The 144,179-nt window shown below is 39.1% G+C and overlaps 4 protein-coding genes and 5 pseudogenes across 4 annotated transcripts; all 9 read left to right on the top strand.

Annotated features, from left to right (window-relative positions):
* The first annotated feature begins 16,207 nt into the window (after positions 1-16,207).
* On the top strand, positions 16,208-17,149 carry LOC110130936 (olfactory receptor 7E178-like). The gene has a single exon (XM_070465771.1). It carries the CDS (start codon positions 16,256-16,258, stop codon positions 17,147-17,149), a length of 894 nt encoding a protein of 297 aa, XP_070321872.1. The 5' UTR covers positions 16,208-16,255.
* Positions 17,150-32,324: 15,175 nt separating this feature from the next.
* On the top strand, positions 32,325-33,299 carry LOC110122561 (olfactory receptor 7E178-like). Its single transcript, XM_020873950.2, has one exon. The coding sequence runs from the start codon at positions 32,412-32,414 to the stop codon at positions 33,297-33,299; it is 888 nt and encodes a 295-aa protein (XP_020729609.2). The 5' UTR covers positions 32,325-32,411.
* An 11,286-nt stretch (positions 33,300-44,585) lies between these two features.
* LOC110122560 (olfactory receptor 7E178-like) lies at positions 44,586-47,267 on the top strand (annotated as a pseudogene).
* A 7,164-nt stretch (positions 47,268-54,431) lies between these two features.
* Positions 54,432-58,481, top strand: LOC110122558 (olfactory receptor 7E178-like; annotated as a pseudogene).
* Positions 58,482-66,392: 7,911 nt separating this feature from the next.
* Positions 66,393-79,570, top strand: LOC110122559 (olfactory receptor 7E178-like; annotated as a pseudogene).
* Positions 79,571-79,656: 86 nt separating this feature from the next.
* On the top strand, positions 79,657-82,564 carry LOC110122562 (olfactory receptor 7E178-like; annotated as a pseudogene).
* A 17,667-nt stretch (positions 82,565-100,231) lies between these two features.
* On the top strand, positions 100,232-106,282 carry LOC110134019 (olfactory receptor 7E24-like). Its single transcript, XM_070458634.1, has 2 exons — positions 100,232-101,124; positions 106,261-106,282. The coding sequence occupies exons 1-2, from the start codon at positions 100,259-100,261 to the stop codon at positions 106,280-106,282; spliced, it is 888 nt and encodes a 295-aa protein (XP_070314735.1). The 5' UTR covers positions 100,232-100,258.
* Positions 106,283-110,522: 4,240 nt separating this feature from the next.
* Positions 110,523-114,580, top strand: LOC110125449 (olfactory receptor 7E24-like; annotated as a pseudogene).
* Positions 114,581-137,549: 22,969 nt separating this feature from the next.
* Positions 137,550-140,279, top strand: LOC110151650 (olfactory receptor 7E178-like). The gene is made up of 2 exons (XM_070465875.1): positions 137,550-137,636; positions 139,341-140,279. The coding sequence occupies exons 1-2, from the start codon at positions 137,550-137,552 to the stop codon at positions 140,277-140,279; spliced, it is 1,026 nt and encodes a 341-aa protein (XP_070321976.1).
* Positions 140,280-144,179: the final 3,900 nt, after the last annotated feature.

Consider the following 144,179-nt stretch of genomic DNA (forward strand, 5'->3'; position numbering starts at 1 on the left):
ACTTTGTGCATAAAATTGTAAATAATTGACCAGTTCCTCCAACTCATTATTTTGTCAGTTCTAATACGGTGAATCCACACCTATGTCTCCATCCTTCATAGGAACCTGCATCAGAAGGTCCAGTCTGAGTCTGTCTTCTTGCCCATCCTGAGGAGGGACCCTGAGACTTCATCACACTCCAGGCAGGAGAGGGGCAGTGAACTCCTTAGTTATGCTCCAGCAGAGACACAGCCCAGCCCAGAAAGTGTTGAGGGAGACAGACATGGATGAAGGGAGTGTTGAGAGAATGATCTTTTCCTCAACAAGACAAACATGACAGTTAGATAGAGAGGTGGGAGGGTACGAGTACACAAATTTCAGATGAGAACCCTATGATCTTCATGTTCTTTACTCTGGTTGGGGTGTGAGAGCTCTCATTCAGAATTCTGCTTCCACCATCACTGTTTCTGGTTCTGGCTGGCATCTCCACATTTGTAGTAGTAAATAGGTCTCTGTAAACTTTCCCCTAAGCACTTCAAACAGTTACGAAAGTGATGACAATGGTGAGGAGGACGACATAAACCATAACGTCAGGTACTGTTATTCAAGGCTTCCTAAGAGTCAGGCTCTGAGACATGTGCTTTATGTTTCTTCTTTGATTGCATCTGCATCATCTCTCCCAAATTGTAAGAGCCCACATTATCATAATTCTAATAAGAGGAATGAAGCACGGCATTTTATATCACATGTATCAGGTTATGAGCTAGAAAGTATTAAAGCCAAGTTTGAAGTCAATCATTCTGGGCAGACTGACTCCAGACACAGGGCACCCAAAGCAATCTTCCTTTTTACCCAAACAGTCTTGTCCACCTTTCCACTTTCTCCTCTGTACTTATGATCCACTGAATCAATCATGAAAGTAGACACTAAATCAGCCTTGGGTTTTTTCCTACTCAAGAAAATGAAAAATTCAAAATAATGTATGCCAGATGTATCTGCATTTATACCTCCATACTTTTGCTGAAAACTTTCAGGAAGTCTGAAAACCGTGACATTTAGGGTTTGAGACTCAGAGAAGAAAAACTTAATTTTGATTCCTGTGTGCTCCACTAATTCTTAGTGTGTCATGGAGAAATGTCTTAGAATCTGTGAGACTTAGGATTGCCTACTACTTTGACTTTTCATTGATACATGCTGCGTGCTCCATTCCTCGGTCGTGTCCAACTCTTTGCAACCCCGTGGACTTTAGCCCACCTCCACAGGCTCCTCTGTCCATGGGATTTCCCAGGCAAGAATACTAGAGTGGGTTGCCATTTCCTCCTCCAGGGGATCTACCTGACTCAGAGATTGAACCAGGTCTCCTGCAGCTCCTACATTCAGAGGCAGATTCTTTACCACTGACCTGCCTGGGAAGCCCTCTTGTTAATAATACAAACCCACTGAATTAGGACTAAATAAATAATGATCGCTCTCCATGCCACAGCTATGTGATGGATGGGTATAGAAAAGGCAAAATACATTTTTGACATTTTGTTACTAATAATGATAAGACTTATTTTCATGTTATCAGATTTAAATATCTGTTGATCTGATGTTATGGTTTACCTACATCCCTTACAGGACATTTTATTTTTGCTTATGCAAATACATTCTTCACATATGAATAGAAATGACTGAGGCTCATTTATTTCTAATTCTCCAGAGCTTATATCTTGTGGCCACAGAGGAGGCATCAAGGATTTAAAAATTTTTTTTTAATGTTGAATTTAAATTTCTTTTTCATAGAAATTATGTCTGAGCAACATGGCTTCCACAGAGTGGACCATTCATGCCAGTATTTTCCATCCTTTTCAGAAAGTCCCAAAAGACCAGAGACAAGATAAAATACTGCTTGTTTGTGTCTGTATCATGAACTTTCTTTGGGACACATTATTTTCCATTTGATAGCATCTGCAGCATTCAATCATTGAAAAGCCATTGCAGTAAGTATCACAAAACTTGAGGGGAAAGTCAGAAAAGAAGGGGACAGCACATCTTAGTACATGAACTAAGAACATTTTAAGATTTCATGTTATCCCTGCTCCAGCTCTGAGACAGGAAATGGCTCTGATCTCTCTGCCATATAATCTATGAAAGGTCACTAAATTGGGGGGGATTTTATTTTATTAATAAACATGCTATCTCAATAATGACTCTCATGCATTCTATTTGTAACCACTCTAAAATTAAAAGTATAATACGTGCACGTGGTAATTTAAAAAACACTAAATGCCAATATCATTTTTTTTTACAAAATTCAAATCAAATTTAATTCTACCTCCCAGATTATTCACATATTTTGCAATATTTCCTTTTAATTTTTTAAGCACAATTTTCAATTTCCTTTGACATCTTGATAAATAGTTTATCATCTTGTTTCCTGAAATTATTTACAACCATATTTTCCAGATAAACAAATATCCTCCAATACATTTTTAATGGTAGTTTAGTGTAGATGTACCTAAGAGTCAATTTCATTCTTGTCATCTACTCTGAGGTTGATACACTTCAACTAAATTTATTGAACATCATTAGAGCTTTATCCTGTACACTTGACTCACATTTTGTGTTTACACCATGAGACCTTTAATAGGTCGAGATCAGGGACAAAATGTCATTTATCTGTATACTCAAATGCAACACAGTGAGGGTGGGCAGAGTTAAACGCAGCTCTGCTTTGTATAATATTAAATAAATTATTCTCTATATTATAAGAAGAAACGAAGACAATTTAACATTTATATAGCCACTATTTGCCTTCTTTCCTGGAGCCCTTGCTTCATATAGATATCTCTAAGAACTCCTGAAAGAGAAAAAAAGTATGATTTGCTTGGTTTTATTATCAAGACTTTCAATGGGATCTATTTTTCTCTAATGATCACTGCAAGATTAAGACTCTTAGATTAAGATTGGGGATTGAAAGATCTACAAATAATAAAGGGACAAGAAAGGGAGTACAGAATTTCTCAACTATACATAAAGATATTCATTGTGTATGGAGAAATTGGGAAAAGTAAAAAGAAAACCATTAATTTGACTATAATTATATGAACATTAGTATCTGTGGTTTTCAAGCACCATGTTCTCAGTACCCATCTTTACCAGCAACCCTAAGATTTGATTCCCTTTACTACGATATGACTTCAGTTTAATGTTATTTTTGCTACTGCCCACTATATTAAAGGGCTCCAATACTCACTTTTCCTCTCTCTAATCAACTCTACTGACTTGCTATTTGGTCATGGATATTCATCATGGGGGGTTTCCCTGGTAGCTCAGCTGGTAAAGGACCCACCTGCAATGCAGGAGACTCTGGTTTGATTCTTGGGTCAGGAAGATCCCCTGGAGGAGGGCATGGCAACCCACTCCAATATTCTTGCCTGACGATTTCCCATGGACAGAGGAGCCTGGTGGGCTACAGTTCATGGGGTTACAAAGAGTTGGACACGACCAAGTGACTAAGAATATCACAGCACTCATCATGGGAGGGGACATTGGGAACTGGGGAAGCAACAAAATCTACATTACATCTTTTGGTAGAAACATACCAAACATACCATGGGTTTTCATGTCTCATGTCCTATAAATCCGTCTTTCTCATTCATTCTAGAATCTTATTCCCCAAATTCTGTATGAAATCATCTCAGTTTAGTGATACATTTTTGTTCTGGACTAATTAATTTAAATGCTCCAGTACCCATTCTCTCACTCTCATATCCACCAGTGCATGTCTACTACATGATCTCCCCTAAAAATACCCTCTGTCACTTATCCACACACTGGTGAATAGCATTCTTTCCTCCATATCCAATTTGACTTAATTTACATTAAAGTGTTCTTCATATCACTTAAAGACAAACCAATTTCTGCATTCATCAGCAGAGAGCTCTCTGTTGGTAAGGCTGCATGGATGGGATTGAGAAGGTTACATCACATCACTATTCACGAGCATCCCACTTTATCCACTACACACACACACACACACACACACACACACACACACACACACATACACACAAACAGGTGAACAGAAACCAGGCTTTTAAAAACTCTTTAAGAGATAAGACCACAAAGAAACCTAAAGAAAATAGATTTTGGAGTGAGTGGATTCCCCTCTAGTTAGCAGAAATCAGAAATACAGGGAACATTTGCTCAATTTGTCCATGGAATGGCTGCAGGTTGTCCTGATGTTGATGGAGGAGCTCTCCTAGTGTATCACAAACCAGGGGTCTACTTGAGACTGCATGACCACAGTAATATAGTTGGGTCTGCAGACATACCCAATGGTGAGGAAGGTCTACCCATTTGCAAGACTATATCTGGGATATTTTATTAGATCATGGTGGTGAGATGAATTTAGGACTATGTTGAAAACAGATGAACAGGACCTGAGTCTTAGAACACAATATTCTTATAAAGGATGAGGCTTGGCTGATAAGAAGTCTCTCAGATGTTTCCAATGGTCCCAAACCCTGGTTTTCATGCCCTTGCAAACTTCCCTCTCATTGACTATGAAGTGTACATAGTGATGTGATTACAGCAAAGAGAATGTGGAAGAAATATTTGAAAGTCCCTCAGGAATTGGAGTAAAAAAATCTGAACTTCTTCTTGCTGCCTCTCTCTTTCTCTCTAGGTTGATAGAACCCAACTTCCATGTTGTTCGCTGCTCCTTCAGGGGCCCACATACCAAGGAAACTTGAGAACTCTCTGAATAATATCTTGGTACGTGTGAATGCTAGCAATAGCCCCATGAGTGAGCTTGAAAGTGATCCTCTGCTCATCAAGACTTCAGAGGCCTGCAGCCACAACCAGTGCCCTGACTGCAACCTTCTGAGAGGTGGTCTTAAGTATTTCAACAAAATATTAATTACCAAATAATAAGCAAAAATCAAGAGTCTCCCAATATGGCAATTAATTCCATTACAGAAAAACTTAAAAGTGAAGACTCATTCAAATTACAAAAGAAAAGCAATGCTGTTAAGCCTCCATGATATAAAAATGTCTTCCAAAGCAAACCCAATGGCAACAAAAATAAGAAGTTATACTTAGAAAAAATATTAACTGAGAAAATGGAAAGAGTATCACATTCCTGGTATAAAAGATCTAATATAGCATAGAGTTCATGATTAATAAAATGAAGTTACAGATATCAAAATCATACGTTGATTGTTAAATGAGAAAAAGCCTGAGTTTTATGTTAACATCTATAATTTGTAAGTAAGAATCAAGAGCACAGGTGTACTTCATCCTGAGGAAAAGAGGGACCCAGACCCTCCCCAGGACATTCACTTTTCTCCTTTTCCTGTTCTGTTAATATTAACAAGTCTGCAGAGATTGAGACAACATGAACCAACTAGCTAATGATGAGCTTTGGGCATTAAGCTCTAAGGTCATACTATTGTAAATAATTGGTCTGTGCCTCCAGCTCATTATTTTGCCAGTTCTTTTTTTGATATTTATTTACTTAAATTGAAGGATATTTACTTTACAATAATGTGGCAGTTTTCACAATATATCGACATGAATCAGCCGCAGGTGCACATGTGTCTCCATCCTGAGCCCCCTCCCATTTCCCTCCCCACTCTCTCTCTCTGGGTTGTCCCAAAGAACTGGCTCTGAGTGTCCTGCTTCATGCATTGAACTTGCCCTGGTCATTTATTTTACATATGGTAATATACATGTTTCAATGCTATTCTCTCAAATCATCTTACCCTCACGTTTCCCCACATAGTCTGAAAGTTTATTATTTACATCTATGTCTCTTTTGCTGCCTTGCATGTAGGATTGTTACCATTTTTCCAAATTCCATATATATGTGTTAATACACTGTATTGATGTTTCTCTTTCTGACTTACCTCACTCTGAATAATAGGCTCCAGTTTCACCCACCAACTCAAATGTGTTCCTTTTTATAGTTGAGTAATATTCTATTGTGTATATATACCACAACGTCCTTATCCATTCATCTGCCTATAGACATCTAGGTTGCTTCCATGTCCTAACTATTGTGACTCCATGTCTTTGTTCATCCTTTGTAGGAACCTTCATCAGAAGGTCCAGCCTGAGTCTGTCTTCCTGCCTGTCCTGAGGAGGGACCCTGAGACTTCATCACATACCAGGCAGGAAAGGGGCAGTGAGTCTGCCCCTTAGCTGTGTTCCGGCAGAGATGCAGCCCAGCGCAGTAAGTACTGAGGGAGACAGTGATGGATGAAGGGAGTGTTGAAAAGGTGTTTCCTCTTCAAGAAGAATAAACATAATATTTGTTATAGAAAGATGCTATCATTGTTCAGTTGCTCAGTCATATCTGACTCTTTATGACCCCATGGACTGCAGCATGCCAGGCTTCCCTGTCCTTCACTCTCTCCTGGAGTCTGCTCAAACTCATGTCCATTGAATCAGTGATGCCATCCAACCATCTCATCCTCTGTTGCCCCCTTCTCTTCCTGCCCTCAGTCTTTCCCAGCATCAGGGCACCGAGTTATGTGGGTTTGGAATAGAGCCCCTTGAAGTTTATGTTCATGGTTCTGGTTGGGGTGTTAGAACCCTCCTTTAGAGTTCTGCTTCCACCCTCACTGGTTCTAGCTCTTGCTGGCTGGCATCCCTCGTACCAGAGCAGCAGCAAGTGGGTCTCTGTAAACTTTCCCCTAAGAACTTCAGTTCATTATGAGAGAGGTATTGAGCATGAAGATAAGCATTATCAAGATGACATGAATCATAATATCATATACTGTTATGGAAGGCTTCCTAAGTGTCAGATTCTGAAGTATGTGTTTTCTCTCCTGTTTCATTTCATCTGAATAATCTCTCCCAAAATACAGGTGCACACATTATTATTAATATTTTAACTGGAGGAAAGAAGCACAGCATTCTGTGTAACATGTGTAAGATCATGAGTTAGAAAATGTTAAAACCAAGTTTGAAATCAGTCAGTCTCGTCAGACTGACTCCAGATACAGGGCACCTGGGCAGTCTTCCTGTTTTCACCCAGTCATGTCACTTTCCATCAGTCCTGGCAGAGACTACCTGCTCACTGTGCCTTCCCCTTTGTAGTTTCTGACTTGCTGCAACAACTGTAAGAAGAACGTCTGTGATCACAGGCAAATATCATAGAAATAATTAGCACTTGATGCTCCAGGGTAGATCTCTCTGTTGACTCTGTTCCTGGATTTCACTTCACCTGTCCATTTTCTCCTCTGTACTTATAATCAGTTGCCTCAATCATGAAAGGTGACACAAAATCAGAGTCTTGGGGTTCTGCGTATTCGGGAAAATGAAAACCTTGAAAAAAATATCTGATATGCCTCTGTGTTTAGACTGAGATACCTCTGTTTAAAGCTGTGCCTCTGCTTGAAATTTCGACATTTAGGGTATGGGACTCAGAGAAGAGAAATTTAATTTTGAATCTTGTGTGCTCCACACATTCTTAATATATTATGGGGCAATTTCTCAGAATCTGTGAGTCTTAAAATTGTCAACTGAGTTGATTCCTCATTGATACAAACCCACTGAATTTGAGCTAAATGAATAATGGTCGCCCTCTATGCAATAACTCTGTGACAGATACATTAAGAAAAAAGGGCAAAATACATTTTTATATTTGTTACTAATAATGATAATGCTAATTCTCATGTTATCAGATTGAAAAATCTGTCTATCTGATGTTATGGTTTCCCTACATCTCTGACAGGGCATATTATTTTTTTTATACAAGTAAATTTTTCATATAAGAAGAGAAATATCTGAGGCTCATTTATTTCTGATTCCTCAGAGCCTACACCTTGATGGCACAGAGAAGGCACAAGGAATAAAAAATCTCCAGTTAAGTGTTAAATAAGCCCTTCCATTTTCCATAGAAACAAAGTATAGGTGTTATAGCCACACTTTCCAGGAAACTCACTCAGAAGGACAATGCAGATAGTGGAGTGCAGTTTATTACACTGGCGGGCCCAAGGCAGAGTCTCCTCTTAGCCAAGGACCCTGACCAGCATTTGTGAAAATCTTTTATACCCCATGTGTACATGTCCAAACCCACCACCCCAAATTCCTTGAGACTTACAAAGGAAGGGTAAATACAATCACAATAACCCCATCATTCATGTGTTATATGTTCAAACAGTTAATAACCAATAAGCCCTAGGTTACATTCCAACCAGTTAATAACCGATAAGCCTGTGATTACATTCCGATAGATACTGTCCAGAGGCAGGGGTGATTAGAGTATGTTTTCTCTTAGGTGATGAGTAACCTGGATGTGGTCTTCAAGGTTCCCCTCTCTGGAGGGGGTCTTATCCTTCCATTGTCGTTCCCACAGGCCCTAAGCAGAGAGTTCAGAGTCCACTGGAGAGGCAGCCGAGCATGATCAGCACAGACAGGCCTGAGATAGAGTCCTGGCCCTATGAATTCCTTCTTCATGGGCAATATGGCTTCCACACAATGACCATTTGTGCCAGTGTTTTCATCATTTTCAGAATGTCCCACAGGACTCGAGACAAGATGAAATAGTGCTTGTAACTGTCTATGTCATAGTCTTTCTTTGGGACCTATTATTTTTCATTTAATAGCAACAACAGCATTCAATCTTTGAAAAGCCATTGCAGAAATTTTCATGATAAGAGGAAAAAAGAGTTGGGAAAGAAGGCACATCTTAATGGATGGCTGAGACACATTTTGGTATTTCATGTTATTTATGCTCCAACTTGATAAAGGAAAGGCTTTGATCTCTCTGCCATATAATCCATGAAAGGTCATTAAACTGAGGGGATTTTATTTTATTAATACACATGCTATCCCAATAATGATTGAAATTCTTTATATTAATACAAATGACCAAGTATTGATTAGGTTCCAAATTTCCCTTAGGTGCCACATGTGTTCTGGAAGTTGGTATTAGATGCCGGGGTCCAGTCTCAGCAGGATCCAGGGGTATCCTCAGGATGAACGGCGTCAGTGAGAGAGAGAAGGAGAGACCAGACTGGGGGTATGCAGCAGGGCCTGGCAATGCTTTATTTTTTACCGTAGCTTTTACACCCTAAGTTAGTACATTTCTAAGGGGAAGATAGTTTAACATTAGATCAGCTTGTCCTTCATGAAACCAGGGTGTTTTCTGCATACTTCTTTGTTTATGAGAGCCTTGTACATTATCTTCTGGCCTTGGGGCATATTGACATTTTATGACCTAGGTGAATGCAAAGCTGTTTTCTGTAATCTATTCTTTATTGTTCCATTTTGCCTTGAGCTTAACAGAGAACATAGAAGTTGCAGTCCTTTTGCAGAAGTTATCAGTTAAATTTATCTAAAAGGTTTACCACACAAAGACTCCGCAGCTCTGGTGAGGTAGCCCCTGTTTAGCATTCCTGGTTAATATTAACAATTCTAAATTCTTATTTTTCTAAATCTTTAACTATAACCACTTTTAGAGTAATATTTTTGTTATCTCTAATAGGGCTTCCTCACCCCTGAAGGGCTCTGTGCATATTAGGGCCTTTTGTGTGATCAGGTTCTTTTTTTTTTTTTTTTTTCCATTTATTTTTATTAGTTGGAGGCTAATTACTTTACATCATTACAGTAGTTTTTGTCATACATTGAAATGAATTAGCCATGGATTTACATGTATTCCCCATCCCAGTCCCCCCTCCCACCTCCCTCTCCACCCAATCCCTCTGGGTCTTCCCAGTGCACCAGGCCCGAGCACTTGTCTCATGTACCCAACCTGGGCTGGTGATCTGTTTCACCCTAGATAATATACATGTTTCAATGCTGTTCTCTTGAAACATCCCACCCTCGCCTTCTCCCAGAGTCCACAAGTCTGTTCTATACATCTGAGTCTCTTTTTCTGTTTTGCCTATAGGGTTATCGTTACCATCTTTCTAAAGTCCATATATATGTGTTAGTATACTGTAATGGTCTTTATCTTTCTGGCTTACTTCACTCTGTATAATGGGCTCCAGTTTCATCCATCTCATTAGAACTGATTCAAACGAATTCTTTTTAACGGCTGAGTAATATTCCATGGTGTATATGTACCACAGCTTCCTCATCCATTCGTCTGCTGATGGGCATCTGGGTTGCTTCCATGTCCTGGCTATTATAAACAATGCTGCGATGAACATTGGGGTGCACGTGTCTCTTTCAGATCTGGTTTCCTTGATGTGTATGCCCAGAAGTGGGATTGCTGGGTCATATGGCAGTTCTATTTCCAGCTTTTTAAGAAATCTCCACACTGTTTTCCATAGTGGCTGTACTAATTTGCATTCCCACCAACAGTTTAAGACTGTTCCCTTTTCTCCACACCCTCTCCAGCATTTATTGCTTGTAGACTTTTGGATAGCAGCCATCCTGACTGGCGTGTAATGAATGGTACCTCACTGTGGTTTTGATTTGCATTTCTCTGATAATGAGTGATGTTGAGCATCTTTTCATGTGTTTGTTAGCCATCTGTATGTCTTCCTTGGAGAAATGTCTGTTTAGTTCTTTGGCCCATTTTTTGATTGGGTCATTTATTTTTCTGGAGTTGAGCTGGAGGAGTTGCTTGTATATTTTTGAGATTAATCCTTTGTCTGTTGCTTCGTTTGCTATTATTTTCTCCCAATCTGAGGGCTGTCTTTTCACCTTGCTTATAGTTTCCTTTGTTGTGCAAAAGCTTTTAAGTTTCATTAGGTCCCATTTGTTTATTTTTGCTTTTATTTCTAAAATTCTGGGATGTGGGTCATAGAGGATCTTGCTGTGATTTATGTCGGAGAGTGTTTTGCCTATGTTCTCCTCTAGGAGTTTGATAGTTTCTGGTCTTACATTTAGATCTTTAATCCATTTTGAGTTTATTTTTGTGTATGGTGTTAGAAAGTGTTCTAGTTTCATTCTTTTACAGGTGGTTGACCAGTTTTCCCAGCACCATTTGTTAAAGAGGTTATCTTTTTTCCATTGTATATTCTTGCCTCCTTTGTCGAAGATAAGGTGACCATAGGTTCGTGGATTTATCTCTGGGCTTTCTATTCTGTTCCATTGATCTATATGTCTGTCTTTGTGCCAGTACCATACTGTCTTGATGACTGTGGCTTTGTAGTATAGTCTGAAGTCAGGCAGATTGATTCCTCCAGTTCCATTCTTCTTTCTCAGGATTACTTTGGCTATTCGAGGTTTTTTGTATTTCCATACAAATTGTGAGATTATTTGTTCTAGTTCGGTGAAAAATACCATTGGTAGTTTGATAGGGATTGCATTGAATCTATAGATTGCTTTGGGTAGTATAGCCATTTTGACAATATTGATTCTTCCAATCCATGAACACGGTATATTTCTCCATCTATTTGTGTCCTCTTTGATTTCTTTCATCAGTGTTTTATAGTTTTCTATGTATAGATCTTTTGTTTCTTTAGGTAGATATACTCCTAAGTATTTTATTCTTTTTGTTGCAATGGTGAATGGTATTGTTTCCTTAATTTCTCTTTCTGTTTTCTCATTGTTAGTGTGTAGGAATGCAAGAGATTTCTGTGCGTTAATTTTATATCCTGCAACTTTACTGTATTCATTGATTAGCTCTAGTAATTTTCTGGTAGAGTGATCAGGTTCTTTATGCTGTTTATGATTAAGGTGTTGTGAGCAGTCATGTGCATTAGTACACATTTGCCAAGCAGGCTAGAATGCCAGCAAAGGGGTCTAAATTGAAACACGCCTTTCATCCTGGATAATCTTATAGGATACCGCCGTCTGGGGGACATGTTGATTAAAGTTCTAAGTTGATTCTGTTTGGAGAGAGATTGGGGAAGGCCATCTACCTGTGTCACAGAAATTAGGAAGTAGTCTAATATAGCGAGCATCAGAAAGACAGAGCTCATCTTTAAGGTGAGCGCCGGGGCAGCTTTTCAAAATCTGAAGTCCTGATCTGCCTTGCTTGTCAGGTCTTCTCCTCATGACCTTGTCATGGGTGGGATCTCATGTGCTGGCTCCTGGCAATTAGACTCTTTTATTTCCAAGAAGGAACAGACCCACAGAGAGGCTGGGAGATTTGCACACACTCCTCTTATAAGAAGTAAAAGACCCAGAACTCAATCATTAATATGCTTATTTCTTCTGCACCAGTTCTCTGTCATCTCCATACAGCTAAAACATATTTCTTTTCAAACCTATTTTGGCCCCTGAGGTAAAATGAAGGTAGAAGAATTGATTCATCCTTTTTGGTTCAGGGACTTCTCTGTGAACTGTGGGACTGACACAGCATTTACAGAGGCCATAATGGCCCTAACATGAAGGATTATAGGGTTTTCAATGACTTGTTATGCATTTTGCCTTCCAGTTTTGAATGTAAGGTTGAAAAGATTTCCTATACAAGATGAAAATATCAACTGCACCTATTATGAAATTATCACAAGACAGACTTCAAAGATATTTTCAAAAGATAGGCTAATAAAAGAGAATGCAGTTGGCAGAAAATGATTTTTCTTTTGAAAAAAAAATTATGCAATTAACATTAGTAAATCTGATTATGTCCCAACTGTTGAAACTGGGAAGACTGTCACTCACATATGATATACAAATTCCCATTTGTATGATACAGAGAGAAGTATAGAATTTTCACTGGACTGTTGTAAGCAGAAACTGATACAAATAAAAATATAATACATGAAATATAAATTAAATATTTATTTAATATATCAATAAAATATATTAAATAATGTATTATATTTAAATATATGAAAGATATATCAGAAATTTGTTAAATTTATAATAATGTATATAGTATAAATTTATGAACTGAACAAAATGTTTTCTTTTTGTGTGTCTGGAAAATATTTGAAGTATTGTTCGTAGTTCACAAAGAGACTTAAGCAAAACATTGTGGTAAACAAGTTCATTTCAGGAGCAATATGGATAGTATTCTGTTTAGAGAAGATTTTACAAAAGCTGGTTATAGATACATAAATGAATACTGACATTATGAAAGCATTTCCAGGGAAACATACCCATCAAGTTCATGGCACTGGTTGCTTTTAGCAATGTGTATGCTGAGGAATGGGATGGAGCTGAGACACCAAAGAAAAGTTAAATTTTATCTTAATGTTTCAAATCTCTATGAAATATGAGATCTGAAGCAAATATTATTAAATGTATATAGTTTAAAATAGGTAGGGGTTACTGATCATAGCATTAACTGGTAAGATTAACAGAGCTTCTACTAATGGTTGGGCAATGTTCTTAGGCAGTATTTGTCAAGCCCAGCTTCACAACACGGTGACCAGTAAAGTCACTTGTAGATCCTAAAATTGGTTCTAGACTGAGGCTGGGGTAACTGAGTATTTTTAAAAAGACACATGTAAATTCGAAGAAGAGAGTGGCAACTCACTCCAGTATCCTTGACCAGAAAATCCCATAGACAGACAGGTCTGATGGGCTACAGTCCAGGGGATCTCAAAGGGTCAGAGCTGACTCAGCCACTGAACAGCAACAAAAACAGCAACACATAAATTATCAACCAACACACAAATTTCAGTATTGGAACTGAAAACCACTTGTTTAAGCAATATAAATGATTTTTAAGACTTTATTTCAATAATCCTATTAGTGGTTGGTTTAGTTGCTAAGTTGTGTCCAACTCTTGTAACCACATGGACCAAAGCCTGCCAGGCTCCTCTGTCCATGGGATTCACCAGTTAAGAATACTGGAGTGGGTAGCCTTTCCCTTCTCCAGGAGATCTTCCCAACCCAGGGATCAAACCAAGGTGTCCCACATTGCAGGCAGATTCTTTACCAGCTAAGGCACAAGGGAAGCCCAAGAATACTTTGTCTAGGAGGGATAAGAGTGGGCAGCCTATCCCTTCTCCAGTGGATCCTCCCCACCCAGGAATCAAACTGGGGTCTCCTACATTGCAGGTGGATTCTTTACCAACTGAGCTATAATTGAGCCACCAGGGATAGTATAATATTCCTATTAGGAAGATCCAATTATTATCACAATTTTAGAGATCAAGAGATGGCCCAGAGGTGTTTACATTATATTAATTAGAATTTTTTCTCAGTTAAATCAGAATGTGACCTGCTAAAATAATGAAGCTGAGTTACTTTCAGGCAGCAGAAGTAAGAGAATTGTAATCCCTTTACCAGGAAGGATTGACATGAAAATCTGTTAACTCAACCTAAGGAGGCTGGGTCCTGACCTGGCTGTGGGACCTTCTCTGGGACTGAAGTCCTCTTCTGTAAATAGGCAGGTTTATGATCAGAAGAACCACACCATCAGGTATACGAAAAGGGACACATCAGTTAATATTGGAAATGCAAGTCTAAAGCTAAACAAAAGTTCATCTCACATCTCTTTGGATGACTTTTTAAAGAAAAAACTTAAAAGAAAACAAATATTGGTGAGAATGTGGAAGTGGGGGAACACTTGCACCTGATCATTGAGAATGAATATTGGTACAGTCATTACAGAAACCAGAATAGAGTTTCCTTAAAAATTAAAAACTGAAACTAATTGAAATAGATCTGCCATAGGCCCCAGCAACCCCACTTCAAGGTAGATGCCAAAGAAATAAAATTAGATGTCAAAAAAATAAAATTAACTCAAAGAGATAAATGCATTTCTTGTCAATGTGATGTTATTTGAAATACTGAAAATATAGATAAATGTCTATTGACAGATGAATAGGTTTTAAAAAACAGCTAATAATTCTGGCTATGTTCCTGAAATCTAACAGAGATCTGCTTAACTGTTACTACACACACACAAATAGAAACTATTTCTATTTGAAGTAACAGGTATGTTAATTAACTTGACTGTGGTAATCAATCCCAAGGTCCCTGTATATTAAATCATCACTTTGTATATCTTTAAAAAACCTTCATGTTGCACAACTCAAATATATGCAGTTTCGTCAATCACTTCAATAAACTGAAAAAAGAAAAGACAATGAAGTTGTATTATCCTGCCAGCAAAGAATAATGTCCAAAAATATTACATTGGTTTCTCATATCAGACATTTAACTGAGACAGTAGTGAAACAAATAATCCTATATATAATTTTAAATTTTCCTGAAGAATTCTTAAATTTTGTTATCATTTAAAAATTGAAAGTGCTCTGTATACTAACACCATATTTGTAGTCACCAGTCCTGTATGATCATAAGTGCTTAGTTAAACCATAATGATTAAACTTTGAGGCACACCAGAACCTGCCTACCAATTCAGGGAACATAAGAAACGTGGGTTCGATCCCTGAGTCAGGAAGATCCCCTGGAGGACCGCATGGCAACCCACTCCAGTATTCTTGCCTGGAGAATCCTATGGAGAGAGAAGCCTGGTGGGTTACAGTCCATAGGGTCACAAAGAGTCGGACACAACAGAAGCAACTTAGCAAAGTCAAAGATATGAAGTCTATACTAAATGACTTTTTAAAAACAACTGTGGGACAAGTGTTCCAGTGGCTAAGACTCTGCAATCTTAATGCAGCTCACCCTGGTTTGATCTCTGCTCCAGGAACTAGATCCCACATGCCCCAACTAAAGATTCCTTATCTGCAAGGGAGATCAAAGATCCTGCATGCCCACAACAAAGACGTGGCATGTAAAAGTAAATAAATAAATATAAGTTTTAAAAGAAGATAATCCTGATTTTTGAATAATCAATTATTTCATGAAGTAAGGAAGACAGAAGGAACAAAGGATGATCTAAAACTCTGAATGTAGTATAAAAGTGTGTTCTGGTTAGGGGCATTCATTTTTAATTTAGAATCCAGATGATACTGTCCTGCATTTCATAGGGACTTGTTAATATTCTAAATGAAGGAAATATCTAAAATTGTATATGAGTAAAATAAGATATATAAATATGTTCTAATTTCTGTACATTTGAATTATGCATTTTCTTAGAGGGAGAAGGAAATTTCTGATCCTGTATTGTTTCTAAAGAAGTAGGAGGTATTTGACTGAGATCATGGATGTAATACCTCTAACATTCTTGTTACCTTTAACTTTTGGGTCCAATTTTATAAAGGAAGAGTGTATAGACACAGGTGAATAACACAGAAACCAATGAGGGAACAATTCTAAACAGAATGTATCACACTGACAGATATTGCTGAAGGAACTAGAGTGTATAATCTTAGAAATGAATTGCTTGAATCCAAAATATGGACACAGTGCTCAATGCCCATTTACTTATTTCCTTTGTTTCCAGACCTCTTTTCTTTTTCCAGAGGTGTCCAAGATACACAGAACTGGAAATCTAACAAGCATCTCAGAATTCTTCCTCATGGGACTCTCAGATGATCCAGAACTGCAGCCTTTGCTCTGTGTCCTCTTCCTGTCCATGTACCTGGTCACTGTGCTGGGGAACCTGCTCATCATATTAGCCGTCACCTCTGACCCCCACCTCCACACCCCCATGTACTTCTTCCTCTCCAACCTGTCCTTGGTTGACATCGGTTTCATCTCCACCACAGTTCCCAAGATGATTGTGGACATCCAATCTCACAGCAAAGTCATCTCCTATTCAGGCTGCCTGACTCAGATGTCTATTTTTATCCTTTTTGCGTGTATGGATAGTATGCTTCTTACTGTGATGGCCTATGACAGGTTTGTGGCCATCTGTCACCCACTGCACTATGCGGTCATCATGAACCCACGCCTCTGTTGCTCCTTAGTTTTGGTATCCTTTTGCGTTAGCCTTTTGGACTCCCAGGTGCACAATGTGATTGTGTTACAACTTACCTGTTTCAAGGATGTAGAAATTTCTAGTTTCTTCTGTGATCCTTCTCAACTGCTCAACCTTGCTTGTTCTGACACTTTCACCAGTAACATAGTCAGCTATACCATCGGTGCCATGACTGGTTTTCTCTCTATCTCAGGAATCATTTTCTCTTACTATAAAATTCTTGTCTCCATTCTGAGAGTCCCCTCATCAGGTGGGATATACAAAGCCTTTGCCACCTGTGGTTCTCACCTGGCAGTTGTTTGCTTATTTTATGGAACAGCCCTGGGTGTGTACCTCAGCTCAGCCATCTCACAGTCTCCCAGGAAGGATGCAGCAGCCTCGGTGGTGTACACTGTGGTCACCCCCATGCTGAACCCCTTCATCTACAGCCTGAGGAACAAAGACCTCAAAAGGGCCTTGTGGAGGTTCCTTAGCAGCACAAACTCATCTTAGGATATGGCAACCCATTTGAGTGTATACTAGAAAATGTAGCAAAACTAAATCTGGAGCTCTGAAAATTCTACCTCTTTCATGACATCATTTTTATAGCTCTTATGGCCTTCATGTCTCTCCTCACTTTCTACCTGAATATTACTTCTCTATAGCTTATTCCCCTGCCAATGCAGGAAACACAGGTTCAATCCCTGAGTCCAGAAGATGCCTGGGGGAGGAAGTGGCAACCCACTCCAGCATTCTTGCCTGAGAAATCCCATGGACAGAAGAGCCTCGTGGGCTATAGTCCACAGGGTCACAAAGAGTCAAACAAGACTGAGCATGCACACACACACATGTTTTAACATGACAGTGAAGAGTTCTAGATCCTTTTTGTATCAAAATCACTCCTTGTAGAATCTCATTCTATCTATAAAGATTCTATATTTTTATTTTTGGTAGCCCAAGCATCCTCAAAAGATGAATAATTCCCCTTTAATATACCAAAAATTTACCAATTTTCCAAGCTCTTATATATTTTCAAGAGTAAATTCTATTCTCAAATCTTCACATGCTGTTATTTGAGCTACATGTCACTGCTCCTCAGCCTTGACTTTTATTGCAATCATCTGGGAGGTTTAACATACTGACCACTGGGTTTCTCCACCAGAGTTTCTGATTCAACTGGACCTGGGTGTGATCCAAGCATGAGGATTTTTTTTCACTTATTTTTATTAGTTGGAGGCTAATTACTTTACAATATTGTAGTGGTTTTTGCCATACATTGACATGAATCAGCCGCTCTCAGGTGGTTCTAGTGTGTGCCCACAGTTGACAACTACTGATCCAAGTCAAGTCTCTCTTTCAAAGGTGAACTTTATGCCTTGGGTCCTAACATTCCTCATGGACAAATGCTGAATATCCAAAAAGAGATCAGAGGTCAAAGGGGGAAGAAATGAAGACCCTGATGTGGTAATAAGCAATGCATTTTCCCCATTATTTCCAATAAATTTCTTCACATAGCTTCTCTACATCGTACACCTGGCCTGTGCTTTAGGGTGGGGCATTTGAAATCACATTCCATCTTGTGGTCTATGTTCCATCTTGTGTTCATCTTAACACACATTCAGCAGTGGCCTGCAAATGTCTCTTCACTCTAAAAGCTCAACGGGTCCCTTTATACCCCTCCGGCCCTCGGTAGAGTAGCTTTGTCCTTCAGTTATGATCACTATGGTACCACATTTTTCTTTCTTGTCTTTCAGTCTTTCAATAACATTTTAACCAACTCTCTATATTAAATATTCATCTATAAGCAGCTAATTGGTTTCTATTGCTTTTTTGACTGAACCTTTACTGATATTGTAGCATGGGATATAAAACTACATTGTATGATGCCTGCAGTTTCATGATTACAAAACCTGCGTAGGTAAGAAGGTTGATTATCCATAATATGTCTTAGTCATGGGTAACCAACTGAAAAATAGGTGATGATATTATTTTTCCAATTACACGTGGCTCTAATGATGCCTAAAGATCATTAAATCACCCAAGTCATCACAACAAATGTATCTTCTTTTATATTACTGTGGGATTGCAAAGGACCACATTGTCAGAAAAGGGAGTGTTTCCTTTGAGCAGTGGCATCCTGGTTAGGACTTCACCATGCATCCCTGTCTTCAGTCAAGATAATTCAGTTTTGGGGCTCCTTTTGTTTTCTACAAGATAAGCTTTAGAAACTCCTTAGAGATGTCACACATCATTTTTGTGGTAGTTATCTTGGTGTTATGAAAGCTTTCTATAACTAAATTAATTTGCTTTGCATTTTTCAGCCAAGGTTAAACACTTATCCACTGCATTGATTGAAACATAAATTGTAAAGAACGGAATCCATGTAACAGAAGATGAATTCATATTATTCAGTGGGAAAAGATACAGCACATTAAAATTACTAGTACTTTTAAAATATTATGTTAAATATATGTCCTAAAAGATTATATTTATTCTCCATTCATCCCAGCAAATCATAGGCAAGGAATCTTGGAAAAGGCCAAAGGAAAGTTGCTTTCTTTTTTTTTTTTTTTTTTTTACTTTTTTTTTTTTTTTTTAAATTTTTATTAGTTGGAGGCTAATTACTTTACATCATTACAGTAGTTTTTGTTATACATTGATATGAATTAGCCCTGGATTTACATGTTGTATATGGTTTAATTTCAAGGATGCTCTGAAAAATTTTTTAGCTGTTATTTTCAGACTGCACCATCATAAAGATTTCTAGTAAACATATGAATTTTTCAATTTGAGAATATTAGAATATACACATTTGAGTATTAATCTTATACTTTCTACAGCATTCGTGAAATGCCTTTCCATGATGTATAACATTGGCAAAATGGAGTAAATACACTTGCAAGACAAGGTTGGGTGAAATTACTGCTATATTTAAAAAGGATAACCAAGAAGGACCTACACGGAACTCTGCTCCGACATGTGGGAGCCTGGATGAGGAGGGAGTTTGGGGGAGAATAGTACATGTATTTGCATGGCTGAGTCCCTTTGCTGCTCACCTGAAACTATCACATAGTTAACCAGCTATACCACAGAAAAAAATTAGGTCCAAAAGAAAAAAAATTGGGGGTGAAATTAAATGATTAAAAAACACTGTGAAAATAATTTTGTTTAAAGATGTTCCCAAATGACTAGAAAATGGGATAAATTAGATTTCACCTTGTCATACAGGACAACTTTTTTGCGACTGATCTGTCTTACTGTCCTCTTTTTCTGGTTATTGTTCCATTCCACTAATTCTTCTGGAACAGTGGTAAACACAAGAGACATTCTTCTGGATTCAGAGGCACCTGTTTGCCAACAAAAATAGAGCACAAGTTTTTCCTAACTTTATTGAGAAATCATTGACATATAACATTGTGTAAGGGCTCAGACAGTAAAGACCAAAAACTATAAAACTCCTAGAGGAGAACATAGGCAAAACACTCTCTGACATAAACCACAGCAGGATCCTCTATGACCCACCTTCCAGAGTAATGGGAAAAAAAAGCAAACATAAACAAATGGGACTTGATGAAACTTAAAAGCTTTTGCACAACAAAGGAAACTATAAGCCAGGTGAAAAGACAGCCTTCAGAATGGGAGAAAATAATAGCAAATGAAGCAACAGGCAAAGAATTAATCTCAAAAATATACAAGCAACACCTGCAGCTCAGTGCCAGAAAAATAAATGACCCAATCAAAAAAATGGGCCAAAGAACTAAACAGACATTTCTCCAAAGAAGACATACAGATGGCTAACAAACATGAAAAGATGCTCAACATCACTCATTATCAGAAAAATGCAAATCAAAACCACAATGAGGTACCATTACACACCAGTCAGGATGGCTGCTATCCAAAAGTCTACAAGCAATAAATGCTGGAGAGGGTGTGGAGAAAAGGGAACCCTCTTACACTGTTGGTGGGAATGTAAACTAGTACAGCCACTATGGAGAACAGTGTGACGATTCCTTAAAAAACTGGAAATAGAACTACCATATGACCCAGTAATCCCACTCCTGGGCATACACACCGAGGAAACCAGAACTGAAAGAGACACATGTACTCCAATGTTCATCGCAGCACTGTTTACAATAGCCAGGGAATGGAAGCAGCCTAGATGTCCATCAGCAGACGAATGGATAGGAAAGCTGTGGTATATATACACAATGGAATATTACTCAGCTATTAAAAAGAATACATTTGAATCAGTTCTAATGAGGTGGATGAAACTGGAGCCTATTATACCGAATGAAGTAAGTCAGAAAGAAAAACACCAAGGCAGTATATTAATGCATATATATGGCATTTAGAAAGATGGTAACGATGACCCTAAGAGACACCAGAAGAGACACAGATGTAAAGAACAGAGTTTTGGACTCTGTGGGAGAAGGCAAGGGTGGGATGATTTGAGAGAATACCATTGAAACATGTATATTATCATATGTGAAATAGATCACCAGTCCAGGTTCAATGCATGAGACAGGGTGCTCAGGGCTGGTGCATTGGGATGACCCAGAGGGATAGGATGGGGGTCAGGATGGGGAACACATGTACATCCATGGCTGATGCATGTCAATATATGACAAAAACCACTACAATATTGTAAAGCAATTAGCCTCCAATTAAAATAAATTAATTAATTTTTTTAAAGATGATGTAATGGAATACTACTCTTCCATAAAAAGATTGAGATTTTGCAGTTTGCAACAACCTGGATGGGTTTGTGAGGTATTATGGGAAATAGATGGGGAAACAGTGGAAATAGTGTCAGACTTTATTTTGGGGGGCTCCAAAATCACTGCAGATGGTGATTGCAGCCATGAAATTAAATGACGCTTACTCCTTGGAAGGAAAGTTATGACCAACCTAGATAGCATATTAAAAAGCAGAGACATTACTTTGCCAACAAGGTTCGTCAAGTCAAGGCTATGGTTTTTCCAGTGGTCACGTATGGATGTGAGAGTTGGACTGTGAAGAAAGCTGAGCACCGAAAAACTGATGCTTTTGAGCTACGGTGTTGGAGAAGACTCTTGAGAGTCCCTTGGACTGCAAGGAGATCCAACCAGTCCATTCTAAAGGAGATCAGTCCTGGGTGTTCATTGGAAGGACTGATGCTGAAGCTGAAACTCCAATACTTTGCCACCTGATGCGAAGAGTTGACTCATTGGTAAAGACCCTGATGCTGGGAGGGATTGGGGGCAGGAGGAGAAGGGGACGACAGAGGATGAGATGGCTGGATGGCATCACCGACTCAATGGACATGAGTTTGAGTAAACTCTGGGAGTTTGTGATGGACAGGGAGGCCTGGCGTGCTGTGATTCGTGGGGTCACAAAGAGTCGGACTGAGCGACTGAACTGAACTGAATTGATGCTAAGTGAAATAGGTCAGACAGAGAAAGACAAATTTAAAAAAAAAAAAAAGAATCTGACTACAATGTGGGAGACCTGGGATTCAATCCCTGGGTCAGGAATATCCCCTGGAAAAGAGAATTGCAACTCACTCCAGTATTCTTGCCTGGAAAATTCCACAGACAGAGGAGCCTGGCAGGATACAGTCTATGGGGTTGCAAAGAGCAAGACATGACTGAGCAACTAACCCTCTCACTTTCAAGATGTACAATAGGATGTTTTGATACATGTATATATAGTGGCATGCTTACCATAATATTTTACTGTACAAACAACTACCACTGGTTTTCATATTCCATGTCCTGGAAATCGAGTTTGTCACTGACCCTAGTATCTTATTCCTTCTATTCACTATGAAATAATTTCAGTTTAGTAATACCTTTTTCCCTGGACTAATTCATTCAACACACAGTCTCTCCTTTTCATATGTGCCTGTAAATATCTGCCACGTGTTCTCTCCTAAAAATACCCTCTGGTACTTATCCACACACAGGTAAGTGCTGTTCTTCCCTCCACATCCAATTTTATTTTGGTATAAATTAAAGTTTTCTTCATATCACTCAATGACAAACCAATCTCTGTATTCCTCAGCAAAGAGGTCTCTAAGTCAGGAAGGCTGAATGGACAGGATTCAGAAGGTTACATCACACCAATTTCCACCTACATCCCACTTTATACAGTAGGAAAAAATCGGGTAAGCCCAAATACATTTTATTTATTAGAGTCTTCAAGAGCTGAGGCCACAAAAGTATCTAAAGAAGATATATTCTGAAGTTAGCTGATTGTTCTCTAATTAGAAAAAAATCAAAACACTTGGAATATTTGTTACATTTTGCCATGGAATGGCTGCAGGTTGTGCTAATGTTGATGCAGGGCCTCTCCTAGTGTATCAGAAGCCAGGGATCTACTTGAGACTGCATGACCTGAAGCAGGAGAGTGGGGTTCCCAGAAGTACCCAGTGGAAGAGGTTTGACTCAGATGGTAGTTTGTGTCCAGGGAAGCTTTGCTGGGAATATGCTGGAAAGTAGAAGGACGGGATCAGAGTCTTGAATTGCTTGGAGCACAAAGTCATTATAAAGATGAGGGCTGCAGCGGAGTGGAGGAGGGAGGGGGCAGGATCTGAGATGTTTTCAATGATCCCAAATGTTGATGATCATTATTTTGTGCATTTCCTTCCCACCGAGTTAAGATGTACATAGTGACTCGATTACAACGATGAGAATGTGGAAGAAGTGTTGGGAAGTCACTTCTGGGAACAGAGTAAAGTAATCTGGTTTTCTTTCCAGCTCCTCTTTCTTGCATTCTTGATGGCTCACATGGATAAAACCCAGTTGCCCTGCCAGGAGGCCATGTGTCAAGGAACTGAAGGAATTCTCTGGACAATATTGTGTGAACAGGTGAGTCCCACCAACAGCCTCATGAGTGTGCTTGAAAGTGGACACCTGCTGATTCAGCCTTGAGATGCCTGCAGCCCTGGCTGACACCTTGATTAAAACCTTCTGGTAGGCCTGTTGAAGTATTTAAAGTATCAAATATTAAATAATAAGCAAAAATAAATATTTTTCTAACATGCCAATGCAATTCATTTAGAGAAAGCACTTAGATCTGAAGATTTGTTCAAATTAATAGAAAAGTTATCCTTACAAATATTAACTGTGAAAATGGAAAGTGTATCACATCCTTTGTATAGAACTGATCTGGCATAGATGTCATGATTGATACAATGGAGTTGAAGCTATCAGACCACATTGAGTGGTTGAATTGAGGACAGAAGTCTAAATTTTATATTAAGATCCAGCTAGTTAGAATTAATAAGTAAAAGTACAGGAGAATTTCCTTCTGAGGATAAGAGGGACATAGACCCTTTCCAGGACATTCACTTTTTTCCTTTCCCTGTTCTGTTAATATTAACAAGTCTCCAGTGATTGGGACAACAGGGACCAAGTGGCTAATGATGAGTTTTCAGCACTGAACCCTCAGTTAATATCATTGTAAATACATGGTGCCTCCAGCTCATTAGTTCGTCTGTTCTAATATCGGAAATCCATACCTATGTCTCCATCCATTGTAGGAACCTGCCTCAGAAGGTCCAGCCTGAGTCTGTCTTCCTGTCTGTCCTGAGGAAGGTCCCTGAGACTTCATCACACACCAGGAAGGAGAGGATCAGTGAGTCTGTGCTCCTTGGTCATGGACCAGCAAAGAGGCCGCCCAGCCCAGTAAGTGCTGAGGGAGACAGACATGGATGAAGGGAGTTTGGGAGCATGATGTTTTTTTCCTCAACAAGGCAAATGTGACAGTTGGAATAGTTAGGTGGGAGGGCATCAATGTACAAATTTTTGTTCAGAGCCTTATACCATATCCTCTTATTCCTGGCTGGGGTGTGAGAACTCTCATTCAGAGTTCTGCTTCCACCCTCACTGGTTCTGTCTGTGACTGGCATCTCCCTGACCACAGCAGTGAATGGGTCTCTGTATACTTCCCCCTCAGCTTTAAAGAACTCTGAGAACAGTGATGATGAGGTGGATGACATTAACCACCTTCTAAGTAGACTCGATGGGCATGAGTGTGAGTAAATTCTGGGAGTTGGTGATGGACAAGGAGGCCTGGCGTGCTGCGATTCACGGGGTCGCAAAGAGTCAGACACAACTGAGCAACTGAACTGAACTGAACTGAAGTCACTTCAGTCATGTCTGACTCTGTGCAACTGTATGGACTGTAGCCTGCCAGGCTACTCTATCCTAGGGATTCTCCAGGCAAGAATACTGGAGTGGGTTGTCATGCCCTCCTCCAGCGGATCTTCCCTACACAGGGATTGAACCCATGTCTCTTATGCTTCTGCTTTGGCAGGCAGGATTTTTACCACTAACGCTCCCTGGGAAGCCCAATATTAACTATAATATACTGTGACTGCAGATTTCCTAAGTGCCAGGCTCGAAAGTATGCGTTTTGTTTCCTGCTTGATTTCATCTGCATAATCTTCTGATAATAAGGGCACAGACATCATTATTTTAATAAAAGTAAATGCATACAGAATTTTATGTAATTTATATCTGATCATGAGTTAGAAAGCATTGAAACCCATCAGTCTGGGCAGACTGACTCCAGACATAGGACACATGGGCAGTCCTCCTCCTTCAAACCCAAAGAGTCCTGTCACCTCCCTGTCAGTCCTGGCAGACTCACTGCTCACTATGTCCTTCCCTTTAGAGTTTTCTGGAGGACACAGAGGAGGGCAGTAGGTAGCACTGGCTGCATCTACTATAAGAAGGGTGGCCCAGATCACAAGAGAAAAGGGACACAGGATAATTCAGGGAGATTCTCTGTTGATCCTGCTCCCAGATGTAATGTCCACTGTCCACTTTCTCCTTCATGCTTATAATCAGCATACTCAATCACAAAAAAAAAATTATATACATTCAGAGTCTTATTGTTAATTCTTACTTAGGAAACTGAAAACAGTTTTAAAAATATACTTCATACATATCTGTGGTTAGATATCCATGGGTATTCCAGCTAAGTCATTTCAGTTATGTCTGACTCTTTGGGACCCCATGGACTGTAGCCCACCAGGCTCCTTGTCCACGGGATTCTCCAGGCAAGAATACTGGAGTTGGTTGCTATGCCTTTCTCCAGGGGATCTTCCTGACCCAGGGATCAAACCCACATTTCTTACATCTCCTGCATTGACAGCCGGGTTCTAGTGCCACCTGAGAAGTCTGCTTAAAGCTTTCAGAATGCCTGGATACAGTGAAATTTTGTGTGAGGGACTCTGGCTGACACCTTCATTTTGAATTCTGTTTGTTCCACTTATTATCAGTTTATCTGGGGACAAGTCCTTAGTATACATGAACTAAAGATTGTCCACTGAATTTATTACTTGTTGATGCAATTTCAGTGAATTACGATCAAATAAATAATGGATGCCCTCCATGTAATAACTGTGTGATGGATGCATATTGATAGGGCAAGCATGCAGAGTTCCAAAGAATAGCAAGGAGAGATAAGAAAGCCTTCCTCAGTGATCAAAATAGAGGAATACAATAGAATGGGAAAGACTAGAGATATCTTCAGGAAAATTAGAGATACCAAGGGAACATTTCATGCAAAGATGGGCACAATAAAGGACAGAAATTGTATGGACCTAACAGAAGCAGAAGATAGACATTAAAAAGATGTGGCAAGAATACACAGAACTATACAAAAAAGATCTTCCTGACCCAGATAATCACGAAGGTGTGATCACTCACCTAGAGCCAGACATCCTGGAATGCAAAGTCAAGTGGGCTTTAGGAAGCATCACTATGAACAAAACTAGTAGAGGTGATGGAATTCCAGTTGAGCTATTTCAAATCCTAAAAGATGGTGTTGTGAGAAAAGATTGACTAGCTTGATATGCCAGCAAATTTGGAAAACTCAGGGAAAAGGTCAGTTTTCATTCCAATCCCAAAGAAAGGCAATGCCAAAGAATGCTCAAATTACCACACAATTGCACTCATCTCACACACTAGCAAAGTAATGCTCAAAATTCTCCAAACCAAGCTTCAACAGTATATGAACTGTGAACTTCCAGATGTTGAAGTTGGATTTAGAAAAGGCAGAGGAACTAGAGATCAAATTGGCAATATCTGTTGGATCATCAAAAAATCAAGAGAGTTCCAGAAAAACGTCTATTTCTGCTTTATTGGCTATGCCAAAGCCTTTGACTGTGTGGATTACAACAAACTGTGGAAAATTCTTCAAAAGATTGGAATACTAGACCACCTGACCTGCCTGCTGAGAAATATGTATGCAGGTCAGGAAGCAACAGTTAGAACTGGACATGGAACAACAGACTGGTTCCAAATCAGGCAAGGAGTATCTCAAGGCTGTATATTGTCACCCTGCTTATTTAACTTATATGCAGAGTACATCATGAGAAACACTGGGCTGGATGAAGCACAAGCTAGAATCAAGAATGCTGGGAGAAATACCAATCACCTCAAGTATGCAGATGACACCACCCTTATGGCAGAAAGTGAAAAAGAACTAAAGAGTCTCTTGATGAAAGTGAAAGAGGAGGGTGAAAATGTTGGCTTAAAACTCAACATTCAGAAAACTAAGATCATTGTATCTGATTCCATCACTTCATGGCAAATAGATGGGAAAACAGTGAGAGACTTTATTTTCTTGGGCTCCAAAATTACTGCAGATGGTGACTGCAGCCATGAAATTAAAAGACGCTTGCTCCTCGGAAGGATAGCTAAGACCAACCTAGGCAGCATATTAAAAAGCAGACATTACTTTGCCAACAAAGTTCTGTCTGGACAAGGCTATGGTTTTTCCAGTAGTCATGTATGGATGTGAGAGTTGTACTGTAAAGAAAGTTGAGCACCAAAGAATTGATGCTTTTGAACTGTGGTGTTGGAGAAGACTCTTGAAAGTCCCTTAGACTGCAAGGAGGTCCACCCAATCAATCCTAAAGGAGTCAGTCCTGAATAGTCACTGGAAGCTAAAACTCCAATTCTTTGGCCACCTGAGGCAAAGGATAACTGACTCATTGGAAAAGACCCTGATGCTGGGAAAGTTTGAAGGCAGGAGAAGAGGACTTCAGAGGATGAGATGGTTGGATGGCATCACTGACTCAGTGAACATGATTTTGAGTAAACTTTGGAGGTTGGTGCTTGACAGGGAGACCTGGCGTGCTGCAGTCCATGGGTTGTAAAGAGTCAGACACAACTGAGTGACTGAACTGAACTGAATGATAAGGCTAATTTTCACATCATGTGATTTAAATATCTGGTGACCTGATGGTATACTTTTCCTACATCCCTGACAGAATATTTGGTTTTGTTTATGTTTTTCATAGATGAAAGAAAACAACTGAGGCTCTTTTATTTCTGATTCCCCAGAGCCTACTGGATTTCCTTGGGCCTCCCAGGTGGTGCTAATGGTAAAGAACCTGCCTGCCAAAGCTTGAGACATAAGAGACGCAGGTTCGATCCCTGAGTCAGGAAGATCCCCTGGAGAAGTGCATGGCAATACATTTCAGTATTCGTGCCTGGAGAATCCCATGGCCAGAGGAGCCTGGCAGGCTATGGTCCATAAAGCCGCACAGAGTCAGACACAACTGAAGCAACTTAGCTTGCATACATCAGAGCCTACATCCTAATATCACAGAAGAGATACCAAGAATTTTTTTACAAAGCCCTGTTAAGATTTGAATAAAAACTTCCATTTTGCACGGAAATAGAGAGTTCAATAAAGTCCTCACACAGTCAGCCATACATACCACTGTTTTCATCCTTTTCAGAAATATCCCAAGGGATAGAGACAAGATAAAATTGTGTTTATTTGTGTGTATCTCATGAACTTTCTCTGGGGCCTATTATTTTTCCATTGAGTAGCATCAGCAGCTTTCAATGATTGGAAAACCACTGCAGAAAGTTTCACAAATATGGGGCCAGGGGTGGGGGGGCAAGTCAGGAAAGAGGAAAGAAAGGGACAGAACATGTTAATGCATGGGTTGAGACACATTTTAGGATTTGTTGTCATCCATGATTCAGATCACTGAAACAGGAAATGCCTGAATCTCTCTTCCATATAATCCATGAAATATCATTAAATTTGGGATCTGTGTTTCTTTGCTAAATGCAGTACACCAAATTGATTGAAAAAAATTTTTTAAATGACCAAATATCTGTTAAGCTCCAAACTTCTTTTAGGTACCATGTACAGTCTACAGGTGCAACTTAGACATTTTTCCAGAAGGAACAGAAGCACAGAGAGGTGGAGAGATTTAGACATTTCATTAATAGAGGATGAAAGACTCAGAACTCAATCATTGATCTACTTATTCCTGCACCAGTTCTCAACCAACCTCACTGCTAAGACTGTAACTGTTTCTTTTCAAACCTACTTTGGCCTCAGTTTTTTTTTTTTTTTCATTATTTTACTGGAATATAACTGCTTTACAGTGCTGTGTTTGTTTCTGCTGTACGACATCATGAGTCAGCTAAGTGTGTGCATATACCCCTCCCTCTTGAGCCTCCTTCCCTCCCTCCCATCCCAGCACTCTAGGTCATCACAGAGCACCAGGCTGAGCTCCCTGTGCTACACAGCAACTTCCCACTAGCCATCTGCTTTACACAGGGTAATGCATATATGTCAATGCCATGCTCTCAATTTGGTCTCAGTTTTGAAATCAAGAGAGAATAATTGATTCACCCTCTTTGGGCTCAGAGTGTCAACCAGTGAATTATGGGAATGAGGCAGTATTATAGAGGGGCCATAAAGGTACTAACATGATGGAATATAGAATTTTATATGAATAGTCATGTTTTGCAGTCCACTTTTGAAATATAAGATTAATAAGATCTCTGTAGAAGATGAAACATCATGTGCAGGTAACATGAAATGATCAGAAGACAGATTTCAATAATATATTCATATGATACCTTAATAAGGGAGGATGTTAACAGTCCATGAGTTGCAGAACCAGATGTGACTGAGTGATTGAGCATGCATGCATGCATACAGTTGATAGAAAATATTTTTTGCATTGAAATGAACATAGGCAATTAATATTAATAAGACTGGACATGCACTAATTCTTAGTTATTGAACAACTAATTGTTGAACACTCACATATCATACACAAATTCTCACTTGTATGACACAGAGAGGTACAAGAAATTTCATAGGATTGCTCTAAAACAAAGTTGATATAAATAATAATATAACAAAATAATATATGTGACATTAAATATTTAGTAGATATGTAAATGTTGTTATAGTTATTGCATTTTAACATATGTTAAATATATATTTTAATAATGCTAATTTTTTGAAAATTTTTTATTAAGAATAGTTGATTTACTATGTTGTGTTCATTTCAGGTGTACAGCAAAGTGAAATAGTTATACATATACATACGTTTTTACATCTACACTCTTTTTAGATTGTTTCCCATAGAGGTTATTACAGAATATTGAGTGGAATCCCTTGCTCTCTACAGTAGGTCCTTTATTAATTATTTATTTGATGTATGTGTTAGTCGCTCAGTCATGTCTGACTCTTTGAGAGTCCATGGACTGTAGCCCGCCAGGCTCTTCTGTCCATGGCATTTTCCAGGCAAGTACACTGGAGTGAGTTGCCAAGCCCTCCTCCAGGGGATCTTCCTGACCCAGGGATCACATCTGGGTCATTTTATGTATAGTAGTGTGTATATGTCAATCCCAGGCTCCTAGGTTATTCCTGCCCCCCTTTCCCCTTTGGTAGCCATAAGTTTGTTTTCTTCGTCTGTGACTCCATGTCTCTTGAAAATAAAATCATTCAAAAAAAAAAGAAAAGAAGATCATTCGTACCATTTTCTTAGCATTACTCATATAACTGGTATCATATGATATCTTGTGTTTCTCTGTCTGACTTACTTCACTTGGTATGACTAATTTCCCATTAGTCAGCCATAAAAAAAATAATGAAATAATGCCATTTACAGCAACATGGATGAACTTAAACATTGCCATACAACACACTCCAGTATTCTTGCCTGGAGAATCCCCATGGACAGAGGAGCCTGGCTGGCTACAGTCCATGGGGTCAGAAAGAGTAAGACATGACTTAGCAACTAAAACACCATCTACCTATCTGTCTATCTATCTATCTACTTGCCTATACCTAACCTGCCATCTATATGTCTGTATCTCTATCTATCCACCATTTATGGGGACTTTACTGGTGGCTCCGTTGGTAAAGAATCTTCCTGCCCATGCAAGAGATGTGGGTTCCATCCCTGGGGCAGGAAGTTCCCCTGGAGAAGGAAATGGCTCCCCACTCCGGAATTCTTGCCTGGAAAAATCCCCTGGAGAGAGGATCCTGGCAGGCTATTGTCCATGGGGTCGCAAAACAGTTGGGGGATCAAACCCAGGTCTCCCACATTGCAGGAGGATTCTTTACCAGCTGAGCCACCAGGGAAGCACCAAGATTATACATATTGGGTTGACACAAATAACCTCACCTTAAAAAAAATCAAATGTTTAAAAATCTTATTATTGTTTAAACATTAACAGAGCTCTGAGGCTTCCCTGATAGCTCAGTTGGTAAAGAATTCACCTGCAATGCAGGAGACCCCAGTTTGATTCCTGGGTTGGGAAGATCCCCTGGAGGAGGGATAGGCTACCCACTCCAATGTTCTTGGGCTTCCCTTGTAGCTCAGCTGGTAAAGAATCTACCTGCAATATGGAAGACCTGGGTTCAATCCCTGGGTTGGGAAGATCTGCTGGAGAAGGGAAAGGCTACCCACTCCAGTATTCTGGCCTGGAGAATTCCATGGGCTGTATAGTTCATGGGTTCACAAAGAGTTGGACACGACTGAGCAACTTTCACGTTCACGTGTACTAACATCTTTTTTGCAGTCCTCAGCAATGTTTCATTATGTACACTTAAGGAAACCATACTTCTTATAGTTTGATTCCAGCAAAACCAATGGTATGAAGTATATACTTAATGACTTTTAAAAGACAACTCTCAAATTAATTAATTAATTAAAGGACAACTCTCATTTTTGAGTAAATACTTATTATTTGAAACAGAAAATTTAGGAAATCAAAGAATGATAAAAATTATGAAGATTACTATGACATAGAAATGTTTTCTGACTTTGATCTTAAATTTAGAATTCAGGTAACAGAGTCCTATGTTTCATAGAGTGCTTACAAACATTCTAAATAAAGGAAATTTATAGACAGTATAAAGTAAAATAAGATTTATATAACTATGCCTCACTTTCTTTCCATTTGAATATTTTTCTTTTTAAACCTTTTTAATTGGAGGAAAATTGTTTTACAATGTTGTGTTGGTTTCTGCCATACAACAATTGGAATCAGCCATAATTATACATATATTACTTTTTCTTAGAGGGGCAGTTTTCATTCTAGATTTTTTCTAAAGAGAAGACTATTTTTTACTGAGATCATGGATTTAGTATCTCCAATATTCTTGCACCTCTTTTACCCTTCAGTCCAGGACCTACAAAATAATTGTGTGTAGAGAGAGGTGGAGAAGGAGAAAGCAATGAAGGAACAGTTCTGAGCAGATAGAACTTGTCACACTGAGATATATTGCTGAAGGCCCTGGGGTGAATGATCTTAGAAATGAATTCCTAGAATCCAAAATATGGACAAGGTACTGCATGACCATATAATTATTTCCTTTTTATCACTTCTCGGCCTTTTGGCTAAGGTCAAGTGTAATTATTTCCTTTTTTCCACTAATTCTTTTCTTTTTTAAAAGGTGCCCAATCTACATAGAGCCACAACACCTAAGAAATGTATCGGAATTCTTCCTCATGGGTCTTTCAGATGATCCAGAACTTCAGCCTTTCCTCTTTGGACTCTTCCTATCCATGTACCTGGTCACCGTGCTGGGAAACCTGCTCATCATTCTGGCAGTCTCCTCTGATCCCTACCTTCACACCCCCATGTACTTCTTCCTCTCCAACCTATCCTTTGTGGATATAGGTTTCATCTCCACCACGGTCCCCAAGATGATGGTGAACATCCAGTCTCACAGCAGAGTCATCTCCTATGCAGGCTGCCTGACACAGATGTCCATTTTTATCCTCTTTGGAGGGATGGATTGTATGCTTTTGTCTGTGATGGCCTATGACAGGTTTGTGGCCATCTGTCACCCACTGCACTACCAGGTCATCATGAACCCATGCACCTGTTGCAAATTAATTTCAGTGTCTTTTTTTGTTAGCCTTTTGAACTCCCAAGTGCAGAATTTGATTGTGTTACAACTTACCTGCTTCAAGGATGTGAAAATATCTAATTTCTTCTGTGACCCTTCTCAACTGCTCAACTTTACCTGTTCTGACATGCTCACAAATAATATAGTCATGTATTTTGTTGGTGCCATTTTTGGTTTTATTCCTTTCTCTGGAATCTTTTTCTCTTACTGTAAAATTCTTTCCTCCATTCTGAGAGTTCACTCATCAGGTAGGAAATACAAAGCCTTCTCCACCTGTGGCTCTCACCTGGCAGTTGTTTGCTTATTTTATGGAACAGGTCTTGGTGTGTGCCTCAGTTCAGCCATCTCACAATCCCCCAGGAAGGATGCAGTGGCCTCTGTGGTGTACACTGTGGTCACCCCCATGCTGAACCCCTTCATCTACAGCCTGAGGAACCAAGACATCAAAAGGGCCATGTGGAGGTTTCTCAGAAAAATAATCTAACCTCAGCGCCTTTGCCACCTACTTGGAGTGTAGGCTGGAAAATGCAGTAAAACTAAGCATGTTGACCTGAAATTCTACCTCTCTCATCTCATCATTTTTGTAGCTCTCATGGCCTTGATTCCTCTCCTTGCTGAACAACTGAGTGTTTCTTCTTTTGGTATTGTTTCAATGGGACTGGGGGAGGCTTCTAGGATCCTTTGTCCATCTTATTCATGGCATGATTGAGTAGTTTTCATCTATGGTGATTCTATTGTTTATTATCTGTGGTCCAAGGATCCTGAAAAGATGAATAACTCTTTCTATATATTTAAATTTCACATCTTTTTTCACAGCTCTGATGTATTTTCCATAAAATTTTCTCAAGTTTGAGGTCCATTTACACAGGCTAGATGTGACATCAATCTTGGTTATTATTGAAATCATCAGAAGTTTAAAAACATTGACACCAGCACCAAGGGATGGAATGGGAAGGGAGGTGGGAGGGGGGTTCAGGATGGGGAACACATGTACACCCATGGCAGATTCATGTCAGTGTATGGCAAAACCAATACAATATTGTAAAGTAAATAAATAAATAAAACTGAGATAAAAAAAATTAAAAAAAAAAAAAAAACCACTGACAACTGGGTCTCACATCCAGAGACTGCTTTATAGTTGAATGCGTCCTGGGGATTTTTAAAAGCACTTAAAGGGATCCAGTGTGGACAAGGTTTAGAACTTCTGATCTCAGTCATATCTTGAATTCCAAGATGACTTGTACACCTTGAATCCTAACAGCTCTTGGACAATGATCAGAACTCAAGGTGGGAAGATATGAAGAGCTTACCATGGCAACAGGCAAATTTCCCCTTTCTGATATCGATTCTTCACATATAGTCTCTCTCTACACTATACAGTCGGGTGTAAGTGCTGGTTATGAAGCTACTGTCTCTGCTCCAAACTCACACTTCTGCACCTGCTTTGGGCTGGGGCTCTTAAAATCACTGCTCTGTTTACAATCTTGTGTTCTTACATTCATTCATGCATGCCCATTACTCAGTTGTGTCTGGCTCTTTGCAAGCCCATGGGCTACAGAAGGGATAGGCTACCCACCCCAGTATTCTTGGGCTTCCCTTGTGGTTCAGCTGGTAAAGAATCTGCCTGCAATGTGGGAGACCTGGATTTGATCCCTGGGTTGGGAAGATCCCTGGAGAAGGGAAAGGCTACCCACTCCAGTATTCTGGCCTGGAGAATTCCTTGGAGTCACAAAGAATTGGACATGACTGAGCAACTTCCACTTTTCACTTTCACAGTCTCCTCAGTCCTTGGGATTTTCCAGGCAAGGATACTGGAGTGAGTTGCCATTTCCTTCTCCATGGGTTCTTCCCAACCCAGAGTTCAAATCCATATCTCCTGCATTTCCTGCATTGCCAAGAGAATTCCTTACCACTGCACCACCCAGGAAGCCATTTAATTAAATACTAGTTACCAAAAATGTGTAAAAATCAATAGTTTTCTAATATGCCAATGTATACAATAGGAGCAAAAACTTAGAGCTGATGACATATTCAGATAAGCAAATAATAAAAACATGTAAATCTCCATCCTATAAAATGCCAACCAAAGCAAAGACTAAGGAAAAGAAAATAAGTTATCCTTGGTGGTGGCTTAGTTGCTAAGTCGTGTCCAACTCTTTGCAACCCTATGGATTGTAGCCTGCCAGGTTCCTCTGTCCATGGGATTTCCCAGGCAAGAATACTGGAGTAGGATGCCATTTCCTTCTCCACGGGATCTTTCTGACCCAGAAATCACACCCCAGTCTCCTGCATTGTAGGCAGATTTTTTAATGACTGAGTTACAAAGGAAGTCCCAAGTTCTACTTAGAGACAAATAATAACTGAGAAAATGGAAAAGGTATTATATCCTTGGTGTAGACCTAATGCTGCATAGATTTCACAGGAAATACAATGGATTTACAGATAAAATTTCATGTTAAAGTGGTTAAAAAAACAAAAGCCTGAATTTTATGTTAAAATCTTGCAGGTTGGAAGGAAGAAGTAAAAGTGGACTTCCACCTGAGGAGAGAGGGTCCCACACCCTCCTAAGGATATTCACTTTTCCTTCTTTTTTCCTTTTCCATTAATATTAAAAAGTCTCCAGAGATTGGGACAACATGGACCAGTTGGCTAATTATACTCTTTGTGCATTAAGCCCTAGGTCATATCGTTGTAAATAATTGGCTGGTGCCATCTTCACATTAGTTTGCCAGTTCTAAGTGTGTGGATCTATACCTGTGTCTCCTCCATTTGGAAGCACCTGCATTGTGCATTCCCCACCTGAGTCTGTCCTCCTGCCCATCCTGAAAAGGGACCCTGAGACTTCATCACACACCAGGCAGGAGAGGGGTCATGAGTCTGTGCTCCTTGGTCATGCTCCAGCAGAGATGCAGCCCAGCCCAGTAAGTGTTGAGGGGGAGAGAGTGGTTGAAGGAGGGACCACTGGGAGCAATATTTTCTGTTCAGGAGGAACAAACATGATAATAGAGATGGAAAGATGAGAGGGCACTGATATAAAAGATTTTTTTATCAGAGCCCTATGAAGTTTAAGTTCTTGCTTCTGATTAGGTTGTGAGAACTCTCATTCAGAGGTCTACTGCTATTCTCATTGGTTCTGATTCTGGCTGGCATTTCTCCAACTATAGCAGCACATGGGTTTCGGTAAACTTCGCATAAGCAGTTCTAATGATCCTGAAAGCAGTGATGAGGATGATAAGGAAGATAACATTAACCATAATATCATGTACTGTTGCTGAGGTCATCCCCAGTGCCAGGCACTGAGGTCTGTGTTTTATGTATGTTGCTTGATTTCATCTGCACAACCCCTCCACAGACACATTATTAATACTTCTTTTAGCTGTGCTGGGTCTTCATTGCTGAACACAGACTTTTTCTAGTTGCAGAAAGAGGGGGCTACTCTCTAGTTGCAGTGCTCAGGCTTCTTATTGCTGTGGCTTCTCTCATGGAGCATGGGCTCGAGGAGCATGGACTCAGTAGTTGTGGCAGATGGGCTTACTTGCCCCAGGGCATGTAGGATCCTGGAACAGAAATCAAACCCATGTCCCCTGCATTGGCAGGTGGATTCTTAACCACTGGACCATCAGAGAGGCCCTCATTAGCACTTTAAGAAAAGGAAAGGCTTGCAGCATTTTCTGTAACTTGTACCAGGTCATGAGTTAGAAAGGGTTGAAGCCAGATTTGAAGCCGGTGAATCTGGGCAGATTTCCTCCAGACAAAGGGCACCTGGACAGTGCCCCCTGCAAACCCAGAGTGACATGACTGGGCAGTCCTAGCAGAGACTTCCTACTTACCACACCCTTCCCTTTGGAATTTTCCAGAGGACACAAAGGCTGCACTTGCTGCATCACTCATAGGAAGGAGGGGTGGTTGAGATCACCAGCAAACTCATTGAGAGAAAGAACCCAGACACTTCAAGGCAGATTTACCTGCTTGTCCTGCTCCTGGATTTTAACTTATCACTTCCTCATCCACATTTATAATCCACCTACTCAATCACAAAAGGAAATATAAAGTCAGAGTCTTGTTCATCTTTACTCAGGAAAATGAAAACATTAATAAATACACCTCAGACGTGTCTCTGATTAGACCTTGGTACCTTTGCCTTCCCTAGTGACTCAGACTGTAAAGAATCTGCCTTCAGTGGAGGAGACCTGGGTTCAGTCCCTGGGATGGGAAGATCCCCTAGAGAAGGGAATGGCAACTCACTCCTGTTTCCTTGCCTGGAGAATTCCATGGACAGAGGCTACAGTTGGACATGACTGAGTAGTCATATATGGATGTGAGAATTGGACTGTGAAGAAAGCTGAGTGCTGAAAAATTGATGCTTTTGAGCTGTGGTTTGGAGAAGACTCTTGAGAGTCCCTTGGACTGCAAGGAGATTCAACCAGTCCATCCTAAAGGAGATCAGCCCTGGGTGTTCATTGGACGGACTGATGCTGAAGCTTAAACTCCAATACTTTGGCCACTTCATGAGAAGAGTTGACTCATTGGAAAAGACCCTGATGGTGGGAGGGATTGGGGACAGGAGGAGAAGGGGATGACAGAGGATGAGATGGCTGGATGGCGTCACTGACTCGATGGACATGAGTTTGAGTAAACTCCAGGAGTTTGTGATGGACAGGGAGGCCTAGCGTGCTGCGATTCATGGGGTCGCAAAGAGTCGGACACGACTGAGTGACTGAACTGAACTGAACTGAGAGACTAACATTTTCATTTTTTCACCTTTGCTGAAACCTTTCAAAAAGTCAGGAAACAACAAAATTAGTGTGAGGGACTCGGAGACTGACAATTTGCTTTTGAATCCTGTGCATTCCCCTTATTCTTAGCATATTATGGGGCAATTTCATAGTATCTCTGAGATGTACGATTGTCAAATGTGTTGATTCCTTATTGATACATGCCACTGAAGTAAGACTAAACAAATAAAGGATGCCTTCTATGCAATAACTACGTAAAATGACTGAGGCTCATTTATTTCTGAATCCACCAGACCCTATACTTTGTTGTTACAGAGAAGGAACCAAGAATTGAAAAAAAAAAAAAAAAAAAGCAATTAAATATTGAAAAAATTCTTCCATTTTTAATAGAAAAAAAAAGTTAAGCAATATGACTTCCACACTGTAGACTTGTTCCTGAAAGGTAGGGTCCAGCTACTCACTGCTCAAAAGCCAATAAATCGGCCAGGTTGATGGAAAGGAAAATTTGTTTTACTTTAGATGCGGGCAACTGGTCGGTGGTGACGTCTATCAAAAGGCCAACTCCCCCTCACAGAAAGTCAGTGAGGAAGAATTTTTATAGGCTGAAGGAGGGGCTACATGCAGAAACACTACATTCAGCTCTGACAGTCATCTTCAAATTGGTCATTGATGGTCTGACCAGCATCATCTTAGTTCTTTTAGGTACAGTTAATCTTCAATTTCAGAGTCGGTTTGTTCTCATTTCTTTGAGGCCAATTCTAGGAATTGTGGCAGCTTATGTCACGGCTACAGTCTGATCCATGTGGTTAACTTCTCCACCTGGTGAGGGTTTGAGTAAGACAGTTCACAGAATAAGGCTCAGAATATTATCTATAGCCCTTGACGGAACTAAAGATCCTTGACTATGCTTAATGAACATTATTATTATTTGGTCTCCTTTGATTTGTTTCCTTGTTTTTGCATGTTCTCGTTTCTCTGATTACACTTATTTACGCATATACACTTATTACACGCAAACGGAGACCAAAAGAAAGCAGCACTCACAATACACATATCAGATAAAATAGACTTTAAAATAAAGGCTGTGAAAAGAGACAAAGAAGGACACTGCATAATGATCAAAGGATCAATCCAAGAAGATATAACAATTATAAATATATATGCACCCAACATAGGAGCACCGCAATATGTAAGGCAAATGCTAACAAGAATGAAAGGGCAAGTTAACAATAACACAATAATAGTGGGAGACTTTAATACCCCACTCACACCTATGGATAGATCAACTAAACAGAAAATTAACAAGGAAACACAAACTTTACATGACACAATGGACCAGCTAGACCTAATTGATATCTATAGGACATTTCACCCCAAAACAATCAATTTCACCTTTTTCTCAAGTGCACACGGAACCTTCTCCAGAATAGATCACATCCTGGGCCATAAATCTAGCCTTGGTAAATTCAAAAATAAATTGAAATCATCCAGTCATCTTTTCTGACCACAATGCAGTAAGAGTAGATCTCAAAAATCTATTAAAAGGAAAATGGGAAAAATACGGGAAAAAACTATTAAAAATTCAAACATATGGAGGCTAAACAACACACTTCTGAATAACCAACAAATCATAGAAGAAATCAAAAAAGAAATCAAAATATGCATAGAAATGAATGAAAATGAAAACACAACAACCCAAAACCTATGGGACACTGTAAAAGCAGTGCTAAGAGGAAGGTTCATAGCAATACAGGCTTACCTCAAGAATCAAGAAAAAAGTCAAATAAATAACCTAACTCTACACCTAAAGCAACTAGAGAAGGAAGACGTGAAGAACCCCAGGGTTAGTAGAAGGAAAGAAATCTTAAAAATTAGGGCAGAAATAAATGCAAAAGAAACAAAAGAGACCATAGCAAAAATCAACAAAGCTAAAAGCTGGTTTTTTGAAAAGGTAAATAAAATTGACAAACCATTAGCCAGACTCATCAAGAAACAAAGGGAGAGGAACCAAATCAACAAAATTAGAAATGAAAATGGAGAGATCACAACAGACAACACTGAAACACAAAGGATCATAAGAGACTATTACAAGCAGCTCTATGCCAATAAAATGAACAACTTGGAAGAAATGGACAAATTCTTAGAAAAGTATAACTTTCCAAAACTGAACCAGGAAGAAATAGAAGATCTTAACAGACCCATCACATGCACAGAAACTGAAACTGTAATCAGAAATCATCCAGCAAACAAAAGCCCAGGACCAGATGGCTTCACAGCTGAATTCTACCAAAAATTTAGAGAAGAGCTAACACCTATCTTACTCAAACTCTTCCAGAAAATTGCAGAAGGCAAACTTCCAAACTCATTCTATGAGGCCACCATCACCCTAATACCAAAACCAGACAAAGATGCCACAGGGAAAAAAAACTACAGGCCAATATCACTGATGAACATAGATGCAAAAATCCTTAACAAAATTCTAGCAAACAGAACCCAACAACATATTAAAAAGATCATACATAATGACCAAGTGGACTTTATCCCAGGAATGCAAGGATTCTTTAATATCCACAAATCAACCAATGTAATACACCACATTAACAAATTGAAAGATAAAAACCATATGATTATCTCAATAGATGCAGAAAAAGCCTTTGAGAAAATTCAACATCCATTTATGATTAAAAAAAAACTCTGCAGAAAGCAGGAATAGAAGGAACATACCTCAACATAATAAAAGCTCTATATGACAAATCCACAGCAAACTTTATCCTCAATGGTGAAAAATTGAAAGCATTTCCCTTAAAGTCAGGAACAAGACAAGGGTGTCCACTCTCACCACTACTATTCAACATTGTTTTGGAAGTGTTGGTCACAGCAATCAGAGCAGAAAAAGAAATAAAAAGAATCCAGATAGGAAAAGAAGAAGTAAAACCCTCACTGTTTGCAGATGACATGATCCCCTACATAGAAAACCCTAAAGACTACCAGAAAATTACTACAGCTAATCAATGAATACAGTAATGGTGCAGGATATAAAATTAACACACAGAAATCCCTTGCATTCCTATACACTAACAATGAGAAAACAGAAAGAGAAATTAAGGAAACAATACCATTCACCATTGCAACAAAAAGAATAAAATACTTAGGAGTATATCTACCTAAGTAAACAAAAGACCTATACATAGAAAACTATAAAACACTGATGAACGAAATCAAAGAGGAAACAAATAGATGGAGAAATATACCGTGTTCATGGATTGGAAGAATCAATATTGTGAAAATGGCTATACTACCCAAAGCAATCTATAGATTCAATGCAATCCCTATCAAGCTACCAACGGTATTTTTTCACAGAACTAGAACAAATAATTTCACAATTTGTGTGGAAATACAAAAAACCTTGAATAGCCAAAGTAATCTTGAGAAAGAAGAATGGAACTGGAGGAATCAACCTGCCTGACTTCAGGCTCTACTACAAAGCCACAGTCATCAAGACAGTACGGTACTGGCACAAAGACAGAAATATAGATCAATGGAACAGAATAGAAAGCCCAAAGATAAATCCACGTACCTATGGACTCCTTATCTTCGACAAAGGATGCAAGAATATACAATGGAAAAAAGACAAACTCTTTAACAAGTGGTGCTGGGAAAACTGGTCAACCACTTGTAAAAGAATGAAACTAGAACACTTTCTAACACCATACACAAAAATAAACTCAAAATGGATTTAATATCTAAATGTAAGACCAGAAACTATAAAACTCCTAGAGGAGAACATAGGCAAAACACTCTTTGACATAAATCACAGCAGGATCCTCTATGACCCACCTCCCAGAATATTGGAAATAAAAGTCAAAAATAAACAAATGGAACTTAATTAAACTTAAAAGCTTTTGCACAACAAAGGAAACTATAAGCAAGGCGAAAAGACAGCCTTCAGAATGGGAGAAAGTAATAGCAAAGAAAGAAACAGACAAATTATTAATCTCAAAAATATACAAGCAACTCCTCCAGCTCAACTCCAGAAAAATAAACGACCCAATCAAAAAATGGGCCAAAGAACTAAACAGACATTTCTCCAAAGAAGACATACAGATGGCTAACAAACACATGGAAAGATGCTCAACACCACTCATTATCAGAGAAATGCAAATCAAAACCATAATGAGGTACCATTTCATGCCAGTCAGGATGGCTGCTATCCAAAAGTCTGCAAGCAATAAATGCTGGAGAGGGTGTGGAGAAAAGGGAACCCTCTTACACTGTTGGTGAGAATACAAACTAGTACAGACACTATGGAGAACAGTGTGGAGATTCCTTAAAAAACTGGAAATAGAACTGCCGTGTGACCCAGTAATCCCACTCCTGGGCATACACACCAAGGAAACCTGATCTGAAAGAGACACGTGCACCCCAATGTTCATCACAGCACTGTTTATAATTGCCAGGACATGGAAGCAACCTAGATGCCCATCAACAGACAAATGGATAAGAAGCTCTGGTACATATACACAATGTAATATTACTCAGCCATTAAAAAGAATTCATTTGAGTCAGTTCCAATGAGATGGATGAAACTGGAGCCCATCATACAGAGTGAAGGAAGTCAGGAAGAAAAACACCAATACAGTATACTAACACATATATATGGAATTTTCAAAGATGGTAATGATAGCCCTATATGCAAAACAGAAATAGAGACACAAATGTACAGAACAGAATTTTGGACTCTGTGGGAGAAGGCAAGGGTGGGATGTTCTGAGTGAATAGCATTGAAACAAGTATACTATCAAGGGTGAAACAGATCACCAGCCCAGGTTGGATGTATGAGACAAGTGCTTGGGGCTAGTGCACTTGAAAGACCCAGAGGGATGGGATGGGGAGGGAGATGGGAGGGGGGATCGGGATGGCGAACACATGTTAATCCTTGGCTGATTCTTGTCAATGTATGGCAAAAACCACTACAATATTGTACAGTAATTAGCCTCCAACTAATAAAAATAAATGAAAAAAAAAGAGCTCCCCAGAAAAGCATGAAAATCATAACCTAATTTTAGTATATAATCTATTATCTTTTCTTTTTTTTGTTTGCTTATAATCTTCAATTTTTTTCTCCTTAAAAATGCTTAATAGAAAAATTTCAAATATATATAAGGAAATGGAAATCTTTTTTTACCCACATGCCCAAGAGATAATAATTTGTTAATAAGTTGTTGTATATTTGTGGCAGACATTTTCCCTCAAATAGTGGATGACCTCTTTGAAATCATAGTTTTCTTTTGATCAAACAACCCAGTTTTTTTAAAAAAAGAAATTCCCATTGATGGAGAAGTCAATAAAGATATATATTTATTTGGTGAGAACTAAGCTCTCATGCATGAGTCTTTTGTTTACTCCTAAACATAATGAAATTTCTGGGCTCTCTTCTTTTTATTTTTTTTTTAATTTTTTTTTAATTTTTTTTTTAATAGCAGGAGGCTTTTACTGAAGATATCATGAACAGATAGCAATGGAGAGATTATTTTAAATTCAGAAAATTTCCTAAAATCTCCTTTACTTATCTCTATCAAACTCTAGACCAGCTGGCTCTTCTATTTTCTTTGAGGTCATTACAATGTTTTTAAGAAGCCATTATATAGAATTATTTTAAGGTTTTGTGAAAGAATAGAGATTTTCAGTGGGTTAAACCAACACTGGACTTAGAAATAAAATCCTTGCATTTGAGCTTCTAAAAAAACGAATAAACTGATATAAGTAATATGACAAATATGGTATAGAATGTAAATAAATATTTATTTAATATATAAATTAAATATATCAAATTATATATTATTGAATTTTAAATGAATGAAAAATATATATTTTAAATTTTTAAAATTTGAATCAATATATATAAACATAAATTTATGCAATAAAGAAAATGTTGTATATCCTTACATGATAATGTGCATCTGGTAAATGTTTGAAATAGTTTTATGTATTTCACAAGGAGACTTAACCTCAAACTTGTGCTAAACAAGAGCATCTTAGAGGCAATATTGGTAGTTACTCTGTTTAAGGAAGATTTTAAGAAGCTGGTTATGGATACATAAATGAAATTGACATTATGGAAACACTGACAAGGAAATAACACTCATCAACTTCATGACACTGGTTCCTTTTGGGGATGTGTATGCAGAGGAATGATATAGAGCTGAAATTCCAAGAAAAGTTAAACTGTATCATTAATATTTCAAATCTTTATCAAGTGTGAGATTGAAGCATATATTAATGTTTATATTTTAAAAATAAGTAGTGGATATTGATGAAAATAATAATAGGTAATATTCATGGAGCTTTACCTAAGTTGGGCAATATTTTAAGGCAGTGTATATCAAGTCAAGCTTCACATTAGGGTGACCAAAAAACCCACATGTAGAGATACTGAAATTCATTCTAGATGAAGCTAGGGTAGTTGTGTATTTTAAAATAAGCACGTGCAAATCATCAGTCAAATGGACACAGAAGTATAAGATTGCAATTCCTTTATTAGGAAGCATTGATATGAAATTCTGTTAACTAGACTTAGACAGGGCTTCCCAGGTGGCTAGTGGTAAAGAACCCACCTGCCAGTGCAGGAGACATGAGAGACTTGGGTTCAATCCCTGGGTCAGGAAGATCCCTGAAGGAGGGTATGACAACCCACTCCAGCCTTCTTGCCTGGAGAATCACTTGGACAGAGGAGCCTGGCGGGCTACATTCCATAGGGTCGCAAAGAGTCAGACATGACTGAAGCAACTTAGGAGGCATGCACACACGCAGAGGTCTGTGTTCTCACCTGGCTGTAGGAATTTTCCTTGTGCTAAGCTCTTCAATATAAATAAGAGTTTATAATCAGGAAAACAAGACTATCAGGTATATGAAAATGTGCTCAACATTGCTAATATCAGGAAAAGTTGGTCAAAATCTACATTAAATATTGCCTCACATTTGTTGGGATGGCTACTATTTAAAAAAAAAAAAAAAGACAACAAATGTCAGTGAGGATGTGGAGGTAAGAAAACCCTTGTACCTGGTTGGTGGGAATAAATATTTGTACAGCTATTACAGAAAACAGAAAGGAGGTTCCTTTAAAAATTAAAAAAAGGAGCAAACTGAAATAGAACTACCTTAGGATCCAGCACCCCAGGTCACGGTAGATGCCAAACAAATGAAGTCAGAACTCGAAGAGATATCTACACTCCCCTGTCATTGTGATATTATTTGAAATAGTGAAAGTATGGAAACGTGTCTGTTGACAGATAAGGAGGTAGAAAAATACGGTGTGTATATAAAGACAATAGACTATTACTCAGCCATACAAAGGAAATCCTGCCATTTGTGACAACATGGATGGATCTGGAGAATATTATGCTTATTAAAATATATACACAAGACACAGTCAAGTCCACTATGATCTCACTTAGGTGTAAAAGTTAAGAAAATTAAACTCTTAGAACCATAGATTAGAACTGTAATTGTGAGGACTGGTGGTGAGGAAAGTGGGAAATGTTAGTAAAAGGGTACAAACTTTCAGTTATAAAATGAATAAATTCTGGGGATCTAATAAATAGCCTGGTTACTATAGCTAATAATTCTGGTTGTGTTCATGAAATCTGCTAAGAGAGATTTGCTTAACTGTTACTACACACACACACACACACACACACACAAATAGAAAATATGTGAGCTTCCAGATACATTATTTAACTTGACTGTGGTAATCATTCTCCATGTGTATGTGTATTAAATCATCATTTTGTACATCTTTTAAAGACTTTCAAGTGGCACAACCCAAATATATGCAGTTTTGTCAATCACTTCAATAAACTGAAAAAAAAAATGAAGCAGTAATTTTCTGCCAGTACAGAACAGAGTTCAAAAAATGTAAAGTGGTCTCACACATAAAACATTTAATTGAGATGGTATTGAAAAAATGACCTTGTATAAGATAAAAAATTTCAAGGGGATTTCTTAAATTTCATTATCATGTAATCATTGACAATGCTGTGCACAGGAATACCATCTTTGTAGTCACTAACACATTAGATCATGTGCAATTAATTAAACAATATTGATTGAAATTTGACCTCCTCCAAAGGTATGACATGTATACTAAATGATTTCTAGAAGATAATCTCTAATATTTGAGTAAGCCCTATTTTATGAAGGAGGGAAGACATCTTTTATCAAAGATGATAAAGCTTTAAATATCAAATAAATATCAAATAAACTGTGTTCTGATTATGAATATTCATTTTTAATTTAGAATCCAGATGACATAGTCCTGCACTTCATAGGTATTTGTAAATATTCTACATGAAGGAAATATCTAAAATTGTATTTGAAGAAAATAAGATTTATATAAATGACTTAATTTCTTTATATTTTAATAATTATATATTTTCTTAGAAGGGGAAGGGAATCTCTCATTACATATTATTTCTAAAGAAGTAGGCTGTATTTAACTAAGATCAAAGATCTTAGATGTATGAACTCTAATGTTCTTGTTTTCTTTCCCTTTTCATGAAGTTTTATAATCTAAGAGTTTATAGACAGACATGTATAACACAGAAATCAAGGATTAAAAATTCTAAGCAAATAGAACTTGTCACAGTGAGAAATATTGCTGAAGGAACAGGGGTGTATAATCTTAGAAGTGAGCTGGTTGAATCCAAAATATAGACATCGTGCTACATGACAGTTTATGTACTTCCTATTTTTCCAGCCCTTTTCATTTCCCAAAGATATTCAAGCTACATAGAACTGGAAATCTAACCACTGTCTCAAAATTCCTCCTGGACCTCTCAGATGATCCAGAACTTCAGCCGTTCCTCTTTGGACTCTTCCTGTCCATGTACCTGGTTACTGTGCTGGGGAACCTGCTCATCATCCCAGCCAACACCTCTGACCCTCACCTCCACACCCCCATGTACTTCTTCCTTTCCAACCTGTCCTTGACTAGTATTGGTTTCGTCTCCAACACCATCCCTAATATGACTGTGAACATCCAAACTAATAACAGTGTCACCTTCTATGCAGGCTGCCTGACAACAGATCTCTACTTTTATGTTTTTGGGTACATGAATAGTACTCTTCTTACTGTGGTGGCCTATGACAGGTTTGTGGCCACCTCTCACCCACTGCACTACGTGGTTGTCATGAACCCACGCCTCTGTTGCTCCTCAGTTTTGGTGTCCGTTTTGGTTAGCCTTTTGGATTCTCAGATTCACAATCTGATTGTGTTACAACTTATCTGCTTCAAGGATATAGAAACTTCTAGTTTCTTCTGTGACCCTTCTCTGCTCCTCAACCTTGCCTGTTCTGACACACACAGAGTATAGTCAGATGTAGTATTGGTGCCATCTCTGTTTTTCTCCCCTACATCAGGAATCATTTTTTCTTACTATAAAATTCTTGTCTCTTTTCTGAGGCTTCCCTCATCAGGTGGGATATATAAAGCCTTCTCCACCAGTGGTTCTCACCTGACAGTTGTTTGCTTATTTTAAGGAACAGGCCTTGGTGAGTACCTCAGTTCAGCTGTTTAACAATCTCTCAGGAATGATGCAGTGGCCTCAGTGGTATAAACTGTGGTCACCCCCAACCTGAATCCCTTCATCTACAGTATAAGGAACAGAGACATCAAAAGGGCCATGTGCAGGTTCCTCAGCAAAACTTTCTCATCTTAAGATCTGGCCACCCATTAGAAATGTAGAAAAACTAAACCTGGAGATCTGAAATTTTTGCCTCTCTCATGATGTCATTTTGCAACTCTTATGACCTACATTCCTTTCTTTGTGTTACACCTGAATATTGCTTCTCTTTTATGGTTTAACATGACAGTAGGGAGTTTTAGGATCCTTTGTGTATCATAATCACTCTTTGCCTAAATGTCATTTTATCTACAGATTCTATGATGTTTCTTTGGTGGTGAAGCAGCCTCAAAGAATGATTAATTCCCTTTAGATGTGTTGAAAATTTACAAGTTTTCCACAACTCTTATGTCTTTTCCATAGTAAATTCTATTTCTATTTTTCAAATCTCTGCGTGCAGTTATATTTGAAGGTGCACATCACTGTTTCTCAACCTTGGCTTTTATCAAAAATATCTAGGAAATTTAAAACTACTGACCCTGGGTCTCACCACTAGACACTCTGGTTTAACTGGACTTGGGTGTGGCCTGAGTATGAGTATTTTTTTAAAGCACTCAGATGGTTCTAGTGTTTGGCCAAGGTTGAGAATTACTGATGTAAGTCTGGTTTTCCCTTCAAAAAAGTGATCTTTATACTTTGGGTCCTAACTGTTCATGCACAAATGCTGAAGATACAGAAGAGTCACAGGTCAAAGGGAGAAGACAGGAAGACCCTGCTGTACTAACAAATGATTCTTTTTCCCCATTTTTGCAATAATTTTCTTCTCACAGCTTCTCTACATCATATGTATGGGCTTTGCTCTGGGTTGGGCTTCTCAGAATCACTGCTCTATGTTGTATCTTGTGTTCATCTTACATACTTTCAACAGTGGCCTAAAAATATCTCTGTGCCTTAAAAGTTCACCTGATTCCTTTACACCCCCCAAGCCCCTGGTGGAGTAGCTTCTTCCTTCACTTATGTTTGCTATATTGCTTCATTGTTTGTTTGTTTGTTTTTTAACTTTCAGCCCTTCAATAACTATTTAACCAACTCTCTGTGTTAAAGCTTTTCACTGAAATGATTAATTGCATTATTCCTGGCTGACTGCAACTCAGCCATAAAAAATAATGAAATAATGTCATTTGTAGCAATTTGGATAGACCTAGAGATTGTCATACTGGGTGAAGTATGTCAGAGAAGGACAAATATCATCTGATATCACTTATATGTGGGATCTATAAAAGGGTAGAAATGAACTTATCAACAAAACAGATATAGACTTACAGATGTAGTAAAGAAATGAATGCTTATCAGAGGGTAAGCAATAGGGAGAGATAAATTGGAAGGTTGGAACTGACATATAAACACAACTATATCCAAATAGATGGCTATTAAGAACTGTGACAAATGAAACTCTACTCAGTACACTGTAATGAAGTATATAGAAAACAATCTAAAAAAGAATGGATGTATGTATAACTGATTCACTGTGGTGTATATCTGAAACTAACACAACATTGTAAATCAACTCTATTGCAATAAAATTTTTTGAAAAAATACTAATTGGTTTTTCTTTTCTTACTGAATTTTAACTGATACTGTAACAATGGGTATAATTTTGTTGTTATGTACCTGCAGTTGGAAGATGCAAAATGTTCCCAGGAAAGACACATGGTTATCAAGGGTATATCAGCTTTGGGTATGCAACTGGAGAATAGGTAATATCATAGTCTAATTGCTATGTGGCTCATGATGCTTGTGGTACATTGAATCACCCAAGTCTTCACAATAAGTTTACCTTGCTTTTCATATCTTTAAGATTGCAAAGAATCTATTATCAGCAAAGGGAGGACTTTTCCTTTTACTAGAATCAGCCTGGTGAGGACTTCACTTGATTACCCTGCCTTACTGTCCTCTGTCACAATAATTACATCATAGGGCTCCTATTGAGTTGTGCAAGACAAGTGTCCATCACTTTTTGAGGTGTCACATTTTTTGTATGGTAGAAATCTTGGCTGACTGAACGCTGTGCAGAACTATATTAGTTTACTTTTCATTTTACCACTTCGGAAAATCACCAACAAACTCTATTGACAAGAAACTCTGATATTAAAGAAAAGAATACACTTGACAAAAGGCATTTTCTTATTAGTTTAGGCAAAGAGATATTGCCCAATAAAAGTTATTAAAATCACTAAGATACTATGCCTGCATATCCATTAATGCTAACCTAAGTGACAGTGAAATAATCTTGGAAGGAGTCAAAATAATGCTACTTTATGTGTGTGTGTGTGTGTGTGTGTGTTTGCATGTGTGAGTGTGGTTCTGTAGGTTTAACATCCTGTTTATGTTCTGTTTAACTTATATCACATGGTTTCTTATTAAATCATATTAAATTCTCATAGGAAATGAGTATAGGGCATTTTAACTCCATAAATATTATTATAGAAAGTATACACTTGAATAGTAATCCTAGGTGTTCTCCAATATTCATGAAATTATTTTCTGCAATGTTCACAACCAGCAAAATGTCAGAAAATACATCCTGCTTGTATGACTTTAATATTTTACATTCCACAGAGAAGCAAAATCATATGTTCCACATCTTTCACTGCTTGATTTATTTCAGTTAGCATAATGAACTATCAAAAGCAGAAGAGATTAAGAAGAGGTGGCAATTAAGAAAATTAAAATCATGTCAAGCATTTTTTCTGTCCACAATGCTATGAGACTGCATATCAATTACAAGAAAATAACTAAAAAAACACAGGCACATGGAGATTAAAAAATACGATTCTAAATAACCAACAGGTTACTGATGAAACCAAAAGAAATAAAAAAATTTCTAGAAACAAATGACAATGAAAACACAACAAATCAAAACTGATGGGATGCTGAACACCCCTCCAACCTCCCTCTCCAACAAAAGCAGTTCTAAGAGGGAAGTTTATAGCAATATAATCCTACCTCAAGAAATAAGAAAAACATCAACTATACAACCTAACTTTACACATAAAACAACCGGAAAAAGAATAACCAAAAAAAAAATTAGCAGAAGGAAAGAAATCATAAAGATCCAAGCAGAAATAAATGAAAAAGAAATGAAAGAAACAATAGTAAAGATTAATAAAACTAAAAGCTGGTTCTTTAAGAAGATAAAATTGACAAACCTTTTAGCCAGACTCATTAAGGAAAAAAGAGAGAAGAATCAAATCAACAAAATTAGAAATGAAAAAGAGGAGGTTACAATAGACAATGCAGAAATACAAAGGATTGTAAGAGACTATAATGAACAACTATATGGCAATAAAATGATAACCTGGAAGAAATAGAAAGATTCTTAGAAAAGTTCAATCTTCCAAGGCTGCACCAGGAAGAAGTAGAAATTATGAGCAACCCTATTACAAGCATTGAAACTGAAGCTGTGATCGAAAATCTCCCAAAAAACAAAAGCCCAGTACCAGATGGCTTCACAGGAGAATTCTATCGAACATTCAAAGAAGAGTTAATGCCTATCTTTCTAAAACTGTTTCCAAAAATTGCAGAGGAAGGAACACTTCCAAACTCATTTTACGAGGCCACCACAGCCTGATACCAAAACCAGACAAAGACAACACAAAATAAAGAAAACTACAGGCTAATATCACTGACGAACATAGATGCAAAATCCTCAACAAAATTTTAGCAAATAGAATTCAGCAACACATTTAAAAGCTCATACACCATAATCAACTTGGGTTTATCCCAGGGAGGCAGGGATTCTTCAATATATACAAATCAATCAATGTGATACACCATATTAACAAACTGAAACATAAAAACCATATGGTAATCTCAATAGATTCAGAAAAAGCCTTAAACAAAATTCGTCACCCATTTATGATTAAAACCCTTCAAAAAATCAGCATAGAAGGAACCTGCCTCAACATAGTAAGGCATAAGTGTACAGCAAACATTATTCTCAATGGTGAAAAACTGAAAGCATTTCTCCTAAGGTCAGGAGCAGGACAAGGGTGTCCACTTTCACCACTATTAGTCAACATAGTTCTGGAAGTCCTAACTACAGCAATCAGAGAAGAAAAGAAAGAAAAAAAAAAAGGAATCCAGATCAGAAAAGAAGAGATAAAGCTCTCACTGTTTGCAGATGACATGATACTGTACATAGAAAACCCTAAAGATACTGTCAGAAAATTACTAGAGCTAATCAGTGAATTTAGCAAAGTTACAGGATACAAAATCAATATACAGAAATCATTTGCATATCTATATACTAACAATGAAAACTCAGAAAGGGAAATTAAGGAATCAATCCCCTTCACTGTTGCAACAAAAAGAATTAAATATCTAGGAATAAGCTTACCTAAGGAGACAAAAGAACTGTACACAGAAAATTATAAGAAACTGATGAAAGAAATCAAAGATGACATAAATAGATGGAGAGATATCCCATGTTCCTGGGTAAGAAGAATCAATGTTGTGAAAATGAATATACTACTAAATGGAATCTACAGATTCATTGTGATCCCTATCAAACTACCAATGGCATTTTTCTGGTATTGTTCAGAACTAGAACATTGTATTGTTCTGGTATTTGTTCAGAACTATAACAAAAAATTTCACAATTCATATGAAAACACAAAAGACCCCAAATAGCCAAAGCAGTCTTAAGAAAGAAAAATGGAGCTGGAGGAATCAACCTTCTGAAAGGTTGTTGCTGAACCCATGAAAAGATGCCGGGATTCTTGGCCTCCAGAGGAGAAGAACTCAATCCAGGGCCAGAGACAAGGCTTAATCGCTCAGAGCTTTTGTGCAATAGAGTTTATTAAAATATAAAAGGGATAGAGAAACTTCTGACATAGACATCAGAAGGGGGCAGAAGAGACATTACTTTGTCCACACAGGTCCATCTAGTCAAAGCTATGGCTTTTCCAGTAGTCATAAATGGATGTGAGAGTTGGACAGTAAGGAAGGCTGAGTGCTGAAGAATTGATGCTTTCAAACTGTGGTTTTTGCAGCATTGAAACATGTTATTATCTAGGGTGAAACAGATCACCAGCCTAGGTTGGGTGCATGAGACAAGTGCTCGGGCCTGGTGCACTGGGAAGACCCAGAGGGATCGGGTGGAGAGGGAGGTGGGAGGGGGGACTGGGATGGGGAGTACATGTAAATCCATGGCTAATTCATATCAATGTATAACAAAAACTACTGTAATGATGTAAAGTAATTAGCCTCCAACTAATAAAAATTTAAAAAAAAAAAAAAAAAAAACTGTGGTTTTTGGAGAAGACTCTTGAGAGTCCTTTGAACTGCTAGGAGATCAAACTCATTAATCCTAAAGTAAATCAATCTTGAATATTGACTGAAAGGACTGATGCTGATGCTGAAGCTGAAGCTCCAATACTTGGACCACCTGACATGAAAAGCTGACTCATTAGAAAATACCTTGATGCTGGAAAAGATTTAAGGCAGAAGAATGGGATGACAGAGGATGAGATGATTGGCTTGCATCACCAACTCAACAGACATAAGTTTGAGCAAGCTTTGGGAGATGGTGAAGGACAGGGAAGCCTGGCCATGCTGCAGTCCATGGGGTCACAAACAGTCAGACATGACCAGGCAGCTGAATAACAGCAACATCCGGGCAGCCCATAATCAACTCTACTGAGTTGCTGTTTGGCCGTGGATACTTCCCTGTTGGCTCAGATGGTGAAAGCATCTGCCAATAGCGTGGGAGACTATGGTTTGATCCCTGGGTGAGGAAGATCCCCTGGAGAAGGAAATGGCAACCCCCTCCAGTACTCTTGCCTGGAAAATCCCATGGATGGAGGATACAGCCCATGGGGTCGCATAAGAGTTGGACACGACTGAGAGACTTCACTACTCATCATAATAGAAGGTATTGAGAACTGGGAAAAAACAAGACATGCATCACATTTTATGGGACAAACATAACTACCTTGGTTTTCATGTCTCATGCCCTATAAATTCATCTTTGTCTTTGACCCTCGAATTTTATTCTGTGCTCTCAGTATGAAATCACTTCAGTTTAGTGATACATTTTTTGCTGAGAACTAAATATTTAAATGCTACAGCCCCTGGTTTCTTCCTCTCATATCTGCCTGTGCATATCCACAATATGATCTCCCTTAAAAATACCCTCTGTCACTTATTCATACATGGTTACATAACATTCTTTCCTCCATATCCAATCTGATAGGGTTTAAATTAAAGATTTCTTCATATCACTTAATGACAAACCAACCTCCACATTCCTCAAGAGAGTGCACTCTGTCACGAAGATCATATAGACAGAACTGAGAAGGTTACATTCCACCACTCTCCACATACATCCCACTTTATCCACTAGCAAAATTGGGTAAGCCAAATACATGTAGTATTAAAGTCTTCAAGAGCTGAGACCACAAAGAAACCAAGAGAAAATATATCCAGATTTGAATGGGTTCCATTAGAATTAGCAGAAATTAGAAACATGAGGAACATAACATGTGGAAATTTGCTATATCTGTTCATGCAACAACTGCAGGTTGTCCTGATGCTGATGGAGGGACTCTCCTAGTGTATCAAACCAGGGGTCTACGTGAGACAGCATGACTGGAAGCTGTCAAGTCAGGTCTGCAGAAGTACCCAGTGGAGAGAAAAGCCTACCAATTTCTAGTTTGTTTCCAGGGATTTTTTTGTTGAGATCATGTTGGTGCAGTGAATCTGGGAATATACAGCAAAGCAGATGGACAAGACATGACCATTGAAGGGTTTGGAGCACAAATTCCTTATAGAGGATGAGGCCTGTGTGGTGGGCAGGATCTGAGATGCTCTCACTGATTCCAGCTCCTGGTTTTAATTCCATTGTGTGTTTCCTCCCACTGACTGTGAGCTGAAGTAAAGAGATGAAAGTACATTTTCTTTAAAGACAATTATTAGCTCTGAAAATGGAAAGTGTATCACATCATTGGTCTAGACTTCATGCTCCATAGATTTCATGATTGATACAATGGATTTCAATGTGTCAAAATTACACATTGAGTGGTAAGTTGAGAAAAAAGGTCTGAAGTTATATTAAGATCCTGCATCTTGGAGGTAAGAAGCAAGAGTATGTAGAATTTCCTCCTGAGATGAAAAGGGACCCAGACCCTTCCCAGAACATTCACTTTTCTCCTTTTCCTTTTCCATTAATATTAACAAGTCCCCAGAGTTTGGGACAACATGGACCAACTGGCTAATTGTGATCTGTGAGCACTGAGCCCTAAGGTCATACCATTGTAAACAATTAGCCAGTGCCTCCAGCTCATTAATTTGCCTGTTCTAGTACTCTGGCTCCACACTTATGTCCCCATCCTTTGTAGGAACCTGCATCAGAAGGTCCAGCCTGAGTCTGTCTTCCTGCCCATCCTGAGGAGGGACCCTAAGACTTCATCACACACCAGGCAGGAGAGGGACAGTGAGTCTGTGCTTCTTGGTCATGCTCCAGCAGAGATGCAGTCCAGCCCAGTAAGTGCTGAAGGAGACAGTGAAAGTGAAGGGAGTTTGGGAGCATGATTTTTTCCACAACAAGACAAACATGACAGTTGGGATATAGAGACGGAAATGAATTGATTCTTGTTGTTCAGTATATTAGTTGTGTTGGATTCTTTTTGACCTCATGGACTGTAGCATGCCAGGCTTCCCTGTCCTTCACCATCTCCCAGAGCTTGCTCAAACTCATGTCCCTTGTGTAGGTGATGCCACCCAGCCATCTCTGCACAGATTGTCCAACCATCTCTCCATCCTCTGTTGTCCGCTTCTCCTCCTGTTTTCAATCTTTCCCAGCATCAGGGTGTTTCTAATAAGTCAGCTATTTAAATCAGGTGGCCAAAGTATTGGCACTTTAGCTTCAGCATCAATGACTATTGAGGACTATTCAGGACTGATTTCCTTTAGGATTGACTGGTTTGATCTCCTTGTTGTCTGTCCAAGGGACTCTCAAGAGTCTTCTCCAACATCACAGTTCAAAACCATCAATTCTTTGGCACTCTGCCTTCTTGATGGTCCAATTCTCACATCCATACATTACTACTGGAAAAACCACAGCTTTGACTATATGGACCTTTGTTGGCAAAGCAATGTCTCTTCTTTTCAATATGCTGTCTAGATTTATCATATCTTTCCTTCCAAGGAGCAAGCATCTTTTAATTTCATGGTGCAGTCACTGTCCACAATGACTTTAGAGCCCAAGAAAATAAAGTCTGACATTGTTTCTGTTGTTTTCCCATTCAATTGCCATGAAGCAACAGGACCAGATGCAATGATCTTAGTTTTTTGTATGTTGAGTTTTAAGCCAGCTTTTTTATTCTCCTCTTTCACTTTCATCAAGATGCTTTTCAGTTAGCCTTCACTTTCTGCATTTAGGGTGGTGTCATCTGCATTCTGAGGTTATTGATATTTCTGTTGACAATCTTAATTCTAGCTTATGCTTCATCCAGCCCCGAATTTTGCATGATGTTCATGGTGAATGTAAGTTAAATAAGCAGGGTGACAATATACAGCTTTGACGTACTCCTTTCCCAATTTGGAACCAGTCCATTGTTCCATATCTGGTTCTAGCTGTTGCTTCCTGACCTGCATACAGGTTTCCCAGGAGGCAGCTAAGGTGATCTGGTATTCCCATCTCTAAGAATTTTCCAGTTTGCTGTGATCCACATAGTCAAAGGCTTTAGCATAGTCAATGAAGCAGAAGTAGATGTTTTTTGGTATTCCCTTGCTTTTTCTACATTCCAACAGACATTGACAATTTGATCTCTGGTTCCTCTTTTCTAATCACCAGTCCAGGTTCAATGCATGACACAGGATGCTTGGGACTGGTGCACTGGGATGACCCAGAGGGATGGGATGGGGAGGAAGGTGGGAGAGGGGTTCAGGATGTGGAACATATGTACACCTGTGGTGGATTCATGCCAATGTATGGCAAAAACCAATACAATATTGTAAAGCAATTAGTCTCCAATTAAATGAATTTATATTAAAAATAATAAATCCAGCTTGTACATCTACAAGTTCTCAGTTCACATACTGTTGAAGCCTAGCTTGAAAGATTTTGAGCATTGCCTTGCTAGCCTGTGAAATGAGTGCACTTGTGTGGTAGTTTGAACATTCTTTGGCATTTCCCTTCTTTGGGATTACATTTCCCTGATGGCTCAGTTGGTAAAGAAATTGCCTACAATGCATGAGACTCAGGTTTGATCCCTGGGTTGGGAAGATCCCTAGAGAAGGGAATTGCAACCCACACCATTACTCTTGTCTGGAGAATGCCAAGGACAGAGGAGCCTGGCAGGTTACAGTTCATGGGGTCACTAAGAGTTGGACACGACTGAGCAACTAACGCTTTTAACATTTCTTTGAGATTGGAATGAAAACTGACCTTTTCAGTCCTGTGGCTGAGTTTTCCAAATTTGCTGGCATATTGATTGCAGCACTTTAACAGCATCATCTTTTAAGATTTGAAATAGCTAAGTTAGAATTTAAACACCTTCACTAACTTTTTCAGAGTAATACTTCTCGAGGTCCATTTGACTTCACATTCCAGAAGGTCTGGCTCTAGTTGAATGACTGCACCATCATGGTCATTTGGGTCATTAAGACCTTTTTTGTACAGTTCTTCTGTGTATTCTTGCCTCCTCTTCTTAATATCTTCTGCTTCTGTTAGGTTCATACAGTTTCTGTCCTTTACTATGCCCACCTTTGCATGAAATATTCCTTTGGCATCTATAATCCTTCTGAAGAGATCTCTTGTCTTTCCCATTCTATTGTTTCCCCCTATTTCTTTGCATTGTTCACTTAGGAAGGCTTTCTTATCTCTTCTTGCTATTCTTTGGAACTCTGCATTCAGATGGCTGTTTATTTCCTTATTTCCTTTGCCTTTTGTGTCTCTACTTTTTTCAGCTATTTGTAAGGCCTCCTCAGGCAACCATATGCCTTTTTGTGTTTCTTTTTCTTGGGAATGCTTTTGATCACTGCCTCCTCTACAATGTTACAAACCTCCATCCATAGTTCTTCAGGCACTCTATCAGATCTAATCCCTTGAATCTATTTGTCCCTTTCACTTTATAATCATAAGGGATTTGATTTAGGCCATACTTAAATGGCCTCATGGTTTTCCCTACTTCTCTACTTTCCCTACTTCAATTTCCCTTTCTTCAATTTAAGTCTGAATTTTTCAAAGAATACATTGGTACATGCCATTTTCTCATTATCTTTCTTCCAAACTCTTTTCTTCTTCAAAGGTGTCCAAGATACATACAACCACAGAATATAACACAGAATCTAACCAGTGTCTCAGAATTCTTCCTCCTGGGCCTCTCAGATGATCCAGAACTGCAGCCTTTGCTCTGTGTCCTGTTTCTGTCCATGTACCTGGTCACTGTGCTGGGAAACCTGCTCATCATCCAGGCCGTCACCTCTGACCTCCACCTTCACACCCCCATGTACTTCTTCCTCTCCAACCTCTCCTTGGCTGACATTGGTTTCGTCTCCACCACAGTCCCCAAGATAATTGTGAACATCCAAACTCACAGCAGAGTCATCTCCTGTGAAGGCTGTCTGACTCAAATGTCTATTTTTATCATTTTTGGAGGCATGGATTGTACGCTTCTGACTGCTATGGCCTATGACCGGTTTGTGGCCATCTGTCATCCACTGCACTACACAGCCATCATGAACCCACACTTCAGTGGCTTCTTAGTTTTGGTGTCTTTTTTGATTAGCCTTTTGGAGTCCCAGGTGCACAATTTGATTGTGTTACAACTCACCTGCTTCAAGGATGTGGAAATTTCTAATTTCTTCTGTGACCCTTCTCTGCTCCTCGACCTGGCCTGTTCTGACACTGTTACCAATAACATAGTCATGTATTTTGTTGGTACCATCTTTGGTTTTCTCCCTTTATCAGGAATCTTTTTCTCTTATTATAAAATTCTTTCTTCCATTCTGAGAATCCCCTCAACAGGTGGGAAACATAAAGCCTTCTCCACTTGTGGCTCCCACCTTGCAGTTGTTTGCTTATTTTATGGAACAGGCCTTGGGGTGTACCTCATCTCAGCCATCTCACAATCTCCCAGGAAGGATGTGACAGCATCAGTGCTGTACACTGTGGTCACCCCCATGCTGAACCCCTTCATCTACAGTCTTAGGAATAGAGACATCAAAAGGGCCATGTGGAAGCTGCTCAGCAAAATAATCTCATCTTAGTACCTGTGCCACCCATTTGGAGTGTATAAGGTTTAAAAATGTAGCAAAATTAACATCTAGACCTAAAAATTCCATCTCTCTCAGGACATCATTTCTGCAGCCCTTATGGCTTCACTTCTCTTCCTTAACAGCTTAATTATTACTCCTTTTTTAGGTCCTTATCTGACCATTTGAGAGTTCTATCATCCTTTGTATGTCATATTCACTTTTTGACTGAATATTGTTATATCTACAGAGATTTTATAGTTTATAATTGGTAGCCCAAGCATCCTCAAAATATAAATAATTCCCTTTCATTTCTATATTACCATATGTAAAATAAATAGCAAGTGAGAATGTTCTATGTGACACCAGGAGCTCAACCCAGGGCTCTGTGACAATTTAGAGGGGTGGAATGGGATGGGAGATGGGACAGGGGCTCCAGAGGGAGGGGACATATGTATAATTATGGCTGATTCATGTTGATGAATGGCAGATGCCAACACAATATTCTAAAGCGATTATCCTCTAAGGAAAAAAGGAAAAAGTGTATGTCAAAGAGCCATAAGCAAGTAAAAATTAGCTTTCATATCTTTTTACATTGTTCTTCAGGTTTTAGTTCTCAACTTTGTAACTACCTCGTGTATTGTGGTATAGTGGCTAATAAAAATAAAATCTTTAAAATTTTTTCTTTTAATATATTGAAAGTTTACAATTCTTCCACAGCCCTTATGTAATTTCTACGTGTATGTGCCTAGTTGATTCACTTGCGTCTGACTCTTTGGAACCCCAAAGAGTATACTATAGCTCACCAGGCTCCTCAGTCCATGGGGATTCTCCAGGCAAGAATACTGGAGTGGGTTGCCATACCCTCCTCCAGGGAATCTTCCCAACACAGGGATTGAACCCAGGTCTCCTGTACTGTAGGTCAATTCTTTACCATCTGAGCCACCAGGGAAGCCCATGTATTTTCCATAGTGAATTCTATTTTTCACATCCCTGCATGCAGTTATGTATGAGGATACCTGTCACTGCTTCACAACCTTGGCTTTTTTTTAAATCGTCTGGGAAGTTTAAAAATTCTGACCCCTGTCTTTTCACCTTGCTTATAGTTTCCTTTGTTGTGCAAAAGCTTTTAACTTTAATTAGGTCCCATTTTTTTATTTTTGCTTTTATTTCCAGTACTCTGGGAGGTGGGTCATAGAGGATCCTGCTGTGATTTATGTCAGAGAGTGTTTTGCCTATGTTTTCCTCTAGGAGTTTTATAGTTTCTGGTCTTATTTTAGATCTTTAATCCATTTTGAGTTTATTTTTGTGTATGGTGTTAGAAAGTGTTCTAGTTTCATTCTTTTACAAGTAGTTGACCAGTTTTCCCAGCACCACTTGTTAAAGAGATTGTCTTTTCTCCATTGTATATTCTTGCCTCCTTTGTTGAAGATAAGGTGTCCATAGGTGAGACAGCAAAAGAGACACAGATGTATAGAACAGTCTTTTGGACTCTGTGGGAGAGGGCAAGGGTGGGATAATTTGGGAGAGTGGCATTGAAACATGTATATTATCATATGTGAAATAGATCGCCAGTCCAGGTTCGATGCATGATACAGGGTGCTCGGGGCTGGTTCACTGGGATGATCCAGGGGATGGGATGGGAAGGGAGGTGGGAGGGGACTTCAGGATGGGGAACACATGTAAACCCGTGGTGGACTCATGTCAATGTATGGCAAAATCACTACAATATTGTAAAGCAATTAGCCTCCAATTAAAATAAATAGATTCACAAGCAATAAATGCTGGAGAGGGTGTGGAGAAAAGGGAACTCTCTTACACTGTTGGTGGGAATGCCAACTAATACAGCCACTATGGAGAACAGTGTGGAGATTCCTTAAAAAACTGGAAATAGAACTGCCATATAACCCAGCAATCCCACTCCTGGGCATACACACCAAGGAAATCAAATCTGAAAGAGACACTTGCACCCCAATGTTCATCGCAGCACTGTTTATAATTGCCAGGACATGGAAGCAACCTAGATGCCCATCAGCAGATGAATGGATAAGAAAGCTGTGGTACATATACACAATGGAATATTACTCAGCCATTAAAATGAATTCATTTGAATCAGTTCTAATAGGATGGATGAAACTGGAGCCCATTATACAGAGTGAAGTAAGCCAGAAAGATAAACACCAATACAGTATACTAATGCATATATATGGAATTTTTAAAGATGGTAACAATAACCCTATATGCAAAACAGAAAAAGAGACACAGATGTACAGAACAGACTTTTGGACTCTGGGAGAAGGCGAGGGTGGGATGTTCTGGGAGAATAACATTGAAACAAGTATACTATCCAGGATGAAACAGATCACCAGCCCAGGTTGGATGCATGAGACAAGTGCTCAGGGCTGATACACTTGGAAGACCCACAGGGATGGGATGGGGAGGGAGGCGGAAGGGGGGATCAGGGTGGGGAACACATGTAGATCCATGGCTGATTCATGTCAATGTATGGCAAAAACCACTACAATATTGTAAAGTAATTAGCCTCCAATAAATAAAAATAAGTGAAAAAAATTTAAAAAATAAAATAAAATAAATAAATTCATGTTAAAAAATAAAATAAAATTTGTTAATCCTTAAGTTTTTTAATTATACATAGGATTTTTTGTTTCACTACTGTCTCAGTTAAATGTCTGATGTGAGAAACCAATGTACTATATTTGGGCTTTATTCTGTGCTGACAGGATAATACAACTTCATTGTCGTTTTGTCAGTTTACTGAAGTGATTGACAAAATTGCATATATTTGAGTTGTGCCACATGAAGGTACAAAGTGATGATTTAATACAGAGAGACCTTGGGGATGATTACAGTCAAGTTAATTAGCATATCTGTCACCTCACAGAGTTCCTATTTGTGTGTATGGAAACAGTTAAATAGATCTCCCTTAGCAGATTTTAAGAAAACAACCAGAATTATTAGCTGTTTTTTTTTTAAACTTATTCATCTATCAATAGACAGTTACCTGTATTTTCACTATTTCAAATGACAGCACATGACAAGGAAATGCACATATCTCTTTGAGGTTCTGATTTATCTCATTGGCATCTACCTTGAAGTGGGGTTGCTGGAGCCTATGGTAGATCTATTTCAATTAGCTTCCATTTTTAATTTTTAAGGAACCGCCATTCTGTTTTCTATAATGGCCGTACCAATATTCATGCTCACTGATCAGGTACAAGTTTTTCCATCACTTCCACATCCTCCCAACATTTGTTTTCTTTTAAGTTTTTTCTTTAAAAAGTCATCCAAAGAGATGTGAGTTGAGCTTTGATTTAGCTATGGACTTGTGTTTGCAATATTAACTCCTGTTGTACGCCTTTTCATATACCTGATGGTCTGGTTCTTCTGATCATAAACCCACCTATTTACAGATGAGGAGTTCAGCACCAGGGAATGTCCCACAGTGAGGTCAAGACCCAGCCTTCTTAGATTGAGTTAACAGATTTTCCTGCAAAAAATGCATGTTAACAGATCTTCATTCCTTTATCTTCCTGGTAAAGGAATCACAATTCTTTCATTCTGCTGCCTGAAAGTAACTCAGCTTCATTATTTTAGCAGGTCGCATTCTGATTTAACTGAGAAAAATTTCTAAATAGTATAATGTAAACACCTCTGTGTTATTTCCTGCTCTCTAAAATTGTGGTAATAATTGAATATTCCTAATAGGACTATTGAAAGAAAGTCTTAAAAATCATTTATACATCTTAAACAAGTGGCTTTCAGTTCCTGTTGGTTGATATTTTATGTGTTGCTTTTGTTGTTGTTCAGTCACTAAGCCAGCTCCCACTCTTTGCAACCCCATGGACTGTAGCTTGCTAGGCTCCTCAGTCCATGGAATTTTCCAGGCAAGGATACTGGGGTGGGTTGCCTTTGCCTTCTCCAAATTTATGTGTGCCTTTTAAAAAATAGTTACCCCAACCTCAGGCTAGAACCAATTTCAGGATCTACATGTGAGTTAACTGGTCAACCTAATGTGACGCTGGGCTTGATAAACATTGCCAAAGAACATTGCCCAACACTTAATAAAAGCTCCATTAGTATTATGAATTAATGTTATCATCAATAACCCCTACCAGATCTCATATTTCATAGAGGTTTGAAACATTAACAATAAAATTTAACTTTTCTTGGTATCTCAGCTCCATCTCTTTCCTCAGCATACATGTCCCCAAAAATAACCAGTGTCATGGAGTTGATGGGTATGTTTCCTTGTCAATGTTTCCATAATATCAGTATTCATTTATGTATCCATAACTAGCTTTTGTAAAATTTTTTGTAAACAGAATACTATCCATATTGCCCCTGAAATAAACTTGTTTACCACAACATTATGGTCAAGTCTCTTTGCAAAGAACATTCAACTACTTCAAACATTTTCCTGACACACATTATTACATAAGAAAAGACAACATTTTAATCAGTTCATAAATTTACCTTTATAAAAATTTTATAAATTGAATTAATTTAAAATATATCTTTCATATGTTTTTAAATGCAATAATATATACTTTAATACATATATATGTATTTATTTATACATATATAAAGTATATATATATACTTTAATATATATTAAATAAATATTTAACTTACATTATATATATTACATTTTTATTCATATCAGTTTCTGCTTACAAAAGTCCTGTGAAAATTCTTGGACCTCTCTCTGTATTATACAAATGGGAATTTGCATGCAATATGTGAGTGGGAATTGTTCAAGTTTTAACAATTGGTTTCATTATCAGTTTCACTAATTAATATAAGTAATAGCTTATATTTGTATCAGGGCTTTCCTGGTAGCTCAGATGATAAGACAATCCGCCTGCAATGTGAGAGACCTGTATTCGATCCCTGGGTCGGGAAGATCCCCTGGAGAAGACCATAGTAACCCACTCCAGTTTTCTTGCCTGGAGAATCCCATGGACTAGGAGCCTGGTGGGCTACAGTTCATGGAGTCCCAAAGGGTCGGACACAACTGAGCAAGTAAGTAAAGCAGCACAGCATATTGGTTTCAATGCAAAAATCATTTCTGTCAACTGCATCCTGTTTTATTAAGTACAATTTGAAAAAATCCTTGATGTCTGTCTGATTTTAATTTCATAATAGCTTCACATGGCATTTTTCTCTTGTATAGGAAATATTATTAAACTCAGATTCAAAACTGGACTGCAAAATGCATGACTATGCAATCAGTTCAGTTCAGTCACCCAGTCTTTTTCGACACTTTGTGACCTCATGGACTGCAGCACACCAGGCTTCCCTGTCCATTACCAACACCCAGAGCTTGGTGAAACTCATGTCCATCGAGTTGGTGATGCCATCCAGCCATCTCATCCTCTGTCGTCCCCTTCTCCTCCGGCCTTCAATCTTCCCTAGCATCAGGGTCTGTTCAAATAAGTTGGTTCTTTTCATCAGGTGGCCAATGTATTGGAGTTTCCAGCTTCAGCATCAGTCCTTCCAAGGAATATTCAGGACTGATTTCCTTTAGGATTGAATAGTTGAATATCCTTGCAGTCCAAGGGACTCTCAAGAGTCCTCCCCAGCACCGCAATTCAAAAGCATCAATTCTTCGGTACACAGCTTTCTTTATGGCCCAGCTCTCACATCCAACATGACTACTGGAAAAACATAGCTTTGACTAGACGGACCTTTGTGACTAGATGGACTGAGTGACTAAGCACAGCACAGGACCCCTCCCAGCTCCTCAGCAATCACTGTGGGAGGTGGCATATCACAGTTTTGGGAGCCCTCATTCACATTTGTGAGGTTCCCTGGTGGTCTAGTGGCTAGGATTTGGCACTTTCACCACCACAGCTTGGGCTTGATTCCTGGTCTGGGAAGTCTTTTTGTTTGGGTATCCCAGGTGGCTCAGTGGTAAAGAACTCACCTACCAGTGCAGGAGCCACAGAAGACATGGGTTCAATCCCTGAGTCAGGAAGATCCCCTGGAGAAGGAAATGGCAACCCACTCCACTATTCTTGCCTGGGAAATCCCATGAACAGAGGAGCCTGGCAGGCTATACTCCATGAGGCTGCAAAGAGTCGGACACAATTTAAAGACTAAACAACAACATTCACATTTGGGGGCCCGAAATCACTGATGGCTGTGACATTTCTTATTTATTGATATGGCGAGAGATATTTTCATTATACGTGGGGAAGTCTACTTCTTATTCAATATAGTCCATTGAATGTTTGTGCTTAGTCACTCAGTCGTGTCCAACTCTTTGCAATGCCATGGACTGCAGCCCGCCAGGCTCCTTTGTCCTTGGGGATTCTCTAGGCAAGAATACTGGAGTAGGTTGCCATGCTCTTCTCCAGGAGATCTTCCTGACCCAGGGATCGAATCAACATCTCCCACATTTGAGGTGGATTCTTTACCATCTGAGCCACCAGAGAAGCCCATTTCTGTAATCACAGATTGTCATTACAAAAGTTCTTGCTCTCCTAACATTCTTCAGGCCAGTGTAATGAAAAAGGTAACATAGAAACCAGTGGGGGGAGGGGAACTGTATAAAAATAAAGATGAACAAACAAAAAAACTGGATATGAGACACTCAGAAATATTCCTGAAGGTACCAGGGCCTATGACCCCAATACTCAACTATAAAATGGGACACATTGTTAGGGTCCACAAGGGGCTCATAGTGTATTGTTTAAAAGTGGCCCATTGTGGTGATCTGGCAAACAAAGGATGAAGTCACAGTGGCCACACTGCCCTTGTGACACCCTGTTTTTCCCTGCTGGTGCAAGTTTCTCAAAACTACATGACCACCTGACCATAAGACCCCTCTGACTACATGAACACAAGATCCCAGCTCCGTGATAAAGATAAACTAAGGCCCCCTCCCTTCAGGGCAAAAGTTCCTATTAATAGGGTGTAAGAAGTGTTGGCTGTAAAAGGAGAACACTGGTTTCTCTCTAAAGCCAGTCACTTTCTTTCTTCCTATAATAAATCTTTCCGCTTGAATGCCCAGCTAGCTCTCTTTTGATTTGACTCACCTTACACATTTGGGTCAGTTCTAATGACACTGATGAACCTGGAACCTATCATACAGAGTTAAAGCAAGAGAAAGACAAATATTGTATATTAATGCATATATATGAAATTTAGAAAGATGGTACTGACAATTCTACATGATGGTCAGCAAAGGAGACACAGACATAAAGTACAGACTTTTGGATCAAATTTGAGTATTTTGTTTGTGAATTGCTAGAATCCAAAATATGGTGATTGCAGCCATGAAATAAAAAGATGCTTACTCCTTGGAAGGAAAGTTATGACCAACCCAGACAGCATATTAAAAAGCAGAGACATTACTTTGCCAACAAATGTCCGTCTAGTCAAGGCTATGGTTTTTCCAGTAGTCATGTATGGATGAGAGAGTTGGACTGTGAAGAAAGCTGAGCACCAAAGAATTGATGCTTTTGAATTGTGGTGTTGGAGAAGACTCTTGAGAATCCCTTGGACTGCAAGGAGATCCAACCAGTCCATCCTAAAGGACATCAGTCCTGGGTGTTCATTGGAAGGACTGATGCCGAAGCTGAAACTCCAATACTTTGGCCAACTCAAGCGAAGAGTTGACTCATTGGAAAAGACCCTGATGCTGGGAGGGATTGGAGGCAGGAGGAGAAGGGGACGACAGAGGATGAGATGGCTGGATGGCATCACCAACTCGCTGGACATGAGTTTGAGTAGACTCCAGGAGTTGGTGATGGACAGGGAGGCCTGGTGTGCTGCGATTCATGGGGTTGCAAAGAGTCAGACATGACTGAGCAACTGAACTGAACTGACTGAAAATATGGACACAGTGTTGCATGCCCATTTATTTGTTTCCTTTCTTTCAATTTCTCTTCTTTTTCAAAAGGTGTCAAAGCTATATGGAGCCACAGAATCTAACAAATGACTCAGCGTTACTTGGACATTATGAACACACGTCTCTGTGGCTCATTGGTTTTGGTATTACTTTTGATCAGTCTCTTGGTTTCCCAGATGCACAGTTTGATGTGTTAAAACTCACCTACTTCAAAGATGTGGGAAATTCTCAATTCTTCTGTGACCCTTCTCAACTCTTCGGCCATGTGTGTTCTGACACTTTCACCAATAATACAGTCATGTATTTTGGTGCCATCTCTGATTTCCTCCCTGTCTCAGGAATCTTTTTCTCTTATTATAAAATTGTTTCCTCTATTCTAATGGTCCCTTCATCAAGGGGGAGGTATAAATCTTTCTCCACCTGTGGCTCTCACCTGGCAATTGTTTGCTTATTTTATGGAACAGGTCTTCATGTGTACCTCAGCTCAGCCATCTCACAAATTGCAGGAAGGATACAGCAGTCTCAGTGATGTACACTGTGGTCACCCCCATGCTGAACACCTTCACCTACGACGTGAAACAAACAGATGTCAAAAGGGTCATGTGGAGGTTCGTCAGCAAAACAATCTATTTCTAAAAAATGTTTCGTTTTGGGCTTTTTTAGTGGATGGGATATGCAATACTGATCTTTATTTTTTTAATTAATTTATTTATTTTAATTGGAGGCTAATTACTTTATGATATTGCAGTGGTTTCTTCCATACCTTGACATGAATCAGCCATGGGTGTATATGTGTCCCCTATTCTGAGCCCCCCTCCCACCTCTATCCCCACCCCATCCCTCAGGGTCATCTCAGTGCACTGGCCCAGCACCCTGTTGCATGCATTGAACCTGGACTGGAGAACTATTTCACATATGATAATATACATGTTTCAATGCTATTCTCTCAAATCATCTCCCTCTTGCCTTCTCCCACAGAGTCCAAAAGTCTATCCTTTACATCTGTGTCTCTTTCACAGTCTCACATATAGGATCATTGTTACCATCTTTCTAAATTCCATATATATGCATTAATATACTGTCTCTTGTTTTTCTTTCTGAGTTACTTCGCTCTGTTTAATAGGCTCCAGTTTCATCCACGTCATTAGAACTGATTCAAATGTATACTTTTTAATAGCTGAGTAATATTCCATGGTGTATATGTACCACAGCTTCCTTATCCATTCATCTGCTGATGGACATCTAGGTTGCTTCCATGTCCTGGCTATTGTAAACAGTGCTGCAATGAATATTGGGGTACACATGTCTCTTTCGATTCTGGTTTCCATAGTGAGTATGCCCAGCAGTGGGATTTCTGGGTCGTATCGCAGTTCTATTTCCAGTTTTTTAAGGAATCTCCACACTGTTCTCCATAGTGGCTGTACTAGTTTGTGTTCCCACTAACAGTGTAAGAGGGTTGCCTTTTCTCTGCACCCTCTCCAGCACTTATTGTTTGCAGAATTTTTGATAGCAGCCATTCTGACTGACCGTGAAATGGTACCTCATTGTGGTTTTGATTTGCATTTTTCTGATAATGAGTGATGTTGAGCATCTTTTCATGTATTTGTTAGCCATCTGTATGTCTTCTTTGGAGAAATGTCTGTTTAGTTCTTTGGCCCGCTTTTTGATTGGGTCGTTTATTTTTCTGGAATTGAGCTGCAGGAGCTGTTTGTATATTTGGAGATTAATTCTTTGTCAGTTGCTTCATTTGCTATTGTTTTCTCCCATTCTGAAGGCTGTCTTTTCACCTTGCTTATAGTTTCCTTCATTGTTCCAAAGCTTTTAAGTTTAATTAGGTCCTGTCTGTTTATTTTTACTTTTATTTCCATTACTCTGGGAGATCGGTCTTAGAAGATTCTGTTGTGATTTATGTCAGAGACTTTTTTGCCTATATTTTTCTCTAGCTGTTTCACAGTTTTGGGTCTCACATTTAAATCTTAAATCCATTTTGAGTTTATTTTTGTGTATGGTGTCAGAAAGAGTTCTAGTTTCATTCTTTTACAATTGGTTGACCAGTTTTCCCAGCACTACTTGTGAAAGAGATTGTCTTTTCTCTATTGTATATTCTTGCTTCTTTTGTCAAAGATAAGGTGTCCGTAGGTGTGTGGATTTATCTCTGGGCTTTCTATTTTGTCCCATTGATCTATGTTTCTGTCTTTGTGCCAGTACCATACTGTCTTGATGACTGTGGCCTTGTAGTGTAGGCTGAAGACAGGCAGGTTGATTCCTCCAGTTTCATTCTTCTTTCTCAAGATGCTTTGGTTATTCAAGGGTTTTGTGCTTTCATACTAATTGTGAAATTATTTGTTCTACTTCTCTGAAAAATACCATTGGTAGCTTGATAGGGACTGCATTGAATCTATAGATTGCTTCAGGTAGTATACTCATTTGACCTCAAGAAACAAGAGAAAAATCAAATAAACAACCTAACTTTACACCTAAAGCAACTAGAAAAAGAAGAAATGAAGAACACCAAGGTTAGTGGAAGGAAAGAAATTATAAAAAATTAGGGCAGAAATAAATGAAAAAGAACCAAGGAGACTACAGCAAAAATCAACAAAACTAAAAGCTGGTTCTTTGAGAAGACAAATGAAATAGATAAACCATTAGCCAGACTCATCAAGAAAAAAAGGGAGAAGAATCGAATCAACAATATTAGAAATGAAAATGGAGAAATCACAACAGACAACACAGAAATACAAAGGATCATAAGAGACTACTATCAGCAACTATATGCCAATAAAGTGGACAACTTGGAAGAAGTGGATGAATTCTTTAAAAATATAACCTTCCAAAACTGACAGGAAGAAATACAAAATCTTAACAGACCCATCACAAGCACAGAAATCAAAACTCTAGTCAAAAATCTTCCAACAAATGAAAGCCCAGGACCAGATAGCTTCACAGCTGAATTCTACCAACAATTTAGAGAAGAGCTAACACCTATCCTACCCAAACTCTTCCAGAAAATTGCAGAGGAAGGTAAACTTCCAAATTCATTCTATGAGACCACCATCACCTTAATACCAAAACCAGACAAAGATGTCACAAAGAAAGAAAACTACAGGCCAATATCACTGATGAACATAGATGAAAAAATCCTTAACAAACTTCTAGTAAACAGAATCCAACAACATATTAAAAGGATCATACATTATGACCAAGTGGGCTTTATCCCAGGGATGCAAGGATTCTTCAATATTTGGAAATTACTCAATTTGATATGCCACATTAACAAACTGAAAGATAAAAACTATATGATTATCTCAACAGATGCAGAAAAAGCCTTTGACAAAATTCAACATCCATTTACAATAAAGAAAAACCCTCCAGAAAGCAGGCATAGAAGGCACATACCTCAACATAATAAAAGCCATATATGACAAACCCACCGCAAACATTATCCTCTATGGTGAAAAATTAAAAGCATTTCCCCTAAAGTCAGGAACAAGACAAGGGTGCCCACTCTCACCAGTACTATTCAACATAGTCTTGGAAGTTTTAGCCACAGCAATCAGAGCATAAAAAGAAATAAAAGGAATCCAGATTGGAAAAGAAGAAGTAAAACTCTCACTGTTTGCAGATGACATGATCCTCTACATAGAAAACCCTAAAGACTCCACCAGAAAATTACTAGAGCTAATCAATGAATATAGTCAAGTTGCAGGATATAAAATTAACACACAGAAATCCCTTGCATTCCTATACACTAACAATGAGAAAACAGAAAGAGAAATTAAGGAAACAATACCATTCACCATTGCAACAAAAAGAATAAAATACTTAGGAGTATATCTACCTGAACAAAAGAAAGACCTATGTATATAAAACTATAAAACACTGATGAAAGAAATTAAAGAGGACACAAATAAATGGAGAAATATACCATTTTCATGGATCGGAAGAATCAATACAGTGAAAAGGAGTATACTACCTAAAAAGATGTTTTACAAAATTTCTCATGCATTCTAATTTTCCTTTGTTAACCACACAGAGCTTGAAGCGCTCTAAGATTTTTATAAACTAATTTTTGTTGAGGTATATTTGCTTTACACTGTTGTGTTAGTTTCTGCTGTACAGCAGAGTCAGTTTTATATACGCACATATCCATCCCTTTTTGGAAATCCTCCCCATTCAGGTCACCACAGAGCACTGAATAGTGTTCCCTGTGCTATAGAGTAGTTTCTCATTAGTTATGTATTTTATATATAGTATCCATAGTGTATATATGTCAATACCAATCTACCAATTCATCCCACTTCCCTTCCCGCCTTGGTATCAATACTTTTGTTCTCTACCTCTGAAAGCACTCTAAGATTTAAAAGATACTGTGTACATATGGTAAGAAAACACTAAATGTAGCTATCATTCTTGTCAGCTCTTCTGAGATTGATATATTTCAAATAAATGAATTGAATACCATTAGTGTTTAATCTGGGATGCCTCATGACCATTACATTTTTCTGCTGACACAATGAAACCTTGACCAGGTTGAGGACAGAAACTGAAATTCACCTGTTTGTACTCTAATGTAGCACATAGAGGGCAGAGATTAGACACAGTTCTACTTTGTACAACATTGAATAAATTACCCCACTACCTCACAAGAAAGAGTAAAGAGAATTTAATATTTGTACATCCAGTATTTTTCCTCTGTCATTTAACTCTTCTATTGATATCCCTAAGAATAATTGTGAAAGAGAAAAAAAATATGGTTTGCTTTAAAATCATAAAAATATGTTATCTGCATATGATAATCTTGATAGATGCAGAAAAAACCTTTGACAAAATTCAGCACCCATTTATGATTAAAACTCTTCAAAAAATGGACATAAAAGGAACCTACCTCAACATAGTAAAAGCCATATATAATATGCCTACAGAAAACATTATTCTCAGTGGTGAAAAGCTGAAAGCATTCCCCCTAAAATTAGGAACAAGACAAGGGTGCCCACTTTCACCACTATTATTCAACATAGTCCTGGAAGTCCTAGATACAGCCATTAGAGAAGACAAAAAAATAAAAGAAATCCAGATCAGAAAAGAAGAAGTAAAACTCTCACTGTTTGCAGAAGACATGACACAGTATATAGAAACCCTAAAGATAGTATTAGAAAATTACTAGAACTAATCAGTGAATTTAGCAAAGTTGCAGCATACAAAATCAATACACAGAAATCACTTGCATTTCTATACACTAACAATGAAAAATCAGAAAGAGAAATTAAGGAATCAATCCCATTCACCATTGCAACAAAAAGAATTAAATATCTAGGAATAAACTTACCTAAGGAGACAAAAGAACTGTACACAGAAAATTATAAGACACTGATGAAAGAAATCAAAGATGACATAAACAGATGGAGAGATAGTCCATGTTCCTGGATAGGAAGAATCAATGTTATGAAAATGACTATACTGTCAAATGGAATCTACAGATTCAAACTACCAACGACATTTTTCACAGAACTAGAACAAAAAAAAATGTCATAATTCATATGGAAACACAAAAGACCCAGAATGGCCAAAGCAGTCTTGAGAAAGAAGAATGGAGCTGGAGCGCCCAGGTTGGATGCATGAGACAAGTGCTCGGGCCTGGTGCACTGGGAAGACCCAGAGGGATTGGGTAGAGAGGGAGGTGACAGGGGGGATCAGGATGGGGAATACATGTAAATCCATGGCTGATTCATGTCAATGTATGATGGAACCCACTACAATATTGTGGGGTAATTGGCCTCCAACTAGTAAAAATAAATGAAAAAAATAAATGAAGAATGGAGCTACAGGAATCAACCTTCTTTACTTCAGTTTATACTACAAAGCTGCAGTCATCAAGACAGTATGGTATTGGCACAAAAACAGAAGTATAGACCAATGTAACAAGATAGAAAGCCCAGAAATAAACCCATGCACCTATGGGTACCTTATTTTTGACAAAGTAAGCAAGAATATACAATGGGGCAAAGACAGCCTCTTCAATAAATAGTACTGGGAAAACTGGACAACTACATGTAGAAGAATGAAATTAGAACACTTCCTAACACCATACACAAAGATAAACTCAAAATGGACTAAAGACCTAAATATAAGATAAGAAACTATAAAATTCTTAGAGGAAAACATAGGCAGAACACTCAATGACATGAATCAAAGCAAGATCCTCTATGACCCACCTCTTAGAATTATGGAAATAAAAACAAAAATAAACAAGTGAGACCTGATTAAATTTAAAATCTTTTGCACAGCAAAGGAAACTATAGCAAGATGAAAAGACAGCCTTCAGAATGGGAGCAAATAATAGCAAATGAAGCAACTGACAAAGGATTATTTTCCAAAATATACAAGCAGCTCATACAACTCAATGCCAGAAAAACAAAAAACCCAATCAAAAGGTGGGGGAAAGACCTAAACAGACATTTCTGCAAAGACATACAGATGGTTAACAAACACATGAAAAGATGCTCAACATTGCTCATTATTAGAGATACAAATCAAAACTATATGAGATATCACCTCACACCACTCAGAATGACCATCATCAAAAAGGTCTACAAACAATAAATGCAGGAGAGGATGTGAAGAAAAGAGAATGCTCTTGCCCTGTTGGTGGGAATCTAAATTGATACAGCCACTATGGAAGGTGGTATGAAGATTCCTTTAAAAACTAAGAATAAAGCTACCATATGACTCAGCAATCCCACTCCTAGGCATGCACACTGAGGAAACCAAAATTGAAAAAGACACATGTATCCCATTGTTCATTGCAGCACTATTTACAATAGCTACAACATGGAAGCAATCTAGATGTTCATCAATAGATGAATGGATAAAAAACTTGTGGTACATATACACAATGGAATATTACTCAGCCATAAAAGGAGCACCCTTGAGTCAGTTTTAATGAGGTGAATGATCCTAGAACCTATTATACAGAGTGAAGTGAGTTAGAAAAAGGAAGATAAATATCATATTCTAATGGATATATATGAAATCTAGAAAAATGGTATTGAAGAATTTATTTGCAGGGCAGCAATGGAGAAGCAGACATAGGGAATAGATTTATGGGCATGGGGAGAGGGGAGGAGAGGGTGAAGTGTATGGACAGAGTAACATGAAAACTTACATTACCATATGTAAAATAGATAGGCAACAGGAATTTTCTGTATGTCTCAGGAAACACAAACAGGGGCTTTGTAACAACCTAGAGGGGTGGGGAGGAAGATGGGAGGGAGGATCAAAAGAGAGAAGATATATGTATACCTACGGCTGATTCATGCTGAGGTTTGACAGAAAACAACAAAATTTTGTAAAGCAATTTTCCTTCAATAAAAAATAAATTAATTTTTTAAAATATGGTTTGGGTTTATTATCAGGACAGTCAATAGGATCTATTTTTTCTCTAATGGTAACTGCAAGATTGAGGTTCATAGAACAAAGTGTGGGGGTTGAATATTTCTGCACAGAATAAAGGGATAAAAAGTGAGGACAGAAATTTCTCAGTGACACATCAAATATTGAATGTGAGAAGATTCTTGTTTTCTTTCCAGATACTCATCATGTAAAGAAAATTGAGTCAAGCACAAAGCAAATCACTAATTTACTACATAAAGACCAATATCTATCTTTTATATACACCATGTCTTCTACACTCATCCTTAACACTGACTCTAAAGCCTGATCCCTTCTCCCCACAATGCTGTGACTTCAATTTAACACTTTTACCATTGCCCACATATTTTAAAGAGGCCCAATACTCTCCTCATCTCTCTATAATTAACCCTACTCAGTTGCCATTTGATCAAGGATACTCAGGGCTTCCTGGGTAGCTCAGCTGGTAAAGAATCTGCCTGCAATGCCGGAGACTCCAGTTCCATTCCTGGGTTGGGGAGATCCCCTGGAGAAAGGATAGGCTACCCACTCCAGTATTCTTGGGCTTCCCTGGTGGCTCAGACAATAAAGAATCTGCCTGCAATGTGGGAGACCTGGGTTCAATTTCTGGGTTGGGAAGATCCCCTGGAGGAGGGCATGGCAACCCACTCCAGTGCTCTTGCCGGGAGAATCCACATGGACAGAAGAGACTTGTGGGCTACAATTCATAGGGTCACAAAGAGTCGGACGTGACTGAATGACTAAGCGCAGTAAAGCACCAGGATACTCATCATAAACGGGGGAATTGAGGAAAAAAGCAGTACATGTCACATTTATGGTATAAGCATGATGAACCTTGGTTTTCATGTTCCTTGTTCTATAGATTCATCTTTGTCATTTATCCTAGAATCTTATCTCTTCTACTCACTATGAAATAACTTCAGTTTAATAATACATTTTTAGACTTCCTGGGTGGCGCTAGTGGTAAAGAACCTGTCTGCTAATGCATGAGACATAGAGACGTGGGTTCAATCCCTGAGTCTGGAAGATCCCCTGGAGGAGGGCATGGCAACCACTCCAATACTCCTGCCCGGGGAATCTCATGGACAGAGGAGCCTGGTGGGCTACAGTCCAAAGGGTCAATAACAGCCAAACACGACTGAGGTGACTTAGCTCACACGCACAGTTATACATTTTTCTGTGGATGAATTATTTTTGATGCCCCAAAACCCAGTGTCTTCCTCTCAAAGGATGAGGTTTCTGTGTGGTGGGCAGTATCTGAGATTCTCTCACTGATCCAAACTCCTGGTTTTCCTACCCCTGTGTATTTCCCTGCCATCAAGTGTAAGATGTACATAAAGACCCACTTTGAACAACAAGAATGTGGAAGAAATGTTGGGAAGTCACTTCTGGGAACAGAGCAAAATAATCTGGCTCTCTTCTTGGTGCTTCTCTCTGGCATTCTTGGTGGCTTGCATTGATAAAACCCAACTGCCTCACCAGGAGGCCACGTGTCAAGGAACTGAAGGAATTCTCCGGACAATATCCCATGAACAGGTGAATCACACCAACAGCCTCATGAGTGAGCTTGAGAGTGGACATCTGCTGATCTAATTTTGTGATACCTGCAGCCTGACTGACATCTTGATTGCAACCTCCTGGGAGATCACTGAAATATTTAGAGTATCAGTGATTAAACTGTGAGTAAAGATGAATGGTTTTCTTTTGTTTTTCTTTGTAATTTGCTTTTTTTAATATAAATTTATTTATTTTAACTGGAGGCTAATTACTTTACAATATTGTATTAGTTTTGCCATACATTGACATGAATCCGCCACAGGTGTACATGTGTTTCCCATCCTGAACTTCCCCTCCCACCTCTCTCCCCATCCCATCCCTCTGGGTCATCCCAGTGCACCAGCCCCAAGCACCCTATCTCATGCATAGAACCCGGACTGGCCGTTCATTTCACATATGATAATATACATGTTTCAATGCCATTCTCCCAAACCATCTCACCCTCACCCTCTCCCACAGAGTCCAAAAGACTGTTCTATACATTTGTGTCTCTTTTGCTGTCTCACATACAGGGTTATTGTTACCATCTTTCTAAATACAATATATATGTGTTAGTATACTGTATTGGTGTTTTTCTATCTGGCTTACTTCACTCTGTATAATAGGCTTCAGTTTCATCCACCTCAATAGAACTGATTCAAATGTATTATTTTAAATGGCTGAGTAATATTCCATTGTGTATATGTACCACAGCTTTCTTATCCATTCATCTGCTGATGGACATCTAGGTTGCTTCCATGGCCTGGCTATTATAAACAATGCTCTGATGAACATTGGGGTACACGTGTCTCTTTCAGTTCTGATTTCCTCAGTGTGTATGCCCAGCAGTGGGATTGCTGGGTCATATGGCAGTTCTATTTCCAGTATTTTAAGGAATCTCCACACTGTTCTCCATAGTGGCTGTACTAGTTTGCATTCCCACCAACAGCGTAAGAGGGTTCCCTTTTCTCCACACCCTCTCCAGCATTTATTGCTTGTAGACTTTTGGATAGCAGCCATTCTGAGTGGCGTGAAATGGTACCTCATTGTGGTTTTGATTTGCATTTCTCTGATAATGAGTGATGATGATCATCTTTTCATGTGTTTGTTAGCCATCTGTATGTCTTCTTTGGAGAAATGTCTGTTTAGTTCTTTGTTTCTTTGGCCCATTTTTTGATTGTGTCGTTTTATTTCTGGAGTTGAGCTGCAGGAGTTGCTTGCATATGTTTGAGATTAATTCTTTGTCAGTTGCTTCCTTTGCTATTATTTTCTCCCATTCTGAAGGCTGTCTTTTCACCTTGCTTATAGTTTCCTTTGTTGTGAAGAAGCTTTAATTTTAATTAGGTCCCATTTGTTTATTTTTGCTTTTATTTCCAATATTCTGGGAGGTGGGCCATAGAGGATCCTGCTGTGATTTATGTCAGAGAGTGTTTTGCCTATGTTTTCCTCTAGGAGTCTTATAGTTTCTGGTCTTATGTTTAGATCTTTAATCCATTTTGAGTTTATTTTTGTGTATGATGTTAGAAAGTGTTCTAGTTTCATTCTTTTACAAGTGGTTGACCAGTTTTCCCAGCACCATTTGTGAAAGAGGTTGTCTTTCCTCCATTGTATATTCTTGCCTCCTTTGTCGAAGATAAGGTGTCCGTAGGTACGTGGATTTATCTCTGGGCTTTCTATTCTGTTCCATTGAGCTATGTTTCTGTCTTTGTGCAGGTACCATACTGTCTTGATGACCGTGGCTTTGTAGTAGAGCCTGAAGTCAGGCAGGTTGATTCCTCCAGTTCCATTATTCTTTCTCAAGATTGCTTTGGCTGTTTGAGTTTTTTTTTTTTTTTTCCATACAAATTGTGAAATTATTTGTTCTAGCTCTGTGAAATATCAGAGAAGGCAATAGCACCCCACTCCAGTACTGTTGCCTGGAAAATCCCATGGATGGAGGAGCCTGGTGGGTTGCAGTCCATGGGGTCGCTAAGAGTCAGACATGACTGAGCGACTTCCCTTTCACTTTCACTTTCATGCATTGGAGAAGGAAATGGCAACCCACTCCAGTGTTCTTGCCTAGAGAATCCCAGGGACAGGGGAGCCTGGTGGGCTGCCGTCTATGGGGTCGCACAGAGTCGGACACGACTGAAGCGACTTACCAGCAGCAGCAGCAGTGAAATATACCATTGGTAGCTTGATAGGGATTGCATTGAATCTATAGATTGTTTTGGGTAGGGTACTCATTTTCACTATATTGATTCTTCTGATCCATGAACACAGTTTATTTCTCCATTTATTTGTGTCCTCTTTGATTTTTTTCACCAGTATTTTAGAGTTTTCTATATATAGATCTTTTTTCTTTAGGTAGATGTATTCCTAAGTATTTTATTCTTTTCGTTGCAATGGTGAATGGAATGTTTCCTTAATTTCTCTTTCTATCTTCTCATTATTAATGTATAGGAATGCAAGGGATTTCTGGGTGTCGATTTTATATCCTGCAACTTTACCACGTTCATTGATTAGCTCTAGGAATTTTCGGTGGAGTCTGTAGGGTTTCTATGTAGAGGATCATGTCATCTGCAAACAGTGAGAGTTTTACTTCTTTTCCAATCTGGATTCCTTTTATTTCTTTTTCTGCTCTGATTGCTGTGGCCAAAACTTCCAAAACTATGTTGAATAGTGGTGAGAGTGGGCACCCTTGTCTTGTTCCTGACTTCAGGGGAAATACTTTCAACTTTTCACCATTGAGGATAATATTTGCTGTGGGTTTGTCATATATAGCTTTTATTATGTTGAGGTATGTCCCTTCCATTCCTGCTTTCTGGAGGGTTTTTTTAATCATAAATGGATGTTGAATTTTGTCAAAGGCTTTCTCTGCATCTATTGAGATAATCATATGGTTTTTATTTTTCAATTTGTTAATATTACTTTGATTTGCAGATATTAAAGAACACTTGCATCCCTGGGATAAAGCCATATGCCAATATCAATAGAGAAAAAAACTTAAAACTGAATACTCATTGGTTTGTCGGTGGTTTAGTTGCTAAATCATGTCTGACTCTTGTGACCCCATGTGAAGATTCATTAAAATTAGCCAATAAAAAGAGAAGCTATTCTTAGAGACAAATATTAACTGTGAAAATGGAATGTATATCATATTCTTGGTATAGACCTAATGCTACATAGATTTCATGATTGATACTATTGATTTGCAGATATCAAAACAATAAATTGAGTGGCTAATTTGGAGTAGGGGGAGTATGAATTTTATGTTAAGTACCTGCAAGTTAGAAGTAATAAGTAAAAGTACAAGGTGAATTTCCTCCTGAGGAGAAGAGGGGCCCAGATCCTTCCTAGGACATTCATTTTTCTCCTTTCCTGTTCTGTTACTAGTATCAAGTATCCAGAGATTGGGATAATGTGGACCAGCTTACTAATGATGAGTTTTGGGCATTGAGCCCTAAGGTCATACCATTGTAAATAATTGGCCAGTGCCTCTAACTAATTAATTTGCCTGGTTTTTTTTTATTTATTTTTATTAGTTGGAGGCTCATTACTTTACAACATTTCAGTGGGTTTTGTCATACATTGACATGAATCAGCCATGGAGTTACATGTATTCCCCATTCCGATCCCCCCTCCCACCTCCCTCTCCACCCGATTCCTCTGGGTCTTCCCAGTTAATTTGCCTGTTTTAATACTGTGAGCCCACACCTGTGTCTCCATCCTTCATAGGAATCTGCATCAGAAGGTCCAGCCTGAGTCTGTCTTCTTGCTCAACCTGAGGAGGGACCCTGAGACTTTATCACACACCAGGCAGGAGAAGGGCAGTGAGTCTGTGTTCCTTGGTCATGCTCCAGCAGAGATGCAGCCCAGCCCCGTAAGTACTAAGGGAAACAATGATTAAATGACAAACTGTTGGGAGCATTATTCCCTCCACAAGAGGAACAAACATGATGTTTTACTTCGTAGAGAAATCTGGAGGGCACAGATCTGCTCAGTTTTCAAACAGAGCACTTAAAATCTACATTCTAGGATCTGACTGGGGTGTGAGAACTCTCATTCAGAGTTCTGCTTCCACCACCGCTGGTTCTAACTCTGGCTGGCATCCCTCCCACCAGAGCAGCTAACGGACTCTGTAACCTTCCCCCTGAACATTTCAGTTAATTATGAGAGTAGTGAAGAGGATGAGGATGAGGACAAGGATGAAGAATGTGACATCAACCATCACATCATGTACTGTTATGATGTTATCAGAACATCATACCATCATAGGTGTCTGGCTCTGAAGTGTTTACAATCGGGAGAACAAGACTAACAGGTATATAAAAAGGTACTCAACATCACTTAATATTGGAAACACGAGTCCAAACCTAGATGAAAGATCACCTCATGACTGTTAGGATGGCTATTAAAAACAATAAAAAGAAAACAAATGCTGGTGAAGAAGTGGAGATAAGGGAACTGTTGTACATTGTTGATGGGAATGAATATTGGTACCTTCATTAGAGAAAATAGAATGGATGTTCTTTAAAATCTTTAAACTGCAACAAATTGAAATAGAACTAGAAACCAGCAACCCCACTTCAGAGTATTGGTCAAAGAAATAAAATTAGAACCTCAAAAGTGGATATTTGCATTCCCTTGTCTTTGCAATATTATTTGAAATAGTGAAAATATGGATACATATCTGTTGACAGATGAATAGTTAAAGAAAACGAGATGTGTGTATATAAACAATGAGATATTATCTAGCCACCAAAAGAAGAAAATCCTGCCATTTTGGACAACATGGATGGACCTGGACAATATCATGCTTATTAAACTATATACACCAGTCATAGAAAGTCAAATCCACTATGATCTCAGTTCTGTGTGGAAGCTAAGAAAATCAAACTCTTGTTGTGAGGATTTGTGGTAGAAAAGGTGAGGAAATGGTGGTCAAAAATGTACAAACTTTTGTTGCAAAATGAGTAAGTTTGGGGATCTAATATGCAGCCTGATAACTATAGCTAATAATTCTGATTGTGTTCTTGAATTCTGCTAAGAGAGATCTGCATAACTGTTACTAGACACACACACACACATACACTCACAGAAACTATGTGAGATGCCACATACATTATTTAACTTGACTATGGTAATCATTCTCAATGTGTATTGTATTAAATCATCATTTTGTATGTATTTTAAAGACCTCCAGGTGGCACAATTCAAATATATGAAATTTTTTTCAATCACTTCAGTAAACTGAAGAAAAACTAAAATTAGTGAAGTGTTATTTTTCTGCCAGTACAAAATAGACCCTCCAAAGGTAAAGTGTCTCACCCATCAAACATTTAAATGAGATGGTATTGAAACAAGTAACCCTGTTTAAGATAAAAAATTTCAAGAGGATTTCTTAAATTTCATTATTGTGTAATCTTTAGCAGTGCTGTGTACTCAAACACCATCTTTGTAGTCAACAATGCATTAGATCATGTATAATTAATTAAACAATATTAATCAAAATTTGAAGCCCACCAAAGTCAAAGATATGAAAAATATATATACTAAATGACTTCTAAGAGAAAACTCTGATACTTGAGTAATCCCTTATTTCATAAAGGAGGGAAGACAGAAAAACAAAGGATGATAAAACTCTGAATATCATGTAAAATGAGTTCTGATTATGAACATTCACCTTTCATTTAGAACCCAGAGAGCCCGGAGATAATCCACAAACCTATGGACATCTTATCTTCAACAAAGGAGGCAAGGATATACAATGGAAAAAAGACAACCTCTTTCACAAGTGGTGCTGGGAAAACTGGTCAACCACTTGTAAAAGAATGAAACTAGAACACTTTCTAACACCATACACAAAAATAAACTCAAAATGGATTAAAGATCTAAATGTAAGACCAGATGACATGCCTCTGCATTTCATAGAGATTTATAAATATTCTAAGTGGAGGCAATATCTAGAATTGTATTTGAATAAAATAGTATTTATATAAATGACTTAACTTCTTTATATTTGCATTTTTACATGCTTTCTTAGAAGGGAAAGGGACTCTCATTCTGTATTATGTCTAAAGAAGTAGACTGTATTTAACTGAGACCATGGATATATTATCTCTAATATCCTTCCTCCCTTTCACTTTTCATAAAGCTTTATAATGTAAGACAGTATAGACAGAAGTGAATAACACAGAAACCAATAGGAAACAATTCTAAGAAAATAGAATTTGTCACACTGAGAAATATTGCTGAAGGAACTGGGGTGCATAATCTGAGAAATGAATTGCTTGAGTCCAAAATATGGGCACAGTACTGTGTGACCATTTATGTATTTATGTTTTTCCAGTCCTCTTCTCTTCTTCCAAAGTTGTCCAAGCTACACAGAACTGGAAATCTAACAAGTGTCTCAGAATTCTTCCTCCTGGGACTCTCAGATGATCCAGAACTGCAGCCTTTGCTCTTTATCCTCTTCCTGTTCATGTACCTGGTCACCATGCTTGGGAATCTGCTCATCATCCTGGCTGTCACCTCTGATCCCCACCTCCACAACCCCATGTACTTCTTCCTCTCCAACCTGTCCTTGCTTGACATTGGTTTCATCTCCACCACAGTCCCCAAGATGATTGTGAACATCCAAACTCACGGCAGAGTCATCTCCTATGTTGGCTGCCTGACACAGATGTCTATTTTTATCCTTTTTGGATGTATGGATGGAATGCTGCTGTCTGTGATGGCCTATGACAGGTTTGTGGCCATCTGTCACCCACTGCACTACCCAGTCATCATGAACCCACGCCTCTGTTACTCCTTAGTTTTGGTGTCTTTTGTGGGAAGCTTTATGGACTCCCAGGTACACAATCTGATTGTGCTACAACTTACCTGCTTCCAAGATGTGGAAATTTCTAATTTCTTCTGTGACCCTTCTCTGCTCCTCAAGCTTGCCTGTTCTAACATTTTCACCAAAAATATAGTCATATATTTTATTGGTGCCATTTTTGCTTTTCTCCCTTTCTCAGGGATCTTTTACTCTTACTATAAAATTATTTCCTCCATTCTTAGAGTCTCATCTTCAGGTGGGAGGTATAAAGCCTTCTCCACCTGTGGTTCTCACCTGACAGTTGTTTGCTCATTTTATGGAACAGGCCTTGGTGTGTACCTCAGCTCAGCCATCTCGCAATCTCCCAGGAAGGATGCAGCAGCCTCGGTGGTGTACACTGTGGTCACCCCCATGCTGAACCCCTTCATCTACAGCCTGAGGAACCGAGACATCAAAAGGGCCTTGTGCAGATTCCTCAACAAAACAATCTAACCTCCATTTGGAGTATAGGTTGGAAAATGTAGCAGAATTAACATCTAGATCTGAAAGTTCTACCTCCCTCATAACACCAGTTGTAGCTCTTAGGGCCTTCTTGCCTCTCCTTGTTTTCCACCTGAATATTGCTTCTTTAGATATGCTTTTGATGGGGCTGGGAAGGTCTTCTTTGATTCTGTAGATGTCATAATTACTGTGACTGAATTTTATTATATCCAAGGAGGAGTCTCTAGTTTATTGTGGTGACCCACATGCTAGAAAGATGAACAACTCCATTTTTTACAGATTTAAATAGTACATTTTTTTCCTAAAACTATTGTTTATTTTCCAGCTAATTACTATGTTTTAAGTCTATGTATGCAGTCTATGTGTGCGGATACATGTCATGGCTTCTCAGCCTTGTGTTTTAACAAAATAACCTGGGGGGCTTACAAATACTGACTATTTTGCAACATTGTAATTCAACTATACTACAATAAAAAAAGTTTTTTAAAGACTGTCAACTGAGACTCACTGCCAAAGAGTCTATTTATTTTATTCTTATTTATTTATTTTTAAATTTATTACTTATTTTAAAGGAGGATAAATACTTCACAATGTTAGACTTAGGTTGTCTTGAACTGAGGATTTTTAAAAATTACTTTATTTTTGTTTATTTATTTTTGGTCATAACATGCAGCTTGTGGGGTCTTAATTCCCAGACCAAGGATTGAAGTTATGCTTCCTACATTCAAAGGCAGAATCTAAGCCTCTGGACCACCAGGGAAGTCCCAGCTCGAGGACTTTTAAACACATTAAGGCTGGTTCTGCTGTGTGGCTAAGGTTGAGAACTTCCGAGAAGTTCTTGAGAACTAAGTCAGATCTTTCAGTCAAATGTGACCTTTATGTCATGGGTCCTAACTGTTCTTGGACAAATGCCCCATATCCTAAAGAGATCTGAGCTCATGGGGGAAGATATGAAGAGCCTACTGTAGTAACAGGCAATGTGCCTGTGTGCATGTTCAGTCGGTAAGTTGCACCTGACTTAAAGAGTCATCCCATGGACTATAGCCTGCCAGGCACTTCTGTCCATGATACTTTTCAGGCAAGAATACTGGAGTTGCCATTTCCTTCTCCAGGGGATCTTCCTGACCCAAAGATGGAATCTGCATCTCTTGAATTGGAAGGCAGATTCTTTACCACTGCACGACTTGAGAAGCCAAACAAGCAACGCGGTTTCCCCATTATTGTTGATAATGATTCCTCACATATAGCCTCTCTACACCATAGAGTTTGGTCTCTATGGCTTATGTGTTTATGAAGCTATTATCTCTGCTCCAAAATCATACTCGTATACATTGCTTTGGAGTGTGACTCTTGAAATAACTGCTCTATTTTCTCTCTTGAGTTCACCTTACGTACATCCCATAGTGGTCAGTAAAATTCTCTTTACCTTAAACGCTCAACTGTTCGTTTTATACTCCTCAAGCCCTTGGTGGAGTACAATCTTTCTTCACCCATGAATGCTATGTTAATGCTTTGTTGTTTTTCTCCTGTTAGTTTTTCAGTATCTTTTAAACCAACTCCCAGTTTCAGTTCAGCTTAGTTCAGTTGCTCAGTCGTGTCTGACTCTTTGCAACCCCATGGACTGCAGCACGCCAGGATTCCCTATCCATCACCAACCGCCGGAGCTTGCTCAAACTCATGTCCATTTAGTCAGTGATGCCATCCAGCCGTCTCATCCTGTGTTGTCTCCTCCTCCTGCCTTCAATCTTTCCCAGCATCTGGGTCTTTTCAAATGAGTCAGTTCTTCACATCGAGTGGCCAAAGTATTGGGGTTTTAGCTTCAGCATCAGTCCTTCCAATGAATAGTCAGGACTGATTTCCTTTAAGATTGACTGGTTTTATATCCTTGATGTCCAAGGGACTCTCAAGAATCTTCTCCAACACCACAGTTCAAAAGCATCAATTCTTTGGTGCTCATCTTTCTTTATGGTCCAACTCTCACAGCCATACATGGCTACTGGAAAACCATACCTTTTGGACTATATGGACCTTTGTCAGCAAAGTATATCTCTACTTCTTAATATGCTGTCTAGGTTTGTCACAGCTCTTCTTCCAAAGAGGAAGCATCTTTTAATTTCATGGCTTCAGTCACCATCTGCAGTGATTTTGGAGCCCAAGAAAATAAACTCTGTCACTGTGTCTGTTGTTTCCCCATCTATTTTTCATGATGTGATGGGACCAGATGCCATGATCTTCATTTTTTGAATGTTGGGTTTTAAGCCAGCTTTTTCACTCTCCTCTTTCATTTTCATCAAGAGGCTCTTTAGTTCCTCTTCACTTTCTGCTGTAAGAGTGGTTTCATCTGTATATCTGAGGTTATTAACATTCCTCCCGGCAATCTTGATTCCAGCTTGTGCTTCATCCAACCTGGCATTTCACATGGTATACTCTGCATAGAAGTTAAATAAGTAGGGTGACAATATACAGCCTTAACATACTCCTTTTCCTATTTGGAACCAGTCTGTTGTTCCATGTCCAGTTCTAACTGCTGCTTATTCACCTGCATACAGGTTTCTCAAGAGTCAGGTCAGGTGGTCTTGTATTCCCCATCTCTTGAAGAATTTTCCACAGTTTATTGTGATCCACACAGTCAAAGGCTTTGGCACAGTCAACAAAGCAGAAGTAGATGTTTTTTCTGGAACTCTCTTGCTTTTTCTATGATCCAACAGATGTTGGCAATTTGATCTCTGGTTCCTCTGGCTTTTCTAAATCCAGCTTGAACATCTGAAAGTTCATGGTTCATGTACTTTTGAAGCCTGGCTTGGAGAATTTTGAACATTATTTTACTAGCGTGTGAGATGAGTGCCATTGTGTGGTAGTTTGAACATTCTTTGGCATTGCCTTTCTTTGGGACTGGAATGAAAACTTACCTTTTCCAGTCCTGTGGCCACTTCTGAGTTTTCCAAATTTGCTGGCATATTGAGTGCAACACTTTCACAGCATCATCTTTTAGGATTTGAAATAGCTCAACTGGAATTCTGTCACCTCCACTAGCTTTGTTCATAGTGAATTCCCAGTTTAAATTGTCTTAATTAAAATGACTAATTGGTTTCTCCTTTCTTGGCTGAATCTCAACTGATACTGTAGCAAGAGATATAAAAGTATGCTGTGAAGTACCTCCAATTGGAATATTGCAAAATGTGCCCAGAGAATAAAGTTTTGTCAAGTGTATGTCTTAGTTTGGGGTATGCACCTGAAAAATAGGTAGTGATGTCCTAGTCCAGTTGCTGTGTGTCTCTAATGATGCCTGAGGTACATGGTCATCCAAGTTTCCACACTTAATTTATCTCTTTTCACATGATTTTAGGATTGAAAAGAACTGTATTGTCAACAAAGAGGAGATTTTTCCCCTTTACTAGAAATACCCTGATTAGGACTTCATTACTATGCTTTACTGTCTTCTGTCACAGTAATTACATCCTAGGGCTCCTATTGTGTTCTACAAGATTAGTATCCATCACTTCTCAGATGTGTCACACATGGTTTTTATGGTAGTAATCTTGGCCATCTGAAAGCTGTGCAAAACTAGTTTAATGTACTTTGCATTTTGCCACTTAGGAAAATCACTGACTAACTCTATTGTTGAGAAGCTTTGATATTAAAGAAAAGAAAACATTTGACACAGACTAAATTTTTATCAGTTTGGAGGAAGAGATATAACCCAGTAACATTCATGAAAATTACTTGAACATTATATCTGCCAATCCATTTAGGCAAACCTAAGTGATAGTGAAAGAATATTGGAAACAGTCAAAGGAATGCTGCTTTTGTGTGTTTTGGGGGAGGGGGTGGTGAGGAGGAGGTTGATTTCCAGTTCATGTCCTGTTAAAGTTACACCTTATAGCATACATGCATGCTAAGTCTCCTCAGTTGTGTCTGGATCTTTGCAACCCAGTGGACTGTAGCCCACTAGGCTCCTCTGTCCATGGGATTTTCCAGGCAAGAATACTGAAGTGAGTTGTCCTGCCCTTCTCCGGGGATCTTTCCTACCCAGAGATCGAACCCACATCTCTTATGTCTCCTATTTTGGCAGGCAGGTTATTCACTACTAGAGCCTTGGAAGCCCCATTTTCTTATTAAATCATATTAAATTCTCACAGCAAAAGAAAATTTTAAACCCAAAGTTATTATAATAGAAAGCACACACCTGGATACTAATCCTAGATGTTCTGCAACATTCATGAAATATTTTTCACAATATACACAATTGGTCAAAGGCAAGAAAATACATTCTGTTTCTATGAGACCAAAAATTTATATTCCATATATAAGGGAAATAATACATTATATGTCCTTCACAGTATGACTTATTTGTTACCATGATGCCCTCAAATTTCATCCATATTGTAGCAAATGACAGGATTTGCTTCTTTCTCATAACTGAATAATATTCCACTGTATGTACTGAATGTATATCACATTTTCTTTATCCCTTATTCATCTGTGGACACTAGGTTGGTTTCATTTTTTGCTCTTGTGACAGATGCTGGACATGAACCATGGCCATGCAGTCATCTCTTTGAGAGAGTTAGGTCATCTCCTATGGACACACACCCAAAAGTGGGATCATTGTCACATATCGCAGTTCTATTTAATATTTTTGAGGAACCTCCACACTATCGTCCATAGTGCTTGTACAGTCCCATCAGCAGTGTATGAGGATTCAGTTTTTCTACACACTTTTACCAGCATTTGTTACTTTTTGTCTTTTTAATCGTAAGCAGTCTAACAGGTGTGAGGTGGAGATTTGTCTTCCTAGTGTTGGACCTCAGGCTGGGGTGTCCAATATATAGTGTATTCTCTCATCCCTACTTCTCGTAGAAGTTAACTTAACCCATTGTACTCCCTCCTGTTCTGTGTCCCCTCCTGAGGGCATCAAGTCACTCTCCTTTCCTATCCAATTCCATGTGGGTCATTCTGTTTTCTTTTAATTTTTTTTTAATTATTGAAGTATAGTTAGTTTGTAATGTTGTGCACATCTCTGCTGTACAGAAAAGTGACTCAGTTATTCACACATATACATTCCTTTCTTGTTTTTTTATCACGTGGTTCACTCTTTACAGTCTTGGTAGAAGAGTCTCTCTGACAGTGTCCAGTTGTTTTCAGTGAGAACGACTCCCCATGTAGATGCATTTGTGTTGTTTTCCTGCAGGGAGCTGAGCTCAATGTCCTCTTACTCGTGCATCTTCACCTCCTCCTAGCAATGTATTTACATTTATGCGTGTGTGCATGTGCCCAGTCATGTCCGACTCTTTGCGACCCCATGGACTGTAGCCCACCATGCTCCCCCATCCATGGGATTCTCCAGGCAAGAATACTAGAGTGGGTTGCCATTTCCTACTCCAAAATTTATGTTAGCATCTTGCAGCTCACGTGTTGCTTCATATTACACACTGTGACTGTGTGTGTAATACAAAATGTCTTTCCAACTTCTTCGTCTGTACAAGAGTTTCAACAAAATTTCTTAACTGAGAGAGTGGTTGAGATGAGGCAATCACAAGTACTTATCAGAACAGCATTTGGACACTGTAGTGGATCAAGAAGTGTACACTATCATATTCACCTTGTTAACAGGCCAGTTGTAGACCAGTATTGTGTTTCAGCTAAAAGGTTTTTCAGGTAGTATATTTCATCTGAAGCATCAGCTCCTTAGCTTGTGAACCAGCAAAAAACAAACAAACTCTTATGCTTTCCAACTATTTTTAACCACATGGAGATTAAAGTACTCTAGTTTAAAAGATGGGCTTGGAGAGAGGAGCATGGAAGCAGATACACTACCATATGCAATATAGATCCCTAATGGAAATGTGCTGTATGACTCAGGGAACACAAACTGGGGCTCTATAACAACCTAGAGGGCTGGGAAAGGATGGGAGGTGGGAGGGAGGTTCACAGTGGAGGGGATATATGTACACCAATGACTAATTCATGTAGATGTATGGCAGAAATCAAAACAATATTGTAAAGCAATCATCAAGCAATTAAAATAAGCAAATATAATTAATTTTTAAAAGATGGGCTTCCCTAATGTTTCAGTGATAGGAAACCCGCCTGCCAATGCAGGAGACAAAGATTTGACTTCTGGGTTGAGAAGATCCCCTGGAGAAGGGAATGGCAACCCATTCCACTATTCTTTCCCAGGAAATCCTATGGAAAGAGGAGCCTGATAGGCTACAGCCCATGGTGTTGCAGAGTTGGACATGACTTAGTGACTAGACAACAATAACCACAAATTATTTAAATGCCCCAAACCCAGTCTCTCCTTCTCATATCCACCTGTGCATATCTGCCATGTGCTCTCTCTTAAAAATACCCTGTCACTTATCCACACACAGGTAAATAACATTCTTCTCTCCATATCCAATTTGACTTGGTTTAAAGGTTTTTCATATCACTTAATGACAAATCAACCTCTGCATTCATCAGGAGAGTGCTCTCTGTCAGGAAGACTGCATGGACAGGACTGTGAAGGTTACATCCCACCACTCTCCACACACATCCCACTTTATCCACTAGCAAAAATGGGTAAGCCAAATCCACATTTTATTAAAGTCTTCAAGAGCTGAGACCACAAGGAAACCAAGAGAAAATACACCCTGGTTTGAGTGGATTCCATTTGAATTAGCAGAAATCAGAAACATGGGGAACATGTCATGTGGAAACTTGTTACATCTGTTCATGGAGCAGCTACAGGTTGTCCTGATGCTGATGGAGAGGCTCTCCTAGTATATCAAAAAACAGTGGTCAACTTGAGACTGCATGACCTGAAGCTGTAGAGTGGGGTCTGCATAAGTACCTAGTGGAGAGGAAGGTCCACCCATTTCTAGTTTGTTTCCAGGGAATTTTTGCTGAAATCATGTTGGCACAGTGAATCTAGGAATATGCTGCAAAGCAGATGGGCAAGATGTGACTATTGAAGGGTTTGGAGCACAAAGTCCTTATAGAGGATGAGGCCTGTGTGGTGAGCAGGACCTGAGATGCTTTCACTGATCTCAACTCCTGGTTTTCATTCCGTTGTGTACTTCCTCTCATCAACTGTGAGCTAAAGTAAAGATATGAAAGTACATTATCTTTAGAGACAATTATTAAGTCTGAAAATGGAAAGTGTATCACATCATTGGTCTAGACCTCTTGCTACATAGATTTAATAATTGATACAATGGATTTCAGCATATCAAAATCACACACTGAGTGGCAAAATTGAGGGGGAAATGTCTGATTTTACGTTAAGATCCTGCAACTTGGAAGTAAGGAACTTGGTTCCTTTGTCATGCTCCAGCAGAGATGCAGCCCAGACCAGTAAGTGCTAGGGAGACAGGGATGGTGAAGGGGATGTTAGGAGCAATCTATACTGTTTTGGAATAAAGTACTTTGAAGTTCATATTCTTAGTTCTGGTTGAGATGTGAGACCTCTCATTCGGAGTTCTGCTTTCACCCTCAGTGGCCTGGCTCTGGCTGGCATCCCTCCCACTAGAGAAGCAAATGCACCTTTGTAAACTTTCCACTTGTTCAGTTGTGGTTTAGTCATTCAGTTGTGTCCGACTCTTTGCAAACCCATGGACTTCAGCAAGCCAGGCTTCCTTGTCCTTCACCATCTCCCAGACTTTGCTCAAACTCATGTCCATTGAGTCGATGATGCCATCCAACCATCTCATCCTCTGTCTGTCTTCCCTCTAACACTTCAGTTCGTTAAGGGATCAGTGATATGAATGAGGACGAGCATGATGAGGATGACATGAACCATACCATCGTGTGCTGTTATTGAAGGCTTCCTAGGTGTTGGGCTCTGAATTATGTTTTATATTTCCTTCTTGAGTACATCTTCATAATTTATCTACAATTAAATGTATACACATTACTATTATTTTAATAAAAGGAAAGAAATGAAATATTTTATGTCACATGTACCAGTTCATGGGGCTTTCTTGGTGGCTCAGTGGTAAAAGGATCTGCCTGCCAATGCAGGAGACTCAGGTTCCAGTCCCGGGTCATGAAGATACCCTGGAGAAGGAAATGGCAACCGACTGCAGTGTTCTAGCCTGGGAAATCACATGGACAGAGGATCCTGGCGGTCTACAGTCCTTGGTTCACAAAGAGTTGGACACAACTTAGGGACTAAGCAACAGCAACCAGATCATGAGTTAAAGAATGATAAAATCATGTTTGAGTCAGTCATTTTGGACAGACTGATTCCAGATGCAAGGTATGTGGGCAATACCTCTGCCAACCCAAACCATCATGTCACCCCTGTCAGTCCTGGCAGAGACTCCCTGCTCCCTGCTCACTGTTCTGGGAACACTTATACTTGGTTGGTGGGAATGAATAATGAAACAGCCATTACAGAAAACAGAATGGAGGTTCCTTAAAAAAATTAAAAGCTGCAACTAATTGAAATAGAACTACCATAGGATCTAGCAACCCACTTCAGGGTATGTGCCAAAGAAATGAAATCAGAACCTCTAAGAGATATTTGCATTCCCTTGTATCATCATATTACTTGAATAGTGAAAATGTGTCTATTGAAGATGAATAGGTAAAAGATGTTGGGTGTATATATAAACAATGGGATATTCACTTCAGTTCAGTTCATTTCAGTCACTCAGTCATGTCCCACTCTTTGCGACCCCATGAATCGCAGCACGCCAGGCCTCCCTGTCCATCACCAACTCATGGAGTTTACTCAAACTCATGCCCATCGAGTCAGTGATGCCATCAAGCCATCTCATCCTCTGTCGTCCCCTTCTCCTCCTGCCCCCAATCCCTCCCAGCATCAGGGTCTTTTCCAATGAGTCAACTCTTCACATGAGGTGGCCAAAATACTGGAGTTTCAACTTCAGCATCAGTCCTTCCAATGAACAGTCAGGACTGATCTCCTTTAGGATGGACTGGTTGGATCTCCTTACAGTCCAAGGGACTCTCAAGAGTCTTCTCCAACACCACAGTTTAAAAGCATCAATTTTCGGCACTCAGCTTTCTTCACAGTCCAACTCTCACATCCATTATGACCACTGGAAAAACCATAGCCTTGACCAGACGGACCTTTACTCAGCCATAAAAAGAAGGACATCCTGCCATTTCTGACAACATGAAATGACCTGGAGAATATTATGCCTATTTTTTAATTCATTTACTATAATCGGAGGATAATTACTTTACAATGTTGTGATGGTTTTTGCCAAACATCACCATGAATCAAAATTTCAAGAGAGTTCTTAAATTTTATTATTGTTTACTCATTGAAAGATGAATAATAAAGGACAAAAATGGTATGGACCTAACAGAAGCAGAAGATATAAGAACAGATGCCAAGAATACAGAGAACTATACAAAAAAGATCTTCATGACCCAGACAATCAGATAATCACCCAGATAATCACAACGCAGATAATCTTCATGACCCAGATGGTATAATCACTCATCTAGAGCCAGACATCCTGGAATGCAAAGTCAAATGGACCTTATGAAGCATCACTATGAGCAAAGCTAGTATAAGAGATGGAATTCCAGTTGAGCTATTTCAAATCCTAAAAGACGATGCTGTGAAAGTGCTGCACTCAATATGCCAGAAAATTTGGAAAACTCAGCAGTGGCCACAGGACTGGACAAGGTCAGTTTTCATTTCAGTCCCAAAGAAAGGCAATGCCAAAGAACCCTCAAACTACTGCACAATTGCATTCATCTCACACTAGCAAAATAATGCTCAAAATTCTCCAAACCAAGCTTCAACAGTACATGGACCGTGAACTTCCAGATGTTCAACCTGGATTTAGAAAACGCAGAGAGGAACCAGAGATCAAACTGCCAACATCTATTGGATCATAGAGAAAGCAAGAGAGTTCCAGAAAAACATCTCCTTCTGCTTTGTTGACTATGCCAAAGCCTTTGACTGTGTGGATGACAACAAACTGTGGAAAATTCTTCAAGAGATGGGAATACCAGACCACCTGACCTGCCTCTTGAGAAACCTGTATGCAGGTCAGGAAGCAACAGTTAGAACTGGGCATGGAAAAACAGACTGGTTCCAAATAGGAAAAGGAGTACATCAAGGCTGTATATTGTCACCCTGCTTATTTAACTTATATGCAAGAAACTCTGGGCTGGAGGAAGCACAAACTGGAATCAAGTTTACTGGGAGAAATATCAATAAGCTCAGATATGCAGATGACACCACCCTTATGGCAGAAAGTGAAGAAAAACTAAAGAGCCTCTTGATGAAAGTGAAAGAGGAAAGTGAAAAAGTGGGCCTAAAGCTCAACATCCAGAAAACTAAGATCATGGAATCTGGTCCCACCACTTCATGGCAAATAGATGGAGAAACAATGGATAAAGTGACAGACTTTATTTTCCTGGGCTCCAAAATCACTGCAGATGGTGACTGAAGCCATGAAATTAAAAGATGGTTGCTCCTTGGAAGAAAAGCTAAGACCAACCTAGACAGCATATTAAAAAGCAGAGACATTACTTTGCCAACAAAGTCCTTCTAGTCAAGGCTATGGTTTTTCCAGTAGTCATGTATGGATGTGAGAGTTGGACTATCAAGCAAGCTAATCGCCGAAGAATTGATGCTTTTGAACTGTGGTGTTGGAGAAGACTCTTGAGAGTCCCCTGGGCTCCAAGGAGATCCAACCAGTCCATCCTAAAGGAGATCAGTCCTGACTGTTCATTGGAAGGACTGATGTTGAAGCTGAAACTCCAATACTGTGGCCACCTGATGCAAAGAGCTGACTCATTGGAAAAGACCCTGATGTTAGGAAAGATTGAAGGTGGGAGAAGGGGATGACAGAGGATGAGATGGTTAGATGGAATCACCTACTCAATGGACATGGGTTTGGGTAAACTCCAGGAGTTGGTGATGGACAGGGAGGCCTAGCATGCTGCAGTCCATGGGGTCACAAAGAGTCGGACACAACTGAGTGACTGAACTAAACTGAACTGAACTGTATAGCATAGGGAACTCTTCTCAATATTCTGTGAGACTAATATGGGAAAAATCTAAAAAACAGTGGATATGTATGATGTATAACTGATTCACTTTCTTGTACACATGAAACTAACATACCAGTAAATCAACTGTATTCCAATAATTTTCCTAAAAAATAAGATTTTTCTAATATGGCAATGTAATTCCATTAGAGAAAAACTCAGAAACAAAGACTCATTCAAATTAGAGATTAAAATGTAAATCTTCATGATATAAAATGCCATTCTAAGCAAGCAGTAAGGCAATGAAGACAAGAATTTATACTTAGAGACAACTAACTGAGAAAATGGAAAGTGTATCACATCCTTGGCAAACAGTCCTAATATGCCTAGATTTCATGATAAATAAAGAGACTTACAAATATCAAAAACACACATTGTGTGATTAAATTGAGAAAGAAAGTCTGAATTTTAGGTTATCCTCCTGCAACTTGGAAGTAAGAAGTAAAGAGGAGAGGTGCACAACCACCTGAGGAGAGGAGGGATATTCCCAGGACACTCACTTTTCTCCTTTTCCTTTCTGTTATTATTAACAAGTCTCCAGAGATTGGGACAACAAAGACCAACTGGCTAATGGTGAGCTTTGGGCATTGAGCACTAAGGTCATACCACTGAAAATAATTGGCCAATGCCTCCAGTTCTTTAGCTTGCTTGTTCTAATATTGTGAGTCCACACCTATGTCTCCATCCTTTGTAGGAATCCGCATCAGAAGGTCCAGTCTGAGTGTGTCTTCCTGCCCAACCTGAGGAGGGACCCTGAGACTTCATCACACACCAGGCAGGAGATGGGCAGTGAGTCTGTGCTCCTTGGTCATGCTCCAGCAGAGATGCAGCCTAGCCCAGTAAGTGCAGAGGGAGACAGTGGTTGGCAGCTGGACTATTTCAGCATTATTTCCTCCTCATGAGCAACAAACATGATAGTTTCCATAGAAAGGTAGGAAGGCATCCATCTACATGGTTTTGGAATAGTGGCTTTTGAAATTTATGTATTTGGTTCTGGTTGGCATATGAGAACACTCATTCAGAGTTCTCCATACACCTTACTGGTTCTGGTTCTGCCTGGCATCCTTCCCATCAAAGCAGCTAATGTGTCTCTGCAAACTTTCTTCCACGCATTTAAATAAAATGAAATGGTGATGAATAGATGATGAAAATGAAGAGGATAAAACTAATCATAACTTCATGTACTGTTAATCAAGTCTTCCTAAGTATCAGGCTCTGAGGTACATTTTATGTTTCTTGCTTGATTCTGTCTGCATAATCTCTCCCAAATTATTAGTGCACACATTATTATTATTTTAATAAGAGGAAACAAGCAGTGCATTTTATGTCATATCTACTAGTTCATGTTAAAGTGTTAAAGCCAAGTCTGAAGCCTGTCAGTCTGGGCAGACTGACTCCAGACACAGAGCATCAAGGCAGTCTTCCCCTCTTCACCCAAACAGTCCTGTCACTTCCTGGCAGAGACTCCCTGCTTACTGTGCCCTTCCCCTTGGAGTTTTCTGGAGGGCACAGTGTTGGGCAGGTATCACTTGCCACATATACTATCAGAAGAATGTCTGAGATCAGAAATTAAGCCATAGAAATAACTGGCACCTGATACTTCAGGGTAGATCTCAGTTGATGCTGTTCTTTGATTTCACTTCACCTGTCCACTTTCTCCTCTATAGTTAGAATGAGCTAAGTCAATCATGAAGGAGACACAAAATCAGTCTTGGGGTCCAGTCCTATTAAGGAAAATGAAAATATTTAAAATAATATACTCCAGATGTATCCATAGTTATACCTCTCTACCTCTGCTGAAAATTTTCAAAAAGTGTATAAACAAAGAAATCTAGGGCATGGGACTCAGAGAAGAAAAACATTTAGTTTTGAATCCTGTTTGCTTCACTCATTCTTAGTGTAGTATGGGGCAATTTCTTAGAATCTTTGAGATTTAGGATTATCAACTGAGGGATTCCTCACTAACACAGAACCACTGGATTGGGTCTAAGCAAACATCCTCACCCTCAATGCAATAACTATGTGATGGATGCACAAAGAAAGGGGAAAATACAGTTTGATTTTGTTACTAAGGCTATTTGTCATATCATCAGATTTAAATATCTCTAAATCTGATGTTGTGGTTTCCTTACATCCCTGACAAGACATTTTATTTTTGTTTCTACAAGTACCTTCTTCCTAGACTAAGAGAACTGAGTGAGGCTCATTAATTTTTGATTCCCCAAAACCTGTATCTTGTTGGCACAGAGGAGACACCAAGGATAAAAATACAGTTAAGTGTTGAGTAAACTCCTTTTTTTCATAGAAACAACACGTGAGCAATATGGTCCGCATGGTGGACCATTTATGTCAGTGTTTTCATCCTTTCCAGAAAGTCCCACAGGACTACAGAAAAATTAAAACACTGGTTGTTTCTGTCTATTTCATGGACTTTGAGACTTCTTATTTTCCATTTAATAGCATCTGCAGCATTCAATCATTGAGAAGTCATTGAAGAAATTTTGACGAATATGGGGGGAAAAGAGTTAGAAAAGAAGAGGACATGCACATTTTAACTCATGTGCCTAGCCATATTTTAGGATTTGATGTTATCTGTGCTCCACCTCTGAGATAGGAAAGGCTTTGATCTCTCTGCCATATACTCCATGATACATCATTACATTTGGGGCATTGTATTTAATTAATAAACATGCACATGAACTAAGTCACTTCAGTTGTATCCAACTACTTGTGACCCCATGGACTGTCACCCACCAGGCCCCTCTGTCAATGGAGTTTTCCAGGCAAGAATACTGGAGTAGGTTGTCAAGCCCTCATCCAGGGGATCTTTCTGACCCAGGAATTGAACCTGCATCTCTTATGTCTCCTGCATTGGCAGGCAGGTTTTTTACCACTAGCACCTCCTGGGAAGCACTATTAAAAATACATTATCTCAATAATGATTAAAATTCTTTATACAGATGACCAAATATTTATTAAGTTTCCAACTTCCTCTGGTGCCACATATACTCTAGAGTGGGTGTTAGATCTTCATGTTCAAGAAGAGAAGCACAGAGAGCTTGAGATAAATGCACATATTTCACTTACAAGGATGAAAGACCCAGGACTCAATCACTGATATGCTTTTTCCTGCCCCAGCTCTCAGTCATCTCCACTGTAGCTAATACATTTATTTTCAAACCCACTTGGCTCCCATAGGTGAAAGGAAGGTAGATAATTACTTCATCCTCTTTTGGTTCAGTGAAAATCTGTGAATCATGGGACTAAGGTCGCAGTTTACAGAGATCATAATGGCACTAACATGGATGACTATAAGGTTTTCAATGAATAGTCATGCAAATTGCAGTCTAGCTTTGAAATTTAAGGTTGAGAAGATTTCCTATACAAGGAGAAAATGACATGGATGCAGTTGACAGAATATTACTTTTGCACTGAAACAAGTACAGGGAATTAGCTTCCCTGTGGCTCAGACAACAAAGAATCGACCTGTGATGCAGGAGGCCTAGGTTTGATCCCTGGGTTGGGAAGATCCCCTGCAGAAGGAAGTGGCAACCCACTCCAGTATTCTTGCCTGGAGAATCCCATGGACAGAGGAGCCTGGTGGGCTCCAGTCCATGGGGTCGCACAGAGTCGGACACACCTGAGCATGCACATACCAAACTGGTTATGCACCCACTGTGAGAACTTAACTAATTACCACTCACATGTTATGTACTAATTTCCATTTGTCTGAAACAAAGAAGGGTACAAGAATTTTCATTGGATTGTTGTAAGCAGAAACTGATATAAATAAAAATAATATATGTAATGTAAACTAAATATTTATTTAATATATAAAATATATCAAATTATATATTACTGCACTTAAATGTGTTAAATTTGTTAAAGTGAAATTAATTTATATAAATATAAATTTACCAACTGAGGAAAATGGTGTCTTTCCTTATGTAATAATGTGTGTCAGGAAATTGTTGTAGTTGTATGTACTTCACAAAAGACTTAGCCAAAATGGTGTGGTAACGAAGTGCATTAAGAGGCAATATGGATATTATTTTATTTAGGGAAGATTTTTTAAAAGCTGGTTGTATGTGTGTTAGTCGCTCCATCTTGTCCGACTCTTCGGGACCCCATGGACTGTAGTCCATGAGGCTCCTCTATCCATGGAATTCTCCAGGCAAGAATACTGGAGTGGGTTGCCATTTCCTTCTCCAGGGGATCTTCCTGACCCAGGGATTGAACCCAGGTCTCCTGCATTGCAGGCGGATGCTTTACTGTCTGAGTTACTACAGAAACACTAAAAGCTGGTTAGGGATATGCAAATGAATATTGACATTATGAAAACATTTACAAGAAAATATATATGTCAAGTTAATCACACTGGTTGCTTTGAGGACGTGTATGCAGGGAAGTGGGATTGAACTGAGGTCTCAAGAGAAGTTAAATTTTATCATTAATGTTTCAAATTTTTATGATATGTGGGATCTGAAGAAATATTATTAAATGTTTATATTTTAAGAATAGGTGTGTTATTAGGACAGTGTTAATCAATAATATTCATGGAGATTTTTCTAAGTGTTGGGCAATATTCATTCTAAGGCAGTGTTGGTCAAGCCCTGGTTCACAGAAGGGAGACCAAGATACTCACCTATAGAGATCCTGAAATTGGTTCTAGGCTGAGGTCAGGGTAACTAAGCACTTTTAAATAAGCGCATGTAAGTAATTGATGAAATGGAACTGAAAATCACTGGTCTAATCAATATAAATGATTTTTAAAACTTTCTTGCAATGTTCTATTGGTAGGTCCAATTACTATCACAATTTCATAGATAAGGAAACTGCTCAGATGTGTTTGCATTATTCTATTTAAATCTTTTTCACAACACATTCCCTTGTCATTGCAATATTTTTTGAAATAGAATATGGATATATGTCTGTTGACAGTTGAACAGGTAAAGAAAATGCAGAATGTATATAAACAATGGGATATTACTCAGCCATGAGGGGAGATATAGTTAGAGAGGAATCAGCATGAACCCTCTGTTATATTTTTTTGTTCTGTGTTACATTTATGTTTTTAATTAATTTACTTATTTTAATGGAAGATAATTAAAATATTGTGATAGATTGAGCCATACATTGACATGAATAGGTCAAAGTTACACATGTACAACCAACAAGGACTTTTTGTATAGCACAGGGAACTCTGCTCAATGTTATGGGGTAGTGTGAAGGGAAGGGGATTTTGAGGGAGAATGGGTACATTTATATGTATGGCTGAGTTCCTTTGCTATCTGTCTGAAACTATCACAACATTGTTAACTGACTACACCCCAGTATAAAACAAGAAGTTTTTAAAAAGAGCTGTAGTTGTGAGGACTAGTGGTGGAGAAGGTAGAGAAATGTTGGTCAAAGGATATAAACTTTTGCCATAAAATGAATACATTCTGGGGATCTAATATGCAGTCTGATGACTATAGCTAATAATTTTGTATTGTGTTCTTGAAATCTGCTATGAGAGGTTTGTTAAACATATGCCACATACATGTGAGCACAAATAGAAGCTATGTAAGGTGACATATACATTAATTAATTTGATTGTGGTAGTCACAATTTGTATTGTAGTAAATCATCATTTTGTACATTTTTTCAAAAACTTCATGTGGCAAAACCCAAATATAAGCAATTTTGTCAATCATGTCAATAAACTGAAAAAAAAAAAGAAAAACAATAAAGGAGTACTAGTTCACCAGCAAAGAATGGACTTCAAAAAATGTAAGGTGGTCTCACACATTAGACATTTAACTGAGTTGGTATGGAAACAAATAACACTGTATAAGATTAAAAAAAATTTCAAGAACTTTTCTAAAATTTCATTATCACTTAATCATTGACAATGCTCTATATGCTAATGCCATAATTATAGTCACCAATGCTGTATGACCACGTGCACTGAATTTAAGCATACAGATCGAATTTTTAAGTCCACCAAAGTCAACTGAAGTATATACTAAATGATTTTAAAAGTGCAACCCTGATAATTGAGTACTCACTTCTTTCATGAAGGAAGGAAGACAGGAAAACCAATAATAAAACTCTGAATACAACCTAAATATGTTTTCTGATTGTGAACATTCATTTTTAGTTTAGAATCCAGATGAACAATTCCTTCTTTTCATAGAGATATAAAACTATTCCAAATAAAGGAAATAACTAGAATTGAATTTAAATAAAATAAGATGTATAAATATGTTTAATTTCTTTGAACTATATTTTTTCTTAAAAGGGGAAGGGAATTTCTCTTTCTGTATTACTTCAAAAGAAGTAGGCTGTATTTAACTGAGATCACAGATATATTACCTCTAATGTTCTTGTTCCCTTTCACTTTTCTGTGAAGTTTTATAATCTAAGAGTTTATAAACAGGTGTGTATAACAGAAACCAAGGAGGAAAATTTCTAAGCAAATAGAATTTGTCACAGTGAGAAATATTTCTGGAGGAACAAGAGTGTATAATCTTAGAAATAAATTGCTTGAATCCAAAATATGGACACAGTGCTTAATGCCCATTTACTTACTTCCTTTGTTTCCAGGCCTCTTTTCTTTTTCCAAAGGCGTCCAAGATACACAGAACTAGAAATCTAACAAGTGTCTCAGAATTCTTCCTCATGGGACTCTCAGATGATCCAGAACTGCAACCTTTGCTCTGTGTCCTCTTCCTGTCCATGTACCTGGTCACTGTGCTGGGGAACCTGCTCATCATATTAGCCGTCACCTCTGACTCCCACCTCCACACCCCCATGTACTTCTTCCTCTCCAACCTGTCCTCAGTTGACATAGGTTCCATCTCCACCACAGTCCCCAAAATGATTGTGGACATCCAATCTCACAGCAAAGTCATCTCCTATTCAGGCTGCCTGACTCAGATGTCTATTTTTATCCTTTTTGCGTGTATGGATAGTATGCTTCTTACTGTGATGGCCTATGACAGGTTTGTGGCCATCTGTCACCCACTGCACTACACAGTCATCATGAACCCACGCCTCTGTTGCTCCTTAGTTTTGGTGTCCTTTTGCGTTAGCCTTTTGGACTCCCAGGTGCACAATGTGATTGTGTTACAACTTGTCTGTTTCAAGGATGTAGAAGTTTCTAGTTTCTTCTGTGGTCCTTCTCAACTGCTCAACCTTGCTTGTTCTGACACTTTCACCAATAACATAGTCAGCTATACCATTGGTGCCATGACTGGTTTTCTGTCTATCTCAGGAATCATTTTCTCTTACTATAAAATTCTTGTCTCCATTCTGAGAGTCCCCTCATCAGGTGGGATGTACAAAGCCTTTGCCACCTGTGGTTCTCACCTGGCAGTTGTTTGCTTATTTTATGGAACAGGCCTTGGTGAGTACCTCAGCTCAGCCACCTCACAGTTTCCCAGGAAGGATGCAGCAGCCTCGGTGATGTACACTGTGGTCACCCCCATGCTGAACCCCTTCATCTACAGCCTGAGGAACAAAGACATCAAAAGAGCCTTGTGGAGGTTCCTGGCAACACAAACTCAACTTAGGACCTGGCAACCCATTTGAGAGTATACTAGAAAATGTAGCAAAACTAAACCTGGAGATCTAAAAATTCTACCTGTCTCATGACACCATTTTTATAGCTCTTATGGCCTTCATGTCTCTCCTCACTTTCTACCTGAATATTACTTCTCTTTACAGTTTATCCCCCTGCCAGTGCAGGAGACACAAGAGACACAGGTCCAATCCCTGAGTCCGGAAGATCCCTGGAGGAGGAAATGGCAACCCACTCCAGTATTCTTGCCTGGGAAACCCCATGGACAGGGGATCCTTGTGGGCTACAGTCCGCGGGGTTGCAAAGAGTCCAACAAGACTGAGCACACGCACACACACACATGGTTTAACATGACAGTGGGGAGTTCTAAGAGCCTTTTTGTATCAAAATCTCTCCTTGAATGAATCTCATTATATCTATGGAGATTCTATATTTTATCTTTGGTAGCCCAAGCATCCTCAAAAGATGAACAATTTCCCCTTAATATATCACAAATTTACAAATTTTCCAAGCTCTTATATACTTTCAATAATAAATTCTACTATTCAAATCTGTGCATGCTCTTATGTGAGCTACATGTCACCGCTTCTCAGCCTTGGCTTTTATTGCAATCTTCTGGGAAGTTTAAAATACTGACCACTGGGTTTCACCACCAGAATTTCTGATTCAACTGAATTTGGGTGTGATCCAAGCATGAGAATTTTAAAAAGGGCTCAGGTGGTTCTAGCATGTGCCCAAGGTTGACAACTACTGATCCAAGTCAAGCCTCTCTTTCAAAGGTGAAGTTTATGCCTTGAGTCCTAATATTGTTCATGGACAAATGCTGAAGATCCAAAAGAGATCACAAGTCAAAGGGGGAAGATATGAAGACCCTGATGTGGTAACAAGCAATTCATTTTACCCATTATTTCCAATAAATTTCTTCACATAGCTTCTCTATGTTGTACACCTGGCCTTTGCTTTAGGGTGGGGTGTTTGAAATCATGTTCCATCTTGTGGTCTATGTTCCATCAATGTCCATCTTGTGTTCATCTTACATACATTCAACAGTGGTCTGTATATATCTCTTTGCTCTAAAAGTTCAATGGGTTTCAATGGGTTTATACCCCACCAGCCCTTGGTGAAGTAGCTTCCTCCTTCAGTTATGATCACCATGGTACCACTTTTTTCTTCCTTGTCTTTCAGTCTTTCAATAACTTTTTAACCAACTCTCTATATTAAATATTCCTCTGTAAACAGCTATTTGGTTTCTATTGATTTTTTGACTGAACTTTTACTGATACTGTAGCATGGGCTATAAAATACATTGTATGGTGCCTTCAGTCACATGATTACAAAACATGCACAGGTAAGAAGGGTGGTTATCCAGAATATGTCTTAGTCATGGGTAACCAACTGTAAAATAGGTGATGATATTATTTTTCCAATTACACATGGCTCTAATGATGCCTAAAGGTTATTAAATCACCCAAGTCATCACAACAAATGTATCTTCTTTTATGTTACTGTAGGATTGCAAAGGACCATATTGTCAGAAAGGGGAGTGTTTCCTTTGAGCAGTGGTATCCTGGTTAGGACTTCACCATGCTTCCCTGTCTTCAGTCAGGATAACTTAGTCTTTGGGCTCCTTTTGTTTTCTACAAGATGGGTTTCCAATACTTCTTAGAGATGTCACACATCATTTTTGTGGTAGTTACCTTGGTGTTCTGAAAACTTTCCATAACTAGATTAATTTGCTTTGCATTTTCCAACCAAGGATAAACTGTTATTGACTGAATTGATAAGAAACATGAATAGTAAAGAAGGGAATCCATGTAACAGAAGATGAATTCATATTATTCAGTGGTAAAAGATATAACCCATTAAAATTACTAGTACTTTTAAAATATCATATTAAATATATGTCCTAAAATATTTTATTTATTCTCCATTCATCCCAGCCAAATGATAGGCAAGGAACCTTGGAAAAGGACAAAGAAAGGTTGCTTTTGTGTGTATACAGTTTAATTTCAAGTGTGTTCTGTAAAATTTTCTAGCTCTTGCTTTCAGACTGCACCATCTTAAAATTTCTAAAGATAAGTGAACATATGAATTTTTTAATTTGAGTATATTATAATAGAATATACACATTTGAGTATTAATCTTAAACTTTCTACAACATTCATGAAATGCCTTTCCATGATGTACACCATTGGTAAGATGAGAGTAAATACACTTACAAGACAAAATTGGGTGAAATTACTGCTATATTTAAAAAGGATAACCAACTAGGACCTACATGGAACTATGCTCAATGTCATGTTGCAGCCTGGATGAGAGGGGGGTTTGGGGGAGAATAGTACATGTGTTTGCATGGCTGAATCCTTTCACTATTCACCTGAAACTGAAAGGTTGTTACTGAACCATGAAAGATGCTGGGATTCTTGGCCTCCGCAGAAGAATTCAATCCAGAGCCAGAGACTTCATCGCTCAGAGCTTTTGTGTAATAGAGTTTTATTAAAGTATAAAAGGGATAGAGAAAGCTTCTGACACAGACATCAGAAGAGGGCAGAAACAGTGCCCCCTCACTAGTGTTAGCAATGGAGTTATATACTTTTAATTAGTTATACAGTGAAGCAAAAGAATGTCTGGAGGTTGTAAAGACCTTACTAGACCCACTCCCATAATTTACATTTTAAGATAACAGGATTAGCCAGAAGGTTTTTTCCAGAGACTGTTCTCAAGCAGGATATATTATTGTTATATAATCCTAAGGAATGTAGAGGGAAAGAAAAAAAAAGTTTGTCCTTTCCTCCTCCTTGAGAATTAATCCAGATCCCTCTCTCCTTGGAGACCCCCAGACTTATCAACCTGCCTAGGAATTGACTCTCTCATTCCCCCCTTTTCTTTTAGGAGAATTATGTTGCCAAGGGAAAGGAGTGTCATTTTCGTTCCATAACTACTTCCTGCTGTTTAGGGGCGTGGTCCCTAAATTGCTGAGGCAACATATTCTCCTAACCCTCATACTGAGTGTCTCTGATCCAGGAGCCCCAAGTAATAGTTGGAGGAGGCTGTGGCACTTGTAGGAGTTTGGACAACCATTTGTAACTTAAAAGCTTTCAGACGGTTAGAAACAAATCCTATTATACAGTTACAGACGTAAGGCAAAATAGTCATTAAACCAAGTTAAAATCAAAATTAAAAGTCCCATTATGTCCATAGCTACATCAGTCCTTCTTAAGATTGTTAGATGTCATCACAGAGTTGAAAGTCCTTTCCTTGAAGTGGAGAAACCCACCATAGGAAGTCTTCCACTTGATGAGGAGGGGAGTGCTCCGCAGACCCAGCAGTTAGACTGATTGTGGAAGGCAGTGTAGGAGTGAGCCCAGGACAGGAAGGCATTTTCTTGAGGATCAAATGGCAGGCTCAGGACCTTTGGGGTCAGCAGAAGTAAGCATACATAGATTATCAGGCCCATCTGAAAAGTACAGTCAGAGCATAGAAAGTAAGGACATAAAATGAGGTCACTTAGTTCTGGTCAGAGTGCCACCTCTTAACTCGAGTGTGATGCACCCATGAATCAATTCCTGGCACTTTGACAGCTGTGGGAGAAGAGAGAATAACCTGGTAAGGGCCTTCCCAGAGGGGCTCAAGAGATTGGCCCCCAGGTCCAATGTTTTTATCAGGATCTTGGTTCCTGGCTCAAACAGAGGCTTGCTTGACTCAGAGGCCGGGTCAGGAGTCACCTCCTGGAGTTCCATTAATGCCTGTTGAAAAGCTGAGAGCTGAGTTACATAATTAGCTAATTCTAAGGCTTTGGAAAACTTTTCCATTGAGCATTTTCAGGAATTAGTAATCATCCATTTGTGGACTGTAACCATCCTTTATCAGTAATCTTTCCTCCTCCTTAAGAATTCAAGATCTCTCTCTCCTTGGGGACCCCTGGACTTCTTATCAACCTGCCTAGGAATTAGCTCTCTCAAAACTGTCAGATCTGCTATATCCCAGCACAAAATCTAAAGTCCAAAAGAAAAAAAAAATTGGGTTAAATGAAATGATTTTTTTAAATGTGAAAATTATTTTGTTTAAAGATATTCCCAGATGACTAGAAAATGGAATAACTTGGACTTCATCCTGTCACATAGGACAGCTTTTTGTGACTGACCCATTTCATTGTCCTCATTCTGGAGATTATCCCATTCCATTAATTCTTCTGGAACAGTGTGAACACAACAATGGACATTCTTCTGGAGGCAGATGCACGTGTTTTCCAACAAAAATAGAGAATAAGTTTTTTCTAGCTTTATTGTGATATCATTGACATAATATCATATAAGTGTTCAGACTGTAAAGAATCTGACTACAATTCAGGAGACCTGGGGTTCAATTCCTGGGTCAGGAAGATCCCCTGGAGAAGGGAATGGCAACTCATTCCAGTGTTCTTGCGTGGAAAATTCCATGGACAGAGGAGCCTGGTGTGATACAGTCTATGGGTTACAAAGATTCGGACATGATTGAGCAACTAACATTTTCACTTTCAAGATGTACAATAGGATGTTTTGATACATACATACATATATATATATAGTGACGTGTTTACCAAAATATTTTACTGTACAAATTACCACTGGTTTTCATGTTCCATGTCGGAAATGGAAATCGTGTTTGTCACTGACCCTAGTACCTTACTCCTTCTGTTCACTCTGAAATAATTCCAGTTTAGTAATGCATTTTTTCCCTGGACTAATTCCTTTAAGTGCTTCAACACACAGTCTCTCCCTTTCATATGTTCCTGTAAATATCTGCCATGTGCTTTCTCCTAAAAATACCCTCTGACACTTAGCCACACAGAGGTAAATGACATTATTCCCCCCACATCCAAATTGACTTGGGTATAAACTAAAGTTTTGTTCATATCACTCAACGACAAACCAATCTCCATATTACTCAGCAAAAAGGTCTCTAAGTCAGGAAGGCTGTGTGGGTGGGATACAGAAGTTTACATCATTTCAATTTCCACCTACATCACACTTTATGCAGTAGGGAAAACAACAAGGTAAGCCCAACTACATTTTATTTATTAAAGTCTTCAAGAGCTGAGACCACAAAGGAATCTAAAGAGAATATATTCTGAAGTGAGTTGATTGCTTTCTAATTAGAAGATATCAGAATACTTGGAACATTTGTTACATTTTGCCATGGAATGACTGCAGGTTGTCCTGATGAGATGGAGGGGCTCTCCTAGTGTATCAGAAACCAGGAGTCTGCTTGAGACTGCATGACCTGAAGCAGTAGAGTGGGGTCTGCAGAAGTACCCAGTGGTGGAGGCTCGACTCAAATGGTAGTTTGTGTCCAGAGAAGTTTTATTGAGGTGGTAGGATGAATTTGGGGATATGCTGGAAAGTAAAAGGACAGGATCTGAGACTTGAATTGCATGGAGCACAAATTATCACATATAGATGATGAGGACTGTAGCGAGGGTTGTGGGGGGAAGGTGGCGGGAGGGGGCAGGATCTGAAATGTTCTCAATGATCCCAGATCTTGGTGTTCATTGTTCTGTGTATTTACTTAGACCTGAGTCAAGATGTATGTAGTGACTATATTACCATGATGAGAATGTGGAAAAATGTTGGAATGTCACTTCTGGGAACAGAGTAAAGTAAACTGGCTTTCTTCCTGGTTCCTCTTTCTTGCATCCTTGATGGCTCACATGGATAAAACCCAGCTGCCCTGCCAGGAGGCCATGTGTCAAGGAACTGAAAGAATTCTCTGGACAGTATTGTGTGAACAGGCGAGTCCTTCCAATAGCCTCATGAGTGTGCCTGAAAGTGGACACATGCTGATCCAGTCCTGAGATACCTGCAGCCCTGGATGACACCTTGACTGAAACCTTCTGGGAGCCCCCATTGAAGTATTTAATTAAAGTATAAATTATTAAATAATAAATATCAATATTTTTCTAATATGCCAATGCAATTCATTCAGAGAAAAAGTTTAGAACTGAAGCTTCCTTCAAATTAGGAGAAAAACTATCCTTAAAAATATTAACTGTAAAAATGGAAAGTCTATCACATCCTTTGCATAGAACTGATCCTTCATAGATGTCATGATTGATACAATGGATTTGCAGCTATCAATCCACACATTGAGTGGTCAAATTGAGGACAGAAGTCTAAATTTTATATTAAGATACAGCTAGTCAGAACTAATAAGCAAGAGAACAGGAGAATTTCCTCCTGAGGAGAAGAGGGACACAGACTCTTTCCAGAATATTCCCTTTTCTCCTTTCCCTGTTCTGTTAATATTAACAGGTATCCAGCGATTGGGACAACAGGGACCAACTGGCTAATGATGAGCTTTCAGCACTGAACCCTAAGTTAATATCATTGTAAATACATGATGACTCCTGCTCATTAGTTTGCCTGTTCTGGTATTGTGAATCCACACCTATGTCTCCATCCTTTGTAAGAACTGCAAAGGTCCAGCCTGAGTCTGTATTCCTAGCCCATCCTGAGGAAGGTCCCTGAGACTTCATCACACACCAAGAAGGAGAGAAACAGGGAGTCTGTGCTCCTTGGTTATGGACTAGCAGAGATCCAATCCAGCCCAGTAAGTGCTGAGGGAGACAGAGATGGATGAAGTGAGTTTGGGAGCATGATGATTTTCTTCCTCAACAAGACAAACATGACAGTTGGAACAGTCAGATGGGAGAGTATCAGTGTACAAATTTTGGTTCAGAGATTTATAGCTTATATTCTTATTCCTGGTTGGGGTGTGAGAACTCTCACTCAGATTTCTACTTCCATCCTCACTGGTTCTGGCTGTGACTGACATCTCCCCGACCACAGCAGTGAATGGGTCTCTGTACACTTCCCCCCCAGAACTTTAAAGAATTCTAAAAACAGTGATGATGAGGTGGATGACATTAACCACCTGCTAAGTCACTTCAGTTGTGTCTGACTCTGTGCAACCCTATGGACTCTAGCTCACCAGACTCCTCTGCCCATGGGGTTCTCCAGGTAAGAATACTCAAGTGGGTTGCCACGCCCTCTTCCAGTGGATCTTCCCTACCCAGGGATTGAACCCACGTCTCTTATGCCTCCTGCATTGGCAGGCAGGTCTTTTACCACTATCACTCCCTGAGAAGCCCAACATTAACCATAATGTCTTGTAATTGAGGGTTTCCTAAGTGCCAGGCTCAAAAGTATGTGTTTTGTTTATTGCTTGATTTCATATGTTTCTCCTTAGTCTCCTGATAATAAGCACAGATATCATTATTTTAATAAGAGTAAATGCATACAGAATTTTATGTAATTTATACCTGATCATGAGTTAGAAAGCACTGAAGCCCGTCAGTCTGGGCAGACTGACTCCAGACACAGGACCCAAGGGCAGTCCTCCTCCTGCAAACCCAGAGTCCTGTCACCTCCCTGTCAGTCCTGGCAGACTCACTGGTCACTGTGCCCTTCCCTTTAGAGTTTTCCAGAGGACACAGAGGAGGGCTGTAGGCAGCACTGGCTGCATCTACTATAAGATGGGTTGGCGAGATCACAAGCAACATCTTTTTTTTTTTTTTACAAGCAACATCTTAAAGAAGAGGGACACAGGAAATTCAGGGAGACTCCCTGTTGATCCTGTTCTTCGATGTTATGTCCACTGTCTACTTTCTCCTTCATGCTTATAATCAGCCTACTCAATCACAAAACATAAATTCAGAGTGTCAGAGTTCATTCTTACCTAGGAAATTGAAAACAGTTTTTAAAAGGTACTTCATACATACCTGTGATTAGATCCTGCACTTTTGCTTAAAAATATCAGAATGTCTGCGTGTGTGCATGCTGTCACCTCAGTCATGTCTGACTCTTTGCAATTCTATGGACCTGCGAGGTCCATACGATAACCTGCCAGGTTCCTCTGTTCATGGGATTCTTCAGGCAAGAATACTGGAGTGGGTTGCCATGCCATCCTCTAGAGGATCCTCCCAACCCAAGGATCAAACCAGCATCCCTTATGTCTCCTGCATTGGCAGATGGGTTCTTTACCACTAGTGCCACCTAGGAAGCCCTCAAAATGTCTGGATACAGTGAGATTTTATGTGAGGGACTCCAAAAACTTCATTTTGAATCCTGTTTGTTCCACTTATGTGAGGACAAGTTCTTAGTATACATGAACTTAGGATTGCCCACTGAATTTATTACTTGTTGATACAACCTATCTGTGAATAAGGACCAAATGAATAATAGATGCCCTCCATGTAGTAAGTGTGTGATGGATGCACAATGAAACGGTAAGATAAATTTTAGATATTCTTAATGATAAGTCTACTTTTCACTTCATTTGACTTAAATATCTCATGATCTGATGTTATATTTTTCTTAGATTCTTGGCAAGATATTTCATTCTTATTTATATATGTATCTTTTTCATAGATGTAAAGAAATAACTGAGGCTCATTCATTTCTGCTTCTCCAGTGCCTATACCTTGATGTCACAGAGGAAGCACCAAGAATTAAAAAAAAAAAAAAAACCAGTTCAATCCTAAATAAATCTTTTCATTTTTAATAGAAACAAAGCATGAGCTTATGGTTTCCAAACAGTGGATAGTGCCTGCCAGTGTTTTCATTCTTCAGATTGTCCCATAGGACCAGAGACAAGAAATGATGTGATTATTTGTGTGTATGTCATGAACTTTCTCTGGGGCCTATTACTTTTTACTGAGAAGCACTTGCAGCATTCAATAATTGAAACATCTCTGCAGAGATTTTCAAAAATATGAGGGAAATAGGGTCAGAAAAGAAGGGGAGGATAACTTTATTCTATGGACTGAGACACATTTTGGGAGTTCATGTCACTCTATGCTGCAGAGTCATGACCCAGGAAAGCCTTTGCTCTCTCTGCCATATAATCCAAGAAATGACATTAAACTTGGGGGAATGCACTTCATTACTAAGCACTCTATTTCAAAATGATTGAAATCCTTCACAACAAATGACTTGGGAAGTTCCCAACTTCTCTTAACATCTAGAGGTGCAATTTAGACTGTTTTTTTTTCTTCCAGGAAGAAACAGAGAGGTGCAGAGATTTGCATACACTCCACGTACAAGGGGTGAAATATCCAGGACTCAACCCTGGATCTGCTTATTCCTGCACCAGCTCTCAGCCAACTCCACTGTAGCTAATAAGTGTTTCTTTTCTAACCTACTTTGGTCTCAGATGTTAAATGAAGGTAGAACAAGGGATTCATACGGGATTCTCTTTTGGTTCAGAGTTAACCTGTGACTTATGAAGATGAGGCCATAGTGGAACTAATAAGATTTCACGTGAATCGTCGTGTTTTGCAATTCAGATTTGAAGTCTAAGGTTGAAAAAGTTCTCCTATACAAGATGAAAAGTCTGGTGCAGGTATTGTGAAATTATCAGAAGGCAGATTTCAAGAATATATTCTTGTGTGTGTGTGTGTGTGTGTGTGTGCGCGCGCGCACACACACACACACACACACACACGCTTTTCCAGGTGCTAGGAGTGAGGAATCTACCTGCCAATACAGAAGACACAGGAGACGTGGGTTCAATCTCTGGGTCAAGAATATCGACTGGAGAAGGGAATGGCAACCCATTTCAGTATTCTTTCCTGGGAAATTCTCAGAAGAGAGGAAGCTGGCAAGCTACAGTCCATGGGTTGCAAAGAGTCACACAACAGAACAACTGAGCATGTATGCATATACATGTGTGTGAATATATATATATATATATATATATATATATATATAAGGCTTCCCTGGTGGCTCAGATGGCAAAGAATCTGCCTGCAATGCAGGAGATCTGGGTTCAATCTCTGGGTTGTGAAGATTCCCTGGAGAAGGATACATAGATATAGATGACAGAACATTATTCACTCATAATAAGAAGAAAATCCTGCCATTTGTGACAACATGGATGAAAGCAGAGGACAGTGCCCTTACTTAAATACACCAGAGAAAGGCAAATATTCTATGATCTCACTTACGTATAGAATCTAAGAAATTAAACTCATAGGACTGTAGACAGAAGAGATATTGGGTGGAGGAAATAGGAAGATGTTGGTTAACAGGTGCAAACTTGTCTTTATAAGATGAATAATTTCTGGGGCTCTAGTATACAACATGATGACTATAATTAACACTTCTGTACTATACCTCTGAAATCTGCTCTGATCTGCTTAAATATTCTCACATATACAAATAGCAACAACAACGTGAACTGAGGGATTATATTAATTAACTTGATTGTCATAATCATTCACAATGTGTATGTGCATTAAGTTATCATTTTGTACAACTTAAAGAAATGTTCACATTGTACAACTACATAATTCAATTTCATCAACCACACTTCTATTAACTGAAAAAGAAAAATAATGAAGTAGTACTATCAGGCCACCACAAAATAGAGTCCAAAAAATGAAGAGAGGTCTCACACAATATATATTTTACTGAGATTATATTAGGTTGAAACAAATAACCCATGTAAAATTTAAAAATTCAAGAGTGTTCATTATCAGAGAAATGCAAATCAAAACCACAACGAGGTACCATTACACGCCAGTCAGGATGGCTGCTATCCAAAAGTCTACAAGCAATAAATGCTGGAGAGGGTGTGGAGAAAAGGGAACCCTCTTACACTGTTGGTGGGAATGCAAACTAGTACAGCCACTATGGAGAACAGTGTGGAGATTCCTTTAAAAACTGGAAAAAGAACTGCCATATGACCCAGCAATCCCACTTCTGGGCATACACACCGAGGAAACTAGATCTGAAAGAGACACATGCATCCCAATGTTCATTGCAGCACTGTTTATAATTGCCAGGACATGGAAGCAACCTAGATGTCCATCAGCAGATGAATGGATAAGGAAGCTGTGGTACATATACACCATGGAATATTACTCAGTCATTAAAAAGAATTCATTTGAATCAGTTCTAATGAGATGGATGAAACTGGAGCCCATTATACAGAGTGAAGTAAGCCAGAAAGGTAAAGACCAATACAGTATACTAATGCATATATGTGGAATTTTAAAAGATGGTAACGATAACCCAATATGCAAAACAGAAAAAGAGACACAGATGTACAGAAGAGACTTTTGGACTCTATGGAAGAAGGCGAGGGTGGGATGCTCTGAGAGAATAGCATTGAAACAAGTATACTATCAAGGGTGAAACAGACCACCAGCCCAGGCTGGATGCAGGAGACAAGTGCTTAGGGCTGGTGCACTGGGAAGACCCAGATGGATGGGATGGGGAGGGAGGCGGGAGGGGAGATCGGGATGGGGAACACATGTAAATGGCTGATTCATGTCAATGTATGGCAAAAACCACTACAATAATGTAAAGTAATTAGCCTCCAACTAATAAAAATAAATGAAAAAAGTTTCTTTTTTTTTTTAATTGGAGGATAATTACTTTACAATATTGTGATGGCTTTTGCCATACATCAACTTGAATTGGTCATAAGCATACATGTGTCCCCTCCCTCCTGAACCCGTCTACTACATCCCACCCCACCCTATCCCTCCAGGTTGCCACAGAGCACCAGCATTGGGTTCCCTGCATCATCCATCAAACTCCCATTGGCTATCTATTTTACATATGGTTATATATATGTTTCAATGCAAGAGCATTTCTTAAATTTCATTATTTAATCATTGACAGAAGTTTTGTATGTTAACATCATTTCCATGGTCATCAATCCTGCATGATTATGTGCACTTAACTAAATCATGTTTAAACGTAGTTTGAATTCAAGCAAAGCTAGCACGATGAAATATAAACTTAATGAATCTTAAAATAAAACCCTCATACTTGAGTTAACACTATTTCCTGAAACAGTAAAAACAGAAAAATCAAAGAATGATAAAAATTATGAAGATAACTATGACAGGAAAATATTTTGTGATTATGAGCATTGATGTTCAATTAGGACTCATGTGACAGTCTTAATTTTGTAGAGCATTTAGAAATATTCTAAATGAGGGATATATCTAGAATTCTTTTGAAGAAATAAAATTTATATGACCTGTCTTAATTTTTTTGAATTTTTTCTTAAAGAGGAAACTGATGTCTCACTCAAGATTCTTTCTAAAAAGTAGACTGTATTTCATTGAAATCATAGGTGTATATATATTCTTGCACCTCTTTTACCCTTAAATACAATTTCTTTTTTAAAATTTATTTATGTTTAATTGGAGGATAATTGCTTTACAATATTATGTTGGTTTCTGCAATATATCAACAGCAATCGGTCATAGGTTCCAATTTCTGTAAAACAAGTATGGATATAAAGCCATGGAGAAATAGGAAAAAAGGAGGGAACAGTTCTAAGCTGATAGAATTTTTCACACTGAGAAATACTGCTAAGGTCCTGGGGTATGTGACCTCAGAAATGACTTGATTGATTCCAAATGTGGACATGGACTGCATACTCATTGACTTATGTTCTTTTTCTCAAACTTCTTTTCTTTTTAAAAGGTATCCAATCTACACAGAGTCCCAAATCTAACAAGTGCTTCAGAATTCTTCCTCCTGGGCCTCTCAGATGACCCAGAACTGCAGCCTTTGCTTTTTATCTTCTTCCTGTCCATGTGCCTGGTCACCATGCTGGGGAACATGCTCATCATTCTGGCCATCACCTCTGACCCCCACCTCCACATACCCATGTACTTCTTCCTCTCCAACCTGTCCTTGCCTGATGTTGGTTTAGTTTCCACCATGGTCCCCAAGATGATTGTGAACATTCAATCTCACAGCAGAGTCATCTATTCGGGCTGCCTGACACAGATGTCTATTTTTATCTTCTTTGGAGGTGTGGTAGGTATGCTTCTGTCTGTGATGGCCTATGACAGGTTTGTGGCCATCTGTCACCCACTGCATTGTATGGTCATCATGAACCCACGCATCTATTGTATCTCCATATTGGTGTCATTTTCTATTGGGCTTGTTGAACTCCCAGGTGCAGAGTTTGGTTCTGTTACAATTTACCTGCTTCAAGGATGTGAAAATTCCTAATTTCTTCTGTGATCTTACCTGCTCAACCATGCTTGTTCTGACACTTTCACCAACAATATACTCACATATTTTGTTGGCAAATTTTTTGGTTTTATCTCTATCTCAGAAATCTTTTTCTCTTACTATAAAATTCTTTCCTCCATTCTGACAGCTCCATCATTAGGTGGCAAGTGTAAAGACTTCTCCACCTGTGACTCTCACCTGGCAGTTGTTTGCTTATTTTATGGATTGGGTCTTGGTGTGTACCTCAGTTCAGCCATCTCACAATCTCCCAGGAAGGATGCAGCAGCCTCAGTGATGTACACTGTGGTCATCCCCATGCTGAACCCCTTCATCTACATCCTGAGGAACAGAGACATCAAAAGGGCCTTGTGCAGGTTCTTCAGCAAAGCAATTTAACCTTGGTCCCTGTGCCACCCATTTGGAGGTTAGGTCAGAAAATGCAGCAAACCTAAACATGTAGACCTGAAATCCTACCTCTCTCATCTCCTAATTTTTGTAGCTCTTATGGCCTTGATGCCTCTCCTGCTAAACAACTGAGTGTTCTTCCTTTTCATATTTTCTCAGTGGGACTAGGAGAGAATTCCAGGATTCTATGTCCATCTTAATAACTGTATGATTGGTGATTGAATATTAGTATATCTGTGGAAATTCTACAGTTTATCAGTGGTGGTCCAAGGATCCTGGAAAGATGAAAAGCTCTTTATGTATATATTTAAATTTTACATCCTTTTGAATCTCTTATGTACTTTCCACACAATTTTATCATGTTTCAAGCCTATTTACACAGGCTATTTGTGGGGATACACATCACTGCTTCTCAACCTTGGCTTTTATTGAAATCATCTGGAAGCTTAACAACAGTGGTGACTGGGTCTAACTATCAGATACTCTGATATTAGATTTGGGTTAGATTTGGGTGTGTCCTAAGCAGGGCTTCCTGGGTGGCTCAAATGGTAAAGAATCTACCTGTAATGTGGAAGACTTAGGTTCTATCCCTGGGTTAGGAAGATCCCCTGGAGGAGGGCACAGCAACCCACTCCAGTATTCTTGCCTGGAGAATCCCCATGGACAGAGGAGCCTGGCGGGCTACAGTCCATGGGGTCACAAAGAGTTGGACATGACTGAGCAACTAAGCAAGTACCCTGAGCTTGAGGATTTTTAAAGCACTAAGATGTATCAAGTGTGTGGCCAAGGTTGTGGACTTCTGATCTCAGATCTTTGATTCCAAAATGATCTGTATGCCTTGGACCCTAACTGATTTTGCACAGTAATCAGAACTCAAGGTGGCTGATGTGCTTGGGTGAGAAGCTGAGCCAACCAAAGAGAGGTTGGATGATTAAGAAGTAAAGGGGAATACATGTAAATCCACGGCTGATTCATGTCAATGTATGACAAAAACCGCTACAATATTGTAAAGTAATTAGCCTCCAACTAATAAAAATAAATGGGAAAAAAAAAGTAAAGGGTTCTTGGTTAATCTGAACTTCATTTTGGAACAAAAAGTCTTTTAACAAATAATCTCTTGGATCTTGAGCCACATATTCCCCCTGAAAAGTGCATTTTTTTCCAGCAAAATTAGTTGGGGGCTATGTTACTGAGGAAATAAGATGAATATGTGCAAATGTTATTTAATGGCATAGAAATCTGAAGACCTGCAGGAGATTTAAAACTTCAAACTTTTTTATAACTTTGTTGTTGTTGTTGTTTAATTTATTTCTTTTAATTGGAGGCGAATTACTTTATAATATTGTAGCAGTTTTTGCCATACATGACATGAATCAGCAATGGGTATACATGTGTTCCCCATTTTGAACCCCCCTCCCACCTCCCTCACCATCCCACCCTTCAGGGTCATCCCAGTGCACCAGCCCTGAGCACCCTATCTCATGCATCAAACCTGGACTGGTGATCTATTTCACATATGATAATATACATGATTCAATGCTATTCTCTCAAATCATTTCAAATCCTCGCCCTCTCCTGCAAGTCCAACAGTCTCTTCTTTACATCTGTGTCTCTTTTGTTGTCTCACATATAAGGTCATTGTTACCATCTTTCTAAATTCCATATATATGTGTTAATATAATCTATTGGTGTTTTTCTTCCTGACTTCCTTCACTCTGTATAATAGGCTCCAGTTTCATCCACCTCACTAGAACTGATTCAAATGAATTCTTTTTAATGGCTGAGTAACATTTCATTGTGTATATGTACCACAGCTGTCTTATCCATTCGTCTGCTGATGGACATTTAGGTTGCTTCCATGTCCTGGCTATTATAAACAGTGCTGCAATGAACATTGGGGTAGGTACAAGTGTCTCTTTCAATTCTGGTTTCCTCGGTATGTATGCCCAGAAGTGGGATTGCTGGGTCATATGGCAGTTCTATTTCCAGTTTTTTAAGGAATCTCCACACTATTCTCCTTAGGGCTGTACTAGTTTGCATTCCCACCAACAGTGTAAGAGGGTTCCCTTTTCTCCACACCCTCTCCAGCATTTATTGCTTGTAGACTTTTGGATAGCAGTCATTCTGACTGGAGTGAGATGGTACCTCATTGTAGTCTTTATTTGCATTTCTCTGATAATGAGTGATGTTGAGCATCTTTTCATGTGTTTGTTAGCCATCTGTATGTCTTCTTTGGAGAAATGTCTGTTTAGCTCTTTTGCCTACTTTTTGATTGGGTCTTTTATTTTTCTGGAATTGAGCTGAAGGAGCTGCTTGTATATTTTGGAGATTAATTCTTTGTCAGTTGCTTTATTTGCTATTATTTTCTCCCATTCTGAAGTCTGTCTTTTCACCTTGCTTATAATTTCCTTCATTGTGCAAAAGCTTTTAAGTTTAATTAGGTCCCATTTGTTTATTTTTGCTTTCATTTCCAATAATCTGGGAGGTGCGTCATAAAGGATTCTGCTGTGATTTATGTCAGAGAATTTTTGCCTATGTTTTCTTCTAGCTGTTTCATAGTTTCTGGTCTCACATTTAAATATTTAATCCATTTTGAGTTTACTTTTCTGTATGGTGTCAGAAAGAGTTCTAGTTTCATTCTCTTACAAGTGGTTGTCCAGTTTTCCCAGTACCACTTGTTAAAGAGATTGTCTTTTCTCCATTGTATATTCTTGCCTTCTTTGTCAAAGATAAGGTGTCCACAGGTGCGTGGGTTTATCTCTGGGCTTTCTATTTTGTTCCATTGATCTATGTTTCTGTCTTTGGGCCAGTACCGTACTGTCCTGATGAATGTTACCTTGTAGTATAGTCTGAAGCCAGGTAGGTTGATTCCTCCAGTTCCATTCTTCTTTCTCAAGATTCCTTTGGCTATTCGAGGTTTTTTGTATTTCCATACAAATTGTGAAATTATTGGTTCTAGTTCTCTGAAAAATACCGTTGGTAATTTATAGGGATTGCATTGAGTCTATAGATTGCTTTGGGTAGTATAGCCATTTTCACAATATTGATTCTTCCAATCCATGAACATGGTATATTTCTCCATCTATTTGTGTCCTCTTTGATTTCTTTCATCAGTGTTTTATAGTTTTCTATATATAGGTCTTCTGTTTCTTTAGGTAGATTTATTCCTAAGTATTTTATTCTTTCAATAGCAATGGTAATGAGCTTGTTTCCTTAATTTCCCTTTCTGTTTTCTCATTGTTAATGTTAGGAATGTAAGCCATTTCTGTATGTTAATTTTATATACTGCAGCTTTACTGTACTCATTGATTAGCTGTAGTAATTTTCTGGTGGTGTCTTTCGGGTTTTCTATGTAGAGGATCATGTCATCGGCAAACAGTGGGAGTTTTACTTCTTCTTTTCCAATCTGGATTCCTTTTATTTCTTTTTCTGCTCTGATTGCTGTGTCCAAAACTTCCAAAACTATGTTGAACAGTAGTAGTGAGAGTGGGCACCTTTGTCTTGTTCCTGACTTTAGGGGAAATGCTTTCAATTTTTCACCATTGAGGATAATGTTTGCTGTGTGTTTATCATAGATGGCTTTTATTATGTTGAGGTATGTGCCTTCTATGCCTGCTTTCTGAAGGATTTTTTTAATCATAAATGGATGTTGAATTTTCCAAAGGCTTTCTTTGCATCTGTTGAGATAATCATATGGTTTTTATCTTTTAATTTGTTAATGTGGTATATCACATTGATTGATTTGCGAATATTGAAGAAACCTTGCATCCCTGGGATAAAGCCCACTTGGTCATGATGTATGATCTACTTAATATATTGTTGGATTTTGTTTGCTAGAATTTTGTAAAGGATTTTTGCATGTATATGCATCAGTGATATTGGCCTGTAGTTTTCTTTCTTTCTTTCTTTCTTTCCCATTTATTTTTATTAGTTGGAGGCTAATTACTTTACACTATTGTAGTGGTTTTTGTCATACACTGACATGAATCAGCCATGGATTTACATGTATTCCCCATCCCGATCCCCCCTCCCGCCTCCCTCTCCATCCCATCCCTCTGGGTCTTCCTAATGCACCGACCCTGAGCACTTGTCTCATGCATCCAACCTGGGCTGGTGATCTGTTTCACCCTAGATAATATACATGTTTCGATGCTGTTTTCTCAAAACATCCCACCCTCGCCTTCTCCCACAGAGTCCAAAAGTCTGTTCTATACATCTGTGTCTCTTTTTCTGTTTTGCATATAGAGTTATCATTACCATCTTTCTAAATTCCATATATATGCGTTAGTATACTGTATGGTCTTTATCTTTCTGGCTTACTTCACTCTGTATAATGGGCTCCAGTTTCATCCATCTCATTAGAACTGATTCAAATGAATTCTTTTTAATGGCTGAGTAATATTCCATGGTGTATATGTACCACAGCGTTCTTATCCATTCGTCTGCTGATGGACATCTTGGTTGCTTCCATGTCCTGGCTATTATAGACAGTGCTGTGATGAACATTGGGGTGCACGTGTCTCTTTCAGATCTAGTTTCCTCAGTGTGTATGCCCAGAAGTGGTATTGCTGGGTCATATGGCAGTTCTAATTCCAGTTTTTTAAGAAATCTAAACACTGTTCTCTTTGTGGCATCTTTGTCTGGTTTTGGTATTAGGGTGATGGTGACCTCACAGAATGAGTTTGACAGTTTACCTTCCTCTGCAATTTTCTGGAAGAGTTTGAGTAGGATAGGTGTTGAAAAAGTGAAGTTTCTCAGTCGTGTCTGACTTTTTGTGACCCCATGGACTGTAGCCTAACAGGCTACTCTGTCAAGGGGATTTTCCAGGCCAGAATACTGGAGTGGGTTGCCATTTCCTTCTTCAGGAGATCTTCCCGGCCCAGGGATTGAACCCAGGTCTCCCTCATTGTAGGCAGACACTTTGCCATCTGAGCCACTAGGGAAGCCCAGGCTACAAAGATCGTGTTAGCTCTTCTCTAAATTTTTTGTAGAATTCATCTGTGTAGCTGTCTGATCCTGGGCTTTTGTTTGTTGGAAGATTTTTTATTACAGTTTCGATTTCTGTGCTTGTGATAGGTCTGTTAAGATTTTCTATTTCTTACTGGTTCAGTTTTGGAAAGTTGTACTTTTCTAAGAATTTGTCTATTTCTTCCAAATTGCCCATTTTATTGGCATATTGTTGCTGATAGTAGTCTCTTATGGTCCTTTATATTTTTGTGTTGTCTGTTGTGATTTCTCCATTTTCATTTTTAATTTTGTTGATTTGGTTCTCTTTTTTTTTTTTTTTTTTTTTTGATGAGTCTGGCTAATGGTTTGTCTATTTGATTTGTCTTCTCAAAGAACCAGCTTTTAGTTTTGTTGATTCTTCTATTGTCTCCTTTGTTTCTTTTTCATTTATTTCTGCCCTAATTTTTATTTATTTTCTTCCACTAACCCTAGTGTTCTTCATTTCTTCTTTTTCTAGTTGCTCTAGGTGTAGAGTTAGGTTATTCATTTGATTTTTCTCTTGTTTCTTGAGGTAAGTTTGTATTGCTATGAACCTTTCCCTTACCACTGCTTTTACTGGGTCCCCTAGGTTTTGGGTTGTTGTATTTTTATTTTCATTTATTTCTATGCATATTTTGATTTCTTTCTTGATTTCTTCTGTGATTTGTTGGTTATTCAGAAGCATGTTGTTTAGCCTCCATATGTTTGTATTTTTAATAGCTTTTTTCCTATAGTTGACATCTAATCTTACTGCATCGTGACCAGAAAAGATGCTTGGAATGATTTCAATTTTTTTTTAATTTACCAAGGCTAGATTTATGGCCAAGGATGTGATCTATCTTGGAGAAGTTTCCATGTACACTTGAGGAAAAGGTGAAATTCATCATTTTGGGGTGAAATGTTCTATAGATATCAACTAGATCTAACTGGCCCATTGCATAATTTAAAGTTTGTGTTTACTTGTTAATTTGCTGTTTAGTTGATCTATCCATAGGTGTAAGTGGGGTATTAAAGCCTCCCACTTTTATTGTGTTACTGTTAATTTCCCCTTTCATACTTATTAGCATTTGTCTTACATATTGCAGTGCTCCTATGTTGGGTGCATATATATTTATAATTGTTATGTATTCTTCTTGCATTGATCCTTTGATCATTATGTAATGATCTTCTTTGTCTCTTTTCATGACCTTTATTTCAAAGTCTACTTTATCTGATATGAGTATTGCTACTCTTGCTTTCTTTTGGTCTCCATTTGCATGAAATATCTTTTTCCAGTCCTTCACTTTCAGTTTGTATGTCTCCCTTGTTTTGAGGTGGGTCTCTTGGAGACAACATATATAGGGGTCTTGTTTTTGTATCCATTCAGCCAGTCTTTGTCTTTTGGTTGGGGCATTCAACCCATTTACATTTAAGGTAATTATCATTGATAAGTATGATCCTGTTGGCGATTATTTTGTTGCTTTGGGTTCGACGTTATAAACTTTTTCTGTGTTCCCTGCCTAGAGAAGATTCTTTAGCATTTGTTGAAGAGCTCGTTTGGTGGTGCTGAATTCTCTCGGCTTTTGCTTGTCTGTAAAGCTTTTGATTTCTCCTTCATATTTGAATGAGATCCTTTCTGGGTATATCTGGGTTGTAGGTTTTTCTCTTTCATCACTTTAAGTATGTCCTGCCATTCCCTTCTGGCCCAAAGAGTTTCTATTGAAAGATCAGCTGTTACCCTTATGGAAATCCCCTTGCATGTTATTTATTTCTTTTCCCTTGCTCCTTTTAATATTTGCTCTCTGTGTTTGACCTTCATTAGTTTGATTAATATGTGTCTTGGGGTGTTTCACCTCTGGTTTATCCTGTTTGGGACTCTCTGGGTTTCTTGGACTCACGAGGCTATATCCTTCCCCATTTTAGGGAAGTTTTCAACTATTATCTCCTCAAGTATTTTCTCTTTCTTTTTGTCTTCTTCTTCTGGGACTCCTATGATTTGAACCTTGGGGCATTTAACATTGTCCCAGAATTCTCTGAGATTGTCCTCATTTCTTTTTATTCTTTTTTCTTTATTCCTCTCTGCTTTATTTGTTTCCACCATTCTATCTTCCACTTCACTTATCATATCTTCTGCCTCAGTTATTCTACTGTTGGTTACCTCCAGAGTGCTTTTGATCTCAATTATTGCATTATTCATTATTGATTGACTCTTTTTTATTTCTTCTAGGTCCTTGTTAAACATTTCTTGCATCTTCTCAATCCTTCTCTCTATCTTATTTATCTGTAATTTTTTTATTTTCAAGATTTTGAATCATCTTTTCTATCATTAATCTGAATTCTTTTTCAGGTAGACTCCCTATCTCCTCCTCTTTTGTTTAGTTTGGTGAGCATTTATCATATTCCTTTTCCTGATGAATATTTCTTTGCCTTTCATTTTGTTTTGATTACCCTGTTTGGGGTGGCCTTTCTATATGCTGGAAGTTTGTAGTTCTTCTTTATTGTGGAGGTTCCTCCCTGTGGGTGAGGTTGGATGAGTGTCTTGTTAAAGTTTCCTGGTAAGGGAAGCTTGCATCAGTGTTCTGGTGAGTGGAGCCAGATCTCTCCTCTCTGGAGTGCAATGAAGTGTCCAGTAGTGAGTTTTGAGGTGTCTATGGGTTTGATGTGACTTTGGGCAACCTGTTTTTTAATGCTCAGAGCTATGTTCCTGCATTGCTGGAGAATTAGCCTGGTATGTCTTGCTCTGGAACTTGTTGACTCTTGGGTGGAGCCTGGTTTCAGTGTAGGTATGGAGGTTTGGGGATGAGCTCTTGTTGATTAATGTGTCCTGGAGTCAGGAGTTCCCTGGTGTTCTCAAGTTCTGGATTTAAGCCTGTTGCCTCTGGCTTTCAGTCTTATTCTTACAGTAGCCTCAGGACTTCTCCATCCACACTGCACTGATGATAAAAGATCTAGGTTAATGATGAAAAGATTCTCCACCATGAGGGACACCCAGAGAGGTTCACAGAGTTACATGGAGAAGAGAAGAGGGAGGAGGGAGATAGAGGTGACCAGGAGGTGAAGAGGGGAAATCAAAAGGAGAGAGACCATTCTAGCCAGTAATCAGTTCCCTAAGTGTTCTCCACAACCTGGAACACCCAGAGAGATTCACAGAATTAAGTAGAGAAGAGAAGGGGGAGGGAGGAGATAGAGGTGACATGGAGGAGAAAAGGGAGAGTCAAAAGGGGAGAGAGCAATCAAGCCAGTAACCACACCCCTAAGTAAAAATGGGTACCAAAGATTAGATTCTAAAGGTACAACACCAAAAAGCAAAGATTAAAAATCTAGAGTAGAGGTTAGACTCTCTAAATACAATATTAAAAATACAGTTCCATTGCTTTTTCTCAAGATTGCGTTGGCTATTCGAGGTTCTTTGTATTTCCATACAAACTGTGAAATTATTTGTTCCAGTTCTCTGAAAAATACCATTGGTACCTTTATAGGGATTGCATTGAGTCTATAGATTGCTTTGGGTAGTATAGCCATTTTCACTATATTGATTCTTCCAATCCATGAACATGGTATCTTTCTCCATCTATTTATGTTCTCTTTGATTTCTTTCATCAGTGTTTTATAGTTTTCTATATATAGGTCTTTTGTCTCTTTAGGCAGATTTATTCCTAAGTATTTTATTCTTTCAATAGCAATGGCGAATGAGCTTGTTTCCTTAATTTCTCTTTCTGTTTTCTCATTGTTAGTGTATAGGAATGGAAGGGATTTCTATGTGTTAATTTTATATCCTGCAGCTTTACTGTACTCATTGATTAGCTGTAGTAATTTTCTGGTGGAGTCTTTCGGGTTTTCTATGTAGAGGATCATGTCATCTGCAAACAGTGAGAGTTTTACTTCTTCTTTTCCAATCTGGATTCCTTTTATTTCTTTTTCTGCTCTGATTGCTGTGGCCAAAACTTCCAAAACTATATTGAATAGTAGTGGTGAGAGTGGGCACCCTTGTCTTGTTCCTGACTTTGTGGGAAATGCTTTTAATTTTTCACCATTCAGGATAATGTTTGCAGTGGGTTTGTCATATATAGCTTTTATTATATTGAGGTATGTTCCTTCTATTCCTGCTTTCTGGAGGGTTTTTATCATAAATGGATGTTGAATTTTGTCAAAGGCTTTCTCTGCATCTACTGAGATAATCATACCAAAGCAATCTTGAGAAAGAAGAATGGAACTGGAGGAATCAACCTGCCTGACTTCAGGCTCTACTACAAAGCCACAGTCATCAAGAGAGTATGGTACTGGCCCAAAGACAGAAACATAGATCAATGGAACAAAATAGAAAGCCCAGAGGTAAGTCCATGCACCTATGGACATCTTATCTTTGACAAAGGAGGGAAGAATATACAATGGAGAAAAGACAATCTCTTTAACAAGTGGTGCTGGGGAAACTGGTCAACTGCTTGTAAGAATGAAACTAGAACACTTTCTAACACCATACACAAAAATAAACTCAAAATGGATTAAAGATCTAAATGTAAGACCAGAAACTATAAAATTCCTAGAGGATAATAGAGGCAACACTCTCTCCAACATAAATCACAGCAGGATTTCCTATGACCCACCTCCCAGAATACTGGAAATAAAAGCAAAAATAAACAGATGGGACCTAATTAAACTTAAAAGCTTTTGCACAACAAAGGAAACTATAAGCAAGGTGAAAAGACAGCCTTCAGAATGGGAGAAAATAATAGCAAACAAAGTAACTGACAATTAATCTCAAAAATATACAAGCAAGTCATGCAGCTCAAGTCCAATTTTTAAACGACCCAACTTTTAAAAATGGGCCAAAGAACTAAACAGACATTTCTCCAAAGAAGACATACAGATGGCTAACAAACACATGAAAAAATGCTCAACATCACTTGTTATCAGAGAAATGCAAATCAAAACCACAATGAGGTACCATCTCACACCAGTCAGAATGGCTGCTATCTAAAAGTCTACAAGCAACAAATGTTGGAGAGGGTGTGGAGAAAAGGGAATCCTCTTACACTGTTGGCAGGAATGCAAACTAGTATAGCCACTACGGAGAATAGTGTGGAGATTCCTTAAAAAAACTGGAAATAGAACTGCCATATGACCCAGTAATCCCACTGCTGGGCATACACATCAAGAAAACCAGAATTGAAAGAGACACATGTACCCCAATGTTCATTGCAGCACAGTTTATAATAGCCAGGACATGGAAGCAACCTAGATGCCCATCAGTGGACGAATGGATAAGAAAGCTGTGGTACATATACACAATGGAATATTACTTAGCCATTAAAAAGAATTCATTTGAATCAGTTTTAATGAGGTGGATGAAACTGGAGCCTATTATACAGAGTGAAGTAAGCCAGAAAGAAAAACACCAATACAGTATACTAATGCATATATATGGTATTTAGAAAGATTGTAACAATAATCCTATATGTGAGACAGCAAAAGAGACACAGATGTATAGAACAGCCTTTTGGACTCTGTGGGAGAGGGCGAGGGTGGGCTAATTTGGGAGAATGGCATTGAAACATGTATATTATCATATGTGAAATGAATCACCAGTCCTGGTTTGATGCATGAGACAGGGTGCTCGGGGCTGGTGCACTGGGAAGACCCAGAGGGATGGGATGGGGAGGGAGGTGGGAGGGGGGTTCAGGATGGAGAACACATGTACACCCCTGGCAGATTCATGTCAATGTATGGCAAAACCACTACAATATTGTAAAGTAATTAGCCTCCAGTTGAAATAAATAAAATAAAAAATCAGCAGCTTTCTAATATGCCAATGTATTCAATTAGAGTAAAAACTAGAGCTGATGACATATGCAAATAAGCAAATAATAAAAACGTGTAAATATCCACCCTATGAAATGCCAACCAAAGCAAAGGCTAAGAAAAAGAAAATAAGCGCTCCTTGGTGGTGGTTTAGTTGCTAAGTTGTGTCCGACTCTTGTAACCCCATGGACTGTAGCCTATCAGGCTCCTCTGTCCATGAGATTCTCCAGGCAAGAATACTGGAGTGGGTTGCCATTTCCTTCTACAGGAGATCTTCCTTACCCAGGAATCACACCCAGGTCTCCTACATTGCAGGCAGATTCTTTACTGACTGAGCTACAAGGGAAGCCCCAAGTTATCCTTAGAGAAAAATAATAACTAAGAAAATGAAAAATATCAAATACTTGTTGTAGACCTAATGCTGCATAAATTTCACATGAAATACAATAGATTTACAGATATCAAATTTTCACATTAAGTGGTTAAATTGAAAAAGAAATCTGAATTTTATGTTAAAATCCTGAAAGTTGGAAGGAAGAAGTAGTTGACTTCCACCTGAGGAGAGAGTGTCCCAGACCCTCCTAAGGATATTCACTTTTCTCTTTCTTTCTTTTTCCATTAATATTAACAAGTCTCCAGAGATTGGGACAACATGGACCAATTGGCTAATTACACCTTTTGTGCATTAAGTCGTAGGGCATACCATTTTAAATAATTAGCTGGTGCCATCAACACATTAGTTTGCCAGTTTTAAGTGTGTGGTTCTATACATGTGTCTCCTCCACTTGGGAGCATCTCCACTGGAAATTCCCCACCTGAATCTGTCTTCCTGACCATCCTGAAAAGGGACCCTGAGACTTCATCATACACCAGGCAGGAGAGGGGCTGAATCTGTGCTCCTTGGTCATGCTCCAGCAGAGATGCAGCCCAGCCCAGTAAGTGTTGAGGGGGAGACTGTGATTGAAGGAGGGCGCACTGGGAGCAATAATTCCTGTTCAGGAGGGGAAAACATGATAGTAGAGAAGAAAAGATGAGATGGCACCGATATACAAGATTTGGGATCACAGCCCTATGAACTTAAAGTTCTTGGTTCTGGTTAGGTTGTGAGAACTCTCGTTCACAGGGCTACGTCCACCTTCATTGGTTCTGGTTCTGGCTGGCATTTCTCCAATTGCAGCAGCATCTGGGTCTCTGTAAAATTCCCATGGGCACTTTTAATTATCCTGAAAATAGTGATGAGTGTGATAAGGAAGATGACATTAGCCATATCATGTACTATTCCTGAGGTCATCCCTAGTGCCAGGCACTGAGGTCTGCGTTTTATGAATGTTGTTTGATTTCATTTGCATTCAGTTCAGTTCAGTCACTCAGTTGTGTCCAACTCTGCAACCCCATGGACTGCAGCACACCAGACTTCCTTGTCCATAACCAACTCCTGGAGCTGGCTCAGACTTATGCCCATTGAGTCAGTGATGCCATCCAACCATCTCATCCTCTGTCATCCTCATCTCCTCCCATCTTCAATCTTTCCCAGCATCAGGGTCTTTTCAAATGAGTCAGTTCTTCACATCAAGTGGCCAAAGTATTGGAGTTATGTATATTCAGGACTGATTTCCTTTTAGGGTGGACTGGTTGGATTTCCTTGCAGTCCAAGGGACTCTCAAGAGTCTTCTCCAACACCACAGTTCAAAAGCACCAATTCCTTGGCGCTCAATTTTCTTTATGGTCCAACTCTCACATCTATACATGACTACTGAAAAGACTAGACAGACCTTTGTTGGCAAAGTAATATCTCTGTTTTTCAATAAGCTGTCTAGATTGGTCATAACTTTTCTCCCAAGGAGCGAGAGTCTTTTAATTTCATGGTTGTAGTCACCATCTGCAGTGATTTGGGAAGCCCCCAAAATAAAGTCAGCCACTGTTTCCACTGTTTCCCCATCTATTTGCCATGAAGTGATGGAAATGGATGCCATAATCTTCGTTTTCTGAATGCTGAGCTCTAAGCCAACTTTTTCACTCTCCTCTTTCACCTTCATCAAGAGGCTCTTTAGCTCTTCTTCACTTTCTGCCATAAGGGTGGTGTTATCTGCATATCTGAGGTTATCGATATTTCTCCCGGCAATCGTGATTTCAGCTTGTGCTTCCTCCAGCCCAGCGTTTCTCATGATGTACTCTGCATATAAGTTAAATAAGCAGGGTGACAATACGCAGCCTTGAAGTGGCCCTTTCCCAATTTGGAACTAGTCTGTTGTTCCATGTCCAGTTCTAACTGATGCTTCTTGACCTGCATACAGATTTCTCAGGAGGCAGGTCAGGTGGTCTGATATTCCCATCTCTTGAAGAATTTTCCAGTTTATTGTGATCCACACAGTCATAGGCTTTGACATAGTCAATAAAGCAGAAGTAGATGTTTTTCTGGAATCCTCTTGCTTTTTCTATGATCCAACAGATGTTGGCAATTTGATCTCTGGTTCCTCTGTCTTTTCTAAATACAGCTTGAGCATCTGGAAGTTCATGGTCCACATACTTTTGAATCCTGGCTTGGAGAATTTTGAGCATTACTTTGCTAGTTTGTGAGATGAGTGCAATTGTGTGGTAGCTTGAGCATTCTTTGGTATTGCCTTTCTTTGGGATTAGAATGAAATCTGACCATTTCCAGTCCTGTGGCCACTGCTGAGTTTTCCAAATTTGCTGGCATACTGAGTACAGCACTTTCTTTTTTTTTTTTTTTTTTTCCATTTATTTTTATTAGTTGGAGGCTAATTACATTACATCATTACAGTAGTTTTTGTTATACATTGAAATGAATTAGCCATGGATTTACATGTATTCCCCATCCCAGTCCCCCTTCCCACCTCCCTCTCCACCCGATCCACTTTCACAGCATCATATTAGCTCAACTGGAATGAACTCAAGTGGGCCTCATTAAGCACCACTATGAACAAAGCTGAAGTGATGGAATTCATATGCATAACCACCTCCAAATTATAAGTGTAGACACATCACTGTGGGGCTGCCAGGGCTGGCAGGCGGCCCGGACCTGGGTTTCGGTTTCCCCTGAAATGGTGGGATTCCCCGCCCCCATCCAGCCGCCTGGAGCCAGCCAATCAACAGGCGCCCAAAAGGGAACAAAACGAACATGAGGGAAAGCGGAAAAGCCCATGAACGCCTAAATTTGAACAAAAGCCCGAGAAAGTTTGTACCAATAAAATTGCTTTGCAAACATGTAACCAATCCGCTTAAGCCAGCTACGAACTGCTTATGTTCACCCTATAAACTTATGTAACAGCTGGGGCTCGGGGCTTTTTTCTGACCCTACACCACTGCGTTGGTTGCGCAAAAAGCCCTGGCTCAAGTCAGTAATAAACTTCCCTTTTTGCGAATTGCATTGTCTTGGAAGCTTTCTCTCTTCCCGCTCAGGGATTCAGACATCGAGCAAAAAAATCACTAATACTTTTTTTTTCCTTTGGGCTGTCCTGGGTCTTTGTTGCTGCACACAGGCTTTCTCTAGTTGCAGAGAGAGGTGGCTACTCTCTAATTGCAGTGCTCAGGCTTCTCGTGGTTTCTCTTGTTGTGGAGCACAGGCTCTAGGAAAAGGGACTCAGTAGTTGCGGCAGACAGGCTTACTTGCCCCAGGGCATGTGGGATCCTGGAACAGGGATCAAACTCATGTCCCCTGCATTGGCAGGTGGATTCTTAACCACTGGACCATGAAGAAAGCCCTCATTAGCACTTTAAGAAGAGGAAAGGCTCACAGCATTTTCTGTAACTTTCTACCAGGTCATGAGTTTGATAGGGTTAGAGCCAGATTTGAAGCCTGTCAATCTGGGCAGACTGGCTCCAGACACAGGGCACCTGGACAGCCTTCCCCCTGCAAACCCAGAGTGACATGACTAGGCAGTCCTGGCTGCCGAGGTCCAGCCTCGGAAGGATCCAGGGTATACCCTCAGGATGAATGGCGTCGGCGAGAGAGAGAGAAGACATATGAGACCAGCCTTGATAGGGCCAAGTCTGCAAGGGAGAGAGAGAGAGAGAGAGAGAGAGAGAGAGAGAGAATGACCAGACGGGGGTGTTTGCAGGGTCTGGCAGAGTCTGGCAATGCTTTATTTTTTACCATGGCTTTTATACCCTAAATTAGTACATTTCTAAGGGGAAGATAGTTTAACATTACATCAGCTTGTTCTTCACAAAACCAGGGTGTTTTCTGCATACTTCTTTGTTTATGAGGGTCTTGTACATTATCTTCTGCCCTTGGGGCCTATTGACATTTTATGACCTAGGTGAATGCAAAGCTGTTTTCCGTAATCTATTCTTTAATGAACACAAAGGTCAGTCCTTTTGCAGAAGTTATCAGTTAAATTTATCTAAAATGTTTACCACACAAAGACTCTGCAGCTCCAGTGAGGCAACCCCTGTTTAGCATTCCTGGTTAAAATTAACAATTTTAAACTCTTATTTTTCTAAATCTTTAACTATAACCACTTTTAGAATAATATTTTTATGTTCTCTAATAGGGCATCCTCACCCACCGAAGGGCTCTGTGCATATTAGGGCCTTTATGTGATCAGGTTCTTTATGCTGTTTTATGATTAGGGTATTATAAGCAATCATGCATATTAGTACCAAGGGCATAAATGCATTTGCCAAACAAACTAAAATACCAGCAAAGGAGTTTAAATTAAAACACTCCTTTCACCCTGGATAATCTCATAAAATACCACCACCCAAGAAACTTATTGATTAAAGTTCTAAATTGAGTCTTATTTGGAAAGAGATCAGGGAAGGCCTTCTGCCTATGTCACAGAAATTAGGGAGTAGTCTGTTGAAGCAAGCATCAGAAAGACAGATATCATCTTTAAGGTGAGCGCCAGGGGCAGCTTTTCAGAATCCCTGAAAACCTGATCCGCCTTGCCCATCAGGTTTTCTCCCTCATGACCTTGTCATGGGTGGGATCTCGTGTGCCGGCTCCCAGCACCTGGCAGAGACTCCCTGCTTACCACTCCCTTCCCTTTGGAATTTTTTGGAGGACACAGTAGGTTCCACTTGCTGCATCACTCATAGGAAGGATGGGTGGCTAAGATCACAGGCAAATTCATAGAGAGAAGGAACCCAGACACTTCAAGGCAGATCTCTCTGCTTATCCTGCTCCTGAATTTTAACTGCTTACTTCCTTATCCACACTTATAATCCACCTACTCAATCACAAAAAGAAATTTAAATTCAGAGTCTTATTGTTCATTGGTACTCAGGAAAATGAAAACATTAATAAATACATCTCAGACATGTCTCTGATTAGACCTTGGTACCATTGGTTTCCCTGGTGGTTCAGACAGTAAAGAATCTGCCTTCAATGCAGGAGACCTGGGTTCAGTCCCCGGATTGGGAAGATCCCCTGGAGAAGGAAATGGCAATCCACTCCTGTCTCTGCCTAGAGAATTCCATGGACAGAGGCTACAGTTGGACACAACTGAGCGACTAACATTTTCACTTTTTCACCTTTGCGTAAATCTTCCAGAAACTCTGAAAACAACAAAATTAGTGTGGGGGATTCAGAGACTGACAACTCGTGTTTGAATCCTGTGTGCTCCCCTTATTCTTAGTATATTATGGGGCAATTTCATAATATCTCTGAGATGTAGGATTGTCAAATGTGTTGATTCCTTGTTGATACAATGCCACTGAAGTAGGACTAAACAAATAATGGATGCTTTCTATGCAACAAATATGTGAAATGACTGTGGCTCATTTATTTCTGAATCCCCAGACCCTATACTTTGCTGTTACAGAGGGGGCACCAAGATTTTAAGAAATAATTAAATACTGAACAAATTCTTCCATTTTTGATAGAAAAAAAAGGTAGGCAATACGACTTTCACATTGTGGACTTGTTACTGAAAGGTAGAGTCTGGCTGCTCACTGCTCAAAAGTCAATAAACAGGCCAGGTTGGTGGAAAGGAAAGTTTGCTTTACTTCAGGTGTGGGCAACTGGTGGGTGGTGACATCTGTCCAAAGGCCAATTCCCCCTCACTGAAAGTCAGTAGGGAAGAGCTTTTATAAGCTGAGGGAAGGGGCCACATGAAGAAACAGTAGAGTCAGCTCTGACAGTCATCTTCAGATTGGTCATCGGTGGCCTGACCAACATCATCTTTGTTGTTTTAGATACAGTTCATCTTCAGTTCCAGGGTCGGTTTGTTTCCATTTCTTTGTCACGGCTCCAGTCTGGTCATCAGGCAGTTAACTTCTCCACCTGGTGAGGGTTTCAGTATCTATAAGACAGCTCACAGGATATGGCTCAGAATATTGTCTATATTCTTCTCCTTGAGGAGGAACTAAAGGTTCCTGACTACATTTAATGAACAGTATTATTTGGTCTCCTTTGACTGTTTCTCCTTGTTTCTGCATGTTCTCATTTGTCTGATTAAATTTATTCTTTGACTAAAGCTTTTTCACAGACAAAAGGTAGGCAGAGGATATGAAAGGAAGGACCACAGGGTCCTGCTGTGCTTCATTCTTTCCAGAATGTCCCATACAACCAGAGATAAGATAAAATAGTGCTTGTTTGTGCCTAGATCATGGACTTTCAATGAGACCTATTATTTTCCATTTACTAGCATCTGCAGGATTCAATGATTGAAAAACCATTCCAGAAATTTTCATAAATATGGAGAAAAAAACAGTCAGAAAAGAAGGACATGGTACATCTAATTGCATGGGCTGAGACACATTTTATATTTCATTTCATTCCATGCTCTGATGCTCTGAGACAGGAAAGGCTTTGATCTCTTTGCCATATAAACCAGAAAACATCATTAAATCTGGTATTGCATTTCATTACTAAACACTAAACACATTATCTTAACAATGCTTTAAATTCTTAATTAAATGGCCAGATATTTATAAGTTCCAAATGCCCTTTAGCTGTGACATATGTTGTAAACATGGGTAGACACTTTATTTCCAGGAAGGAACAGAAGCACAGAGAGGTGGAGAGATTTACACACACTCCACATACAGGGAGTGAAAGATACAGGATTAAAAACTTGATCTAGGTTTTAGGGAAGATCCAGGACTAAAACCATGACAAATGCACCTATTGTCAGTCCCCTCCACTGAAGCTCATAAGTGTTCCTATTCTAACCTGCTTTATTGGTCCAGGATGTGAAATGAAGGTCAGAGAACTGATTCATTCTCTTTTGGTTTAGTGAGTCTACCTGTGAATTATGGGAATGAGGCAGTAATTTACATGAAATATATACACACTAATATGGTGGATTATTGAGTTTTCTATGAATAGTCATGTTTTTCAGTCCAGCGTTGAAATCAAAGGTTGAAAATATTACGTATAAAAGATGAAAATGCTATGTACCCATATTAAGAAATTATCACCAGGTAGTTAGTGCATAGAAAATGATTTTATTGTAACAAATACAGGAAGTTAACATTGGTAAACCTGAATATACACCAATTGTTAGAAATTGAATAATTAATCACCACTCACGTAAAATATACAAATTCTCATTGTACAATACAGAGAAAGATACAAGAATTTTTGCAGGGTTGTTCGAGAATGTGTGTGTGTTAAGTCACTTCAGTGATGTCTCTTTGCAACTCCATGGACTATAACATGCCAAGTTCCTCTGTCCTTGGGATTCTCCAGACAAGAATACTGGAGGGGATTGCCATACCTTCTTCCAGGTTATTTGAGATTATTGATATAAGTAATATAACAAATATGATGTATATAATGTAAATTAAATATGTATTTAATATGTAAATTAAATACATAAAGTCATATATTATTGCATTTTCAGTTCAGTTCAGTCGCTCAGTCATGTCCGACTCTTTGCAACCCCATGAACCACAGCATGCCAGGACTCCCTGTCTATCACCAACTCCTGGAGTCCACCCAAACCCATGCCCATTGAGTCGGTAATGCAATCCAACCATTGCATCCTCTGTCGTCCCCTTCTCCGGCTGCCCTCAATCTTTCTCAGCATCAGGGTCTTTTAGAGTGAATCAGCTCTTCACATCAGGTGGCCAAAGTATTGGAGTTTCAGCTTCAACATCAGTCCTTCCAAAGAATGCCCAGGACTGATCTCCTTTAGGATGGACTGGTTGGATCTCCTTGCAGTCCAAGGGACTCTGAAGAGTCTTCTCCAACACCACAGTTCAAAAGCATCTATTCTTCTGTGCTCAACTTTCTTTATAGTCCAACTCACATCAGTACATGACCAGTGGAAAAACCATACCCTTGACTAGACAGACCTTTGTTGGCAAAGTAATGTCTCTGCTTTTTAATATGCTGTCTAGGTTGGTCATAACTTTCCTTCCAAAGAGTAAGCGTCTTTTAATTTCATGGTTGCAATCACCATCTGCAGTGATTTTGTAAGCCCCCAAAATAAAGTCAGCCACTGTTTCCTCATCTATTTGCCATGAAGTGATGGGACCAGGTGCCATGATCTTAGTTTTCTGAATGCTGAGCTCTAAGCCAACTTTTTCACTCTCCTTTTTCACCTTCATCAAGAGGCTCTTTAGCTCTTCTTCACTTTCCGTCATAAGGATGGTGTCATTTGCATATCTGAGGTTATTGATATTTCTCCCGGCAATGTTGATTCCAGCTTTTGCTTCCTCCAGCCCAGCGTTTCTCATGATGTACTCTGCATATAAGTTAAAAAAGCAGGGTGACAATATACAGCCTTGATGTACCTTTTCCTATTTGGAACCAATCTGTTTTTCCATGTCCAGTTCTAACTGTTTCTTCCTGACCTGCATACAGGTTACTCAAGAGGCAGGTCAGGTGGTCCAGAATACCCATCTCTTTCAGAATTTTCCACAATTTACTGTGATTCACAAGTTCAAAGGCTTTGGCATAGTTGATAAAGGAGAAATAGATGTTTTCTGGAACTCTTGCTTTTTCAGTGATCCAGCGGATGTTGGCAATTTGATCTCTAGTTCCACTGCCTTTTCTAAAACCAGCTTGAATATCTGGAAGTTCCCAGTACACATATTGTTGAAGCCTTGCTTAGAGAATTTTGAGCATTACTTTACTAGCATGTGACATGAGTGCAATTGTACAGTACTTGGAGCATTCTCTAGCTTTGCCTTTCTTAGGGATTGGAATGAAAACTGACCTTTTCCAGTCCTGTGGCCACTGCTGAGTTTTCCAAATTTCCTGGCATATTGAGTGCAGCACTTTCACAGCATCATCTTTTAGGATTTGAAATCGCTCAGCTGGAATTGCATCACCTCTCCTAGCTTTGTTCATAGCAATGCTTCCTAAAGCACACTTGACTTCACATTTCAGGATATCTGGCTCTAGGTGAGTGATCATACCATCGTGATTATCTGGGTCATGAAGATCTTTTTTGTATAGCTCTTCTGTGTATTCTTGCCAACTCTTCTTAATATCTTCTGCTTCTGCTAGGTCCATACCATTTCTGTTCCTTATTGGACCCATTTTGCATGAAAATTTCCCTTGGTATCTCTAATTTTCTTGAAGAGATCTCTAGTTTTTCCCATTCTATTGTTTTCCTCTATTTCTTTGCATTGATCACTGAGGAAGGCTTTCTTATCTCTTCTTGCTATTCTTTGGAACTCTGCATTCAAATGGGTGTATCTTTCTTTTTCTCCTTTGGTTTTTGCTTCTCTTTTCACAGCTACTTGTAAAGCCTCCTCAGATAACCATTTAGCTTTTTTGCATTTCTTTTTCTTGGGGATGGTCTTGATTCCTGTCTCCTGTACAATGTCACGAACCTCCGTTCATAGTTCATCGGGCACTCTATCAGATCTAGTCGCTTAAATCTATCTCTCACTTCCACTGTATAATCATAAGGGATTTGATTTAGGTCATACCTGAATGATCTAGTGGTTTTCCCTACTTTCTTCAATTTAAGTCTGAATTTGGCAATAAGGAGTTCATGGTCTGAGCCACAGTCATCTCCTGGTCTTGTTTTTGCTGACTGTATAGAGCTTCTCCATCTTTGACTGCAAAGAATATAATCAATCTGATTTCAGTGTTGACAATCTGGTGATGTCCTTGTGTAGAGTCTGCTTTTGTGTTGTTGGAAGAGGGTGTTTGTTATAACAAGTGTGTTATCTTGGCAAAAGTCTGTTAGCATTTGCCCTGCTTCATTCTGTACTCCAAGGTCAATTTTGCCTGTTACTCCAGGTGTTTCTTGACTTCCTACTTTTGCATTCCAGTCCCCTATAATGAAAGGGACATCTTTTGTGGGCGTTAGTTCTAAAAGGTCTTGTAGATGTTCATGGAACAACAGACTGGTTCCAAATAGGAAAAGGAGTACGTCAAGGCTGTATATTGTCACCCTGCTTATTAAACTTATATGTAGAGTACATCATGCAAAATGCTGGGCTGGATGAAGCACAAGCTGGAATCAAGATTGCCAGGAGAAATATCAATAACCTCAGATACGCAGATGACACCACCCTTATGACAGAAAGAGAAGAAGAGCTAAAGAGCCTCTTGATGAAAGTGAAAGAGGAGAGTGAAAAAGTTGGCTTAAAGCTCAACATTCAGAAAACTAAGAACATGGCATCTGGTCCCATCACTTCATAGGAAATAGATGGGGAAACAGTGGAAATGGTGGCTGATTTTATTTTCAGTTCAGTTCAGTTGCTCAGTCGTGTCCAACTCTTTGCGACCCCATGAATCACAGCACATCAGGCCTCCCTGTCCATCACCAACTCCAGGAGTTTATTCAAACTCATGTCCATCAAGTCAGTGATGCCATCCATCTATCTCATCCTCTGTCGTCCCCTTCTCCTCCTGCCCCCAATCCCTCCCAGCATCAGGGTCTTTTCCAGTGAGTCAACTCTTCGCATGAGGTGGCCAAAGCATTGGAGTTTCAGCTTCAGCATCATTCCTTCCAATGAACACCCAAGACTGATCTCCTTTAGGATGGACTGGTTGGATCTCCTTGACTTTGCGGGGGGGGGGGGGGGGGGGGGGCTCCAAAATCACTGCAGATGGTGATTGCAGCCATGAAATTAAAAGACACTTACTCCTTGGAAGGAAAGTTATGACCAAACTAGACAGCCTATTAAAAGCAGAGACATTACTTTGCCAACAAAGGTCCCTCTAGTCAAGGCTATGGTTTTTCCAGTAGTCATGTATGGATGTCAGAGTTGGACCATAAAGAAGGCTGAGCACCGAAAAATTGATGTTTTTGAACTGTGGTGTTGGAGAACACTCTTGAGAGTCCCTTGGACTGCAAGGGGATCCAACCAGTGCATCCTAAAGGAGATCAGTCCTGAGAGTTCATTGGAAGAATTGATGTTGAAGCTGAAACTCCAATACTTTGGCCACCTGATGCGAAGAGCTGACTCACTGTAAAAGACCCTGATGCTGGGAAAGCTTGAGGGCAGGAGGAGAAGGGGATGACAGAGGATGAGGTGGTTGGATGGCATCCCCATCTCAATGGACATGAGTCTGGGTAAACTCCAGGAGTTGGAGGTGGACATGTAGGCCTGGGGTGGAGGACACATGGTGTGTGCGTGTGGTCACAAAGAGTTGGACACGACTGAGCAATTGAACTGAACGGAACTGAGGTCTTCGTAGAATTGTTCAACTTGTGCTTCTCAGCATTACTGGTCAGGGCATAAACTTGGATTACCATGATGATGAGTGGTTTGCCTTGGACATGAACAGAGATCACCTGCAATTTTGAGAATGCATTCAAGTACTGCATTTCAGACTCTTTTGTAGACTATGATGGCTACTCCATTTCTTCTAAGGGTTTCTTGCCCACAGTAGTAGATATAATGGTCATCTGAGTTAAATTCACCCATTCCAATCCATTTTTAGTTCACTGATTCCTAGAATGTTAACATTCACTCTTGCCATCTCCTGTTTAACCACTTCCAATTTGCCTTGATTCATGGACCTGACATTCCAGTTTCCTATATAGTATTGCTTTTAGAGCATCAGACCTTGCTTCCATCACCAGTCACATCCACAACTGGGTGTTGTTTTTGCTATGGCTCCGTCTCTTCATTCTTTCAGAGTTATTTCTCCACTGATCTCCAGCAGCATATTGAGCACCTATGGATCTGGGGAGTTCATCTTTCAGTGTTTACCTTTTTGCTTTTTTGTACTGTCCATGGGGTTCCCAAGGCAAGAATACTGAAGTGGTTTGCCATTCCTTCTCCAGTGGACCACATTTTGTCAGACCTCTCCACCATGACCCATCCGTCATGGGTGGCCCTATGTGACATGGCTCATAGTTTCATTGAGTTAGACAAGGCTATGGTCAATGTGATTAGATTGGTTAGTTTTCTTTGATTGTGGTTTTCAGTCTGCCTGCCCTCTGATGGAGAAGGATAAGAGGCTTATGGAAGCTTCCTGATGGGAGAGACAGACTGAGGGGCAATCTGGGTCTTGTTCTGATGGGTGGGGCCATGCTCGGTAAATCCTTAATCCAATTTTCTGTTGATGGGTGGAGCTATGTTCCCCCCCTACTATTTACTTGGTGGGGGTAATGAAGATAATGATGACCTCCTTCAAAAGATCCCTTGTACGTACTGCTATACTCAGTGCCCCCAACCCTGCAGCAGGCCACCACTGACCCACACCTCTGCTGGAGACTCCTGGACACTCACAGGCAAGTCTGGGTCAGTCTCTTGTGGGGTCACTGCTTCTTCCTTCTGGGTCCTGGTTGGTGCACACGGTTTTGTTGTGCCCTCTGAGAATCTATTTCCCAGTCCTGTGTAAGTTCTGGCAGCTCTATGGTGGGGTTAATGGCAACCTCCTCCAAGAGGGTTTATACCATACCCAAGTCTGCTGCATCCAGAGCCCAGCCCCTGTGGCAGTCCACTGATGACTCGTACCTCCACAGGAGATGCTCAAACACAGTTCTGTCTCAGTCTCTGTGGGGTCTCTGGGTCCTGGTGTGCACAAGGTTTGTTTGAGCCCTCTTAGCATCTCTAGCGGGAATGGGGTTTGATTCCAAATGCGAATTCACTCCTCCTATCGTCTTGCTAGGACTTCTTCTTTGCCCTTGGACGTGGGGTATCTCCTCACACTCACTCCAGAGCCTACCACCTTACTGGGGTTTCTCTCACCTTGGATGTGGGGTATCTCCTCACGGCTTGTCCAGCAAAGCATAGCCACCACTCCTGACCTTGGACGTGGGTTTTCTCCTCTCAGGGGCTCACTGCTCCAGCACACTGCTTCAGCACCATGTGCAATTAATTAAACAATACTGATTGAAATTTGAAGTCCACCAAAGATATGATGTATATACTAAATGACTTCTAAAAAACAACTCTGATATTTGAGTAATCTCCATTTCATGAAGAGGGAAGACAGAAAATCAAAGATGATAAAACTCTGAATATCAAATCAACTGTGTTCTGATTATGAAGTTTCATTTTTAATTTAGAATCCTGATGACATAGTCCTGCATTTCATAGATGTTTGTAAATATTCTAAATTAAGGAAATATCTAAAATTGTATTTGAAGAAAATAAGATTTATATAAATGACATAATTTCTTTATATTTTAATTGTTATATATTTTATTAGAAGGAGAAGGGAATCTCTCATTCTGTTATTTCTAAAAAAGTAGGCTGTATTTAACTGAGATCATGGATGTATTATCTCTAATGTTTCCTTTCACTTTTCATGAAGTTTTATAATGTAAGAGTGTATAGACAAAAGTGAATAACATAGAGGCCAATGAGGAAACAATTCTAAGACAGAATTTCTCATACTGAGAAATATTGTTGAAGGTGCTCAGTCACCCAGTCCAACTCTTTGTGGCCCCGTAGACTGTAGCCCACCAGGCTCCCTCATCCATGGAATTCTCCAGACAAGAACACTGGACTGTGTTGCTCTTTCCTGTTCCAATTGCTGAAGGTACTCGAATGTATACTCTTAGAGATGAATTGCTTGAATCTAAAATATGGATGCAATGCTGCATGACCATTTATATATTTCCTATTTTTCCAACCTGTTTTTCTTTTTCCAAAGGTGTCTGAGCTACACAGATCTGGAAATCTAACCAGTGTCTCAGAATTCTTCCTCCTGGGACTCTCAGATGATCCAAAACTGCAGCCTTTGCTCTGGGTCCTGTTCCTGGCCATATACCTGCTCACCATGCTGGGGAACCTGCTCATCATCTTGGTTGTCACCTCTGACCCCCACCTCCACAACCCCATGTACTTCTTCCTCTCCAATCTCTCCTTGGCTGACATTGGTTTTGTCTCCACCACAGTCCCCAAGATGATTGTGAACATCCAGACTCACAGCAGAGTCATCTCCTATGCAGGCTGCCTGACACAGATGTCTATTTTTATCCTTTTTGGATGTATGGATTGTCTGCTTCTATCTGTGATGGCCTATGACAGGTTTGTAGCCATCTGTCACCCACTACACTACACGGTCATCATGAACCCTCGTCTCTGCTGCTCCTTAGTTTTGGTGTCTTTTTTTCTTAGCCTTTTGGACTCCCAAGTGCACATTCTGATTGTGCTACAACTTACCTACTTTGAGAATGTTGACATTTCTAATTTCTTCTGTGAGCCTTCTCAGCTCCTCAAGCTTGCCTGTTCTGATACTTTCACCAAGAACATAGTCACGTATTTTGATGGTGCCATTTTTGCTTTTCTACCTTTCTCGGGAATCTTTTTCTCTTACTACAAAATTCTTTCTTCCATTCTGAGAGTCCCATCACGTAGGAGGTATAAAGCCTTCTCCACCTGTGGTTCTCATCTGGCAGTTGTTGGCTTATTTTACGGAACCGGCCTTGGTGTGTACCTCAGCTCAATCATCTCACAATCTCCCAGGAAGAGTGCAGTGGCTTCAGTGATGTACACTGTGGTCACCCCCATGCTGAACCCTTTCATCTACAGTCTGAGGAACAGACACATCAAAAAGACCATGTGGAGGTTTTCCAGAAAAATGTTCTAGTCTCATTATCTGTGTCACCCATTTGGAATGTATGTTGGAAAATGTAGCAACATTAATATCTGAAAATTTTACCTCTCTCATAACATTATTTTTTAAGCTCTTAGGGCCTTCTTGTCTCTCCTTGTTTTACACCTGAATATTACTTCTTTTGATATGTTTTTAATGGGGCTGGGAGAGTATCCTGGGATTCTGTAGACTTTAGAACTACTGATTGACTGAATCTTATTATAGCTAATGAGGAGTATCTAGTTTATCATGGTGATCCACATTCTAGAAAAATGAAAAAACTCCCTTTCTACAGTTTTAAATATTATATATTTTTCCCAAAGCTGTTGTTTATTTTCCAGAGGATTACTATGTTTTAATTTTGTGCATGCAGTCTATGTATGAGGATGCATGTCATTGCTTCTCAGCCTTGGCTTTTATCAAAATCATCTGGAAGGCTTAAAAATACTATTTCCCAACATTGTAAATCAACTATACTACAATAAAATAAATTTTAAAATATACTGACAACTGAGTCTCATTGTCAAAGATTCTGATTTAATTAGACTTGCATGTGTCCTGAGCTGAGGATTTTTTTTTAATTTTCCTCATTTTTATTTATTTGTTTTTGGCCACACTGTGTAAAATATGATGTCTCAATTCCTGCAGTAGGGATTGAACTCATGCCCACTGCATTGGAAGGCAGCCAAAAATAAATAAATAAATCTGACACACACACAATGAGATATCACTTCACACTTGTCAGAATGGCTATTGTCTAAAGACAAGAGATATTTATTATCCACATAACACACACAGTGAAACAGCACAAATTAACTCAAAACTGGCCAGTGTTGTATATTTACTATGTAGTGGAACTATGTCTGAATCCAGAACCCATGGTTTTTATCATTACACTATACTGCCTCCAGAGATCAGAGAATTCTGAAGTACCAGTTAGGAAAAACAGGCTATGTGTGGTTGGTTATGGAACTGCTAGGGTCAACTGGGGATGAGACAGCATTTTGGGGTGACCTTCACTTGGCATCTTCTAAGCAAGCAAAAGAAAGCTTTTCAACCATCCACAGAAATATTGAATATGTTACAACATTACTTCTGTTTTATGTTTTGGGTTTTCTTGGCTTTGAAGTATATGGGATCTTAGCTCCTCAACCAGGGATCAAACTCTCATCCCCTGCATTGGAAGGTGAGGTGTTAAACACTGGACTATCAGGTAAGTCCCTCATTAGCTATTATGGAAGAACATTTGCACATGTAAATGAGGAAACCTACAAGAATATTAATTGTGCATTGTATGATAATGTAAAGAATTGGAAATGTGTTTAACTCACAGATTCAAACTGAATACAATTCTGCATCTTAGTGATTAAGAATGTTGCAGCTGAGGCTAGACTGCCTAGTTTGAATCCAGATATCCAGATACTACATTCAGGAAACTAAGATCATGGCATCCGGTCCCATCACTTCATGGCAAATAGATGGGGAAACAGTGGAAATAGTGGCTGACTTTATTTTGGGGGATTCCAATATCACTGAAGATGGTGATTGCAGCCATGAAACTAAAAGACACTTACTCCTTGGAAGGAAAGTCATGACCAACGTAGACAGCATATTAAAAAGCAGAGATATTACTTTGTCAACAAAGGTCCATCTAGTCAAGGGTATGGTTTTTCCAGTAGTCATGTATGGATATGACAGTTGGACTATAAAGAAGGCTGAGCACCGATGAATTGATGCTTTTGAACTGTGGTGTTAGAGAAGACTCTTGAGAGTCCCTTGGACTGCAAGAGGATCCAACCAGTCCATCCTAAAGGAGATCAGTCCTAGGCGTTCATTGGAAGGACTGATGTTGAAGCTGAAACTCCAATACTTTGGCCACCTGATGCAAAGAGCTGACCCATTTGAAAAGACCCTGATGCTGGGAAAGATTGAGGGCAGGAGAAGGGGACAACAGAGAATAAGATGGTTGGATGGCATCACTGACTCAATGGACATGAGTTTGGGTAAACTCCAGGAGCTGATGATGGACAGGGAGGCCTGGCATGCTGCAGTTCATAGGGTCGCAAAGAGTCAGACACGACTGAGTGACTGAACTGAACTGAACCCAGATACTAGTATAATAAAGAATCTGCCTGCAATGCAGGAGACTGGGGTTTGATCCCTGGGTCGAGAAGATCCCCTGGAGAAGGGAATGGCAACCCACTTCAGTATTCTTGCCTAGAGAATCCCATGGACAGAGGAGCCTGATAGACTACAGCCCATGAGGTCACAGAGTCAGACACAACTGAGTGTCTAACACTTTCACTAGACTATTAGCAATGGTGTCATGAGAGTCACTCAATCTTTTTCTCCTCAACCCAGTTTTATTGAGAGATAACTGACATACAGTATTGTATAAGTTTAAGGTTTGACTTAACACATCAAAGGTTTGACTTAACACATGATTTGACTTCAACACATCATGAAACAATGACCATAATGGGTTTAGTGAATAACTTTCATCTCATATAGATAGAACATTAAAGAAACAGGAAAAAAAAAACACTTCTCTTCATTGTGAGAACTCTTAGAATTTACTCTTTTATCAACTTTCATATATAGTATATAACAATATTATCTTTGTCCATGTTGTACATTACATCCCTAGAACTTATTTTTTTTAACTTTTTATTTTGTATTGGGTTATAGTTGATTAACAATGTTGTAATAGTTTCAGGTGGGCCGCAAAGGGACTGAGCCATATATATACATGTATCCATTCTCCCCCAAACTCCCATCCCATCCAGGCTGCCACACATCATTGTGCAGAGTTTCCTGTGCTATACAGTAGAACCTTGTTGGTTATCCGTTTTAAGTATAGCAGTGTGCCTAGTAGCTTTATATTATAGTAGCTAAATTTTATAACTATGAGTTTGTACTTTTTGACTACCTTCATCCAATTCTCTCTTCCCCAACTCCCACCTCTGGTAGCCACAAATTGTATTTCTTTTTCTATGAGTTTGTATGTTTGCTTTTTGAAGTATAATTGACCTACAATACTATGTTAGTTCCTGGTACACAATGCAATGATTTAATATTTCTATACATTTCAAAATGACCATCATGTTAAGTCTAGTTGTCATCTGTCACCATACGAAGATATAACATAGTTATCAACTACACTTCCTACATGGTACATTTTATATCAGTGACTTATTTGTTTTGTAAACTAAAACTTTGTACCTCTTAATGTCTGCACCTATTTCTATTCCCCTCTTCCCCTCTCTGGCAACCACCCATTTGTTCCCTCTGCCTATGTCTGTTTCTATTTAATTATATTTGTTTTGATTTTTAGGTTTCACATATAAGTAAAATCACACAGTACTTTTCTTTCTCTGTTGGACTTATTTTACTTAGCATAATACCCTCTAGGTCCATTTACATTTTTGCAAATTGCAAGATAGAATTCTTTTTCATGGCTGAGTAATACACTATTGTGTGTATAAATATACCATGTCTCTTTATCCATTCATCTGTTGGTGGGCAGTTAGGCTTCTTCCATATCTAAGCTGTTGTAAATGATGCTGCAATAAACATATGGGTGCAAATATCTCTTCATATTAATGTTTTCATTTTCTTCCAAATCCAGAAGTGGAATTGCTAGTGGTTCTATTTTTAATTTTTGAGAAGTCTCTGTACTGTTTTCCATAGTGGCTGCACCAATTTTATTCTCAACAGAAGTGGAGGAGTGTTCCCTTTGCTCCATATCCTCATCACCATTTATATCTCATCTTTTTGATAATAGCCATTCTGACAAGTCTGAAGTGATATCTCTCTGTGGTTTTGATTGGCATTCCCTGATAATTAGTGGTGTTGAGCATTTTTCATGTGCCAGTTGATAATTTGTATATTGTA

The sequence above is a fragment of the Odocoileus virginianus genome, chromosome 3 (assembly GCF_023699985.2).
Source record: "Odocoileus virginianus isolate 20LAN1187 ecotype Illinois chromosome 3, Ovbor_1.2, whole genome shotgun sequence".
NCBI classification, from domain to species: domain Eukaryota; kingdom Metazoa; phylum Chordata; class Mammalia; order Artiodactyla; family Cervidae; genus Odocoileus; species Odocoileus virginianus.

Coding starts and splice junctions, on each gene's coding strand:
- LOC110130936 (XM_070465771.1), top strand. CDS start 16,256: ATGGGACTCTCAGATGATCCAGAACTGCAGCCTTTGCTCTGTGTCCTC.
- LOC110122561 (XM_020873950.2), top strand. CDS start 32,412: ATGGGTCTTTCAGATGATCCAGAACTTCAGCCTTTCCTCTTTGGACTC.
- LOC110134019 (XM_070458634.1), top strand. CDS start 100,259: ATGGGACTCTCAGATGATCCAGAACTGCAACCTTTGCTCTGTGTCCTC. Junction 101,125..106,260: donor ATCAAAAGAGCCTTGTGGAG/GTTCCTGGCAAC, acceptor GAATCTAAAGAG/AATATATTCTGAAGTGAGTT.
- LOC110151650 (XM_070465875.1), top strand. CDS start 137,550: ATGACCCATCCGTCATGGGTGGCCCTATGTGACATGGCTCATAGTTTC. Junction 137,637..139,340: donor TGGTCAATGTGATTAGATTG/GTTAGTTTTCTT, acceptor CTTTTTCCAAAG/GTGTCTGAGCTACACAGATC.